We start from the raw sequence: 144,179 nt of genomic DNA, 5'->3' as shown, positions 1-144,179 counted from the left end.
CTGATGATGATTTGGCAAAATAATTAATAATTATAATGAATATTTTACTGCCAGTGCCAAACACTCTGTTATTTGCAATGAATGCATTATTTAGTCTTCACAAGTGATGTATGAGATTCGTATCATTATTGTTTGCATTTTATAGATGAGACAACTGAAGGTTAAGAGAATTTAATTAATCAAGCTGGTGAGTGGTGGGATCAGAATTTAACCCTAGGCAATCAGATTTCTGAGCACATGCCGTTAGCCACTGTGCCGAAGAGCCTGACGTGTACACTAAAGATCGCCAAGGCACCCTGTGTGGAAGTGATGACCAGATGGAATAGAGTGAGGTTAAGGTACCTAACTTTAATAAGATTGTCTGACCGCTTTTGGTATAATCACTGCAGCAGTCAGCACAGAGTCTAGGAAGAGGAAAGACACAGAGCAAGGATTTATCAGTATTTAAGCAACACTTTAAAGAGATGATTGTCTGATGCTACATGACTGGAGGATACTCATGGCCCTTCTACAGTGAACATCTTCCCAATTGCCTTCTTGTCAAGACACCTTTCATATGTAAGTTGGTCTCCAAATTGGATATGCCTTAAAATAGAGTAACCTATGCAGATAAGTACTTTCGGATGAAAATAAGTTGACATGCTGGCTTATGGATGACTCTCTTGTATTTTTGATCACGCTGTTCACCCCAATGGAAAGCGTGAACTCAAGTTTCTGGATCTAAGCAGAGGAGTTTGGGTTCTGATGCCTGGTAACTCAGTCACAGTCCTTCCCAATTGTGAAATCTTTAACACTTGGAGGGCCACATCTCCTGGTTTTTGATGTTTCTGCAGGCTGCAGGTACAATCAAATGTGTTTCTAATCTTGCAAAAACAAACAAACAAAACCAGCACTTGGAAAATACAATTTTGGTTTAGGTACTTGTTCCACTCTTGAGTGGGGCTCCAAGGATCATCCAGTGTATCCCCAAGTCTGCTTTTCTACCCACACATTTCAATTTAAACCTCTTATCGAAATGCCCTTTGCCAGCTCTTTTGAACAAGCTTAATAATTTTCATAAAAGAAGCTGGCTACCAGATGATATTTTGGCCTGGAACATTGGTTCTTAAACTTGACTACAGGGCTTCCCTGGTGGCTCAGTGGTTGAGAATCTGCCTGCCAATGCAGGGGACACGGGTTCGAACCCTGGTCTGGGAAGATCCCACATGCCACAGAGCAGCTGGGCCCGTGAGCCACAATTACTGAGCCTGCACGTCTGGAGCCTGTGCTCCGCAACAAGAGAGGCCGCGATAGTGAGAGGCCCGCGCACCGCGATGAAGAGTGGTCCCCGCTTGCCACAACTAGAGAAAGCCCTCGCACAGAAACGAAGACCCAACACAGCCATAAATAAAAAAAAAAAAAAAAAAGAAAAGTCTCTGCCCATGCTAACCTCCCACCCAACAACTTCCCAAAATAACGCACATCATTCAAAATGTATGCTTTAAAAAAAAAAAAAAACAAACTTGACTACAAATTAAAGTAACTCCAAGGAGTTTTTAACAATACTGATGCCAGGCCACATCTCATAGCAATTCGGTCAGTATCCCTGGGATAGAACCCAGGATTTCTAAAACTCCCAGGTAATCCCAATAAACAGCCAAGTGTGAGAAATACAGATCAGATTGAACAGATGGGAATATATCTTAAGTTAAATAGTTACTAGTAACAGCTTTCCCCTCTTATATAGTAAAAACTTGAAACCAACTAATCTTCATTATTTTTTATTTACTCTTTTAAGGAAGTTAAAATGTGAAATAAATGTAATCAAAATAGAGCTTTGGTTAGATTTTTCCAATTCTAATATTTGTATTTATTTGTTTAGCTCTTTATCCATTATATTCATTTGCAAATTTGGTTTTGGGAAACAAATCTGAATGGATTTATAGTAAACTAAGGGATGTATATTCCTGTTGTAGCTCTGGCATAGCCTTTCTTTATAATTTGGAAAAAGCCATAATAGTAACACTCAAATCCCTAATACTAGTTTGTGACTACATTTTAATAACAATTTAGTGAAATTATAAAAGGGTTCATACATGCATGTTTATATACATGCATTGCTGTTTTTTATTAATTATTCTGATACCTTTTCTATATTTTTAATATTATTTTTATGGAAATAAAAATAAAGGGCAGCCACTTTGCAGAATTCCAGGTAACATTGTTTACATCATTGCCTGTGCAAATGGTGCCTTTTAGAATTATGCAAAGGGGAGTGAGGATAAGTAATTACTTTGATTTTGTTTGTGTTTTGTTAGTGTTCAAGATCTTTCTTGAAAAAACATTTCCATGTGCCCTTTTGTAGATTTCCTTCTTCCTCTCTATTGAAAATCACACACACATACACACACACACCCCTCCAGGACTCAGTTACGAAGTCGAAGTCTAAGAATAATTGATAGTCAGTGACTACTCCCAGTTCACCCGCAAGGTGTCTCACCTTGGCTTCTGAGACCTCAGCTTTATGGAATACCTCGCCTCGAGGTCCACATGAACTCTTCATCAGCTGAGATATTGACTTTTACATTCTCATATTTCGTAACTTCTTTGAAAGACTCGCCAGTGTCGGCCACCTCTTTCCTCAGTGTCCACAGCACTGCCCTTTCCTCATTCTCCTCTGAAAATACTGTCTTCTTAACTCACTCCTCTTTCTCCTTCTTTTCTTGCTCTACACATGTAATGATCCCTAGTTTACCCTTCTTTCATGAAGGTTTTATTCATCTGATTGGATGCAGAAACTTGCCATGTAGAAGACCTAAAATCTCTTTTTCTAACTCCAGTATTCCTCTAAAAATTCATACCTATCTTCCTTAAAAAACTAAAAATAGAACTACCATATGACCCAGCAATCCCACTACTGGGCATATACCCTGAGAAAACCATAATTCAGAAAGAGTCATGTACCAAAATATTCATTGCAGCTCTGTTTACAATAGCCAGGACATGGAAGCAACCTAGGTGTCCATCATCGGATGAATGGATAAAGAAGATGTGGCACATATATACAATGGAATATTACTCAGCCATAAAAAGAAATGAAATGGAGGTGTTTGTAATGAGGTGGATGGAGTTAGAGTCTGTCATACAGAGTGAAGTAAGTCAGAAAGAGAAAAACAAATACAGTATGCTAACACATATATATGGAATCTAAGGGAAAAAAAAAAAAGGCCATGAAGAACCTAGTGGCAAGACAGGAATAAAGACACAGACCTACTAGAGAATGGACTTGAGGACATGCGGAGGGGGAGGGGTGAGATGTGACAGGGTGAGAGAGTGGCATGGACATACATACACCACCAAATGTAAAATAGATAGCTAGTGGGAAGCAGCCGCATAGCACAGGGAGATCAGCTCGGTGCTTTGTGACCACCTAGAGGGGTGGGATAGGGAGGGTGGGAGGGAGGGAGATGCAAGAGGGAAGAGATATGGCAACATATGTATATGTGTAACTGATTCACTTTGTTGTAAAGCAGAAACTAGCACACCATTGTAAAGCAATTATACTTCAATAAAGATGTTTAAAAAAAAAAAAAAAAAAATTCATACCTACGGTTACAACTGCTTTCTGAAAGCCAACATCTACAAAGCTCTTCTGTTCTCTCTGCACCTAAACGTATTTGAGAATCATTTTTTAAGTTGAGCATAAAATACATCATGTGCATGGACTACTTCTGTCTGTTCTGGCGCACGGATGTTACATTTACCAGCATGTGGCTGTATTAAGATCCAGTGGAAAGAAGAGTAAACCAAGAATTGAAGAACCCAGCCCTATCTCAGTCTCCTGTATTGTATAACTTTACACATATCTAACTTCTCGAAGTTTTATTTTTCTGATACGAAAACGGTTGATTGGCAAAAGGAACTCTGAATGGGTAACTCTCATCTTGAACCTACTAGTATTATCTTAGAGAATTAATATTTATTTCCCCCCTTTGAATTTATCTTGTATTATCTTTTCTATCCCATGTAAGCATCTCTCATTTGTTTCAGTAAACTGGTGGGCTCATGACCATCCTCAGGTTAGTTTAGCTTCTCCACAAACTTCCTTTCATGGGGGTGGAATTGACTGGACCTTGTGCAAAAAGACATAGACTCCAAAAGTTCTTGAAAGTATTTTGTTCATGTCCTTACTTGAAAAGTACTCACAGAATTGCCTTCTTTACTGGCTTCCCCAGGAAATGCCCCTCATTATGACTAGGCTGAGTTGGACCCGTGAGGTTTTAGTTAGTCGGCACTTCTGCCAGACTGTCCGCTGCCCTCTCACGCCTCTTTAATTTGCTAAAGTGTTAGCAATTAGCACTGATTTGCTTAATGAGGTGCCAAGCCAGCCACATCAGCTTTTACAAAAAGAGAAGCTCAAACATTGGGAGATTTTTATTTTTCAACTTTTTTGCCTTCTTTTGCCAAAATTTGCCACGGGGATTTCTGGCTTGCCTCTTAAATTGCATGTGAAATTATGTAAGAAATCAGATAACCAGATAACAAATGGGAATTACATGAGCATCTGGAAGAAATAATTAATCTGAAAACTTTAACACTTATACAATATCAGTGTTCCTCAAGTGTTTGAAAGAACAAAAGGGATTTTATTACTCTGAAAGGAATACATTGTAACATGCTTTTTATCCTCAAATAATTAAATGATCTCTGTTAATCCCCTTAGGCAGGTGGTTACTGACTTCCTAATTGTAAATATATTTCTCCCTGGCCAATAGCCAACCTACCACATGATTTCTCCTTTATTTAATATTTATTCAGTGAGCCGCAGTTATGTGCAAAGCATTATATTTCCAGGAAATTCTCTGGGGTTGCCCCTTTTCTTAGCCAGAGTCCTCTTGCTTCCTTTGTAGATCTGCACAGACACATTGTCTTTAAATTAGCTGACATGGGGGCCTTTGGACTCTCTGTATTGAAGAAAGACTATTTTCTGTTTATTAATTCGTGGTTTGGAGAGGAAGAAGAGGCTACCTTATATCAAGTGTGAGGGAGCTCAGCTGGTAACCAGTCATGCCTCAGGTGTTCACCAGACAGCACTCATGACCCCGCAGACTATATTATTTTAATGATTTCATAAACAGTGTTAATGAGGAATTACTAAACAAACAAACAAAAAAGAAAAAAGAAATATTCCCCGCCTTTCAGTGGACTGATGCTGTGGTGTTTACAGCAGAGAGGAGGTCATTGAACAATAGGCTCCTTGTTTCCAAACTCAACACCCAGAAATCTCTCTTCTAGTTTGTTGTTTGTTTTTCTTATGTAAAAAGATTAGCTCAGGAAGTTTAAGTATTGGAGGAATACAGTAATTAACAATATTATGATTATACTAAGAGAATATTGAAGAGAGATAAGATTAGCAAAATTCATAAACAGTGTGCAACAGTAATGTGGAGTTAAAGAAATTTATCAAATAACTTTTCAAGGTACTAGTCTGGATCACTGGATTACACTTTTGTCTCTTTTTTTCTCACCACCTTTTCTACCTACTACATACTCGACTCCCATTGCTTTGCCCAGGCAGATAGATACCCTGTACCAACTACAGAAAAGGCCTTATACTTCAGATGGCAGATGCTGGTATACTTGGGTAGGAAAAGGGAGAAAATAATTTTAATTGCCTTGTTATTCAGTTTATCTATATAATAAGCCTTCATCTACAAATATAATCTCAAAATAATGGATATCAAGATCTTATAAAAAGCCAGAGTGAAAAAAGTAATACTTATTGAAAATCTTGAAGGCTCTACAGCCAAACCACTGAGCTTGATATTTTATTTATTTATTATTTATTTATTTTTTTGATCTTGATACTTTAAATCATAGCCTTAAATCATGATACTTAAATCAAGCTGAGCTTCAGTACCTGAGTTGATCACAGAGTTGCCTTCACTAGATTATGTTTTAATGTTGTCCACCGAGCTTTTATTGAAGAACACTACACCTCAAGAACTGTATCAAAATCAGGAGTATACTTGCCATCAAAGTGTTAAGGTCTCTGTCCTCTGTGTCCTTCCTCATCTTCTTTGTAATGTCAGGAAGTCTCACAGGAAAGTGCTAAGAGCACCCATGCTTCCTACAGGAACTGGCTTTCTGTTTCCTGTCTGATTATGCAAGTAATCATCTTTCTTTTCACTTTGGCCACCAAAAAGATCAGAGTAAAATTTGAAACTGCAATATAACAATTAGGTTTGACCTTTTTATCTGCATCTTAAAGTCTTCTATTCCCTGGTTTTGATTTGTCTTTTTCTACTTTGTCATTATTTTCTTGAAAGCACTTGAATAATCTATGAAGTAGGCAGTGTAGGTATCTCCATTTTCCTGAGGTAAATTTTTGCTATATGTTGATTAAGTGACTTTTCCAAGATTTCATTGTTAAGCTAAGACTGAAACATAGATATTTGCATACCAAGTCATGTTCTCTTCACATGAAGCCACGTGAAGCTGGGGATTCTCAGTGGGAAGGGATGAGGAGGGTGATGTTGCTCTCCTTGAGACATTCGACAACGTTTGGAAATAATTTCAGTTGTCACAGACATGGGAGGATTGATACTGGCATCTAATGGGTAATTCTACAATGTACAGGTCAGAGCTCCTCTTCCCCTAACTATAAGGAATTATCCAACTCAAAATGTCAGTAGTGCTAAGGTTGAGAGACCCTGCATTAAAAGAGAAAAACAAATACCGTATGCTAACACATATATATGGAATCTAAAGAAAAAAAAAATGGTTCTGAAGAACCTAGGGGCAGGTCTGGAATAAAGACGCAGACCTACTAGAGAATGGACTTGAGGACATGCGGAGGGGAAGGGTAAGCTGGGACAAAGTGAGAGAGTGACATGGACATATGTACACTACCAAATGTAAAACGGATAGCTAGTGGGAAGCAGCCGCATAGCACAGGGAGATCAGCTCGGTGCTTTGTGACCACCTAGAGGGGGTGGGATAGGGAGGGTGGGAGGGAGGGAGAAGCAAGAGGGAGGAGATATGGGGATATATGTATATGTATAGCTGATTCACTGTGTTATAAAGCAGAAACTAACACACCATTGTAAAGCAATTATACTCCAATAAAGATGTTAAAAAAACAAGAAAACCGTAAAAATAAATAAATAAAACCAGTAGAATAATAAAAAATAAATAAATAAATAAAAGATTAACTCTCTTCAATAGTACTTTTAAAACAGTTTTTGTGTAAGTTGTCATGTCTTCTTTCTCTTTTGTTATTTTACTTTCAACACCTTTGTTAGTTGTCTACATTTTATTAATATTTTACAATGTACTAACTCTTTTATTACTTAATTTGATAGTGTTTTTCATTTTATTTAATTCAACTTCATGGTTTACTTTATACATTATTTAACAAGAAAATGAATTTATAAAAGAGGAATATAAAGTCTTTTGGCTCCTGAAATTGAGAATAATATCTCTGGTGATGGGAAGTGCACAAGGTCCTTCTTGTTCTGTAATTCACTAGACTAGGATAATATTTCTCCAGCAGGACTCCCAACTACTTGATTGTGATCTTCCAATTAAGCTCATCTCCTTCAGTGTTTAATCTCCAAAAGAATTGCTTTTACCTTGTTACCTTATAAAGAACACTGATTATTACAAATGACTTCCAATCGAATTTTCTTTTTTTCTCACAAGAATTTATCCTCTTGAAAGAGACAGTATAAATCTTTTGGGAAAAATGCCTTCCTCTCTGTGCTCTACACAAAAGGAGAGAAGGATATTGTGTTGAAACTACAATAAGCTAAAGCATAGATAGGTTCTAGGCAGAAAGATGAGATAGATGGGTAAGAAAAATATATTTTTAAAGATGCTGGTTCAGTGAGAACACAGAATAAGGAGATCCACCCTTGGAATGGTTATCTGGAAAGTTCTCTTTACAAAGTGATTTTTAAGCTGGGAGCTGAGAGTAGAGTAGGAGTTGTAGATCTTCTACTGAAGGATGCTGGGAAATCATTTCAGGCACTGGTGCACAAGAATATGAGAGTGAAGACGTTGAGATGAGAAAGCATTTGGTAAAATTAAGGAATGGAAAGATGGTTATTGTGACTGAAACTTGGTGAGGATGCAACAGGATTTGATTTGACAGAACTTGGTAATGGACTATTGTGGTGGCAAAGGAAAGAGAGATGTCAGCAATAACTTCCAATGTCCAAGTGCAGTGACTGGCTGGATAATAGTGCCACTAACTGAGCTGGCAAAGACTAGAGAGAGATGTACCCAAGAAGATGAAGTGGTCAGTTTGGGCTATGTTTTGTTATGTTTGTTTGCCCATTGTTTGGTTGGTTGTTTGCCTATTTTCTTTCTCTTTCTCTTTTCTGTGCTTTTTTTCTTTCTTTTTTCTTCTCCTTTTAGATATCAACATGGATATTTTAAATAGAAAATTAAATATATGAGTCTGAAGTTCTGCAAGGCAGCTAGACTACAGTTTAATTTTGGAGTCCTTGACATATAGGTTCCATTATAGCCATGGGAATGGATAAGATCACCTAGAGAAAAGTTTCCAAAAGAATACTGACAGCTCAGAATGGAGCCTTGGGGAATTCTAACATTTAAAGCTCAAATACAGGATGAGAAGGAGAAGGAGAATTAAGAGGATAACCAGAAAAGTGCATTATCTGGTGATCTTGCTACTGAAGCCAATAGCAAGGAGTGAGTGATTAAATGTAATATATTTGAATAACGTAGAACTTTATAGTGTAAATCTAGTCCTACAAATGAAGAATCAAACTCTCTGTCTTGGTTGACAGATTATTTTCCAGTTTTTAAAATAATAGTATTTAGTCATCTTACTGGTAATAAATTGATAGGGAGTATAAAGATGGAAATATAAAGCTGGACTGAGAGAAAAAGGAAAAGTAGATTACTGCTTAAATAGTAATCTGATAAAATATATTAATGAAAACTTACAAACCAAAAGGAAATTATAGAAACATATTAATCATAGGTTATCACACTATTTATTCACATTTCTTGGTGGATGGAAAGGTTATACATTGAAAAATACATATCCATGTTATTTACGTATATATGTGTTACCTAAAATATCATAGAGTTAAACCCACACTTTCTGTTATCTGGAACTTTTAATCCATAATAGCTCTTTGATATCAAACTAGCCATCCCATATCAATCTTGACTGATGCTTTGATGTGTGTTTTTTTTTTTTAAATATACATGGTTTGACTGGGGCTGTACTTCAAAGAGAAATCAGTCTTTTAATGGAAAAGAGCTTTTTCCTTGTTTAGAGGTAAGGATGTGAAAGTCCTAGACTAGTATAGATTAAAAAACAGTTCTCAAAGTGCCAGAAGATCAGACAGAGGGACAAACTACGTAAAATTCAGACGTCTAAATCCTAGTCAGATTCCAAGAGACTGATCTTTCTTTGCCCACATCATTTGAAAATTTTGAATCTTGGTTTGAGAAGAAAGTAGTAAGGCAGGGTTTCCTGAGTTTGCTATTACATCATGATTTCTGATTATCCTGAAAAGATTTGAGTACAGAAGCTCAAGCATTTGAAAATCCCTTCAGTTTCACACTCAACAAGGTTGATGACCCAGGTGAAATTCCCATTTTCCCAAATTTGTATATTGGTAAGTTCTGAGCTTGGAATGATATTTTCTGATTCTTACTTACAAGGATCATTATTTCAGTCCCTCAACAAAAACCAAAAATGCTTTCATAATTATTTCCTGAACATCAAAGCAAATCAAAGTGTCTTACTATTTACAAAAGAATACTTAGGCATCATAGAGTGTAAAGTATCAGTTTTGCTTTTGAAGCAAGAACTATAGGTAAAATTTTTTAAACTAACATTTTGGGAGTGAATGAAATAGTGTATTTTTTTCTGTCAGGTGGGTAGAATGCTTAGATAAATTATTTATTCAGTCATCTTAATATATTCTCTTATATCAATAATTATTTACATTTTAAAAAATTCTTCTCATGTGAATAGTTGAAATAATTTAAAATATGGCCATAAAATTCCCTCAATTAAGTATCATGGAGGTTCAATAAGTATATTCTGACTTTTACTTAACAGCTATATCATCAGAAGACTATACTCTAGAAACTAAAATTGTTCTTAAAGAACATGGGCTGGACACCTGTTTATTATTGCAGGTCTATTACAGCAGCAATATATGAAATATAAAGTAAAGCTTAGAATAAAACTTCCCATACAGGCTTGAATTGCCCTTGCCCATTTCATTATTTAAGTCCAGAAAACAATTGCAAAAAGGAGATCATAATTATGGTGAAAATTATGTGGAAAACATGGGGTTTTTTTGATATTGAGCTGAATGAGCTGCTTGTATATTTTAGAGATTAATCCTTTGTCAGTTGCTTCATTTGCAAATATTTTCTCCCATTCTGAGGGTTGTCTTTTCGTCAGCCATAAAAAGGAACAAAATTGAGTTATTTGTAATGAGGTGGATGGACCTAGAGTCTGTCATACAGAGTGAAGTAAGTCAGAAAGAGAAATACAAGTACTATATGCTAATGCACATCTATGGAATCTAAAAATATGGTACTGATGAACCTAGTGGCAGGGCAGGAATAAAGACACAGACGTGGAGAATGGACTTGAGGACACAGAGGGGGAAGGGGAAGCTGGGATGAAGTGAGAGAGTAACATTGACATATGTACACTAACAAATGTAAAATGAATAGCTAGTGGGAAGCTGCTGCATAGCACAGGGAGATCAGCTCGATGCTTTGCCTAGAGGGGTGGAATAGGGAGGGTGGGAGGGAGGCTCAAGAGGGAGGGGATATGGGGATATATGTATACATATAGCTGATTCAATTTGTTGTACAGCAGAAACTAACACAACATTGTAAAGCAATTATACTCCAATAAAGATACACACACACAAAAAAGAGAAACAGAAAAAATAAAGTGTACAAAATGATGATTTGAAAAAAAACCCCAACAAATTAGGATGGCTATCTTCCTTTCATACTGCTCGCTACAGAAACTAGCAAAATTCACTTTGTTGGTTATGCTACTAAGGAGAACAAATCATTGAAACATTGTGGTAATATTAGTTAAGGCTCCAAATTCATTATCTAAATCACACATGCCTCAGATTTTCCTTTTAATGCAAATGTGGACCTTGACTGTGGATCCTTGAGATTATGCTTGAGGTCAGGAGCAAAATACTCCTATGTCTATATACATATATATTCACTTTCAAATGCAGACATCAGAGTAAAGCAGCCACACCCAACATCAACAATATCTTTTCTTTTAGTATAGCCATGGCTCTAAAGAAGTTTAAATAATATTTGAAAAAAAAGTCTTTGTTCTCAGGATTTCTTAGGTACTTTGGAAAAATCCTCTGAATATTTTGGGAATAAAATAAAATACTTTCTTTGGATATATACACATTCATTATCATTTTTTTTCCATTGGAATACCCTGAAATTCAATACAGAGTTATATTTTAAATCTTAGCCAGAACTAAAACATTGAGAGACAATAAAAAGTTAAGTGAAGGACTTCCCTGGTGGCGCAGTGGTTGAGAATCTGCCTGCCAATGCAGGGGACACGGTTTCGAGCCCTGGTCTGGGAAGATCCCACATGCCGCGGAGCAACTGGGCCCGTGAGCCACAACTACTGAGCCTGCGCGTCTGGAGCCTGTGCTCCACAACAAAAGAGGCCACAACAGTGAGAGGCCCGCGCACCGCGATGAAGAGTGGCCCCCGCTCGCCACAACTAGAGAAAGCCCTTGCACAGAAACGAAGACCCAACACAGCCAAAGAACAAACAAATAAATAATTAATTAATTAAAAAAATAATTTGTTTAAAAAAAAAAAAAAGTTAAGTGAAAATCAACTTCATTCATTCTATGGTCAAAACTCTATTTTTTCCATAAGAGAACAACTAGGAACTGCTCATATGGAAGGAAAAGCATTGAATGAAAGGGCCTAACAGTCCATTGCTTTTGAAGAATAGAGTGCAAATATATTTGGGGCCCTGCCAACCTCCCACTTGAAGATAAAATTAGTTATGCCAAACAAATGTCTAACTTTCTTCTGTATAATTTTCTTTATGGGGAAATGACCTGACAGCATGGATGCTTAAAATGGGCTCTGCCACTTGACTGTTTTATTTATGACGCAATAGAGTACACATCTTTAAATTTAATGCTTTCTGAATTGAAACAACAAAGGCAGATCTATAAAAAGAATGTCTGCACAAGCCAAAGACACGGAGTTAATGAGCTATTATTTTACCACTCCTTAAGAAATGTGAACTATATTGACACCATGGAGAAGAGTGAAAAGTAAAGAACATTGAAATAAAAATGAACCAAACTGAATGTACCTCTTTCCCAGCCTCAGAGATAGTAACTACAAAATCACATTACTCCTTTCAGACATCTGGCCCTGAAATACTTCCTGGGCACCTGGAGTAGTAAAGATCTGGTGTCGGGTTTTTGTCTTCAGTCAATTCATTAAGCTGCAAGGGGCCTAGAATATTAGATCACATTAGTCTCGTAAAATTGCCACCAGTGTTAAACAATAAGTATGTTTGGAAAGGGAAACACATTTCTTTTTTTCTCCTAGAAAACAAAGCATTTTCCTTTCAGAGTTAGTCTTTGTTTTTTTAGCAGAGCCAAGAAATGGGTTCTATTTATCAAGCTATATTTTAAGTAGGATTTAAAAATATAATAAAATGAAGTGTTTTACTTTCTAGTTAATAAATTTGCTTTTGTAAGTTAGAAGTAAATGAAGAGGACTTATATTTAGTCCAGACAGAGATAATACGTTGGTGAGAGTGTAGATTAAGAATTCTGTTTAGGAAAATGAATTAACAACCTATTCCTGGCTACAGAGACAATGCCTCATTATATGTAGAAAGTGTATATAAAAGTAAAAGAGAGATGCTTTTTCTTTTTTTTTTTTCCATTTTGTAGTACCATATCTTGTTTACGTGGTCAATACCCTTAGAATCCTTCTGATGTAAGTGGAAAGCATGATGTCAATATAATGCTTGGTTTGATGTCGATAATTTGAATATGAGCCTGTATTCTCCAACTCTGTGAGTATGAAGATGTAATTTGCCTGTTAGGAAATAAATGACTAGGCAGCAGGCCTGTAATACATTCTTTCTTATCTGGCCAATTCTGAAAGCAGATGGTTCCTGGAGGTTAACAGTCTATACTCCAGGATTAAATTAAATGGTTTCACTGATTGCCTTAGCTGTACCTGATATGACAGAAAGTACAATAGGCCAAAGAGGTATTTCAGGCTGTTATAGACCTACAAGCAAACTGATTTTCAATCCCAATTTCTAAATCGAACCGGGACAATTTACATTCCCATGTAATGGGATACAATATACATTTACACATTGCCACAAGGGTATTTTTAATTCACTAGCCTAGTCCCATAATCTAGTGAAATGGAACTGGAACTTAACAACCATTATGAGGAACTTAGTGAAAAATATGATGAGCTCATAAGAATTGCCTTCTTAGAGAAAGGAGGGCAAAAGAGTTAAAAACATAGCTACCTATAAGACAAAGGGGGTCTGACTGATAAATTCATTTAAAGTTCAAAGATAAGACCAGTCTCTGAAATTTCCGAGGATGATGTGGGCTGCTGAAATTGGGAGCATTCCTCAGATGGTGGACAGTAAGTGGCTACATGTCACAGACCCAGCCCCAAAACAAGATGCTCAGAGCCTAGGGGCTCACTTTCCTCATCTAGAAGCCCTTTCCTTTCGCCCAGTTGCCTTGCTATATTGTTGGCAAATAAGCCCTAAATAACTAGATAATAAAGAACACACTTCTAGATAATAAAGAACACACTTAAGTGGAACCCTTATTTATGGAAATTCCTGTGTGAATGTGAAGTGGGTCATGTAGATGCCCACAAAATACATGTAGCTGAGGGCTCAGGGGAACAGACTGCTCGGGCAGATGCCTCAGTCAGATCCCAGAGCTGGTTACTTGACTTCTTGAAATGAGCAGGCTTGGGGGTGCTCAGCCACGCACTGGTGAGCAGACTCACAGCACATTGTTGTCCTACCTGATGAAGTGGCTGAAGTGATGAGAAACTGCATCCAATGGCAACAGGAAAGAAATCACTTAGAAATAGTTGGAAGTAAAATTCCCCAAGGACAACAGTCTGCGTGCAACTTGCAAGTGGATTATATTGGACCTCTATCAGGGACACCGGGAAGCTACAAATGGGTGTTAACTAGGTTTGACACCTATTATGCTCTCAGATTCACTTATCCTGTAACAGAAGCAACTTTGAAGAACACAGTGAGAGGTTGGAACATCGATTCTCTATTATTCAACCGATCTGGACATAATATTTCTGATTAAGCTGGGCCTTTTACTCCTACTAACATGCAGAATGGGCAAAGAATACTGCATGGTCATGCCTCGTTCCTTATTCCCCTTTAAGCAAGGTGGGCCATCAAAACAGGCATTAGTCAAAACATCTGGTAAAAAAGTTTTTTAAGGATTGGCTTAGTTATTTAAATAACATGTGTCTCAGATTGATTATGGGAGGACTTGGAAGTTTTCTAGGATTAGGAGATGGCAGGATATAGGGGAGAATGCAAATAAATAGCTGCAGATATTACTGACTTACCAGATTTTACTTTTATTTACCTGATATGATGTTCTCAAAACATGAGGTAAATGATTTTCTTGTGTAAACCACACCATATACAATACCACTATATTTGACACTGAGTTTTGCTCAAAGTATTTTGGGTTGTCATAACTTCACTGCACCTTCAGTAGTCAAATTAGTGCTGACTGTGACTGTGGCCCCTCTTGTGAGTATTGTTATTCTTTATCTGTCAAATCCTAGGATATCTGCCTGGAGTTTGAGCTAAGAAGAGCCATTAGCAAGACTGCTATTATTGTTGGATATTAGGTTAAACACTATATCTGAGTGGGTAACCCTAACTGTGGGGAGAAAGTGTGTGGGTCAAAACAGGTAATAAATAAAAAATGGGTGTGGGAATATACCAGATGGAAAGGCCCCTCATTAGTGGACCACATCATACTATTTCCATGAGGGCACTCTAGGGCAAGAGAATGACCTCCTGGCTTAGATCTGGAGCTGAGGAATTGGCAATGTTGGGAGAAACATCCAGAGCTATTTTCTCTGGAGAATGGAAATTGAATTCCTGCTGCTTTATAGGCTCCAAATAAATAGTTAATCTGGATAATTTGAAAAAAAAGAAGTGGCACAGCACCTACTAATGATCCAGTCTACAAGGAGCTGACCAACTAAATGAATGCAGTACCTAATAGTGAACGACAATTGGATTTCCAGGTGATTTCTAAAGAACACCAGAAGCTGGATATCAGTGAAATAATACCTGAAAAAGCCTGGGAAAAAAAGCCACTTTTAATTTTAAATGCAGAAAACATGTTTTAAAAGAACAAAGGTGATATATAGACATTTTCAGATAAAAACAGAGAGATTTCACTACCAACTGATCTTTACTAAGTGAAATGTAAAAGTATGTGTGTCCTTCAGGAAGAAGGAAAATTGTCCTAGGTCTGAGATGGAATTATGAGCAACGAAATCGGCAAATATGTGGATAAACCTAAGCAAACATTGACTGTATGCTATAAAAAATAATAAGATGTCTACTTTGGAGGGAAAAAACATTGTAAAACTATAAACTTGCGCAATCATAATATTTGTTATTGGTTATGGGAAAACCCGAACGAACTTTTTGGCCAACCCAATAGAAAGGATTGATCACAGTTTATTATTCCAAGACTCTTACATTGTTAAGGGAGAGTATATTTATGAAAATGCTATGTTGGTTATGAAACTTAGAATTTAAAGATAACCTTTAAAACAATCAAAATAGAGATCACGAGTTGCAAAAGAGTAAAGTAAAAATATGTAAAACAAAAATAGTGAAAGTAGATAAAATGATACCAAAATTATTAGAGTGTTTATATCTGGATGGTGTGATTATGAGTAAATATTTTTATATATTTTATCATTTTGATGTGATGTGTGATTCAAATTTCCTACATAGAATGTATTCCTTATATAGTGAAAAATATGTATAAGTTTATCAAAAGTTATTGAGGACTTGGATGTTCTAGGTAGTGAGTGAAACTTACGTCAGGGATTTAAGGTTTTAAACCAATTTGTCAGTCATATTTCCACATCACAAAGAAACTACCTAATTTCAAACATAATTAAAACATATCAAATGTCAATCAACAGTTTTAAGTGAGTCTGTGTTTTAAAATGAGAAGGATTTTTTCCATTTAAAAATTGGACCCTGGGGGCTTCCCTGGTGGCACAGTGGTTAAGAATCCGCCTGCCAATGCAGGGGACACGGGTTCGAGCCCTGGTCGGGGAAGATCCCACATGCCGCGGAGCAACTAAGCCCGTGTGCCACAACGACTGAGCCTGTGCTCTAGAGCCTGTGAGCCACAACTACTGAGCCCACGTGCCACAACTACTGAAGCCCACACGCCTAGAGCCCATGCTCCACAGCAAGAGAAGCCACTGCAGTGAGAAGCCTGTGCACCGCAACAAAGACCCAACACAGCCAAAAATAATATAATTAATTAATTAATTAATTAAAAAAAATTGGACCCTGTAGATAAGAGAGCTTTCTAAATAGTGTTAGAAATAGAATGGATATCCATTCAAAAGTATTATTTCTAATATATTTAGTTCATATAATATCAGTCTTTTGTTTCTCCTTTATGGACTAAAGGACAAGCTTCATTGCAAGTATTTTTGTTTCTGTTTTTGTTTATTTGTTTGGACTCTGTAGTCATCAAGGTATTATTTATAGAATAAATATTATTTATATATGTATGTATATATTATATTACATTATTTATAGAATAGAATTTGGTTTCTGTTTTTTTCTAACTATATTTCTATATCTTTATTTCTGTTTCTAACTATATTTTATTCTCAAATCCTGTGCTTAGAAAAGATGTGTTTATTCATGACTGCTGATGAACAACTGATTTACTTGTTAAAATGTGTTTTTTCCCTAAAAGAAAACAGTTTCAATGACCTTATTTCTGTGTCCTTAGAGCATTTCTTCTTCCTGCATATTGTTTTTTCTTGTTACCTACAGTATTTCCTGTGAACAGGAAAGTCTAGCACCAGAGAGAAACATTGTTTGTACACACTACTCTAAGGGGGTTCTCTGGCTTTATTACTTTATTTCATATTAATGAAAAGGAAATCATGTCAATGAAATAGTACAGATATTGATGTGCTGTTCTGTTATAGTCTATCCACCTTGCATTTCAAAATGAAGATTTTAAAGTTTGACATTAGTTGTCACTGTATTGTTGGAATGAGTATACCATGGGCCTCCATCATATACAGTCAATCAATATTTACTGTGTATTCTATGTGGTCATGCCTATAATAATCACTGGGATTAAAAAAAAATAATTACTTTGAAAGGACATAACTCTGCCTAGTAAGGTGACAAAAATGTAAATGAATAGTTGAATTATGTGTAATGATTTCTTTAAAAAAGTATGTCCTGGGCATATTATAAGTTATTTAGTTCATTTATGATGCATTAATGGCTAAAATAAACTGAAGAGTCAACTGTGCAGAGGTAGCATTTATAGGAAAATGAAGTAGAAGTTTTCAAAAGAGCATTTTTTCATGACCTCAACCAAATTGTTTAGGAATATAACCTAAACATTTCTTCTAGACTGTTTCCACTAAGTTTGGGATCTTGAGCTTTTATACATTTTTTTATATTATATAATGTAGTATATAATTTTTGTCTTCATATGATCGCTTTTATTGGAAAGAAAATTTGCCAGTTTTACTTTACTCTATTTTTGAAAGAGATACAATACATATATCGAAAATTATGTTATAAATTGATAAAATAAATTACAAAATATTTTATGAGAGTTTCCTGTATGACAGGCATTGAGCTAACAGCTCCTAATGATTTATCTTAATTTAATCCTCAATTTTCAGAAAGAAAATTAAGGTTCAGAGATTGAATCAAAAAACAGTAGAGGTACAAGTCCAAACATTTATAATTCAATAGCTTTCTTTATCATGATAGTGTACTGGTATGAATTTTGAGAATTTGCCATCTCCATCTTTCCCAGTGTGAAAGGTGCCATATATTAAAGTTTTCCTCACTTGGCACCTTCTTTATTCCTTTGATCATTAAGTTTGCTTTTTGTTTTATCTTTGGAAGAAGAATAATATTTGCAATATTCCATGAATTTTATAGAGTGACTTTATAATATTAGGATATCATTTTATCCTTTTATTTCAAATATGATAAGTATGTTTATTTCCCATAAAATAATTTATTTTGCTATAGGAATTAAAATTCTACAGGACTTTAAAAATTTTCTTGGTCAGTTTTTGTGCTAGTCACTCTAGTACATTAAAAACATATCTGATGGAAATTGTCTAAGGATGTGTTAATATACTGATGGGTCAAAATATTCTAGATGGTTGTTAAGTATGATCTTCCATATGTACTTTGTTTCTCAGTAATAGTGGTGGTAGTAGTACTAGTAGTAGTAGCACTAGTAGTAGTAGTAAATATTTCATAAAAATGGGATGTGTATGAATGCAGCCCTTATTTCATAAAGTTAAGCATATTATTGCCTAGCTTTGAGTAGGAGACATAATACTTCTAAACAAAGGTTTATAATGCTTTTATCCTGAGGGATAAATTGAAACTACTTAGGTAGTATTAGAATAATATTGATGCTTGCATGAGAAATAAAGACATAGGAACTCATGGCTAATTTTCATTGGCATTATTTACCACATGTGAAAATAAAATAGATTTGGCATGAGAAAATAAATATCTGTCAGTGCCCTAGTGTTTTTAGTATATTTGTATAGCTTACCATGATGAAAATTTAAACTATTTTGATCAGAAGGAAATGCCCTCCAATTTCTGGCACAGTTGGCCAGCCTGAGATGAATTAGATTATATTGGGAATCGAACTGAGAAATAAATAGAGTGAGACATGCTGCAAAATGTAGTAATAAAGATGTAGAAGTAAAGATACATACTTTGAAAAAGGTGACTTTTAATTATGTGGGTATAACTATACATAAAGAAACAAACATTTCTTTTCACCATATTATTAGCAAGCTATGTGATTTTCAGGTAAAATATATAGGTGTGTGTATATATATAAATAAAAATATATGTATGTTTTATATGTGTATACACACACACACAAACAAAAAGAGAGGAGGAGGAGGAGGAAATAGAGCTATATAGGTATAAAATTACTATATCTTACTGGAATTCATATATATTATATGTAGATTTTGTAAATTAAGATGAATCCAGTAAGCCCTAGAGCATCACAAAATAGAATGAAAAAACAGCAAAAAATTAAAATGTCATGTTAGAAAAATTCAGTTCTTACCAAAAAAAGCAGCAAAGGAATAAAAGAGGCACAAAAGTCATGAGACAAATAGAGAACAAAATGTGAAATCAGGCAACCTTACTTGCAGCTATGTCAATAATAACATTAAAAGTGAATGGATTAAACACCCAAACAAAAGACAGAGATTGTCAGACTGCGTGAATACTAAAATCTAACTTTATGATCTTTATAGGAAACACACTTTAGAGTCAAAGATGCAAATAATTTGAAAGTAATAGGATGGAAAATGTATCATGCATCAGAAAGTTATAACATTTATAAACACATGTGCACCTTAAAACAGGGTCCTAAAATACATGAAGAAAAAAAAGAAAAGGCATGATTAAAGGGAAAAATGTAAAGTTCAACAATTATTTTTGGAGAAGATACCCTATTTTCAGTAATGGATAGAGCAACTAGGAAGATCAACAAGTAAACAGAAGACTTGAGCAACATCATACAAAAATAGACTTAACAGACATCTATAGGACACTCCACCCAACAACAGCATTATACACATTTTAAGGCCATTTAAAAAAGCCTCAATAAATTTAAAAAGATTTAAATCATACAAAGTGTGTCCTCTGATTACAGTGGACTGAAATTAGATTAAAAATGGAGAAATTCACAAATATGTGGAAATTAAACGAGACACTACTAATTAACCAATGGGGTTAGAAAATAAATCACAGAAGAAATAAATCATAAAAGAAATTTTAAAAAATACTTAAAAATTAGTAAAAATGAAGGCACATAATACCAAATCTATGAAGTATAGTAGAAGCAGTGCTCACAGGGAAATTTAGAGTTGTAAAGATGTAAAGTTCTACATTTAAAAAAAAAGAGAGATTTCAAATAAATAACCTAAACTTCTACCTTAAGATACTGGAAAAAAAGAGGAACAATTAAACTAAAGCAAGTAGAATGAAAGAAATAACAAGTATTAGAATGGAAGTTATTGAAACGAAGATAAAAACAATAGAGAAAATCAATAGAACAAAAAGATGGTTCTTAGAGAAACTTACTGACACAATTGATAAACCTTTAGCTAGATTGACCAAGAGAAGGGAGAGAGAGCAAGAGAGAAAATTCACATCACTAGAATCAAATGAAAGAGAAGTTATTACTACCAACTTTACAGAAACAAAAATAACTATAAAAGAATATTATGAACGGTTATATGCAAACAAATTAGATAAGTAAGACAAAATGAACAAATTCCTAAAAAGACACAAATTACTGAAACACACACACATAGCTCTAGGCATATTATAGTCAAATATCTGAAAATAAGAGACAATGAGAAAATGCTGAAGGCTGGAGGAGAACAAAGAACATTAGATACAGAGCGCCAAATATAAGTATATATCCAACCTTTAATTAGAAATCATGCAAGTTAGAAGACATTTGAGTAACATCATTAAAGTGCTGAAAGAAAAAATGTCCATCTAGAAGTCTTTATCCAACAAAGATGTTCTTTAAGAGTGCATATACATTCTCAAACAAATCTGAGAAACTTATTGAAAGCAGTCATACATTACAAGAAATGCTCAGAAAAGATGAGAGTAAGGATGGAATGTGACTGACAGAGTGCTAATTTAATAACGTCTTTGAGAAGCTGACATATCAGAAGAGCCTTGCCTGGATAAGGTTAAGGAAGAGCTATGCAATAAAAGTGTCCAAGTAAAGAAAATAAACACCATTGAATGTCCTGAGTATGGAAAGTCTTCATGTTTTTTTAAGAAGAGCAATAGGCCATTATAAAATTTTAAAATAATCATAACAGATTGAACATACCTGTTTAAATTTCTTCTGTCCTAAAATGTCAATAAAGTTTATTTTATTTTTTTTTAAATTATTTTTTGGGTGCATTGGGTCTTTGTTGCTGTACGCAGGCTTTCTCTAGTTGCAGCGAGCAGGGGCTACTCTTCATTGCGGTGTGCGGGCTTCTCTTGTTGCAGAGCATGGGCTCTAGGCGTGCGAACTTCAGTAGTTGCAGCACACGGACTCAGTAGTTGCAGCTTGTGGGCTCAGTAGTTGCGGCACATGGGCTCTAGGGCACCACGGCTTCAGTAGTTGTGGTGCGTGGGCTCAGTAGTTGTGGCACATGGGCTTAGTTCCTCCACGGCATGTTGGACCTTCCCGGACCAGGGCTCGAACCCGTTTCCCCTGCATTGGCAGGCGGATTCTTAACCACTGCACCACCAGGGAAGTCCTAGAATGTTAATAAACTTTAAAAAGACATTAAAACACTTATTAAAGGCATAAACCAAAATAAAAAGAGAATGTAAGAGGACATGTTGCTAACAAAATTTTGGAAGTTGAAAAGCGTGGGAGTCAAGTAGTAAATGAATTAACAGATTGTTGAAACCTGAAACTTCTCAGCCATGAGAAGTCAGAGAGTAGGCCAATATATGCCAGAAAATAAAACTAAAAATCTCTTTTAAAGTGGGATACATATGAGATAGTACTTAAAAGTGTTGGTTAAACATTTATATGTGAAATAGAGATAACCATAATTCTTTTCCTTACTAAGCCTAGTGAGATAACTACTACTCCTGTCTCCAGAATATAAAACTGATGGTAGCTCCCTGAAAGGGTGAATCTGAGTCATCATGAATTGTGTAGATCAGAAAGAGGAAAGGTCAGACATTTAAGGAAGATCTTGGACATGAAAGACAGATAAAGGAAATGAATAACAAAACCTAATTCAGAAGGGTCATAGATAATGAAAAGAGAGGAAATCATAAATAAATATATAAGAATTGTTATATCTTCAAAACGATAAGTGAGTATATTATGTTTATGAAACAATAAAGGAATCTATGTACAAAGGTTCATAAACAAAAGAAGGATTCTGATTAACACTGTGACAGTATCAATTGAGAAAGATTAAAATGTTAGAAGATAAGTTGGAGTAAATCTCTCAGAAAAATAACAAAATGATCAGTAAATTATAAACCCCGTATCTGAATGAAAGTTTCAGAAATAAAGATGGAAAAAGGGATTGAAATTATGATAAATATAATACAGAAAGAATTTCTATAAGTGACTCATTTGTATCCTTTTTATATAAACTCATGCATTGAAATTCCCAGTAATCAGAATGGCGTCAAGCATCTTAACATCAACTCTGTATGTTAAAAATTTATAAGGCAGCGTTTTTTTTGTTCAAACTATAATTCTCTGCCAGCCAAAATAATAATCAAGTATTAAGATAAAGATTTTATTAGACATGCAAGATGTCAAAAATTTCTGTCTCAATTGCCTGTTCACAGAATGTTACTGAAATATAAACTCACTAAAATAATTATGTCAACAAAAGGAAATACAGATGAACCAAGCAAGAAATAGGGGATAAAGAATAGAGAAGAATTAAAAGAATTCACAGGACAATGTTGAAGGGAAATTCCAGGATTACAGCTGTGCAGCAGGTCTAGAGGGCAAAATGGTGTTACACTGGTATTAACAAATACTGAATAGCTAGAAATAAATCTAATGAAATATGTGCAAACCTCCTTGTAGAAAACTATATTATTAAAAGAAATTGGAGAATATATTCTAAAAAGTCTTTTTTTAACCCTCTTGAATTTATGCAATAATTTAATCTGAAGACTATTGTGATTAATTCATAAACATACATAATTTTAGATAAATAAATCTTTTGGCCATTAGATGCAGAATCTATATTTATAGATTGTAAAACTGAATGTGATGGAAATACATAAATTTACTCCTTCCTCCAAAATATATATATATATTCCGTGAGCACTCACTCAAAATCCCAACAGGCTTTTTTGTTTATTTTTTATTTATGGAATTTGAAAATTTGACTGTAAAATTTACATAGTCATATGAAAGGCCCAAAATGGATGAGATTCTCTGAAAAAAGAAAAATTAGAGAAATTGTTCAACTGCATATTAAAAATTATTAAAATGCTGCACACAAAATAATCAATATATCTCCCCAGCATAGCTCTGAGCAAAGGAAGCCAGACCCCAAAATATATATTTTGCATGATTTCACTTATATAATGTTCTAAAATACAGATAAAACTATAGTTTTTAGAGATGCATAATTTGGTGGTAAAATATTTAGAAAATAAGGAATTTATTACTGTAACAGCCAGATAGTACTTACCCTAGAGAAGGAGTAAAGGATTAGTAACAGAAATGGATCACATAGGCCATTGCCTCAGTGTTCTCTTGCATCCTAAGTGTTGGTCACACAAATGATTGTTTGTGATACTCATTGTTTTGTGTAATTTTCTGCATATATATTTTACAATTAAAGAAAAAATTCAGAGAATAGAAAAGCTTTCTACAAAAATAATTGTAGAATAACACACTGTAATATTCAATTGTGAATAATAGTTAACTCTTATAAAAATGTAGACACCCAAATACTGTTTTAGTCTAAACAGTGGCATAGTATTTTGGATTTGATATAACAATTAGATGTTCATTTGGAGATATCAAGCAGACATGGATATACAGGAGAAAGTTCATGGTTGGAGATATATGTTTGTGAGTTATTAGTGTGAAGATGTTATTTAAAGACATGGAACTGGATGAATATGATAGGAGATAATATTGGTAGAGAGTCCCAAAGGTTGTGACCTAATGGTACTCTCACCTCACGTGTAAAGGTGAAAGAACAGATATCAAAAGAAAATGAGAGGGATCAGACAATGAGGTGAGAACAACACCCCCTAGTGAATGGCGTGACAGGTGAGAGAGATGTTTTAAGAACGGGGGTGTGATATAGTAGGTCAAATCAGAGATAGTACCAACTAGATTTGACATGATGGAAATCATTGGAGTATGCAGAAGAGTGACAGGTGATGGAGATTTGGGGGTGGGAAACAGAGATATATCACTGTGGATAGTGTCAGTATTCAGTGAATTGAGAAGCAAGATTATCAGCTTTAGCTGATGTTTTAGCTTGAATAGGTAGAATTGTTTGAAGTTTGAGAAGAAGGATATATAATTAAGTGCTTTATTGGAGTAGAAATTGTGTTACTAAAGATTGTATTAGTAGAAACTGGAGTATACAAATATGCTAGAATTTATGTGAAGTGCTGAGGGACCATATTATATTTGTGATAAAAAGAAACAGAGAAATAGAGAAATAGAGACAGCAAATGAAAGCTATCAGAAAGATTGTATCTGTGTAATTCTCTAGCTATATTTAACTCACTGGGTGCAGGCAAAAAGTAGGTGGAAATTTGGGTTTAGCCATAATTAGGGTTTTTCCAAGGGAATGACAAAAATAGAGAGGGACAAAGGAATTGAGGTTGGATAAAAGTGAAAACTTCTCATGAAAGACAATGAACTCTAAGCTGGGCTAGGATGGAAGCAAGAATTCAAGGAGTAGTGGAGAGTAAAAAGCAGATTTAGTGGATAGAGGTCAAGGCGGGATTGAATACTTCTGTAGTGTGGTTACTAAAGTAAGTAAACTTGAAAGAGAATAGATAGTGCTCATATTGGAATGTTTTAAATAAACATTTTAAAGATGATGCAATGATTGCCAATGACAAGTCTGTGTTATTGTGACCACAGTAGTGGATACCTAATAGAGGGTAGACTAAATAGAAATCAGGGAGTGAAAGAAATGAGAATCCAAATTCTGAGGAAGGTCATCTTCATGGAGTTTGAACTGACCAAAACTAATTTTGATGTTAGTGGAGGGGAAGACAGTGATCCAGGTGGTAAATCTGAAGGAAATTAGGAGTGTATTAGGAGTCCCTGAGAGCTTGGTAGACTGCAGCAATGAAGGGTCACAGGAGTCTAGTGTGGAGCCATGAGCTTCAGAGAAGCTGATGTTTTTGAGAGAGGAGAAAGTGCAAATGATTCTAGAAGCAGCAAGGTGGGTCAGAGAGGACATCACCTTCTTTTCTGGAGGAATATGAGAAAAAACGGCCCTCATTTTAATGTGCTACAGAGGTGGTGCATCCCCAGGACAGTATCTGCATTTCAAGGAAGAACAAGAAAATGAAGAGAATGTTCAAAGCAGAGTTTGAAGATTTAAGGAATCTGCTGATGACAAATGATACATTCCAGAGGACACCCTGGAAGGGTTTGGGGAACTCATAGAGATACAGGAGATGCCACCAATTTTGAGGGTATACAGATTGATACAGGGATAGCAATTTGGGTGATGATGGTTGGCCCAGGATCTTTGAAATTCTGTGAACTGAGGCAAACCAGAATATGAGGAATGATTTCATTGATGCCGAGAGTGTTTTAGGGAAAAGTGAGTAATCAGTTCTGATTATAGTTTTCAAGATATATATTTGATAGGTGTTCAGTATTGTGGCTGATGAAAGGAGGGGAAAATGGCATGCTGGAAGGATATTTCCTATTAGCAGAGGGCACTGTTGTTGCTAGGTGAGGGGCATTGACTGGCTGTCATCCAGAGAAAGTCACAGGCTAGCATTACTTCGTGAAATTTTATTAACACCTAGAAAGAAAACCATAGCACCTAGAATGTGATTGTTTTTATTCAGTTGCCTAGAACAGCAGTCCCCAACATTTTTGGCACCAGGAACCAGTTTCGTGGAAGACAGTTTTTGCATGGACCGGGGGAGGGGAAGTATGATTTCGGGATGATTCAAGAGCATTACATTTATTGTGCACTTTATTTCTATTATTATTATGTTGTAATATATAATGAAATAATTATACAACTCACCATAATGCAGAGTCAGTGGGAGCCCTGAGCTTGTTTTCCTGCAACTAGATGGTCCCATCTGGGGGTAATGGGAGACAGTGACAGCCGAAGTGTGTTGCTTATGTCCAGTCTACTCTGTAAGATGCAGCTTAATTGTCACTTGCCACTCACTGATAGGGTTTTGATATGAGTCTGCAAGCAATTGATTTATTATGGTCTCTGTGCAGTCAAACTTCTCTGCTAATGATAATCTGTATTTGCAGCCGCTCCCCAGCACTAGCATCACTGCCTCAGCTCCACCTCAGATCATCAGGCATTAGATTCTCATAAGGAGCGCGCAACCTAGATCCCTTGAATGCGCAGTTCACAGTAGGCTTTGCGCTCCTGTGAGAATCTAATGCCACCGCTGATCTGACAGAAGGTGGAGCTCAGGTGGTAATGCGAGCGATGGGGAGCAGCTTCAATACAGATGAAGTTTCGTTCACTTGCTCGCCCGCCGCTCACCTCCTGCTGTACCAGTTCCTAACAGGCCATGGACCAGTAGCGGTTCGTGGTCCGGGGGTCAGGGACCCCTGGCCTAGAGTAAAATGACAACTTTGATTTTTAATATAAAATGGTGCCTATAACTATCACGTAGAATAGAATACTCACAGTAGACATTCTGGGGGAGATAACTCAAGAAATGCATGCCTGGTCGTCTGGAGATCAGAGCAAAGGCAGATGAATTAAGTGTTTGTGACACCAGAGTAAGCATATTGCACATGAGGGGTAAATGATCACGCCAAAGACTCTAGAATGTCAAAGTCTGAGGGTAAAAGTCTTTCTCCTCTGCACAGGGTTCCCGTGGTCCAGCCCGAATTGACCTTTTCAATCTCTTTTTTGATAATTTTACAGCTGACTACTCCCATTCTGATTGAAACATTCTTTAAAAGTGTGATATATTCAAACAGGGTTCAGTCAACTCAGCAGGTTTTGAAATCATTCTCTCACTTTACCATGAAATTGCAAATTTTTACTTGCAATTAATTCATTGTGTGTTAATTTACTGTTGATATCTCATAAGACAATTTTTTTCTTGTGATATCATGCACTTGAATGAATCTCCACTGTTGCTCTATATGCTAACAATACGGTACAAGCCTAGATCTCATTTATTTTGATATCCACAGCACACAGCATGGACCTGATGAAGATATTCATACAGTGACTTTGGAGTATTTATTAAAGCGGGTACTAGAGGGTATTTAACACTATTTCTCTCCTTGATCTTCAGCACATGATATGTATCACATTGTTCCTTGGTACTTAGTGCAGGATTTATAGACTCCTCAACTGGCCCGAATTTGAAACTCAAAGGAATATTTTTAGATATTTTGTAGTACATAAGTGTGTCTACTAATACCTTATTCATATATTCAAATCCATGAGCACATCAAGGTCTATATCTGTACACATGTCTGTATTTATATAACTGTAATTTATTTTTCATCCTAAATACCTCACATTCTTCAGAATTCCTAAACAATGACAGAGTATATTCCTAGTAATAAACAATTTCCTTTTTCCTTTTTTCCCAAATCTAGGCTTGGGATATTCAGTGGCAAGCCTTTTTTTCCCAAGGTTTAACCTTATAATCGGCTGTTACTTCAATTCTCTATGCTGCAAAGTTTATACAGTAGCATATTTAATTTAAAACATTTTCCTGGATGGGCCCACCTTCTCTACTTTTAAATAAGATAGTTATCACCTATCTTTTTTTTAATTGAAGTATAGTTGACTTATAATATTGTGTTAGTTTTAGGTGTACAGCAAAGTGATTCAGTTATGTATTGATGTATATATATATTTTCAGATTATTTTCCATTACAGATTATTACAAGATACTGAATATAGTTCCCCCTGCTATACAGTAAGTCTTTGTTGCTTATCTATTTTATATATAGTAGTGTGTGTATGTTAATCCCAACCTCCTAATTTATCCCTCCCCCCCACCTTTCCCCTTTCTCTGTCCAAGTGTTTTTACTCAAATGGCATTACTTCATTCTTTTTTATGGCTGAGTAATGTTCCATCTTCTTTATCCATTCTTCTGTCAATGGACATTTAGGCTGCTTCCATGACTTGGCTATTGTCAATAGTGCTGCTATGAACATTTAAGTGCACGTATCTCTTTGAATTAGAGTTTTCATCTTTTCCAGATATATGCTCAGAAGTGGGATTGCTGGGTCATATGGTAGCTCTATATTTAGTTTTTTTAAGGAACCTCCATACTGTTCTCCATAGTGGCTGCACCATTTACATTCCCACCAACAGTGTAGGAGGGTTCCCTTTTCTCCACACCCTCTTCAGCATTTATTATCTGTACACTTTTTGATGATGGCCATTCTGACCAGTGTGAGGTGGTACCTCATTGTAGTTTGGGTTTGCATTTCTCTAATAATTAGTGATGTTGAGCATCTTTTCATATGCCTATTGGCCATCTGTATGTCTTCTTTGGAGAAATGTCTATTTAGATCTTCTGCCCATTTTTTGATTGAGCTGTTTGTTTTTTTGATATTGAGCTGTATGAGCTGTTTGTATATTTTGGAAATTAATCCCTTGTCAGTTGCATCATTTGCAAATATTTTCTCCCATATAGTAAATATTTCTCCCATATTATAAATACTGCTGCTATGAACATCAGGGTGCATGTATCTTTTCAAATTAGAGTTTTAATCTTTTGCAGATATATGCCCACCTCTGGCAAACCCGACCTAAGATTGAACTCCTTTTAAGATAGGTGATAACTGGTTTAGCAAAAAACAACCCACAAAAAACCAAAAGCAAACAAACAAAAAAAACAGATAACTGGTTATCACCTATCTTAAAGGAGTGCTATCTTATGTCAGGTTTGACAGAGGCGGATATGGGACAAGGATTGATGTGCAAGTGAGTTATTAAGAAGGTATTTGTAGTACAAATGAATTGACAAAGAGTTGGGGAAAAAAGACAGGGGAGGGATAGTGGCCAAGCATGCATGTGACTTTAAGCAGAGTCCCACAGTTGATAGCCCTTGCCTAATTCCTCAAGGAAACTCAGATGTGTAAGGATGCCTAAGAGCTGTTCCTTCCAGATCATGGCTGAGGTCTTTCTTGGTCTTGTACCCGTCTTTCACTTGTTAAGGACCTCCCGGAGTGGTGGTGGGCAAGGGAGAGTCCTAGGCACTCCCGCTCTCCAAGCATGAGCACAGTGGATCCATTAACCCTAAAACAGTCTTCAAAAGTGGTTTCAGACTGAGGAATTTGGAAGCAAAACATATGGAAAATGGGGAAAGTTCACAAAGGAACAGGACATGAGATCTGAGCAAAACTGGGCAGAGTGCCTAGAGTGTCCACTGAAACTTCCCTTGAACTTACTGCATCAGAGATCATTTTCTGATTCTACACATATTTATTGACTATTTGCTATGTGTCTGGCATTAGACTGAATGCCGAGAACACGAGATAGTTAAGGACAAGTTCCTGTCACTGAACAATTTATAATTTGGTGGGGACAGGGAAGGAGAAGAATGTGTGCAGAATGACAATCAATGCTATAACAGGTCATTTTTCAGGAGTTCTAGAAGCACAAATAAGGGGTACTAGTTGACTTTGGGGTAGGGTCTTAGGGAAGATTTCTCTGAAGAAGTACCTCTTGTTCTGGATCTTGAAGTATGAACGGGATTATTCTAGTAGTTACATTCTTTTTCTCATTCTTTTACTGTCAAATTTTTTCCACACTCTAACAATTTAAAGTTCTGCTATGTGGCTTCCTGGAGCACAGCTCTCCTAAAACCTACCACTCATAGGTTAATTGATAAACGACCCAATGATCTTTGCTCAGCTGTTTTTTTGAACATCAGTTTCTCTGTAACATTTTATATATATATTTTTTAACACTCCAGTCATCACAAAACTCTCTAGTTTTGCTGGTTCTGCCCTGCCCTGGCTTTCTTTGTGCCCACCTAATCTGCCTTTTGCCCAGATTGTTTGTTCTCTTTTATTTACTTCTTGTGTGTCATTTACTAAGGTTTAATCTCCTGCCCTCTGCTCTGCTTGCTGGTGTTTGGTTTTCCCCCTTGAGCAGTCTTTCCTTGTGCTTCAGGAGTCTTCATAATGATCAGGTCTAATTTTTTTTTAAGCTTAACTCTGTTCTTTCTCTGAAATCTTAGTTTAGTTCTACACACTACACTTTAAAGAAAGACACAGTCAAAGGACTAAAAGCACTTCAAATGATGTTTAACCTAGAGAAGAGAAAGTTCAATGGGACATAAAAAGTGCCTGCAATTATTGAGGGGCATTTTGTGAAAGAAGGATTAAATTTACTTTTTGTTTCCACAGGGAACAGCTAGCACCATAGCTTAGCATTTTAAGGAGGCACATTCTTGAATCACTATAAGAAGGACATTTATAAAAATTGGATTTGCAAAAGTACATTGAATTGATAGCAAAATAGGGAATTTTCTTGTCATTAAAGGATGTCAAACATGAGTTGAATGGCAATTTGTTAGGAGTGATGTTGAAAGGGATTGAAGCCTCAGGTGAGGATAGAGCCTTATAAGTGTTAAAGTCCGTTGCAACTTGGAGATAATATCGTGCTATGATCCCTTTGGGTTTTCCATTGTTCTTTCAAGCCAAGCATATCTCAAATATAATTCATCACGTTCCTCTTTAAGCTGGCTTTCCGGATGACTTCCCATCTGCCAATAGAACTGTCTTCCCACAGATCATCACACACGCTTGACACTTCAGCACCATCACTGGCTCATTTTTCTCTTTCGTTTCTCATTTCTAGCCAGTCTTCCAATCCAGTCAGTTTTCCCTTGGTAAAATTTCTTCGATTCATCCTTTATTCTTCCCATGGTAACTGTTGTGATTCAGCACCTTACCTAGAACTCTGGCAAGGGTAAAATTAATTTTATCTTACGGCATTTTTGGCTCCAGAGTCTCTGTCCCCACAATCTACTGTGTAGAACATCCCTCATGAACTTTAAAAACTTCATTTTCTGTAATAAATAAGAGGGATGTAAATAACAACTATGCAAATGAAATTAAACTCCTTTAAACTGATTTTAGACCATACTAAGTATCATTTCATCAACTTCCCCTTTAACTAATGTTCCATTATGTTAAGAGCATAAACCTTCCATTAAACAGTGTTTGATTATTCCCTAAGATGAGCTGGCCTTTCTATTAAGAATTGCAAGAACACTTTATCTTGAATACATCTTTCTAATTCTTTCACCTATGCTTTAGTTTCAATCCTTTTTGTACTTTATCTCTTTGTAAAAACAAATTTCGTTTCTACTTTTTCCCAGAAAGTAGCTCTCACTTCTGAATACTCTATATGTGTACTTCATTTGGCACTTAATATATTACTCTATTTTATATAACTTGATTTATATGCTTAATATATGCTAAAAAAACTAACCTCTTGAGAGCAATACTCTTGTACTAAGCACAGTGCCCAGTATTTCAAAACCATTTGTTTGAATATATATGTTGCAGTTACAGATTTAGCATACTGTTCAGATGGTTTTTAATTAATATTAAGTGAATCAGGCACCAGCTTCTCCTTTATCATATCAGGTACAGCTAAGGCAATCAGGGAATATTGTTCACTGAAATATTCTGACTTGCAATTATTAGTGCTTTGTGGCTCCACATTTATATTAAAAATCGACGCATAAATTAAATGAGAAAGTCATAATATCTGACTCTGTCTCCTATTTTCCTATTTGGCATAATATATTTGGTTATCTTTTGACCCTATGAATAATAACATCAAAAATCCTACTGATGCAGGAGGAAAAGACGTTTAGTTTCTGTTTTACTTTGTTTTATTTTGATAGTAGAAGGCTCCCTATCATGACGGATCTTAAGCACATTCTGTAGCTGAAGGTCTTTGGGATGATCCTTACATAACTGGTGTGGGAAGCACACAGGTTGGTGTCATCACAGAGACCCACCAGCTAGGTCTCACTTGGCTCTTGCAAAGCACCACTAGCAATGCTCTGGAAGCACAGATCTCTTTTGAAGTCCTAGGCAATTTCCCCCATCACATGCTGGAAGGGATGCTTCCATCTGATATTAAGGAGGTGTCACAGCACTAGGCTGTAAGAGATGCCTTCACTGCTTAGCAGAGGGTCACCTTTGCAAGCAGCTTTTGTATCTAGGCCCTTCCTGGTTACTTCAGCCTGTTGTCAATGACATACTTCTTCAGTTTTTTGCTTATTCCTTTCTCTTTCAGTTGCACATCAGCTAGTGAGGTACCTCAGACTCTGGGAGGCAAGAACAATACAAAGAGTGAAGTAAATTTGGGACGTGGTGCTGCATGCAGATAAGCACCCTACTCTCATCTGTCCTCCTGGGCTTCAGCTGCCCAGAGTAAACCTGACCAAAAATAATTACTTAACAGCAGCAGAATCAATACTCCCAATACTTATCTAACTGTTCTTCCTACCCAACTTTTAAAGTTTTAATTAAGCGAATATTCTTTAAAAGATGAACACTTGGAAATGAAAAATTTCAAGAAATACTGTTATGTAGACATGCTAAATTGTTCAGAGCTTCAGATTCTCCACCTTTAAATAGGCTTGATAAGGGGCCATGTTTGTTACATTCTGTGGCCAAAAATGTGCATTGAATTGAAGAGAAAATTTAATACATGCTTCAAGCAGATTGGTAATTTTCTTTTTTTTTTTTTTTTTGCTTTTTTTTAATGTTTTTTTTTAATGTTTATAGAAGTTATCAGTTTAATCCTTGATTTTTGAAATAATTTTAAATCCAAGAAAATTATTTTCTTAAAAAGAGGTTATTGCTCACATAGATCTATAGAAAAAGGATCTTGTTTATTGCAGTTGGATTGTAATATTAAAGCTGAATTAATAGTGTGTTCTTCAGCTCTCGAGACTATCCTGTGAATAATTCATAGTATTCAATATACCTCCTTTTAATTTGGTATCACCAGGACATTTACTTTATGGACTGAATATGAAAGCAGCTTCTTCTTATCTGAGGATGAATTAACTATGAATGGGAAATGATCTTTTAAGTTAACTTTATGCTTTATTTTTTTCCTTTATCATTCATAAGGTAAGGAAATGACAAAGGATTATTTTTTCCTTTTGGTCATCATTTTCTTTTTTCAAAAAAATAGAAATATATATTCTATGGATGATTGCTATATTATGGAATGTAAAGACTCTTTATCTGAACTAACCTTTACTTGTCTTTGGTCTTATCTTCTGTTAGTAATTTTACCCTCAAGAAAAACCTATGTCTGCAATCCAGGATAGTTTTATTTCTTCATTTTCACCATGGTTCTTAAATGCCCATGGTGTCCAAAGGGTTCCCCAAGAATGTGTAGTTAAAAAGCTACTTTTCTTTTCTTCACAGATATTCTTTTAGCAAGTGTGAAGATAAGGAGCCTTAGGGGTTTTTCTTCTCCCTCTAAAAAAATACTCAAAGTTCTTCATGTGATTGTATAATTGTGAAGATGATTAACTTCACAGCAACAGCAGAACTTTAATCCCAGCACATGAATAGTACACTTTGATCTTATTTATGACTATAATACTCCACCCATTCATTTAAATATCATAGGAAAATCAGTCGACTCATGGGAACATATGAGTTTCCTTCTTGGCCTGATTATAATAGGTATGGTATGAATTTAATGAGTTTAAAATATTAAACATATTTACTTTAAGTAAAGATTTATTCTTTTGTTCTCATGATACAAGTAGGTTTTATAGTATTTTCTTCTGAAATATTTTTATCCATTAACTTTTTCATTAGGACTTTATCTTAGTATCTTTATAAATTATGAAAATCCTAAGAAAATATGTTTGTCATCAAACATAAATAATATTAAAATCAGTGTTCTCTGACAAACTACTTTTTATCCAACAGTTTAAATTCCAATACTTCCTATGGGCAAACTAAAAGGATCATTATGAGGTCAATATATTATTTTTTAAAGAAAAAAGAGAAAAGAAAAGGTTACACTGGACAGTAGTTCTTGGGGATCTGGGACCAGTAAATGTTAGAAGAGGCCTACTTGAAAAAAATTTTCTTATGAAAATAAAAATTTTGGTATCTTCTGTCAATAATTTTAAAAAAGGATATAGCAAAATATTTTTCCAGAATTCTGTTCTTTTAATAGTTGAAGTAAGAGGCAATGTTGATATCTATTGGTTTAACCTAGGAAGAGTAAACAGAATTAAGTACAATCATCAAATGTAACACACAAGAAAAAATGACATTGAGGCAAATACCCCAAGAATAACTGGTGCAGAGAAAGGGGTAAGCATGTAGGAATCAATTGAAATTTGGAACCTGACTCCTGTTTGTCTGTAAGAATTTAGTGTCCTTGCTGAGACTCAATTTCACCACATGAAAATTGGAGATAATCATTAAGGATATCTGTGTGTGTGTGTGTGTGTGTGTGTGTGTGTGTGTATGTTATATGTGTGTATGTATGTAGCAGTGATCTTTTCCAGTATGCTATAAGGTGTTTCTCCCAAATCATAACCCATGTGCAAGATTTTTTAATAGACTATTTTTTAGAGCAGTTTTGAGGTCACAGCAAAATTGAGTGGAAAGTGCAGAGTTCCCATGTACCCCGTGTCCCATACTTGCAGAATTTCCCCTACTATCAACATCTCATCCATTGAAGCATGTGACTGTGTCCAATATGCATTTAAGAACTTGTGAACTTTTATCTGTGGATCTTGAATTAGTAGGCTCTTTGGTTGAAACAAAGAATAAGATATAATCTTCTACAACAGTGACACTTCTGGCTTATATTATGTATTGGTGACTTCTGTTTTAAAGAGCCTGTTTGGTAATATTTAAATCAAATTAAAAACCAAAATCTTCTCTATTGCATTCGAGAAGATTTTACATATGAGGTATGTTTTCAGGCAATAAAATGTGTTTTGATTTCTTTAGCGTGGTGAAAATACAAAACTCTTGTTTGTGTAGCTGTTTTATTTCTGTTTTACTTCTGACTTATTGAGGGCATATTTGGATGTCTAGTCACCTGGCTGTGGAATAGCTTATCACCTCTCGCCACCAGTAGGGGCCGTCTGCATGCTTCCAGGCATAAATAACACATGCAGGGCAACAAAGATGTTCCACAAAATAAAAATAACAACAGTAAAGAAAGATGGGCATGAAACCAAATGGATATTAAATCAAGTACCTGAAGTTCTTATTTATAAACAGAGCTCAGTATGTATTATTAGATTTGTTTTATAAAAACCATTTAAGCATTATAACACTTGGTTATTTACATTTTCTTTTTCTTTTTGAGGGAGGGTACTTTGAAAAACTCAAACTGGTGTTTTCAAGCAGGAGAAAGAGTGTCTGATAAAATGTTCATCCTTAAGCTAATTGAAAATTGTCATAAGTCACTGTGAATTTACTCACAATGGATTTGTGAATTCTGAAAGTAATTAAGGGCCCTTATGTGTAGCACTGCTCTTGGTACTAAAGGTGAGGTATCTTATTAGTTCATCATTTAACAAGTATGTTTTTAATATTTAATATATATGCCAGACACTGTGCTATGCACATGGTATTCATAGTGGACTTTAAAACAAATTCTGTTCTAATGGAGCTTACATTCCAGGGGCTGAAGGGAAACAACAACTAAACATATAAACACATCAAGATAATTTCAGAGAGAGAGAGATGAATGCAATGAGGAGAATATAACAGAATGCTGTGATTGAGGGGGACAGGGAATGAGTTGGGGCTTGTTTATGTGGAGTGAATTGCATAGAGTGGCCATCAGGGAAGATCTTGGGATGAGAGAGCTCCAGGCAAACAGAACAACTATAGCAAAAACCCTCAGGTGAGAACAAAGCTGCACCGTTTGAGGAGCAACAGAGTGGCCTGCGTGCCTGGAACAGCAGAGCAGAGGACGACTGTGGTAGGACACACCCTCTGAGAGATTGTCAGGGTCCAGATTAAGGACTATAGACTTTATTCCAAATACAATGAGAAGACAGTGTTGACATTTCACTTAGGCGAGAGGAAACATCTGATTTATATTTTTAAATGGCCACCCTGGCTTCTGCAGATTTAATGGATTGTAAGGGAGAATTCTAAAGAACAGAAGCAGATGCTAAGTAGGAGACAACTGCAGCAATCCTTGGAGGGATAATGGTACCTTGAACCCTGGGTGATAGCAGTAGAAATGGAGAGAAGTGGGCATAATACATTTTGAAAATAGACTTGACAGAACTTGATGATGATTTGGATTTGAGAAAGAGTAAGAAAAAAGAAAAATCAAGAACAGCTTCCAGGATTTGGAAACTGAGAGAATACTGTTTCCATTTGGTGAGTTGGCAGTGGCCGTTGGAAGAACAGATTTGGGTTTGGCAATCGAAAGTTCTGATGTGGACACAATAAATCGCATCTCTTTGGAGATTTCTAGTTGGAAGTTGGAGAAATGAATCTGGATTTCAATGAACAGGATATAATATTACAGTTTAGATCAGGATTAAGAAGACATTTTGTGAATTTATTTTTATAAATCTTTCTTTTTTAAAGTTTAACATTGTTTCCCTAGGTTGATATCAAAATATTATAGCCTTTGAAATAAAATGACTTAAGGCAAAGTCTTCTACAACAGGTAAGTCATTAGAGCTTATCCATGTGTCATAAATTCATTGTTAATGTATTATTAGAGCAAGGCAGACAAGAACACATTTACTGATGAAACACAAGACATTTTCTTAAGGAAAATAAATAGTTGAAAGGAAATAAAATATATGTAAGGGCAAGAAATTCTTTTGATCCTATTTGGATGGATCTTTTTTGAGCTGCCAAAGGGATTATTAAATAGCACCTCCAGTCTACAAGTAAGATAAAATGTAGGTCCCACACATTGTCCAAAAAACTTTTACATTTGGGTGTTAGCGATTCATTGCTACTGTCTTGGCCAAACCTGTATTAAGAGAGATGTTTTCTCCCAAATGTAGTTACTTTCTTAGAATCTTGTCAATTTTTAAGCTTTGAATAACTCAGTTTATAATGTATAGATTTAGATTAGAAAGCCTGGGAAGGAAATAAAATTATATTTGTCACAGATTCAATTTCTCTGAAAGAAAGCCCCCCAAAAAAACCAAACAAATAAACAATAAAAAAAATCAAACAAACATAGATCTGCAGCTTCTTTGAATATATTGTCTCCAGTTTAGAAAGCATAATCCTTAAGGGCAGTGACCCAGTTCCATCAAAGACTACCCAAGTGTTACTATCAAACAAGTCAGGATGCTCAAATGTTATTTTGGTTTTCATTTTCAGGTCATAGAAAATTACCAATCCTCTGGAAACAGTAAGTCTTATCTTTATGACTTGCTTAATGTGCATTGGGCTTTCTTCCCACCCTGTGGAAATGTGCTTTGCTAGGCTTCTAAAAGAAGCCAGGTACAGAAAAACCAACCAAGATTTGCCACCCTCAACTTGAGCCTGTAGGGAGGTGTCACAGATTTTCAGGTTATTGGAAATCAATGCTAATTGGAATTCTTTTCAAAGCAGCAAAAGTATTACCTGGAGCAGCCTTGCAGACATATCCAGATTTAAGTTTAACAGTCCCGCCACTGAACTAAGTATTGTCTGGAGAGATAGACTTTTGATCATGCTTATATTTCAAAGGAAGATTCCTACTCCTTGAATTTGTATCATATTTCTAAGAGTCTGTGAACCTAGAGAACTAATCATTCCTGGTTGATGGGACACAGAAAGCAATACGATTTACTTTGCAGTAACGTTCAGTTGATGTTTTCTGAATCAGTGATGCTCAAATAACAATGCCTATTCAAAAGATTACGTGTGCATATTTGAAAGCAAAGTTGACCTGATTTCTACTATCACAAATAGTAGAAATCCTCAAAGTCTTTCCTGAAAATGCATATACTCCTGCACACATGCAGGCATGCACAGGCACTTCAGGAACTGAAGCTTGCCTGGTAAATCATTCAGTTCCAAATTCATTAGCCTCCCAAAAAGCTGAGTTCAATTTGAAGTCCAGGAATGTTAGAAGAAAGCAAAACCAAAAACTGCCTGCCCAACTTTAAAATGGGGTTTTGAAAATTAAGGATACATCAGTCAGTGGCTCATACCTTTAACCTTTCACTTCTGGAATAACTTTCTGGTGCAGGGCATCCCTGTGCCTGTTTCTGAGAGTAAAAGTGTGTACTAATTCTTAGGCTTGTTCAGGTACTGCTGGGGTGATATATTTATGTTCCAGAATTACACTAAAAGCCATAAATGGCCAGGGAAATCACCAGAATGACTTCAAATATAACTTAATTGTGAACATGCTTATAGGAGAAACTTATGTGAGCAAATATATTTTTTATTACCATGCCATTTTTACTTTTCCAGGTGTTTACATCCTAAGGTATGCTACAAAGGATTTTCTTAATGTCTTATTTTATACACAGTGCTTACTTTTAAAAATTTAAGTCAATATTAGCCTGTAAAATTTTAGAATGTTAATATGAAGCATTCTCGATATAGATATTGTGTTTCCTGACGGTGGTTCCTTAAATGTTATGGAGGTAATGAGCACTGCATTGACCTCACTGCTTATGGTTAGAAGTTTTACAGCCTCTAGCTCTGAGATGACAATATGGGTTATAGGTCCCTGTCCATTAAGTGTATCTATCCAAGAATATAAAAGAAACCTGTTTCTCATTTGTGTAATCATTTCCCATGTCTGGAACCATGCACCATGTGGCAAACTGAAACCTGGAACTTCTGGCTCCAACATTTTGGTCTGAGGACAATTAATGTGACTATACCAATAATCTATTAACTACAAAGTTAAAGAAATTGTGAATTGTGAAAAAGATTGTGAAAATCCTTTTAGTGTCTTTCCTGCTTCATCTGGCAAAGGCATGAACTTTCTGTAGCTCATTGTACTCTAACTTCATGGGCTGCTAGATGTCTGAATTAGCGAGATGAAAAACCTATGCTCTTAAGATCACTTCATTCCCCTTTCTGGGTTCTTATATTCATTCACAAATATTTAATAAGCCAGTTTTGTGTCATATTCTGAAGCTTTCATGGTTATCAAAAGCAGACAGTATGACTGATTTCATGGAGCTTACCGTCCAGTGGAGAAATCAAATATTAATCAGTTGATCACTGAAATAAATATAAAGTTGAAAAGATACTAGAGAAGACAGTACTATGAAAGCATATAATAGAACAAGCAGAAATCATCCAAGGCCAGGAAAAGCTTCCCTGGCAAAGTGATGGTTTCAACTGTGATGTGAGAGTAGGTAGGAATTAATATATTCAATGAAAATATAATAACAAAAGGAAAACATCATGTCTTGTGTGATGCTGATTTTTTTTCTTTTAAAAATTATTTGTATAAGAATAGTTTTAGATTCATAGGAAAGTTGTAAAGATAGTGCAGAGAGCTCTCAGATGCTCCACACCCCATTTCCTCTATTGTTAAGATATTACATCAGTGTGGTTCATTCCTCACAATTAATAAGCCTATATTGATACATTACTATAAACTAAACCCCATACTTTATTTGGATTTTATTAACATTCCCATAATGGCAATTCCTTTCCCAGATCCCTTCCAGGATATCAAAATGAATTTGGTCCCCATGTCTTCTTAAGCTGCTCTGGGCTCTGACAGTTAATCAGACTTTCCTTGTTTTTGATGACTTTGACAATTTTGAGGAGTACTGCTCAGGTGTTTTGTAGAAGGTCATTCTACTGGGGTTTATCTAAGATCTGTATCATGTTTAGACGGGGATTATGGGTTTTGGGGAGGAAGACCACAGAGGTGAAATGCCATCGTATCCTCATCACATCATATCAAGGGGCCATGCTATTAACAATCCACACGAATGTTCACTGATGATGTTTACCTTGATCACCTGGCAAAGGTAGGGTTTGCAAAGTGTCTCCACTGTAAATTTACTTTTCCTTTTTCACACTCCACTCTTAAGAAGCAAGTTACCAAGTACAACTTACACTCACAGGATTTAGAGGTAAACTCCATTTCCTTGACCAGGGAGTAGCTACTTAAATTTTTTGGAACTCTTCTGTGAGGTAGATTTGTTTTAACAAATTTTAAAATTTGTTAAATTTTAAATGGCTCACAATTTAACCATAAAAATATTGACTATGCCTCTATCTGTGCAATGTGGTTTAAGGGGATTTTAAATACAGTATATTTGTCTGTACTTTTCTGTATTTCCAAAATTTGTACAATGAATGTGGTTTTATTATAAACAAATGTTATTTGAAATAAAAAAGAAACCAAGATGTGAAATAGTCTAGCATATTTAAATTTGGAATCTACACATATACTACAATTAGATTTTTCTTTAAATTTTTGTATTTTGAAATATATTATACGAAGAGTGTGTATAAATTACATTTACAGCTTAAAGAAATGAAATTTATAATAAACATCAGTGTACCCATCATCCAGCTTAAGATATAACAATATCTTAGAAGCTCCACATGCCCCTTTTGTGATTGTAGTTCTCTTTATTATAAATGGATTGTCATCCTGATGTTTGTGTCCCTCAGCCCTTTGTTTTGTTTTATAGTTTTAACAAATATTTATATATGCTTAGACAGTTTTCATAACAATATAAATGGAAAAGTACTTGTGTCTTTTGCACAATATTATATTTGAAAGATTCAACCATAGTGTTGTATATAACTGTAGTTCATTTTCACTGCTGTATAGTGTTCCAATATATGAATTTATCAATAGTATATTTATTGTCTCTAATATTGATGGCCATTTGAATGATTTTAGGTTTATGAATATCATGAACAATGCTGCTATAAACATTCCTGTGTAATGTGTCTTGGTGCCTGTGTGTAAGAATTTCTATAAGGTATATATCTAACAGTGAAATGGATAGATTACAAAAAAGCTACATTACTAAAATATGCCAGATTATTTTCCAAATTTTTTGCCCAATTTGTATCTCTGCCAACAGTGTATGAGTTATGATTGTGCCATAGTCTTGCCAATTCTCAATATTCTTAGTTTTAAAATATTGCCAATGTTTTGTGTGTGAAATGAAAAGTGGTTTTAATTAAAAGTGGTTTTAATTTTACCTGATTAGTATTCAAAAAGAGCATGTATTTTCTTTTTTAATTGGCCATTTCTTTTCCCACATTTGTGAAACATTTATTTTCACACTGCTTATTTTTAATGCAGATTACCTTATTTTCACACTGCTTATTTCACACTGAAAACACTGCTTATTTTTAATGCAGATTGCCTTTATTCATATTGATTTGTTAGATTTCTGTGTATATTCTGAAATCTTTTCACTGGTAAGTATTACAAATATCTCCCAATTTTGGGTTTGTCTTTACATATTTGTTATTCTATTTATCATGACTTTTAATAAACAGAGGTTCTTCTATTTATCAAATATCCCTTTTATGGTTTACACTCTTTGTTTAATCCTTTATAAAGAGATTATCCCAACCACATGATCCTAAAAATGTTCTCTATACTTTCTTCTAAAAGTTTATTTTTCTTTTACGTTTATCTTTTTGTTTCATGCAGAATTGATTTTTGTTAATGATATGAAATAAGGATTTTTTAAAATAAATTTGTTTATTTATTTATTTATTTATTTTTGGTTGCGTTGGGTCTTTGTTGCTGTGCGCGGACTTTCTCTAGTTGCGGTGAGTGGAGGCTACTCTTCCTTGCGGTGCGTGGGCTTCTCATTGCAGTGGCTTCTCGTTGCGGAGCATGGGCTCTACATGCACGGGCTTCAGTAGTTGTGGCTCACGGTCTCAGTAGTTGTGGCTAACGGACTCTAGAGCGCAGGCTCAGTAGTTGTGGCGCACGGATTCAGTTGCTCCACGGCTTGTGGGATCTTCCCGGACCAAGGCTGGAACCCGTGTCCCCTGCATTGGCAGGCGGATTCTTAACCACTGCACCACCAGGGAAGCCCAGAAATAAGGATTTTTTTTAAACTTGTTTTCTGTATAGTTAATGCATTGTCCCAGCATTATTAAGTGGTCCGTAATTTATTCCCTATTCTTCAATGTAAATTCTTTATATATTATACTTCAAGTTTATTTAGGTCTATTTCTGAGCTTTCCGTGCTGTTCTCTGGTTATTTATCTCTGCCAAGATCAGACAGATTTTCATCAGTTTGGCCTTATAATCAAGAAGAGGTTGTCTTGTATAATTAGAAGTGGTTTCATTATTCTCAAACCTTAGCCTCCTGATATCTACGGTATTGTCAACTTTATATGTTCACAAAAACATCCCTCTTAATTGAAATTGCATTGATTTTTAAATCAATCTGAGTAGAAGTAACCTTTTTAATACATTGTAACTTCCTATTTATAAAATAGATGTGCATGGATATATAATATAATAATATAATATAAATAATATAAACAACAATAGTATATAATCATGTACATATTTGTATAGATCTCCTTTAATATATTTAAAGTAATTTTATAGTACTTACTTAAAGGTCTTTATAACTTTTGGGAAACTTATTCCTGATAATTAATGTATATATATGTATATATGTATAAAATTTATAATTAGTAATAATATTATACAACATACAATTATATTAATTATATAATTTATTAACATATAATAATCAACAATTATAGATAATATATAATACAATGCTGACAATATAAATATTAATTGTTATATATAACAGTATATATATTTATATAGGCTTCTTTTAATATATTTTAAAGTAGTTTTACAGTACTTACATAATAGTTTTGATAACTTTTAGGAGACTTACTTCTGATACTTCATATTATGCACTAATATTGTGACTGGTAGGTATTTTTAATAACACTTTCTAACTGTGGGTGGTATATAAAATGTAATTAAAATTTTATATTGATCTTTTATTTAGCAACAATGCTAGAACTCTTTGTAATCAAATACTCTTATGGATTATTTTTAATGTAAATAAGCTTATCAGCTGGGAAAAGTGGTATTTTCCTTCCTTTCCAAATTTTGTACCTGATCTTTATTTTAATTGTCTCATTTCAATTGCTATGATGTCTAGTACAGTATTGAATAAACATTATTTTAGCTATCATTGTAATCTTGTTCTTGATTTTACATTGTTATTTTATATTATTATTTGTTTATAATTATATATCAAATGTATATCAAAATAATATAATTATACCAAAGTACTGGTGGCTGCAGTTTCTTTCATGTTTGATTTGTATATTAGATCAAGAAATGTCCTTTAGTGTAGCCAGAGTTAATCTGATTCAGATGGTAAGATATGTTCACATTAATTGTATTTGTTTTGTGAATATTTTTAAATGTACTATTAGTGCTAAAAATAAATACTAATATATGTATAAAAACTATATTTCCACATATATTGATTTAGTTCAATATTTAATCTAGATCAAACATACTAAGAATCTGTGTTACATATATTGATTTCAAACTTTTCCTCTATGTAGAAGCTACACATTTAAGTAAAATCTGTGTTACTCAATTACTCAGTATGTATTTGGTCCCTTGCAGATTCATGTGTATAGTGGGTAGTAGGACAGAGAAGAAAATTATTTGGGCAATGGATTCTGAAGAACATTAATATAGAGCCTAAGTATCACTAATCTTACCCACATAGGTGTCTAGGAAACTATTTCCTTCTAACTCACACATGTGGCCATCACCAAGTTCCCAAAGAAATCAACAATATTTCACTAATGTACATGAGGTTGCAGATTCCTTAGGTCCTTTCTGCTGGGGAAAGGTCACCCATTATTGTTTCCCTTTGAAGGAGAGAATGAAAAGAGATACAATGCAAACTAGGCTCTTTCAACCCTCCTCCTTCTGACCTTTATCCCTGCATCCTACTTGTTTTAAAAATGTCTTTTTGATCACTCAGTGGAAATTGAATTTGGAAGAAAATGTTTCCCTATAAGTAACCATTGTTGACAGGAGTTCAAAGTGAAACCAGTGAGTGTTTTAAAAGGCGACATCCTATCCTATTGCCAGATTTTGCTTGGATTGTAAAATATTTTGCAAGTTGAATGCAGAACGATCTTGGAATTGACAATAGTATTTATCCTGCTTTCTTTCTGCTTTATGTAAAGAAAGCTATCTTGTTGTGTGTGCATGTACATGCATACGTTTGAGTGTGTATGCATGTGTGCTTTTGCCTAGCTTTTCCTTTCCTGGGGAGTGAACAGCCCTGGTAACTGCCACTGTTACTTTGTCTCTTTAGCTCCTCGATTTCTGTTGCATCACTTTCCAATCGTGTCTAGAGAGGATTGTGATATTGAAATAATAGTATTATGTAAGAATTCCCTGGCCACATTACCTACTCATTCTTATGTAAATTAAAATGACATTTTAAATGGCTGAATGTACAGAGTGCACAGAATAGCTAAGAGTAGGCAAAGAAACATATTTTTTTCAAATTCAGCTATTGTATTAAGTTGTAAAATAAAGAATTACATGTATTTAAACAGTTTTTTCAATAAATGGCCAGTGTTTATATATGTATGCCCCCTCCATATTCTTTCCCATTCATTCAAGAAAAAACAAGATAGAACAAAACAAAAAGAGGTTTTTCTAATATTCCAAAAATATATTCTTTGAGATGTTTGTACCGCATCTATTCTGAGGAAGGACAATGAACAAAATACTCGGTTGATCCATTCTATTCCAGTAGATCGGGACTAAAAGTAGGACAGAGTTCTGTTGAAATTCAGATTTATTTTGAGGCTAAGTCTATTTCTTTGTAAGGATAAAAATAAAGTAAATCACCATAATTAAATGATTTTAATAATGAATTGTATGTTCTTTTTTGTGTCTGGGACATCCTTCTCTCTCTTTTATGGCTTCAATTCTTTCCCATTCTCATGAACCAACTTCTGCCCCATCACTTCTACAAAAACACCTCAATCCATCACCTAATAATGACCTTCTTTTCTTTAAAAATCCAGTGGCTTTCTTTCAGTGTGTGTCTACTATCTTAAAGCTCTTGGAGCCTAGGATTCCTAACTTTTTAAAAACTTAGTAGACATTTTTAAAACAGTTTTAGTTTTATGCAAAAATTGAGCAGAAAGTACTGAGAATTCTCATATGCCCCCTCCTCCCTCCCATACATTTCCCCCTATTATTATTATCTTACATTAGAGTGATATGTTTGTTCAATCAATATTTTTTAAAGTTGAAAAGTATTTTTATTGCAGATAGTTTCATATACAATGTTAGTGATATTGATTTCCATCCCCTCCCATGATGGAGCCACATTCCTATCTCATAAAAACATTCAAGTTACACCGTAGACGTTTTCATGTTTCTTTTTTAGTAGCTGGGGGTTTGCTTTCGCTAGGTTTTCTATTTTAACCCGCGCTTCTTCTCGTTCTTTCATTTTTAGCTTCTCTTTCAGTTTCTCTGCTTTAAACTGCTGGGTGCAGTCATCAAATAGTTTTTGGTTCATCTCCATGATGAGTTTCAGCGTGTTGTACTGATATATCCAGCTACGTCTTGCCTTGTTCCAGTGGGTCTTTCAGTTGTGGTACAAGGATGGAAACATGATGAGCAGAATCTTTGCTGCACTGTCACTGATTAGACTCGTGATGTACTCGTTATTCCAGTAATATGGCACTTGCTCTGCCACCTGGAAGTGGGGGCTGGAGACACACTTGGCTAAACGCTCCATGATCTTCACAAACTCTTGACAGTTCAATGACATCTAGAATCTCTTCTAATTCATTTAAGAACATTACTTCTTTTAGACTGTGAGTCTTTGGCCAGTGCTTGAGAAGTGCCATCACCACTGGTTCAGTGAGGGTGCTGTCCTTTTCTAAAAACTGAACTACACAGTATGCCAGCTGAGGATGGTAAACGATCAGAGACTTCACTTTTTCCAAAGGTAATAACACCTTCAATAAGAAAATCTTGTGCTCTTCTTTCAGTGGTAAGGCAAATCCTTTTTTTAATATTTTATTGAAGTATAGTTGATTTACAATGTTGTGTTAATTTCTGCTGTACAGCAAAGAGATTGTTATACACGCACACACACACATATATATTCTTTTTCATATTCTTTTCCATGATGGTTTATCACAGGGTAATGAATACAGTTTCCTGTGCTATACAGCAGGACCTTGTTGTTTGTCCATCCTATTTATACTAGTTTGCATCTGCTAATCTCAAATTCCCAATCCTTCCTTCCCCCACCCTCCATGCCCCTTGGCAACCACGAGTCGTCCTCTATGTCTGAGAGTTGTTTCTGTTTAATAGATATGTTCATTTGTTGTTTCTGTTTAATAGATATGTCATTTGTGTTGTATTTTAGATTCCATGTATAAGTGATATTATATGGTATTTGTCTTTCTCTTTCTGACTTACTTTGCATAGTATGATAATCTGTAGGTCCACCCATGTTGATGCAAATGGCATTATTTCATTCTTTTTCATGGCTGAGTAATATTCCATTGTATATATGTACCACATCTTCTTTATCCATTCATCTGTTGATGGACATTTAGGTTGTTCCATGTCTTGGCTATTGTAAATAGTGCTGCTATGAACATAGGGGTGCATGTAACTTTTTGAATTATAGTTTTGTCTGGGTCTATGCCCAGGATTGGGATTGCTGGATTATATGGTAACTATTTTTAGTTTTACAAGGAGCCTCCATACTGTTCTCCATAGTGGCTGCACCAATTTACATTCTCACCAACAGTGTAAGAGGGTTCCCTTTTCTACACACCTTCTCCAACATTTATTACTTGTAGACTTTTTAATGGTGGTCATTCTGACTGGTATGAGATGGTACCTCATTGTAGTTTGAGTTTGCGTTTCTCTAATAATTAGTGATTATGAGCATCTTTTCATGTGCCTATTGGCCATCCGTTTGTCTTCTTTGGAGGAATATGTATTTAGGTATTCTGCACATTTTTCAATTGGGTTGTTTGTTGCCTTTTGTTATTGAGTTGTATGAGCTTTTTGTATATTTTGGAAATTAAGCCTTTGTCAGTTTCATCATTTGCAAATATTTTCTCCCAGTTCATATGTTGTCTTTTCGTTTTGTTTATTTTTTCTTGCTGTGCAAAATCTTATGTTCAATATTGATGAACCAATATTAAAACATTATTATTAACTAAAGTCTGTGGTTTACTCTTTATGTTCTACAGTTCTATGGGTTTTGATATATATATATTGTCATGTTTCTACCATTATAGTATTATACGGAATAGTTTGCCTAAAATATCCCTGCTATTCCACCTATTCCTCCCTGCCCACTGTCTCTGATAACCACCATTTACTCTCTGTTGCTATGAGTTTGACTTTTTTATATTCCACATGTAAGTAAGATCATGCAGTATTTGTCTTTCTGTGTCTGGCTTATTTCACTTAGCATAATGTCCTCAATCTCCATTCATGTTATTGCAAATGGCAGGATTTCCTTCTTTTTAAGACTGAATAATGTTCCATTGTAAGTATATACATATATATGTGTGTGTGTGTGTGTGTGTGTGTGTGTGTGTGTATGTATACACATACCACCCATTTTCTTTATCCATTCATCTGTCAAGGGACACTTAGGTTGTTTCCACATCTTGGGTACTGTGAATAATGCTGCAGTGAATATGTGAATGCACGTATTTCTTTGAGATAGTGATTTTATTTTTCCTTTGAATATACACTGAGAAGTAGTATTGCTGAATCATATGGTAGTTATATTTTTAATTTTTTGAGGAACTTCCATACAGTTTGCCATAATGGCTGTACCAGTTTATAATCCCACCAGCAGTATATAAGGCTTCCCTTTTCTCATCATCCTCAACATTTGCTATCATTGACATTTTGATAATATCCATCCCAAGAGATGTGAGGTGATATGTCATTGTGGTTATAATTTGCATTTCCCTGACGATTAGTGATAATGAGCATCTTTTTATATACCTGTTGGCCATCTGTATGCTCTTTTTAGAAAAATGTCTATTCAGGTCCTTTGCTCATTTTGTAATTGGGTTATTTGTTCTTTTGCCATTGAGTGTTATGAGTTCCTTTTATATTTTGGATATTAACCTCTTATTGTACATACAATTTGTAAACATTTTCTCTCATTCCTTTGGTTGCCTTTTATTTTGTTGATTGTTTCCTGTGCAAAAACTTCTAGGTTTGATATAGTCCTACTTGTTTATTTTTGCTTCTGTTGCATGTGCTTTTATTGTCATTCAAAACAATCACTGCCAAGAACAATGTCAAGGAGATCTTGCCTCTGTTTTTTCTTCTAGTTTTACAGTTTCAGGTCTTAGGCTTATATCGTTAATCCATTTTGAGTTGATTTTTTTATATGTTACCCTTCTTTTCTTTGCTCGAAATATAAGCATTCTACCCTTTATGGATATTTTGGCAACACCTGTATTCTGTAAATTCCCCACTTGTATTTGTGGCCCTGGTTTCTATTCATTTAATACAAATTCAGTCATAATTTTTGTACATTTGCGACATTGACAATAAAATTAGGTTTAAATTAACATTGAGCCAGCTATGTTTTCACAAGGCACCACAGTGGCTGAAAGCTAATGTGTTTTCTTTTATTTCTTTTTCTGTATTAGGTAAAATGTTTTTGTGAGAAAGTGCTTTTGAGTTCATGGGTGTTTATACTACTTTCTTTTGCTCAACACACTTGTTTTAATCCTCTAGTCGTGGTCTAAATGATATAATATGCTAGCCCACTGGGCACTACTAGACTTGAAAAAAAACAGTTTCATGCTAGGTGTGGCTCATATGAGCCTTTACTGCTGGACCTTTACAGAATTATCCCAGAATATCTGCTTAGTCAGTAAAGATAATTTGTCCTAGCGTCTCAAAATTTGAAAAGTTATGAGGAAGAAGAACATAGTGCATGAAATTCATAATAATTTTGCCACCTGAAGGATACAGGTTAGAGGTAAACTTTATGATTTTAATAAGAACATGCAAGTTGTCCCATTTTTTTTTCATAGAGCAGTCTCCAGCTTTCTACATTTAATTACACTTGGCTTTGGAAGACCTCATAGAACTTCTGAAATGCTGTGCATCACACCTCTGTGGAACTTGAGGAAATGATTTTATTTTCCCTTTCTAGTTTTATTCCATTGGGGTAATAAAATAAAGACTTTAAATTTGAGATTTATGACTGCCTCTTTAAGCAGTGCTGGGACTTCTGTTAATGGTCTGACTTACTAGATTGAAAACTTTATAAAGGGCTATATTTTTAAAATGCATGATTGTAAGACTGTGCAGTACAATTATGCACACATGAAAGAAAAATGCAGAGCTAATAAGGACATCTGTGAAATGCATACTCCTAGAAACACCAATCCTCACAATATGGACAGAATTCTTTATTTTCCTCTAAACAGAGTTGAATCACTGTTTTATAATCCTTATGGATAGCTGGCTTGTCCTAATTATCTTCTCAGTCCTGAAACATGTATTTCTCATATAGCAGGTATTCCATTTAATAACTACTGAAATAAATTTTATATAAATAGAATTTTCTCCAAATACCAGAAGACTTAGAAAAAATGGGAGAAATTATGCTGTTCCACAAAATATTTATGTAAAAGGAAACATTTGAAGGAAAGTATACTTAGTGCATTATCATGAAATGTAGAAATACAAAGTTGGAATGTTAAATTATTGCAAGGATTTGGAAGTAAGTCTGACATATTTTGTTTTAATTACATGCCTCAATACTCACCACATAAGACATCCCACTGTGTTGATCACATGATGGTCAACATTATTATCAAATATTTTTTATTGCTAGGCAAAATATGAAATAGAATCTTGAAATTATCTAAATAATTTAGTGCACATAGACTCTAAATTCAAATATGTCAGGCCAAATAATACACTTTTGACATTTCATTCATTAAAGTAGTTCTCAGTCTCAGCTGTACTCAATGATGAAATTAGCATAAACCATCACTTCTGACTTTTGTCTCAAGCCTTTTGAGAAAAGCAATTGAATAAAAAGGGAAATTGTTTTGCTAGATTCAAGTAAGTAACGTAAAATATTATTCTGATTCTCATACATTTTCAGACACTTATGAGGGCATGCAATGAAATAATAGATGTAAGACGCTTAGTCCTACACTGATGCAAGGCAAATATGCAGTATTTGTTTGAAAACATTATTGTTGTCAGTTTTAAGTGGAGCTATCCTTCCTTTAGAATTAGAATTCTAAATCATTCCATTAAAAATTAGAGACAATGCATTGGAGCACACATCGACTCCAACCTGTCTTTATAAAAACATCTCTATACTTGCCTTTTGACCTGCTGGAAAGGGTTTTCTGATATACTGTATATTGATTATCCATAAAACATGTTCAATATATTAACTTTCCTTTCCTTCTTTTAATAAAGAGGTTATTTTCTACAGTTGATTTTAAATTTTAAATTGACCAGTAAATTTAAATTTAGTTAGGATTTCATCTTTGCATAGAGAAGACTAGTCTTACAATCTTCACAACTTAAAGTATTTTACATTTGTATAGGTACCAACCAAGATATGTTGCTTTATTATCAATAATTTCAGCTTGAGATCTCATAAATTCATAATTTCAGTTGGTAGTGTCTAAGAAATATTTGTATTTTTTGTTCGTTTCAACTGATGATAGACTATAACAGAAATTAATAATATCACCAGAGCTATGTACAAGTATCAAAAATATTATTTAGATGTAAGAGAAATTATAGATATAGTCGTGCTGCCAAATCATGTCACACAAATGCAAGGTAACAGTCAGCATATATATGTGAGGACATCCTTACAGCACTAATTCCATGTGTCCATGAGTGAAACCACTGCACACAAATATTCACATCAAAGGTAGTGTTTTACTTTTGTAGCTGAGATATGTTAGTGCTGTTTGGTTTGGTGTGCTTTTCTATCTTACCTACCTGTATTATGACTTTTGGGGATGGAGGAGGAGATATAAAAGTTTACACTTATTGTGTTATATGATGGCATCTTGTTCTAAATGTGCAGCTCTTCCTCTCTCTCTAACCCTTATGTTTGAAATGCATTGTTGGAAACAGCATTTTTCCTTCTCTTGCCTAAGAGGCTTGGGGACTAAAAACATGCAATTCCACATAAAGGATTAGGAGAGAAATGAATTATTTTTGAGCTGAAGGGTATCGTTAACTGAGACACTGCTGAGATTGCAGCAGTTCAACACCACCATGTCAACCAAAAAAAAAAAAAAAGTTTCAGATACTGTAAAGGAATCAGCCTTTAAAGGAAAGATGAGCAATATCAGAAAAAATTCTGAAAAGTGATATAACTATTCTGGTTGATAGTACAAATCGTGAATAAATCATATACTGCAAGGGAAACATGAAAATAGGTTAGTATCTAGAACGTTGGATGTTGAATTCCTAGAGAAAAAAAAGGTGATAAACATATTGTCCCTTGCATTTCCTACAGCAGTAAAAGGAACTAATCTGTTGAAATTGTTGACTTCTATTGGACTCTAATAGGAATATGTTGTTTTCTGAAGGCTAGATTACTTATTTATGTTTTAGAAATGTATTCTCTGTGGGTTTAGTCAATGTCTTCTTTTTTTTTAATCCCCAAATGATTGGACAACAATGTCAAGCATGTCCACAGATTTGCTGGGTGACACTCAAACCAAAACTTGCTCTCAGTTAATGATTAAAGTTATTAATTACTAATTAGTTATGAATTTCCAATATTGATATTTTCAACTTTCTAAATTATCACATAACCAAAGGTATGAATTTCAACTCAGGAAGTTTGGAGAAAGAGTATAGAAAATTGATATTTTCCCTATTCAGGAAGGAGTAGGGGATAAGCAAGAGTCTCACAGGAAAGTGAGATGAAAATGCTGGAATAATTTCTATATCCAACAATTAGTAAACACAGTTAGAATTCCCTAATTTTATTTGTAATTGGATTAATTCCTATTATTTCATAAATGTCAGTACTTGTATATACACCCATGTATGAAAACTCAAATCCAAATGATGAACTTCCCACAGCATCTGCATAAGCATATTTTGTTGATTTCCCTCTCCTCTCCCCACCCTTAGACTCGAAGCTCTTTGATGCTTCCTCTTTACCCCATTCTTAAGCACTTGACACAGCCACCAAATGTCAATAGCCCATGTGTATATTTTGAATAAAATGAAAACAATAGCTGAAAATGTTCCCATGACTGCCACAGCTCATTATGACAGAGTTGTGAAGATGTACCTTTTTGACATAAATAGATGAAAGTTGAGTATGTGTCAGGGCTTGGTTTGAAGCCATACCTTCTTTCATTATTTCTTATTCTGGCATAGGAAACTCCAAAAATTAAGCTTCTATAACATGTCCTAACTATTATCCTTCTCAAACTATTCCAAAATTTTGAAGAGGAAGGAACACTTCAGAACTCCTTCTATGAGGCCAGCATCACCCTGATACCAAAACCAGACAAAAATGTCACAAAAAGAAAGGTTACAGGCCAATATCACTGATGAACATAGATGCAAAAATCCTCAACAAAATATTAGCAAACCAAGTCTAACAATACATCGAAAGAATCATATAACATGATCAAGTGGATTTAACCCAGGGATGCAAGCATGGTTCAATACCTGCAAGTCAATCAGTGTGGTACATCACATTAACAAATTGAAGAATAAAAAATGTATGATCATCTCCATAGATGCAGAAAAAGCTTTTAACAAAATTCAACATCCATTTATGATAGAAACTCTCCAGAAAGTGGGTATAGAGGGAACATACCTCAACATAATAAAGACCACTTATAACAAACCCACAGGTAACGTTGTACTCAATGGTGAAAACCTGAAAGCATCTCCTCTAAGATCAGGAACGAGACAAGGATGTCCACTCTCACCACTATTATTCAACATAGTGTTGGAAGTCCTAGCCACAGCAACCAGAGAAGAAAAAGAAATAAAAAGGAATCCAAATTAGAAAGGAAGAAGTAAAACTGTTTTGCAGATGACATGCTATACATAGAAAATCCTAAGACAGCATCAGGAAAATACTACAGCTCATCAATGAATTCAGTGGTTTCAGGATACACTGAAATTAATATACAGAAATCTGTTGAATTTCAATACACTAAAAACAAAGTATCAGAAAGAGAAATTAAAGAAACAATCTCATTTATAATCACACCAAAAAGAATAAAATGCCTAGGAATAAACCTACCTAAGGAGGTAAAATACCTGTACTCTGAAAACCATAAGATGCTAATGAAAGAAATTGAAGATGACATAAACTGATAGAAAGATATACCTTGTTTATGGTTTGAAAGAATTAATATTGTTAAAATGACCGTACTACCCAAGGCAATCTACAGATTCAATGCAATCCCTTGCAAAATACCAGTGACATTTTTCACAGAACTAGAACAAATAACTTTAAAAGTTATACAATTTTAAAAGTTGTATAAACTAACACAACATTGTAAAGCAACTATACTCCAATAAAAATTAATAAAAAATTTGTATAGAAACACAAAAAAACCTGAATAGCCAAAACAATCTTAAGAAAGAACAGAGCTGGAGGTATCACACTACTTACTTTCAAATGATTTAGCAAGATGATTGATAAATTAATGGCTGGCTGGCTGGCTGGTCGGCTGGCTGGCTGGCTGGCTGGCTGGATGGATGGAACGAGAGAGCAAATATGGAAACATGCATTTAATTGTTGAATCTAGTGGTAGGTACTTAGATTATTGTATAATTCTTTCCAATTTTTGGCATGCTGGAAAACTTTCAAAATTGTAAAGCAAATACTAAAGGAAAACACAAAAAATGCTTTATATTGGCCTTATTAGTAACAAATCCAAGACAGAGATTTTTGAGCAAGTGATATATATAAGGGAGTGCTCTCATGCAAAATCTTTGAGAGAGTGAAGGAAAAATATATAGATTGATGCTAACAAACTTAAAGGTTAATGATTTTAAAGTGGCTATTTGTTTTTCCCATAAGAGAGTATAGGTAATGAATTAATAAAATAAAAACTAAAATTTTCTGATGAAACGATGATTTTTATACTTCCAGTTTTTGCTTGTGAGTAATCATTCTATTCAAGAAATTGTAATTCTTCAAACTGACCCCCCCCCCTTTTAAAGTGTTATTATATCCAAATAAGATTGGCATTACATGTTGGCTAGAACACTCAAAGCTCACATATAGATAAAACAGTATCATTTGCCTGTTTGTAAAGCATTATATAGCACACACAAATCATACAATTCAGAACTGCATGAAGTATGCCACTGTTTGAGTATAACATGGCATTTTTCAAGTTGGGATTATTAGATCATCTAGTAATAGTGGTTCTTGAAAATTGAGGGTCTCAGAGGTTAAATGAATTGCATAAAACCAGTCATTAGTCGTTAAGTCAGAGTTTAAATTCTGACTTTTGGACTGAAGATCTCATCTAAATCTACTCTGCCACCCTTCCTTCCCAAGTAGTTTGGATCTGGCTGGACCCTGAATTAATAAAATTCTCATTAGATCTTTCCCCCTCCCAGCTGCGAGAAATTAATTTGAGCTACTGGAATAGGCAGGGACAAATCTCTTTCCTCCCTATAAAAAGATCAAGTTGATATTACATTTCTGGGCTTGAAATAAATCTAATAGTATAATAATAATCAGATTGAAAACAAATAAATGTTGTATTTAAATGATTGAATTTCACTAAGTTAGAAAGCTAAAACATAATCATTGCCAAATAAATCCTACAGCTTCCCTAAGAATCTTGAATATTTAGATACATATTAACTGTTCAACTGGAGAGAATGTTCTTTTTTCTTCACCCATAATGTATGAACTATTCAAGTTATTATTTGATAAGGTTACTTTTAAAAATCACTATGCTTCTGAGGTGGTACACTTAATATTGAAAACCTGGAAAATTATTATTTGCAAAAAAATATAAAAGCTAAGTACATTTGCTGTGATTTAGGAAGTACTGTTAACTATCCCTGAATAAACTGCTTCTATAAATATGTTTTTATTTTTTGTTTGCTTATTTGTTTACAGGTTGAATAAAATAAAGTTACACATGACACAAATCTGTTTATTTTGATAGCTGAATCACGACTTAACTACTTCCAAAATTATATTAACCAATGCTTGGCTATTAAGGATGCTGTTTATTTCACAAAGTGTAGGTTTAATTCACTATCAACAAGGTTGGTTCATTCATGTATGGCATTACATAAGATTCTAGGTTCTTTGTTAAAAAACATAAACGGGACTTATTGCCTTCTCCATTTTAGAAAATGCAACTATTTTCAACCTCCCTTTTTGAAGACTTGTTATCTTTATATTGTATTTATGTTATTAGTAGGGAAGACGTAGATAAACATTTGGCTTTGGGGTAGAATGGAAGGGGTAACAGGTGGTTCTAAAGGTTTTCTCTAGACTCAGGGATACCATAAGCTTTCAGTCTTGGTCCATTCACCTTGTAATGTGAATCCAAGAGATTATTAGGAGCACACCTATATACCAGATTCAAGATCAGTGAAACTCCAGTTAAGGAATACACACCTGACGTTGCATCTGGTGGTCATGATTGTGTATTAAGTCCTGAGAACCAGCAATGATGAGACCCAGATACCTAAAAGGTGGAGAGTTGTCTGTATTTCACAGACTGTGTTAAGGGCCCATCGTGGACACCTGTGGGGCTACATGACTAACCAGGTTTAAACACTAAAGGGATTCCAGGGCCCTGTGTTGGAATTGTAAACACACACTCAACCCCATTTCTCATGACCAAGCACACCCCAAATTCCGATGGACTTGAGCATCACAAAATGGGCTCAGGTTTCAGAAGACTCCTGTTGTGACATTTCAGGATGTGCCATGATGTTTTCTGTCTTCCATCCTGTCTTTTCAATAACTATCTTTGGTGCTGAGTACAGCCTATTGTGCCTTATCAATGCAATTATAAATCTGAATCCAGACCATACTACTAAATCAAGCAGAGTTGGTGTTCAGGAGGGCTAAGATTTTTTTCCCTCTACACTAGAATAATCACCTGATATTTTCTTACCTTAATGAACATTCTGTTCATACTATGACTCCATGTTGGATAAGCACCACTTACTCCCTTCCTTAAAACATACACATAAAGTCACATACATGTATGCCCATGCTCTGGAGATCTGCTGTAACTTGGAGTGACTAAAAAAATAATGTACCTTGAACCACATTCAAATGTGTTTAGTCATCAGTGCTATTGGAAAGAACAGTGGCTTTAAAAATTTAACAGTCCTTCCAATCAGCGGAAGTGTTTTTTCAGCTACATGGCCACATCCTACCAATTCTTTTTCTTATGGGTGAGGACAGTGAGGTGCTTTTCTAACAAGCACCTTCTGTGATTCTTATGAAGAACCTCAACATGCATGAAGTTTCTTTCTTGTGTTTAGTTTTCTGGTTTACTCTTTTTATGTGGAACACCTTAGGGATTTAGGGGGAAAAACAGAACAAGAGATGATTTCCATGTACATTCTTAATGTGACATAAGATGGCTTTTATAGATGTGAATTCAGTACTCCTCTTTTAATCTTGGGATGAAATGTGGCTGTAAACTGTGGCATATAAAGATAATTGCATGTACTAGAAATCTGTATAACTTTGGCAAGAAGATCTAAGCTTCCTTTCTCATGGGAAATATTAAGGACTGTAGTATCCTGTAAAATGGATAGGAAAGGGATCCCAATAATATGTTATGCTTGCTCTCAAAAGATGCAGCAAGATCCTGAGCATAACATAACTGCACAGAGACCCACAAACTGAGTACAGAGCAGGCCGCTGCAGTGGGCGTATAGATACCATCCCTAGGAATAAATAACAGTGGCCATTCTACTCTAGAATCTACTATCATGACTAAAATTATAAACTAGCAATGTTTAATCCAAATATTATTTAAAACTTAGAGGGAATCTTTTTCCTAATTTGTATATTTACAATGGGAAAAGTAATTCAGAATGGCTGAATATGAAGGACAAATATATTCAAATAGCATAACAAATTAATAACAAATTAATATTCAGTGTTTTTGAAATGGATTGTGGTTAACTCTTGCCTTTCTTCTTTTGTAAGAGTGTTGATTTGATCATTTGCATTTAGAATCTTTTCGCATCATGTCTGTGTATCTCCATCTGAGGGTAAAGACGTTTAAGAGTGAGGAGGGTTATTGGGAGGCAAAAGAACAATTGGTTGCCTGAAGAAAGGAAAAAGAGACTATCTAAATTCTTGGTCAAACATAAAGAGTACTCTGTCCCCGACTATAGAAAATATTTGTGTTAAAATAAGTCATTTTTGGAGTTAAAGTATCCCACCTTTTCTGCATACAGTAATATATTATTTTCTATAAAATCTGTTGACTTACAGGAAATTCCCAAATACTCACAATTGGGAATCACTAGGGAGAAAGATGTGTGGTCAGTGGCTATAATTTATTGAAAAATATATGTCAATACACACACACACACACACACACACACACACACACACTCCATATACATCTAACCCTCCAAACCACCCTGAGGAGTAGGCATTATTAATCTTCATTTTTTTTTTTTTTTAACAGGGTCACATTTTAATTCCTGAATTTTACAGGTCAGCATTAATATCACCACATGTATACAAATGGTGTAAAACAAGTACAGTGGTATTTTTAATACAAAATAAACATCTGTTTTATGGAAAAACTATACTTCATATCTACACAGACAGCCCATCTTCCAAACAATAGCCAAAATTAAAATTAACTACAAAATCTCCAAAACAGGGGAAACTGCTTCAGTTTAAGCTATTCCAGGAAAAATGGACCCGTAACACATTACAAGGGTGATCTGAAGACTGTAGCTGGAATTACTATTTTTAGTTTTTTGGTTTTTTTCTTCCCATAATCTTCATTTTATAGATGAGAAATCCAGGGCTCAGCATACTTAAGTAACTTGCTTGTGGTTACACAGCTAACAAATGCTAGTACTGAGTTAACAACAAAATAGGTCTGCATGGTCCCACACTTATTCTTTTTTTCCCCATATTTGTCATTCTATTTTACTTTATTTTTAATTTTCATTGAAATATAGTTGTGTTAGTTTAGGTGTACAGCAAAGTGATTCAGTTATACATATATAAATATATATGTATTCTTTTTCTATATTCTCTCTCATTATAGGCTATTACAAGATATTGAGTAGAGTTCCCATGCTCTACAGTAGGTCCTTGGTGGTTATCTATTTTATATATAGTAGTGTGTATATTTTAATCTCAAACTCCTAATTTATCTCCCCCCTCCCCACTATCCACTTTGGTAACCATAAGTTTGTTTTCTATGTCTGTGAGTCTATTTCTATTTTGTGAATAAGTTCATTTGTATCATAAGTGATATCATATGATATTTGCCTTTCTCTGTCTGGTTTACTTCATACTTATTCTTCACCATTATACGCTGTTCCCAGAGACAGAAACAGATGCCAAGAGGTAGAAACAGAGGATCTGAGTCTCATTGTTGACCAAGAAATCCAAAAAACAATCCCAGACAGACATAGAACCATATTACTGTTGAGGACCCAAATGATACCTTAAAATAAGACCCCTTTAAGTGGGATAACTTTAGTGAGTTTCTCTTCTTTGGAAAAAAAATAAGTAAATAAAATAATTAAAATGAGGCATGCAAATAGGAAAAAACCTTTTTCCATCAATGCCTTTCCATCAAAGACACATGTAAACAAATAGTTTCAATGCCATACTTTACATAGCAGAAATCAGTATTTTGGGATACAGAGAAGAGGAAAAATCGAAAGGCTGTATGTGACTGTCAAGGAATATTTTGAAAGGAGGTACCATTTCAGGTGGGTATACAAGTAAAGGTAGGAATTTGTTATTTGTAGGAAGGGGGAAATCATTTTCTTGCTAATGCAAGAAAAATGATGTGCTCTATTGATATAATGAAGTACAAACGTTGTGCATAACTTGAGGACTCCTTCACCTTTACAAATCATTTAAGTGACCCTACATTTCTAGGGGCTTCCATAACTTCTGAACCATGAAACCTGAGTGATTAACAGTTTGAAAGAATTAATTTACATTTCCAAAGCAAGACAGAGGTTTTTATTTTCATTTGTCAACTTCCTCTATTAAAATGGACCCCAGCCTTGCAGAGATCACTTCATGGTTTTGCCCTTTTTCCTGCTGATTCATGTTGCCTTATACTGAATTTAAGGAGACTCAAGGTAGGTTAATTAAATTTGCTGAAGCTCTTTGCAAAGCCACATTGGGGGCAATTTAATTTTTTTTTTCTGTTTAGCTGGTTGAGAAAAGAAATTCAGGCACAACTGTATAAAATACTGTTTTAATTAGATCCAAAGAGAAATGTAGCCTTGGATTCTTATTAAAGTTCCTTAATTATGAAAATTAATTTTAAAAGACATAGTAACTTTGTTTTACAAAAGTGAGCATGTTTGTGAAGTTACTTTGTCCTTAAGAAAAAAGGTAATGAGTCAAATTTTGTTCCTTTCATTATTTTTGTCAGTAAACAAAGTCTCAAATCAAGACAGGGTAATTTTCAGGAACTCCTGAAAAAAAAAAAAATCAGACATAAATTCACATCTCAAAGTGTTAAAATTTTCCAAAGCAAGAAAGGGGAGCCACCCACTATGTATCCAAATGAATTTCTGAAGAAATACTTGAGCATATATTTAGGCAATTAATATATATAGTTTGGTCTCTCTTTTCTAAAATATATTTCTTTTTAATAAAGTAAAAATCTCAGTAACAAAAATCAACAATAAATAAATTCAGTGCTAAATATTATAAACATCTCTCACATCTCTTCAGATGTCTAAGTAAATTATCATTGAAATTGTCTTTTCTCAATGAGATTGGTGAATGATTTCTGTGCTTTGGCAACTTGTACTTTCTCATCCCAACACACAACAAAGAAATATAGATCCATATGCCTGATACGTTGCAAAACTCTAACTAGTTTTATGGTTTCCATATATAAAATTGACTTAACATTAAAATAATGAATTTAGAACATCTTCACCATATCAATGCACTGTGATGGAACCAAAATATTGCCTGTGATACTCCTGTATGCACCATAGCCAGCTTAATTGTTTGAACAAAGTCAGTAACTTTGTCATTGGTTTAAACATCCAATGTAATACAGTATCCAATCAGTATATAATACAGTATTATATACAGATTGTATACAGTAATATACAGTATACAATCAGTATATTACAGAACTAGAAATAACACATTCAAATAGAGATAGAGAGAGGGATAGATTTCAGAAAAATGTTTACACACTTACACTAAGATATTCTCTCTCTGCTCTCTCTTTCACAGACATACATACATTATAAATACATACATACCCTACTCTGTTTTCACTTTGCATACTCCAATTTGCATTGTGTGAATAGTGCTACAGTTTGAAGATTAGTTATACTTATTAAATTCACTGGATAGATAGATATATAGATAGAGCTATAGATATAGATAGAGATGTAGACATAGATGTAGATGTATACATAAATATTGATTTTTTTGATTAGCTACTTGAATTTATCCATATAGATACAGTTTGAGATAATGGATTTCTATATTATTTCTCAGATATGAATTTTTCATACTTCCCAATAATTTTGCCCACTGTTTACTATTTATGGTTATAATAAAATCTTGTCAAAATAAAGCATAAATAAAATATTTCATTTCAAATTTCTATTAATTTTTGAAAATCAAGATTTGGCATATAATTTAACAGACTACTTGGTGGAAAGAACATAGGCTTTGGAGCCATATCTAGGCTGAATATATGCTTCATCACTTAGAGCCCATGTAATGTAGAGAAAGTTGCTTAACAACTCTGGGATACAACATCCATATCCATAAAAAAGAGTATAACTCATACTTATCTCACACTCTATAAATATTAGTTATTGTTTGACTCAGAACCACTTATTCTCATGTTCTTATGTTTAATTCTTATGTTGAATATAAACATTTATAATTGTAGACATATATTTATATTTTTCTGTCTATCTCTCAAATTCTTTTTGAATTCATTCAATGCTAAATTTCATTAGTGAATGATGAAACCGTCATATTAAAACAGAGAGAGCTATAAAAACACTGAGCTGAACTGTATGAGTTTTTTTTTTTTTTTATAATTAATTGTCTATATTTATCCCCAAATGTGTTTTAATCATCTTTTTTTTTTAATTTTTATTTATTATTTGTTTATTATTTATTTTTGGCTGTGCTGGGCCTTCGTTTCTGTGCGAGGGCTTTCTCTGGTTGCGGCAAGCGGGGGCCACCCTTCCTCGCGGTGCGCGGGCCTCTCACTATCGCGGCCTCTCTTGTTGCGGGGCACAGGCTCCAGACGCGCAGGCTCAGTAATTGTGGCTCACGGGCCTAGTTGCTCCGCGGCATGTGGGATCTTCCCAGACCAGGGCTCGAACTCGTGTCTCCTGCATTGGCAGGCAGATTCTCAACCACTGCGCCACCAGCGAAGCCCGAACTGTATGAGTTTTAAGTATTATTTTGATGTTTATATTTGTTTTACTGTTGGGGAGTGGGAAATTATCTAATGAGTATAGTCTGAGGAGAGATTGATAGCACATCATGGTAACACACATTTAAGTTTCTACCTCATCTTGTTTTCAGTATTAAAAAGGGGCAATGACCAAAAACAATTCCTAAAAGTGGTTTTCTTAATTGTTCACTGTTCATCATATCTATAAAATCTCCTCTAGGATTGAATTTATTACCTTGCCTTTGTGGATTAAATTTGCTTTGCTATATCTCCAATTTTTCATCTTGTCTTTTAAACAGTTTGCTATCAAATTGTGGCCTAAGCTCACAGGGCATTATCTTCATGAGGGGAGTTCACCTCTGTAACACTGGAAAGTTGTGGAACTGAATTCAGGCAAGATGAGAAAGAGGCTTCAGGATTATGTATTAAATTCTAATGTATTTTCACAAAATAACTTGCCAAGTGTTCATAATTAGGATATCCTTCTCATTGTTATTGGCTACGTTATAAGAGGCTATCTGGTATCAAGCTCAATGAAAACAATCATAACAATTTATTTTCTGAAGTATATATATAGGTTAAAAATAATTTATTTTTTCTTATACATTGAAGTTGCATAAGTCGCTTAATCCAAGAGTTCCTTTCACACATTTTATGTAATTTTCTTATACTCAGACTTTTCCACTCATGTCAAGTTAAAGTTTCAAGTTGAACATATACGCTGTTGACCTGAAACAAATAGACTGCCAGTTATTTCTCCAGCAAAGATGGGTTTATTTGGGATTAGCAGAGAGTCGCAATTCAGGGTCTGCAACCATGGTGAGCCACTTGTGTGTCCCTGCAGGGGAAGGGAAGGAGGTCATTTTACAGAGGGGAAAAGGAAGTTGGAAGGCTATGGTAAACAGAGTCCATGGCTTTTCATTGGCTGAATCCTTGTCAGGAAAGAAAGGTAGTCTTTCTTCATGTTGGGCTTGGCTGTTGTCACAGGATATGAGAGTTCCCCTTTCTGGTGTCCCAACACCGTTTAATTGAGGTTTCTGTTTATTAATTTTTACAATACTTTCCATAAGCCAAAAGACAATGTTTGTCTAAGTAATAGTTTTCTAAGAAATAAGAACAAACATCTTAAGCTAAGCTGGAAAAGTAATTAAAATTGAGACCAACACAAACTTTTTTTTCTCGTTCTAAGAAATTTCCACTCAAAACTAAGCATGTCATTTTAAGGCAAAGCTATGTTGATATATACACAGAATATTTTGAACAATAGTTTGTAGTCATTTTGCCAGAATGGCAGTAATGCCATTGATCTAGTGAAAGAATTTTGTCTCATTTTTATAAATTCTTATCATTTATTTGCTTAATGTAGTGATAATCTGATGATATGAATATAGCCAATTAAAAGTCATCCATTTTTTTTAGATTTACCTTCATAAAAAATGAAGAATATGTTTTGACATTTGCAAAAACTTCATTAGTATTTTGTGACTGAAGTTAGCAAGAGGCAGAATTCTTTTTTGCTGAGTTATAATTGCATATAATATAAATATAAATATGAAAAAAGTAAGAGAATTCCAGAAATGCTGGAACTCTTGGAATAGTCTTGGGTGTAAGCTTGTACAGACAATGCTGCTGTGTTTGAGGGGATAAGGATTGCTTTAAAACCATTCCTTATTCAATTCCAGAAAGATAAATCTAGGGGAGTATATGTTTTCACTTACTCTCCTTATGCTAAGTGTGTAAGAGAAGAAATAGTCAATGATGTGGGCTGTTATGTGCTCATCACTCACAATGAATTAGTTTAAGATGCATTTTGAACTTTAAGAAATAAAAATGATAGCTACAACTCTATATTAATATACTTTTTAACCATTTAAGTGGCATGCATTTTCAGTGCTAAACAGAAGGCCATAAAAATCAACACTAGTATATTATTTATGCTTAGGTATTAATTGCTTGGGGATATAAAATGTCATTATTTATTTTTATACCAGCTAACTGAAGTGGAAAAATGAGATAATTCTCACAAGCAGAATTCACATTTGCTTCAATTATGTGGCTACTTTGGAGGAAAAAAACTTTTATGTTATAATTACTACATCTTTCAACTTTACTTCATGTCTTGACACAACTTTAATATGTCAGTTCCAGTTCTACCAATGCTAGGGATGTTTTTTTTTCTTAGCACAATATGTTGTACTTTGCCGAGTATGTTCTAAAATTAAGTATGGAAATCTTAGGTATCAAAAGGCATTGGAAGAAATAGGATAACAGTTTCAAAGTTATCACAAGAAGGTGTAAATCTGTGGTGACATATACAAATAAGCATCTTAAAGATAGTCTTTTTCAAATGGACTCTTTTAAAGGTCCTTGTTTAAAGTATGTAATGCAACCAGATCGAATTTTGGAAGTAAGCATCAGCAGTTACTTGGTAGAACATGTGGTTTAAAGATTTCTTACACAAGGCACAATATTGCACAGCTTTACAAGGGCATAAATATAATTTAACACACAGTGATCTAAACCTTAACTTGATTTATGACTGCTGACAGCATCTAAGCACAAGAAATAAAGGCAACAAACTTTCCTCAGTCGTTGGAATGCTTAGTGTTAATTTTGTGTGCACGTAATTGGTTTTTTTTACCTTGTACCATAAAGAAGGTTTTCCTCCATTATTTTCGGTTTTCTCTGTATCACATTTCAAGGGCATTAGTATTTGAGGCACATTTTTGCTAATCCCCTTTTCCATGCTTGGCCCTATGTAGGACAAAGGACACATTTTCTCCCAAATCTTGGGAGACTAGTTTACATTGATGTCCAAGTGTTCTTATATAAAATAAGATAAACGAGTTAGCATTAACTGTTCTATTTTTACTTAGAACTTTAAAAATTGAGAGACTGGTTAAAAACAAAATTGTTATAAATGACTGTGATTTGGAGGAGAAAAATATATATATATTAGAATATTCAGTATTCATTCAATAAGTATGCCTCAATTAATGACTGCAGTACACAATAAATGTTAGTATATCAATCAGGTCACCAAAGAGAATTACATTATTAACATTCATTAACTTTGTAACAGATAACTTAATTGTACAAATAACCCAAAGCTATGTAATTAGGATGTGATTATATTCACATTTCTTTATGACAAAATGAACTTATAGTTCAAGTAACTGGTGCAAGTAAAAAGGAAAATGTGAAATGAGGTTATAAATCAACTATTAAATACTTATTCTCCTTTGCTGCTGACTAGGTACAAAAGGATGTTTTAATTCTCTGTGTTTTAATAACAATTTTCTATTAAGTAATTATGTAGAATTGAGCCCAATAATAGTCCCTCTTTTCACATTATAGTCAAAATGTTCCCTCTTTTCTCATTATTTGGGAAAGGTGGGACTGTTTTCTTGTTGCTTTAATTATGTTTATATTACGTGTATATTCATGGGCTAAAATAAGGAAAATTTAAACATTAGGATGTACTGCCTTTTTTTCAATCTTTATTATAAATCTTCATTTCTTTCAGGGAGGGAGAAGTAGTCATTTATGGGTTAATTAGTCCTAACGCCATCCTTGGACAAAGAGATGTTGAGAATGCCAGCATCTGATAAAGACTGATGAAAGCTTAACTCTGGGTTTCAGATGAAGTACTCGTGCTCATCTAGTGTTTATATCTGTACTTCAACATTCTGGAACAGGACATCCATTTCAAAAAAAAAAAAAGTTTACTGGAAATACAATAATTAGTACACTCCTTTTTATATTTAGTGTGGCAGATAATTTTCTTTCCACTCAAAATTATGCACAATTTAGAATTTTCTATGCTTTAGATTGAATAAAGAACTAGTTTGACAAATAAATTGAAATCATATGAATATCTTAACCCCGATTTATTAACTATGGTACAATTGGAACTAATGAGTAAAACTCTCTGACTCCTAAATCATTGAATGAGAGAAGCAAAATTTAGTAGTACAATCTATTCTAACATCATTTATTTTTGTGTTGTCCCCCATTACCCGTCTTTTTTTAATCCACAGCGTTGCTTGACATAGGTGAACTCACTCTTTTTCTGATACTTATTTGAGTATATTTTAAATTCCAAATCCACCTGGAGAGTCAGCCCAACTTTTATGACTCTCTCCCTTCCAGCAAGATCTCCCAGGTTCACCTTATTAAGAAGAGATAACGTGTACCACAGGTCTCCAATATGTCTGGCCCTAGGCTACCATTCATCAGTTCTGCTTCTCTTTAAACACAGTTTTCCATGTTTTTGGTTTTTCCATGTCATGCTTATTAATTTTCAACAAAGAGGTGAATGTTTGGAATGGCTACCAAGATATGTTTGTTTTAACACTCCCTGGTAGTTATAGAGACAAAAATTCCAAAGGTTTGAAATCTAATTTTAACCCTAATATTAGATAAGCAGTCTTTGGGTACTTTACTATTGTAACAGCCCTAAAAACATTTTATTTTAGAATTTTAAATTTTTTTAATGAGAAATGATATATGTATACAGAAAAATGCACATACTATAAGTATACAAATTAAATTTTTGCAAAATGAACACACCAGTGCAACCAGATAGAAATAAGAATTAAATCATTACCAACATCCAGAAGTCCCCTTCCATTCACTACTGACTCAAGGAGAGCTGTTTTCCTGACTTCCAGCAGCATAGATATTTTTTACCTACTTTTTTTATATAAATTGTATCATAGGTACTTTTCTCAGTGGCTTCTTTTACTCCATGCTGTGTGATGCTCATCTAAATTTTTTCATGAAGTTGTAATCTTTCATTCTCTTTGTTAAATAGTATGTCATTTTGTGAGTAAACCACAATTTCTGTAGCTCCATATTTATCCAGTTTTCAGATATTATGAATTATACATTTATAAGCATATACATTTCTCTTGGGTACATACCTAGGAATGGAATTGTGTCATATGGTATTCATATATTTAGTTGTTTTTTTAAAAACAGATTTACAGTATTCCAAAGAGTGTGAGCATTGTATGGAAGTTCTTGTTACTCCAGATGTGTGTCAACACTTAGTATTTTCTGTCCTTATGACAAATGAAGTTGAACACCTTTTCATTTTAGTGTCCCCTGAAATTTGAATAAATTGCTCTGCCAGATCAATTTAGAGGGCTTGTCCTGGCTGCTTGTTTTTGGAAAACTTATTTCCTAAGATATTTGAAGCATTCTAACTCACTTCAAAAACTATTAAAATCCTAACCTGTTAATGTTGATTGTATCCATATCCAAAGATTTTGACAAAGTTTAGTCTTTGTAGACATTTAGATAAGAGATTTTCTACTGAAACAATTCTTTGTTGTATTTTAGCACTTTTGGTGACATTAGGAGATCAATTATAATGTAAAACAGAGTCCACAGATCCTACAGGTCATCCTTGCTGGGCCTGGGTCATGTTCTGTGACTGGGCAAACAGATACTCTGGAGCTGGAGAGTTAGATGAGGGCTCTCATGGTATCTGAAAACTCATGGAAAGTTATATGAAGGTGGTAATGGGGAACTTAAGAAACGAATAATGCAATTGCAGATTGAAAACGCCACTTCAAAAGTTTTTTTCAATAAATAAAGAATAACTGAGAATTTCAATGTCAAGCATTACTTGAATCATCTTTCATTATGTCTGCTGATACTCGATAGAGTAACAGCAATGACTCAAGATCGACCAAATGCATATTCAATGGATGTACATACAGAATCAAAATTATAAAAAGCTATTGCTTTGATAATAGCAAATATCAAATGAAGATCTCTATTCATTCATAATAAAAGTATAATCCGTGTTTTAAGTGTATTTTTTTCTTTTTTGCACTTGAATGGTGATTAAGGACTACCGTTTGGCAGGTAAAAAGCAGCAGGCCTACTTGTTTCATGAATTGCATAATCATTCTTTCTCTTCTGAATCCACATTTTAGTACATGCAAGGAGAATGAAACAAACAAACACAGAAACTTTTCTTTCAGAATTGATTTAATAAAATCTTGAAAGGTGGAGTAAAGATGGCGGTGTGGGAAGACGCGGAGTTAGCATCTCCCCACAACCAGGGCTCCTGCTGGCTGCTGGTGGGGAACTCTGACACCCAAGGAGATGAGAGGAACCCCAAAGTGAACCAGTAGGACGTAGGGGGACTGAGGGGGGAGGAGAAGTGGAGACCAGACAAGATTGGCGCCCCTGAGGCCAGGGAGATCAGGAGAGGCAGGCAGGAGGGACTCTCCAGGAAAAGCGGGAGAGGAGCAGAGGGTGATTGCCTGGCCCACTCAGGCCGGGGAGCCTGCTGAGCTCCCAAGCCAGTACCCCCCTCCAAAGCCCCATCCAGGCCACGTGGGTCCTGGGGGCATAGGAGGGAGGCTGGGAGATCAGGAGAGGCAGGTTGGAGGGGCCCTCTGGGAGGAGCAGGAGAGGAGTGGAGGGTGATTGCCCCACCCACTCAGGCCCGGGGAACCTGCTGAGCTCCCAGACTGATCCCTTGTCCTCCAAAGCCCCCTCCAGGCCCCGTAGGTCCTTGGGGGCATAGGAGGGAGGCTGGGGAGATCAGGAGAGGCAGGTGGGAGGGGCCCTCCCAGACTGGAGGAGCAGGAGAGGAGAGGAGGGCGTTTGCCCCACCCATTCAAGCCCAGGAAGCCTGCTGGGCTCCCAGGTGAGGTCCCCTGCCCTCTGAGACCAGGGGTGGGGGGCACACCTGGGTACCTTCTGTTCCTTGAGCCTAAGCCCCACCCCCCACAGCTCCCAGGGCCTTTTCCAGCCCTGTGGGTCCTAAAAATTGGCCCCACCCACTGCTCAAACCTCACCCTTGCTTAGGCCCCACCCTCCACAACCAAGGCCTTTTCCCCACTTTTTTTTTTTTTTTCCTTTTCCCTCCTCCTCTTTCTTACTATTGTGGTACTGATGTACGTTCCAGTTGTTGATTCATCTATATTTTAATTTTTATATTCTTCTTAACATATCTGTTAGTTTCCTAGTCTAATTTTATTTTTACTTTGTTCTTTTTTTAATTTTTTGCCACCCCAGGCAGCTTGTGGGATCTTGGTTCATGAGCCCGGGGTCAGGCCGAAGCTCCAGAGGTGGGAGCTCTGAGTCCAAACAATCGGACAAACAGAGAACCTCAGACCCCAGAGAACATTCATAAGCATGAAGTCTCATAGAGTTCCTCATCTCAGCACCAAGACCCAGCTCTACCCAATAGCCTACAAACTCCAGTGTTGGAAGCCTCAGGCCAAACAACTACCAGTAAGACAGGAACACGATGCCACTCATAAAAACAATTAAAAAAAAAATGAGACGGCAGAAAAATATGTCACAGATGAAGGAGCAAGGTAAAAACCTACAAGACCAAATAAATGAAGAGGAAATAGGCAATCTTCAGGAAAAAGAATTCAGAGTAATGATAGTAAAGATGATCCAGAATTTCGGAAATAAAATGGAGGCACAGATTGAGAAAATACATGAAATGTTTAACAAAGATCTAGAAGAACTAAAGAACAAACAAACAGAGATGAACAACACAATAACTGAAATGAAAAATACAGTAGAAGGAATGAATAACAGAATAACTGAGGCAGAAGAACGAATAAGTGAGCTGGAAGACAAAGTGGTGGAAATAACTGCCGAGGAGCAGAATAAAGAAAAAACAATGAAAAGAATTGAAGACAATCTCAGAGACCTCTGGGACAACACTAAACGCACCAACATTCAAATTATAGGGGTCCCAGAAGAAGAAGAGAAAACGAAAGGGTCTGAGAAAATACTTGAAGAGATTATAGTTGAAAACTTCCCTAACATGGGAAATGAAATAGTCACTCAGTCCAGGAAGCACAGAGAGTCCCGTACAGAATAAACCCTAGGAAAAACACACGAAGACACATATTAATCAAACTAACAAAAATTAAATTCAAAGAAAAAATATTAAAAGCAGCAAGGGAAAAACAAAAAATAACATACAAAGGAATCCTCATAAGGTTATCAGCTGATTTTTCAGCAGAAACTCTGCAAGCCAGAAGAGAGTGGCAGGATATACTTAAAGTGATGAAAGAGAAAAACCTACAACCAAGATTACTCTACCCAGCAAGGATCTTGTTCAGATTCGATGGAGAAGTCAAAAGCTTTTCAGACAAGCAAAAGCTAAGAGAATTCAGCACACCAAACCAGCTTTACAACAAATGCTAAGGAAACTTCTCTAAGCGGGAAACAAAAGAGAAGAAAAAGACCCACTAAAACAAACCCCAAATAATTAGGAAAATGGTAATAGGAACATACATATTGATAATAACCTTGAATGTAAATGGATTAAATGCCCCAAACAAAAGACACAGACTGGCTGAATGGATACAAAAACAAGACCCATATATATGCTGTCTACAAGAGACCCACTTCAGACCTAGGGACACATACAGACTGAAAGTGAGGGGATGGAAAAAGATATTCCATGCAAATGGAAAACAAAAGAAAGCTGGAGTAGCAATACTCGTATGAGATAAAATAGACTTTAAAGACTGTTACAAGAGATAAGGGGGGACACTACATAATGATAAAAGGATGAATCCAAGAAGAAGATATAACAATTATAAATGTTTATGCACCCAACATAGGAGCACCTCAATACATAAGGCAAATGCTAACAACCATGAAAGGGGAAATTGACAATAACAGAATAATAGTAACACCCCACTTACACCAATGGCCAGATCATCCAAACAGAAAATAAATAAGGAAACACAAGCTTTAAATGACACAATAGACCAGATCTAATTGATATTTATAGAACATTCCACCCAGAAGTGTCAGAATACACTTTCTTCTCAAGTGCACATGGAACATTCTCCAGGATAGATCACATTTTTGGTCACAAATCAAGCCTTGGAAAATTTAAGAAAATTGAAATTGTATCAAGTATCTTTTCTGACCACAACGCTATGAGATTGGAAATCAATTACAGGAAAAAAAATGTAAAAAGCACAAATGTATGGAGGCTAAACAGTGCGCTACTAAATAACCAAGAGATCACTGAAGAAATCAAAGAAGAAATAAAAAAAAACATAGAAACAAATGACAACGAAAACATGACAACCCAAAACCTATGGGATGCAGCAAAAGCAGTTCTAAGAAGGAAGTTTATAGCAATACAATCTCACCTCAAGAAACAAGAAATCAAATAAGCAATCTGACCCTACACTTAAAACAACTAGAAAAAGAAGAACAAAGAAAACTCAAAATCAGTAGAAGGAAAGAAATCATAATGAGCAGAGCAGAAATAAATGAAATAGAAATGAAGAGAACAGTAGTAAAGATCAATAAAACTAAAAGCTGGTTCTTTGAGAAGATAAACAAAATTGATAAACCCTCAGCCAGACTCATCAAGAAAAAAAGGAAGAGGATGCAAATCAATAAAATTAGAAATGAAAAAGGAGAAATCACAACTGACACTGCAGAAATACAAAGGATTATAAGAGACTACTACCAACAACTATATGCCAATAAAATGGACAACCACGAAGAAATGGACAAATTCTTGGAAAGGTACAATTTTCCAAGACTGAACCAGGAAGAATTAGAAAATATAAACAGACCTATCATAAATAATGAAATTGAAACTGTAATTAAAAATCTTCCAACAAACAAAAGTCCAGGACCAGATGGCTTCACAGACGAATTCTATCAAACATTTAGAGAAGAGCTAACACCGATCCTTCTCAAACTCTTCCAAAAAATCGCAAATTCATTCTACAAAGCGACCATTACCCTGATTCCAAAACCAGAAAAAGATATCACAAAAAAAGAAAATTATAGACGAATATCACTGATGAATTTGGATGCAAAAATCCTGAACAAAATACTAGCAAACAGAATTCAATAGCACATTAAAAGGATCATACACCATGATCAAGTGGGATTTTTTCCAGGGATGCAAGGATTCTTCAAAATATACAAATCAATCAATATGATACACCACATTAACAAATTAAGGAGTAAAAACCATATGATCATCTCAATAGATGCAGAAAAGCCTTTTGACAAAATTCGACACCCATTTATGATAAAAAGTCTCCAGGATATGGGCATAGAGGTAACCTACCTCAACATAATGAAGCCCATATATGACTAACCCACAGCAAGCATCATACTCAATGGTGAAAAACTGAAAGCATTTCCACTAAGGTCAGGAACAAGACAAGGATGTCCACTCTCACCACTCTTATTCAACATAGTTTTAAAGTCCTAGCCACAGCAGTCAGAGAAGAAAAAGAAATAAAAGGAATACAAATTGGAAAAGAAGAAGTAAAACTGTCACTGTTTGCAGATGACATGATACTATACATAGAAAATCCTAAAGATGCCACCAGAAAACTTGTAGAACTAATCAATGAATTTGGTAAGGTTGCAGGATACAAAATTAATGTACAGAAATCTCTGGCATTCCTATACACCAACAACGAAAAATCAGAAAGAGAAATTAAGGAAACAATCCCATTTACCATTGCAACAAAAAGAATAAAATACCTAGGAATAAACCTGCCTAAGGAGGTGAAAGACTTATACTCAGAAAACAATAAAACACTGATGAAAGAAATCAAAGATGACATAAACAGATGGAGAAATACACCATGTTCTTAGATTGGAAGAATCAATATTGTGAAAATGACTATACCACCCAAAGCAATCTACAGATTCAGTGCAATCCCTATCTAACTACCAATGGCATTCTTCACAGAATTAAAACAAAAAATTTCACAATTCATATGGAAACACAAAAGACCCCGAATAGCCAAAGTAATCTTGAGAAAGAAAAACGGAGTTGGAGGAATCAGGCTCCCTGACTTCAAACTATACCACAAAGCTACAGTAATCAAGACCGTATGGTACTGGCACAAAAACAGAAATATAGATCAATGGTACAGGATAGAATGCCCAGAGATAAACCCACACACATATGGACACCTAATTTATGACAAAGGAGGCGAGAACATACAATGGAGAAAAGACAGCCTCTTCAATAAGTGGTGCTGGGAAAACTGGACAGCTACATGTAAAAGAATGAAATTAGGACACTACCTAACACCATACACAAAAAAAACCTCCAAATGGATTAAAGACTTAAATGTAAGGCCAGACACTATAAAACTCTTAGAGGAAAACATAGGAAAAACACTCTTTGACATAAACCACAGCAAGATCTTTTTTGACCCACCTCCTAGAGTAACGGAAATAAAAATAAACAAATGGGACTTAATTAAACGTAAAAGCTTTTGCACAGCAAAGGAAACCATAAACAAGACAAAAAGACAACCCACAGAATGGGAGAAAATATTTGCAAATGAAATAGCAAAGGATTAATCTCCAGAATATACAGACAGCTCATGGAACTCAGTATCAAAAAAACAAAAAACCCAGTTAAAAAATGGGCAGAAGACCTAAATAGACATTTCACCAAGGAAGACATACAAATGGCCAAGAGGCACATGAAAAGATGCTCAACATCACTAATTATTAGAGAAATGCAAATCAAAACTACAATGAGGTATCACCTCACACAGGTCAGAATGGCCATTATCAAAACATCTAGAGTCAATAAATGCTGGAAAGGGTGTGGTGAAAAGGGAACCCTCCTGCACTGTTGGTGGGAATGTAAATTGATACAACCACTATAGAAAACAGTATGGAGGTTCCTTAAAAAAGTAAACATAGAACTACCATATGACCCAGTAATCCCACTACTGGGCATATACCCTGAGAAAACCATAATTCAAAAAGAGTCATGTACCACAATGTTCATTGCAGCTCTATTTACAATAGCCAGGACATGGAACCAACCTAAATGTCCATCGACAGATGAATGGATAAAGAAGATGTGGCACATATATACAATGGAATATTACTCAGCCATAAAAAGAAACGAAATTGAGTTATTTGTAGTGAGGTGGATGGACCTAGAGTCTGTCATACAGAGTGAAGTAAGTCAGAATGAGAAAAACAAATACCGTATGCTAACGCATATATATGGAATCTAAAAAAAAAGATGATACTGATGAACCTAGTTGCAGGGCAGGAATAAAGAGGTAGACATAGAAAATGGACTTGAAGACATGGGGTGGGAGGGCGAAGCTGGGGCGAAGTGAGAGTAGCATCGACATATATACACTACCGAATGTAAAATAGTTGGGTGGTGGGAAGTAGCAGCATAGCACAGGGAGATCGGCTCGGTGCTTTGCAATGACCTAGAGGTGTCGGATAGGAAGGAAGGAAGGGAGGCTCAAGTGGGAGGGGATATGGGGACACGTACATGCATATGGCTGGTTCGCTTTGTTGTGCAACAGAAAGTAACACAGTATTGTGAAGCGATTATACTCCAATAAAGATCTATTTAAAAAAATCTTAAGTTATTTGGATGCTTCAGAATGGAGAAATGGTATGAGGAGTCCATTAATTTCATAGTGATTATATTTGTTTCATTTTGGGGTTTTCTGCTTCTAGTTTGTGTTTGTTGAGGACAACAAATAACCCACCAGTTTTTCATTATGTTAAGCCCCTGGGAAAGGAAAACCATTATTGCTTCTTTTTCTTCTATTTCTTAATTTCCAAATTACTTTTTTTGCATTCATGGGAAATAGAGCCCAACTATATTCTGGATGAGTTTTATCATAACATACAATTTCACCTCGACCCATAACAAAAGAAACATGCACTGAGAGCTAAGTTACTGAATATAGCAGGGCTACTTATAGTGGCTTTTAAAAATACCTCTTCCATCATTCATATTTCTACAACCATTATCTTATCTCAGTTCCTCATTAATTTTCATATTGTTTTAATGGAACACTTTACTACCTCAAACCTTCTTTCCAGTTTCTCCAGCTACTAATCTGTTTGCTGCTTTGCTTCCAAATGGTTGTAGTGTTTTGTTGATTTAGATTGCACCATTTGAGTCTGAGAGATGTGTCTTAAGTATGTGCATGAACAAGTTTATGTGCGTGAACAAGTCAGTCCTACTTTCCATGCACACTTTGTGGTTGCTTTATTAGAAGTAGTTTGGGGATGCTGGCATTTGTGGGGCTTGCTTTTTTATAGAAAGTATAAAAATCACCAGAATCAACCCTATTGGTTTTGACTAATTTCCCTTCACAGAAGCTCCTGCTGCCCAATCTGACTATGAGTTTTGCCACTTCTGCCAGAAGTGGCAAAACTAACAGCTGGAGGGTTAACTAAACTAAAAACTGGTGGGTTATTTGACTTCTCTGTTTAGGAGCAATTCTTTCATACAAGGAGTAGTATTTTTTCAGGAGTAGTAGAAAGGGATTCGTTCTAACTTGCTTTTGTTACTGAGAGACCACCTGTGACGATTGAGGACAGGGATGGAGGAAAACAGCACCCTCTCTTTGTCCCCCCATTCCCCACTTGCTTACAAATAGTTGAGACTATCTATATGCACCATCCTGACCCTGTCAAACTATCATATTGGCTCATATGAGTCAGCAGCACAGGTTTGGCTTCCTGAAATACAGTTCTGAACATGTTAGTGACCTCAGAAAACTTGAAGATTTATCTCGATTTCTCAGACTGCTTTCAAGAATACTCCCTCTTTAAAGTCCATTTCAATCTCATCTGCAGTTATTCCTTCTCTCATGCTAAGCTCCAGCCAGATAAACCCTCTCGCCATCTCTTGAGGATCCTTTCTGTTTCTGCATCTCCAAATCTTTGCTCTAATCTGATTTTGGCTTAAAGTATTTATCCCTCACCATCTTCACTTATCCAAATTCTATGTCTCTTTCAACTTCAGAGGAGCTGACATCTTCCTGTTCAAGTGTGTGTTGGTCTCCCCAGCTTCAAAGATTATCTTCTTTCAATTTGTTGAGCATATTTTTTCCCACCCCACCATACTTTCTGTGTTCTCATAGAAGATTTGGTTACACAAGTCTTGACCACAAGCACATTCCTTCCATAATTTCTAGCAGCATAGTTTCTTGCATGTTGTGGAATTCAACAAATATCACAGTATATTGTTTAAGATCTTCTTTTTTCACATTATGCTGTCTCTGAAATATGGATCATTATTTTTCAATCAGTGACATCTTGCAGTCACAGTGGCTAAGGAATAAGTGTGAGCCAGTTGTCGTTGCTTATGCATGCGAGAACTCCATCAAAGCTGGTCATGTTTTCAGCACTTCAATCAAGTTGTGTGCATTGTTGTCACTTTAAGTGTTGATTTTAATTGCCATTTAAATCTTCCAAAGATTACAAATTGCTTTAGCACTGAAACAAGAAGTTATTGTGTTCAAAGAAAGGGGAAGAAAGAGAGCAGTGGGGCATCTCATTGATAATAGCAAAACAAATAGTCTTCACGGGGAAAATGACCGCTATTCCATATTATCCTGCAAAGCTACCTCCAGCTGCTTTATAGCAACCGAGAAAGGAAAATACCCACGAGCAAATAATGTTTAACTATCGATACACATGGGAAATGATCGCCAGTCCTATGTCAGGGAATGCAAACTGAATACAGTTAAAAATTACAGAATTCCTTTGAATAGATGAAAGAAACCTTAATGTAATGAAAGGATTGTGTAACCAATTAATTTATTACATGGGCTTATTGTTAACGTATGCCAGATTTGAATTCACAAGGTTTTTTTTCTTAATTAGTGATTCATGAAGTAATGTCATATCTTATAATTGATGGCTTATTAAAATCAAAGGTGAAGGAATGTGTGCTAAAAGATTGAATGAAAGCATGCAAGGATAAATGGTTAAATCTCATCTTGATACTATAGTTCTGAAATTATGTTCCTAATACTGCAAGTCTTCAGTCCAGGACATAATTTGGGCTATACTTTCTCTGATTAGAAAAAATATAGGAAAATCAACATTTATTCGGACTAAATAACTCTTTTTCCCCACAAAGAAATCAAACTATTCTTTTTGAAATGTAGTTTGTTCAGTAACACACACACACCCGCTGTGTGTGTACATATACATGAAATATGATTGTGGGTATATTTTGTCAATAATTGATTGTGCTGTTACTTTACAACATGAAATAGAGATGAGCCATTTTTTTCCCTTAATGTGAACATTTAGAAATCAGGAGATGTTCCTCTATAGATGATATACCTATTTTCATAGTGGCCCAATACATGTAAAACATACTGCCCAAACTCCCCAATGCAATGCACTCTACCTGATAACTACAAAACATGCTGGTAACTCTATCACAACTAAATACTCTTCATGAAGAGATGAATGATAGAAAATGAAATTTACAAGTACATGCCTAGTTGACATGTTTATAATAAAAATATATTTGTCGAGGGGTATCTTTATTTAAAAAGTTGAGCTAGACTTAGTTTTCCCGTAAAGCTGCAGCCCTACTGAGAGTTGCTTGAATGTTTTTCCACTCCCACTTGAATTTTAGAGATGTAACATTCTCCTTTCCCACTATTTAGTGCTAACATTTATCTGTTTTCCCTCTGAACTTAGTACTAACTCCAAACTTGTGGGGGAGGGATGAATCATGTATCACTTTATACATACAACCAAAACCAAATCGTTTTAAAAGATCACTCTTGAGGTAACCTCTTTACAATTCATTAAAATTATTTTAGTGACTGAGGTAAGAAAGAAAATGCTAAAATGTGAAGAGTTTCAAAAAAGAAAAACACAGTTAAATTCTCTGCATTTGAAATTTAAGAGAAATTTCAGGTAGGAGGCAGAGAGAGGAAAGAGAAAAGAGAGATTGACAGGATACTTGGTTTGTGCCTTAAAGACATTTAACAACAGAGGTGTCTAATAAAAAGTTGGTTATGCTTCTGCAGAGCATCCCTCTCCCCATCAGTGTTCACTCTTCCTTCCCCAGGCTCCATTCTTCCTCCCCTCCCTTAAGCCACTCTCCATCTCAGCTACCTCAGTGATCCCCAGGAAATGCCATTTTCTACAGAGAAAGCTGAAGGGTTGTGTGTGTGTCTGGAAATGGAGGAATGTGGCTAGGATTCATATCTGGGTCTAAGGTGAAGAACTTTACATACGAGGGAACAGACAATCCATAAGCTAACCTGATTCCGTAGCAGTAGAAGAAAAGCTCCAGAATTCATCATGAGAATGTAAGCCTGTCTGCAGAAATCTTAGGGTAGGCACTGAACTTCTATTTGGTGTAGGATTCGAATGGTTCATGATGGTTGAGGTTAATAGATTGGAACTGAACTTACTTGAGTGTTAAAGGCAAAGAAAGAAAGCTCAAAAGACATCTTGGTTATATTTGCATGACAGGTGCAAGAAATCAGGCTGAACTGCCATAGCTATACCAACGATTTGTCTTTGCCTATATCAATCACCTTAGAAGATTATCCGTGTAGAGATCAATTAAGCCAATCACATAAACTGACCAAAATTCTCATTACTTCTTTTGATAACTTGCAGTACAAGATGGGTATTTACATTATAGTCAATAACTGAAAATAGCTAAAATTATAACTCTTTGTTTCTGAAAATCTCAACCCCAACTATCTCTGCCTTGCTTTTAGCTGGCTTGGGTGGTACCTGATTTAGGATAATAAGTATGCAATTTTCACATTAAAATTAGATACCAATTAAATCCAAACCTTCCCCATTTCTAATCATGAATTCTCTTCTCTGTTTTCAATCCTGTCACTTCCTGCTTTGCTCAAAACTTCACATATTTAAGGAATAAAATTTATTTTATAATTTTTCTGTAGTCTTGATTTTTAAGTATAGGGAAGAGAAAAAAACTTTACTTGGCCCTAATAAAACATGTGTCAGTGTAAATGCATTTTTAGGGCACAGTGAAAAACATCCAATGAGATTGACATATTAAAATGAATGAATTCTCTCCAAGGTGGTAGTTTATTCACAATATCTTAATTGTCTTAAGATTGACTGACAGGATGGAGGAGCATCTGCTTGCTGGTGACTGAGGTTAGTTTTAGAGTTCCATTATTCATGTAATCTCTCAGCATCATCATATAACTTTGTCATAATTCTTGTGTTTGACTTCATATATGAAATTAGTGTCCTTGTTGGTAGTGAAGCACAGATGATAAATTTTCTATTGTCCCCATAGTCCTTTGACTAATTTAGACTTAATATGCAGTAACTTATTTCCTAGTTTTTGAAAAATTGGATTAATTGCACGATTGGCCTTTTTCAGAATTCAGTGCTATTTTAAGTAACTTCTTTCTGATTTTAATACCAAATTCTTATTCAAAATTTAAAAAGATCACTATTTAAAGGGAACTATTAATGTTATTTGGAATGAAATTTAATGCCATAGGTTTCCTTAAGGAGCCAATTTACATATTCTGGTTTCTGTTAATACTACGCAGTCAGACGTAAATATGCTTGCATATTTCTTTCCAAAAATAATATCTAACTCCTGCCAAGCGGCCATAAGTTAACCTATTATCATTTACTCTTGTGTGTTTATTATATGTATATATGTATATATAGTGTGTGTTTATTATATGTATGTATGTATGTGTACTCTGCAGTCATCCCTGTAAGCATGCTGAGGTTCTATGTTCTTTCATTTTTTCTTCCATGTGTAAGTTAGGATAATCATAGCTTTATCAAAGGGAGAATCATATGAGAACTAGCAATACAGTGACCACAATACGTAAATACGGTATGTGTTGGCATTTTATATTAGACCAGACTTTGAACTGAGCTATTCCTCCCAGGGAAACAAAAAGGCATAAAATAGTTTTTCCTTCTTTGGAGGACATAACAGGTAATTACTTAAATTAGCAGCAAATGCAATATTTTAATAGCTCTGATGTATCTTCTTCATGATACCTTATCAGCATGTTGTTGCAATTTAGCCTTGAAAAATAAGTAGTAATGAAACTCATGATTGGAAAGAGATAAGGTATTATTAAGAAGATATTGAAATCGGGTATGTAATTATAACCAGGTAATGTTATTGTGATGTGAATATAAGAGTAAAAAAAAATAACAGTCTGGAAACTAAATACATACTAAGAAAACCCCTCTGTGTTAGCATGTTGATTTAAAAGGTGATAATGTACATGTTTGCATATATAGTGCTAGAAAAAATAAGATAAAAACATAATACTTAGAGATAGTGCATTTAGTTTCCCTTTTTAAAATTAATTAATTAATTAATTAATTAATTAATTTTTGTTGTGTTGGGTCTTCGTTGCTGCACGCGGGCTTTCTTTCGTTGCATCGAGGTGGGGCTACTCTTCGTTGCGGTGTGCCGGCTTCTCACTGCAGTGGCTTCTCTTGTTGTGGAGCACGGGCTCTAGGCGCGCGGGCTTCAGTAGTTGTGGCTCGTGGGCTCTAGAGCGCAGGCTCTGTAGTTGTGAGCGCACGGTCTTAGTTGCTCTGCGGCATGTGGGATCCCCCCGGACCAGGGCTCGAACCCATGTCCCCTGCATTGGCAGGCGGACTCCCAACCACTGCACCACCAGGAAAGCCCCTAGTTTCCCTTTTAAATTTGAAAAATTGTCATCATTTTGATATAATTTGACAGAGTTTTGTTTTAACTGCTCTTTAGTTTGTCTTCTTTAAATAATTACTGTAATGGAGAAATATTATAAGGTGTATACACAAAAAATAAGATAATAAAGCCAGTAAGGTAAAAATCATAATATTCTCATTTCTAATGTGTTTTATGTATGCAGATTGGGTATACAGAATCTAAGATATATAAAGGAATATTGGCTTTTAGCATAACGTAAAATATTTTACAGTAGTTTCATTTACACATGTAGACATCTTTAAAAAATAATTATTTAACTCTTTTGATTGATTTTAACCAAGAAACCAGGATTACCTCCTTTAAATATGTGAATATCCCCCAAAAATATATGAATAACTTAATTAATTACCTTTAATAAAGATATTTCAGTATGTTTATTACAATTTGGAAACTTTTAAATGTATGGCACTCTAGCTTATTAATAAATTAATCTTTCTGATCATTTTAATATTTCTTGAATAGCAATAATATATATTTTAATGTAATAAATTATAGCTAGGATTTAGATAATATACAAAACAGAAATCAGAAAATTGACATTTTCAGTAATATACATTGATAGAGAATGTTTTCATTGTTATTAAAGAAAAAGGAAAACCGTTTTCATTAATTCAAGCATATTAATGAGAGATTAAATTTTATTTCTATAATGCTGTCAGTAGTTACTAGGTTTTTAACATGTTTTTATTGATGTGAAATACATATAACAAAATTTAACATTCTAATGTGTACAATTCAATGGCATTTGTTATTTTCACGATACTGTGCAGCTACCTCCTCTATCTGATTTCAAAACATTTTATTATCCCCAAAGGAAATCCTACACCCATTAAGCAGTTTTACCCCATTCCTCCCTCCCCATAGCAGACTGACAACTACCAATCTGTCTTCTGTCTCTATGGATTTACCAATTATGAATATTTCATATAGCACTTTGGTGGTTCCTCAAAAAGTTAAATATAGAATCACCATATGACTCAGTAATTCCACTCCTAGTATATATTGAAAACAGATAGTCAAGCAAATACTTGCATAGACATGTTCATAGCAGCACTTTTTACAGCAACTAAAAGGTGGAAACAACCTAAGTGTTCATCAGTGATTGAATGTATAAACCAATTGTGGGATGTACATACAATGGAATATTATTCTGCCTTAAAGAGTAATGAAATACTGATATATGCCACAACATAGATGAAACATTGAAAATATTATGAAAACACCATGCCACTTGAAAGAATCTACTACAAAAGCTCACATATCACAAAGCTTTTAAAAAAAAACTATGGTAAGAACAGTTAACATGAGATCCAACAACACATTTTTAAGTGTACAATACAGTATTATTAATTATAGGTATAATGTTGTACAGCACATTTCTAGAACTTAATCATATTGTGTAACTGAAGGTGCCAAAATATATCAAACTGTACATGTTAAATAAGTGTTATTTATTGTATGTCAATTGTACAAATATGTGTGTAAGCATATATATATTTGTATGTCATTATTGGCATATAATAATCAACAAATATGTATTACACAAGGGGAAAAATAAAAACAAGATTCTCATGAAAATATAAACTGAATATGTGTCAAAGATTTTATTCAACTCATTAATTAATGAGGAAATTATTAAGATGTTAAAACGGATTCAAAATGCATTTGAGGAGCTGAATATTTATAAACAATTAATAAATGTTAAGTTTGCTGAGTCAGATTCAAAACTGGTTGATGCTCTGCACAGTCATAACAGTAAAATGTGGATATTTAGAGACAAAAATTATTTGCATTTCCACTAGACAAAAATCTGTAAATTCACATTAGCCTTTACAGAGCTATGAAGTAGCCTAGTCAACAGTAAGTGAATCAGAGGCACAGCCCAGAACAGCACCTAAAGAACCTCTAGTAATCTTTTGTCTATTTCCAAGTTTCTTGTAATTTTTCTACAAATAGATTTCTCTCTGTCTAATGTTTATATTGTAAAATGCTTCAATTCATAATTCGAAGCATTTGCTATAAACAAAAAAATAGAATTTTGAATAGGGTCAACAGAATTCTCAACAGTTGTTATTGTGTTTTTCTAAAATGTTGTCTAGTTCATTTCTCAGGGAATAATACATTTGCCCTTAAGGCATAAAACAAGAAAAATATGTTAATAGTCTTGATCAAAAACCCTAAGGTATAATGTAAATACATTGATAGGACCTATTAAATAATACCTTGTTTATTTATATTTAGATGAAAAAATTCTTTGCTTTTATTTTCTTATATTATAAATCTTTAATTATGTTCATTTGCTTTCTGCTAATCACCTAATGTTTAAAAATTAGCTCATTTCCCATCCGATATATATGTCAGCTACATTTTTCCGTATCAATGTGATACAGTCTATATCCTGCTGAAACTCATTTAGTATAACTGTGTATGCTTCAGTTGTCTAGAATTCATCTGTGTATAACATTTCAAAGAAAATAGTTATGTGGTAAATTACTTTTTATCCTCAGATGAAATCAGTTTTTGTAATAAGTGAAAATTTCATTTCCTCCAATTGTCATATGCTTTATTACTTCAAAAAATACAATTATGCATGAATGAAGAGGGAATTTAAATTAATTTGTGTATTAAAGTTAAGTCAAAGTCTTGACCTCACACTATCTTTGAATACTTCCTGAAGTTCCACAATATGTTCATTCACTTAACAAATATTTACTTATGTAATGTGAGCTATGTGTCAGGCATTGTTCTAGGCTGAGAACATAAAAGACCAAAGCTCCTTAGAAACTACATTCCAGTGCATGGAGACATATCATATGCCAATAAACTAGTAATTAAACAGTATATCAGATGGTCCTAAGTATAAAAAGAGGAAACAAAAGTGGGGAAATATTAGGGATGCAGATTAGATAGTTGTAATTTTATTTATATATTTATTTATTCATTTTAATCTGAAATGAACTTTATTAATTTTTAAATTTGTCTTTTAATTGAAGTAGAGTTGATTTACAATACTATATTAGTTTCAGGTATACAACATAATGATTAATATTTTTATAGATTATACCCCATTTAAATTTATTATAAACTAATGGCTATATTTCCCTGTCCTGTACAATATATCCTAGTAGCTTATTTATTTTATGCATAGTCATTTGTACCTATTAATCCCCTACTTCTCTCTTACCCTTCCACCTTTCCACCTCCCCACTGGTGACCACTAGTTTGTTCTCTACATCTGCTTTGGCTACTTGCAGTCTTTTGTGTTTCCATGCAAATTGTAAAATTTTTTTGTTCCAATTCTGTGAAAAATGCCATTGGTAATTTGATAGGGATTGCATTGAATCTGTAGATTGTTTTGGGTAGTATAGTCATTTTGATAGTATTGATTCTTCCAATTCAAGATCATGGTATATCTCTCCATCTGTTTGTGTCATCTTTGATTTCTTTCATCAGTATCTTATAGTTTTCCGAGTACAGGTCTTTTGCCTCCTTATGTAGGTTTATTCCTAGGTATTTTATTCTTTTTGATGTGATGGTAAATGGGATTGTTTTCTTAATTTCTCTTTCTGATCTTTTGTTGTTAGGGTATAGGAATGCAACAGATTTCTGTGTATTCATTTTGTATCCTGCACCTTTACCAAATTCATTGATGAGCTCTAGTAGTAGTTTTCTACCATACCAGTTTTCTGGTACTCAGTGTTTATTATGCATTTTCCCATTCTTTTACTTTCAACCCATCTGTGTCATTATATTTAAAATGAGTCTCTTATGAACAAAATGTAGTTGGTTCTTGCTTCTTTATGTTGTCTGAAAAGCTTTATCTTTAATTAGATATTTTGTCGATTCACATTTGATGTATTAGTTAATATTGTAGGTTTATAGCTATCATTTGGCTATTTGTTTTCTTTTTCTCCACTGTCCCATAGTCCTTCCATTTTCTCTTTCTTTTGGGTTAATTATATATATACATTTTTTTCTTTAGTACTCTATTCTACATGTTCCGTTGGTTTATAAGCTACACCTATTTGTATGTTTTAAAGGTTGTACTAAAGATTAAAATATTAATCATCAACTCATCTCTATCTTGATTAATTTTAAGGTACTTCATGTAAAATATAATAATAACCTTACTACAGTGTAATTTTATTTATCTCCCTCCTGTCTTTTGTGTTATTTTCATATATTTTACTTCTACATTTATAGCAATCCCAAGCCACTTATTTTTGTGCTTCTATTGTCTTTTAAAAATATGGTAACCAATTGAAAATAATCTTCTAAATTTATCAACATATTTAACTTTACAATATCTTCATTTCGTTCTGAGACCTTTTATATAGTTTTTTTTTTAACATCTTTATTGGAGTATAATTGCTTTACAATGGTGTGTTAGTTTCTGCTGTATAACAAAGTGAATCAGCTATACATAAACATATATCCCCATATCTCCTCCCTTTGCATCTCCTTCCCACCCTCCCTATCCCACCCCTCTAGGTGGACACAAAGCACTGAGCTGATCTCCCTGTGCTATGTAGCTACTTCCCACTAGCTATCTATTTTACATTTGGTAGTGTATATATGTCCATGCCCCTCTGTCACTTCGTCCCAGCTTACCCTTCCCCCTCCCCATGTCCTCAAGTCCATTCTCTATGTCTGCGTCTTTATTCCTGTCCTGCCCCTAGGTTTTCAGAACCATTTTTTTTTTTTTTTTTTAGATTCCATATATACGTGTTAGCATACAGTATTTGTTTTTCTCTTTCTGACTTACTTCACTCTGTATGACAGCCTCTAGGTCCATCCACCTTACTACAAATAACTCAATTTTGTTTCTTTTTGTGGCTGAGTTTATATAGTTTTACTTTAGCCTGAATGGCCAATAACTACATTTCTTGACCTTTTGGCAATAAACCTGTTTGGCTATTGCTTTTCTGAATGTGTGCTTATTTCATCTTATTTTCAGTACGTTAAAGCTGTTCCATTTTTTTTCTGGTTTCCATTATTTCTGATAATATGTTAGCTGACACTTTTATTATTAGTCCTTTTCATATAATAGCTCCCACTGCTGAGATGCTTTCCAGTTATTTATATTTACTTTAATTAGAATTTTTGAATGTGCTGTCCTTAAGCTTATTTTTCTATTTATTTATCTTATATGGTTTTGTTAAACTTCTTGGAACTATATGTTGCTTTTAAACAACTTTGAAATAATTTTAGCCAGTATTTCTTCAAATATTTGTCTGTCCCTTCCCCACTTTCAGCTCATTTTCTCTAGTGCATATGTAAGTTAGACTATCTTATATGCTTACAGATTATTGAAGTTTTATTTTTTCTCGTTTGTTTTTTTCCTTGGGGAGGGTTGTTTGCTTGAAGAATTGCTCTCCAGTTTTCTGAACTTTTATTCTGCATTGACTAATCAGTTGACTGTTCCATGCAATGTAATTTTTGATTACAGATATTTTATTTTTATATCTAATATTTGCAACTACTTCTATTTTCCATAGTTCTCTTGATATTCCCCATTTCTTCTTTTATTATGTCCATCATTTTCTATAGTTTTTAGGATATATTTTTGATCGTTCTTTAAAATCTTTGTCTTCTGATATAAGAATCATCTCTGGTTCTCTATTTGCATTGTTTGTTTCACATCTGATTATCTTTTTATCACATAATGGAGATTGTAGATGTTACCTTGCAAAGAACCTGGATATTTTGTCTTCCTCTGAAGATTGTTGATTTCTCTTCTAGCAGGAATTCCCTTACTGACAGATCACCTTGATAATGTAGAAGCTTAGTTTTATGCTTGGTTCAGCTGGCATATTTCGGTTTTTCCAAATTATCAGTGCTGTGAAATGATCGTTAATCCTAAGGCATGGCTCTGTGATGATTTTGATAGAAATCCCAAGGTATTTATCGAGCCCCTCAATTATTTAGACTTGAACTTCAAATTGTAACTTTTTTAGAATGGAGAAGCTGTTGAAATCTCTGCTCAGTCTTTTTAGCCTCTATCTATTACTTTTCTCAGAACTTCTTGGATTCATGTCCTTCATATGTGCAATTTAGGTGTCAGCCAAGACTTTGAGTCAATTTTGTACATAGGATCTTTGGGCCTCCCCACTGTGGCATCTTCTATTTTGGGATTTCTTGCCTAAATTTGTAGCCACTCTGCTTCACCTAAATCTTTATTTCTATTTTTAAATCTAATAATATTCTCACTTTCTGCATAAACTATATTACTTGAGAACCATGCTGACCAGTGAGTATTTCCAGGGGGAAATTAGATTAAAATTGACTCTTTAAACACTGCGAATTCTATCCTTCAAGGGCCTTCAGTTTCTACCTGTATGCTCTCTAGTACTTTCAGACAGTTGATTTTTTTTAGACTTTTTAATTGTATTTGTTAGAATAAAAGTCTGCTACAAACTACTCAATCATTACCAGAAGCAAGAATATAATGTACATGTTTGAAATAAGGAGATACGTTATATGTGTTTAAGCTTGTATCATTCTCATTGAATTACTAGCAGTTTGTTATCCTGTTGGGTAAAGTTTTCACATTTGATCGATCAATGAATTGTTTTAGAAGTGTGAGAACTGGGCAAGGAATTTTATTTTAATCATGTCTTTTCTAAATTTTGGAATGTTGTGTGTAGACAAGACAAGATAATGATTTTCTATCATCCAATCACAATATCATTTTCACATAATGGCTCATGCAAGTCTTATAAAAAGTCACAAGGGATTTATACAAACATTTAGGGCTATTGCAAATAAACTGTTGGGTGAATTCATTTTGCAAGTGTAATTATTATGATGAAAAAATATAATTGAAGATTTTAGTCACATCCTTGAAAGGAGAGAATTTTATTAAAAATAGATACTTATCTACATTTTAAAAATCAGGTTCATTTTAAGTTTTTGTTAGCAGAAATTGGAAAAAATGTCATTTTATCTTTTACAACTACCCTTTCACACTCTAATATCAACAGCAAGTAGTTTGGTAGTTCTCAAAATATAGTCTAATTGTGAGAGCTGGTTAAAAATACAAATATGTAGAGTCTAGGATTTTGAATTTATAAGTTCTTCAGGTGATCCTCCTATACAAAATTTGAAAACAACTGGTTTAATAATAGATGATTATCCAGATTAGTGACAAAATTCTGATTAATTTTCAAATTACTTCCTTTCTCAAGGAGCTTCTAAAATTTCTCATATCTTATTTATAAAATATGGAAATAATAGCACATGAGCCAACCTTATAAATAGGAATTAAAAACAGTTGGCTCCTGTGGAGCTAATAAAAATGGCTTAAAAAGCAGGGCAAAAATAAGAGTGTCTTGCTTTATGTTAAATGTTGTTCTTCATGAATACAACCCAAAAGGACCACATTGGCTGAGAGGTCAAGTTAGCAACATAGCCAACAATATTTTAATTACTTGCCCAAATAAGAAATGATGAGAAATGAAAACCATATAATATAGTATAAACAATATAATAAAAGTATTCAAAGTAAACTTAGGACAGCAAGGAGAACCTGGCATGTGACACAGATTAAAAGAAGGCTAGGGCTTTGCTGGTGGTGCAGCGGTTAAGAATCCACCTGCCAGTGCAGGGGACATAGGTTCGAGGCCTGGTCCGGGAAGATCCCACATCTTCAGATGAAGATCCCGCATCATCAGAGCAACAAAGCCTACATGCCACAACTACTGAGCCTGTGCTGTAGAGCCCACGAGCCACAACTACTGAACCCACGTGCTGTAACTACTAAAGCCTGTGTGCCTAGAGCCCGTGGTCTGCAACAAGAGAAGCCACAGAAATGAGAAGCCCGCACACCACAATGAAGAGTAGCCCCCGCTCGCCACAACTAGAGAAAGCCTGTGTGCAACAACGAAGACCCAACACAGCGGAAAATAAAAATAAATAAATTAATTAATTAAATTAAAAAAGAAAGACAAAGCTCTGAAGACTGACTTAGGTGGCCACATTAGGGTGAAAAGAGCTCTACAAGCTCCATATTCTTCAGCCCACTAGGAGAAGAGTAGATGGGAATCTGATTTGGGTATAAGTGATAGCTAGGACTACAGAGCATATTCTTACCTAATATACCCTGAGGCTTTATCATGTTGGTCACTTTGTGCAGTACTCACTAGCTAGACATGGGTTCAATATGCCTAGATGTAGAGGCTTGAATTCAGGAAAACAGGTTTAAGTATTATCTTTTGTATGGGGCATTTTTGACCCTTTGTGACATCCTGACTAAAATTCAATGGAAGACATGAGTTTTTTAAGGAAATTAAGAAAGTGTAATTTTTATATAGAATTTTATGTAGAATTTTTGTGTCTCTTCTCTCTTTATTTAAATATAACAATGCTTTTTTAAAAATAAATTTTGATTACTTTACAATATATGGAAGTAAATATATGGACTATATGGAAGTAGCATAAGTCCAGAGTGTGGTAAAAATGGTAATTTCTTAGGGTTTACATTCATTTTTATGACACCTGCTGTCATCCTTAATGGTTATGGATTTCTTATGGGTTCTTATAGGTTCTGTGCCATGGAATGTACCTCACCCACTTGTTATATAGAAGCAGTAAACCTTAATGTAAAAATTGGTGAAATCCATATAAAATTTCTAGCTCAGTTAATAGCATTAAATAAAAGTTTCAAAATTTTCAAAATTAAGAAATTTTCAAAATTTCTTAATTTTGACAAATGTGCACAGTTATATAAGATGTTAACCTTAGGAGAATTGGTAAAGGCATATGGGAACTTGCTATACTATCTTTGAAACTCCTTCTGAAAATCTAAAATTACGTCAAAATAGAAAGGCTTAAAAACGTATCACGTAACACTAATGAAAATTTAGTTGGGAAATTTCTGATGATTTTCTTCAAAAGAATAGGAGCAAATTTTCACAGCTGTCCTTCACTCCATTTTTTTTTTTTTTTTTTCCTTGAGGACCCTTTAAATCAATGATTGCCCCCTGGTCCTCTTGATGCTCACGGAATAGGCACCGGATAAATGCTTTCTGAATGAATCAGTCCTTTTGATGTATTTAAAGAACCTTTTATTATTGGGATTTGTATTGCCTTGAAAGGTGCTCCTAAAATTTTCTTTTGACTCACTTAAGTTTGAATTGCCCCTGACCTGCCACATTGTGTGCTTTTAGGTCCTCTTCATGAAAGATACCCATGATGGTTTAAAAAATACGTACTGCACTCACCCGTCTCCCCCTTCAGCTGTCATAATGGATTCTTTGAACTTTACTAGTTATCTGCCCCTACATGGATTTTATTTTACTGTCTCATCTTTGACAAGAAATGATAAAGTAATCATTCTTTTAAGTTAGTACATATCAATACAGATCAAAATAGGACAAATTAGGTCATTGGCTAGAGAAAGTAGAAGAGCCTCTTGGATGCAATAAGACTTTAAGTCCTTTTGAAATGCTCCCTGCATTTTCCCAGAGTTTTCCAATATTTTTTATCATCTAAGTGAATGCTATTTTGCATGCTTGATGTGCAAGTTTATCTGCATACATATGCTCCTTAGATTACTGAAGTTTCAGTCCTCTTGCTTTCTAACTCCAAATGTTTCTGTGAGTTCTTGATCCATTCACTCACTTTCCTGATTCCCTTGCTATCTTAAACCTTCAATTATTTTCTCTGGTCTCATCTTTTTTAAAAAAATTCTTTTTTCAGTCTTCTCTTTCAGCCATTTAAAAGTGCTCAGATCTCACAGATTGTGAGAAAGACACATTGTCCTATCTGTGTTTTCTACCTCAAATGGGAAAAAAAAATCTCTACAGAAGTTTATATGCACTCTCTTGTACTCTTTAGCAACTACTGAGTCTTTAATTCTCTAGCATTTCTATCACCATTATTCTACTGAAGCTACTCTTTAAAAAGTTCCGTTTACTTATTAGCAACCCAATTCCTTAGTGCTCCTGTTCATTGATGTCTCTGGACAATTGGACACTATGGAACCCCAGCTTCCTAGAAACCCTTCTCCACTTACTTCCATAACATTCTAACCTGGGACTCTTCTGACTTCCTCAACTGCCCTGTTTATCTCCTCTGGTTCCACCCTTTCAACCAACTTTTTAATGGGTTCTGACTTTGACATTCTTATTACTCCTTGCCTATACTCTTTTCCTTGTCTTTACAACTGTGCACTTTGGCTTTACTAATCACCCATACGTAATGACTCTAAAATCTACCTCCTTCCTTGATTTTGCCCCTGAGCCACAGTCTTACCTTACTGAGCTTACTGCGATATAGTTTTACCAGGATCTTCCAAAAATATTTCAAACTCATTTCCAAAATTAAACCCATTCTCTTCTTTCCTCAGACTGATCCTCTCCCATGTATTTATCAGTGTCAGGGATACCAACATACTTCTTTTTATAGTTTCAGTCCTTCTCTTCAGCTTGCTTTAAACAGTTCTATATTTAAGATCTGTCAAGTTTACCAATTTTTTGCTGCCCTTTATGTTTCCACTTCCACTAACCCTTTCCAACACTCACCTCTTATAGACTCTGGTAGTCACCCATTATTGGTAGATTCACCTGTTTGTAAGCACGTGGTAAACTTAGGAGAATTTAGCTCTAACCCTAGTTAAGAGCACTTGCTGCCCTTATTCTGATGGTGGCTTGTATTTGCCATCAGAGTTTCAAGGTCTTTATTGAGATGCACAGCATAGGAATTTATGTTATTGCTTTTCGTTGAAAATAAAAGAAACATACAAAAAGCATAGAATGTCTAAGTGTGATGACTCTAAACATGTTGTTCGACTTCAGTCCTATCTCTAACTTGCTTCAGCTTCTGTGCTCATCTTTGCACCCTTTACACACGCTTCTTAATTTACCACCAATTCTCCTTCAGTGCAACCAGAGAAAACTTGACATGGACTCCACCCACACCCCCAAGTTACTGTGTTGGCTCCGGCCAGGCTGTGTGTGGAATAGCTTGCACAAACAAGGTCTGAGGGATGAGGACATGGCATTGTGGGGAGAGAGGCCAAAGTCAGAGACAGAAGAACAGTTTGGGGTCTCAGATTCAAGGAGAAAGTGCAAATCCACGGACACTGGAAGAAGTCAGAAATTGAAGGGATTTGAACGAGCTTGAAAAATAAGTGGGTGTCTGCATAAAGGGAAAATATTGAGGAGTCAGGACAAGCAAAAATGCAAAAATGCTCATCTAGATATGTGGGACTAGGAGATAAGTTGGCTGAGAGGTGATCAGGGGAAGAAAGATAAAAGTTGGCCCTGGGCTTTTCTACCCTTTGTGTTTTTAATTGATGTACTAGGTTAATATTATGTTTCCTGGGACCTAAATTGGATTTATTATCAGTGAACTAGTGAACCCAGTTTAAGCTATCCAGTCCTTAAACCTATGTCCTTAGATACTAAAGTTGAATTAATATCCTTAGACTCATTATTATTCCAATATAATTATTTGGTTTTGAGAGCCCCCTTCATTAAATTGTTTCTGTAAGGTCTATTTTCTATGTCCAGGAGTCTGACCAATAGCTTTAAAACTTCAAATACCACTTCCCTATAGTGTAAGAAGCTTTAGCATGAAACTCCATGGCTCTGTGAACTCTAAAATTACATGCATTTCTGAATGACTGTGCAAATGTGCATGTTCCTGGGTGTCTGCTTAAATATTTTAACAGACCCTTAAAGACACAGGAGATCTGAAAAAGCTGTTGTCCCGGAGGTTTATCAATGTGAGCAGGATGCTGGAAATCTCTTAAAATATAAATCTGATCATGCCCTGCTCCTCTGTTTTATAACAGTTTGGGTTTCCCTTGGCTCTTGAATGAAGACCAAATCTAAGGAATGTGACCTATAATACTTGAGGGGTATGTCAATTTTGAAATCTCTAGACTAGGTTTGCATTGCTTTTTTTTCTGGACATGTGGCTTGAGAATATATTACTTCATTTCAATTCCTTTAGCAAACTATGCTTCCTCTCATCTCAGGGTCTTGCATATTTCTGGGGGGAAGGAACTGTCCCCATCGTAATTTCCCAACCTGCTTCCACCAGCCCTTTCTCCCAATTACTATCTCACTTCTCATCTCAGCTTAAACAATGTTTTCTTGTTGTCTTTCCTGACCGTTCTGACAAAATTGGGTTTTACTTATTCATATGTTCATAATTGCCCTCTACTTTTATGTCATGATGTTTATCACAGCTTATAATTATAAATTTGAGTCAAAATTTTATTAATATTTATTTTGTGTGTGTGTAAGCTCAGAGTGCAGGGAAGTGATGGTTAATTTTCATTGTATCATTTGTAGCACCCAGGATGGAGTTTGGTACTCAGTACATGTGCAGTACAGATTTGTTGAATGAATACATGCTTTGATTTACTATCTTGGAGCTCGTCATTTGAGTGTGTAGTTACATTCATACACCCCACAGCATCCTTCACAGAATTTTAGTATATAGTAAATCCTAATTAAATAATTGTTGACTGAATGACAAGATGCTTTTCTAACAGAGAAATGCTGCTTTCCTGCAGTAACCTTAACCATGTGTTCTTCTCTTTATTTCCCATATGTAAAAATGCTAAATGGTGTAACTTCTAGGTCAGTTGCTTAAAAAGGTTATTTCCAAAGTGATGAACTCTAATGATCATGTTTAAGTCTTCATGAATTTCACACATTTTCCATACCTCCCTACAGTATTTATGTACATGAATACATGGAGAACTTATCATTTGATTTTTCATATTCCGTAGCTGATGTGAGTTGATATGCAAATTAGACCATATAACTTTCTGCACATTTTAAAGAATTATATGCATGTGCCTCATTGTATGTTAACTGATATATGGAAGCAGTAAGTACTGACAGAGCACTTAATTGCTTAAACCATCATCCCGGCACAGTGAACCTTTCATAATTCTTGATAACATGTTTCTGATTATTTGTTGCCTGAGTGCCATATCGTAAGAACTTATGTGAACGTAAGGGTCTATGTGTAGTTAGGTCATATGCCATTTTATATAAGTGAGCTATAAACCAATTCGATTACACTGGAGTTAAATTTTAAAAAGGTGATTCATAAATAGAGAGAAATGAATGTTTTCACAGTTATGCTTCTCTAACATTGTGAAAGCATAACATTGTTATGCTTCTCTATTACTATTTTCAGGAATAGATGCCTTTACTGATAAGGCTAAACTTGTCCAGAATATTCACAACATTGTAATATTTGAACAGTTTTTTTGTCTCATAGAAATGACCTTGAGAGGTGTTGTTAGCTAGACAGTGCAATGCATACTGATAAATTAGAGAAAGTATAAGAAATGAAAGCCCACAGGAGATGTTTTATCTGTTTTAAAAATCATTTTGTAGTTTGACAATGCATAGTAGCTAAACTCAGTGTCCCAGGATCTATTGAACTGATAGAAAGTGGAGCTTAGCAGTTGCACTATCATAATAAGACAGTTGTCAGCATGCTAGAATCTCATTTTGACTGTGGTTTGACGAAAGTTGCCCGCAAAGGTGTGTAGTAGCTCTATTGAAGACACCCACATATGCAATACCGCTTAATTGAGCTAATGCTTCAAGTTTTTAGGTTTTTCCACCAGGGCTTGGGGTATATAAAACACTAAGAAGTATGTGAAATAATGAATTATATCTTACATCAAGTGTATTTGTGCCACCATCCTATACTCGTAAAGGATATCGCAGTCTTTCGTCTTGATCTTGGACTTAGCCTAGTGAAATTACATTCTGGACAGACACTACATACTTACTGACAGTAGTGGGGGATATGAAACCAACAAATGGCAATTTACTCCAAAATGTACTATACATTTGCACATGAAAATGTCCCCAAGTCTCCATTAAGTAAAAATATTGGAGAAAGTAATATAGTTCATGGGGTTCATTCAAAAGCGGGTGGGTAATTGAATGAAAGACAGTCAAACAACTGATTTGAAGAGGCCAATATAAACCACTTAATGCAGAATTGAAGAGAGACAAATAGTAAGGAAATCTTCCATTTAAAATGAATAATCTTAAAAGTATATAATTATATGTTAATTTCAAATATATATATATTGTATTTATAATTCACAAAAATCTTAGACGTTTCTGTGTGTGTATCTTATAGTGAACTTCTGGGAATCTTAAAAATTCAAATCTGGATGATGAAATTAGATCAAATCAATATTTAGCAATATTCAACCAATTTGTAATAAGCTTAGTAATTTATAAGTATAGTAAACATATGTATCCCAAGTAAAGACAGGTGAAAAACACTACTCTTAATATAAATTACATTATATTTGGTATTGTAACTCCATTTCTAGTTCATTCTTACCTAATATCATGCTAATAAGCTTCTGTGGTGTAGATACTGATTTCAAGTTTCCTCCTAGGATTTGAACTGTCAGTAAAACTTTAACAGAAACAACTCTAAACTACTTAAACTACTCAATGCTAATTATTAAAATGTGTAATGTGCAGCATGTGACTATAGTTAATAATACTCTTCTGTATATTTGAAAGTTGTTTAAAAGTTCTCATCATAAGAAAAAACATCTGTATGTATAGTGACAGATGTTACCTACACTTATTGTGATCATTTCACAATGTATACAAATATTATGTTGAATAACTGAAATTAATATAATTTATATTCAATTATATCTTAATAAAAAACGTTTTTATTAATAAATAAAGGAGAGCAATAATTAATATTAAATGTTTTTATTAATAATAAAGGAGAGCAATCAATACTTGGAAGTTTGTTTTCAACATCTTAGATATTCCACCTCTTTAACACAAATAGGACATTATGTAAAAAAGCTTTACCTTAATAATATAGTTCCTAGTTTGCCAATATGAATGTTAGCTAGATTTGTCTGAGTCATATTAATTCTCAAAAGAATGTAATTCTCAGAAAACTAATTCCACTGAGGAAAGTAAGTTTAATTTTTTCAAACATGGAGAGAAAACTAAGACCAGAAAAGAAATATCCAGTTTATTATTTTTAAAATGATTGTAGATTAGCCTCATTGATTCCATAAATTTCTGTTGAATGCCCAATAAATACAAATACAAATACACACACACATTGATTTATTTAAAGTAATATGCAATGTCTATTTCAGCTGTTTTAAAAAAGGATTGAGCAGTGAGCAATCGTAGTCAGATATGAGGAAAGATAATGCTGGTTCATTAAGTATTTCATGGTTACTGAAAGAAAAAAAAGAGTTTTTCTTGTTCTGAAGGGTAAAAATAAGTATCCGGAATAAGATATACTACAAACAAATCCTCTAATTCCTATTTAATTGATATATTGGGGCAAAGGTTTCCAAATGACAAACTTGTAAGAATACTTCTGTTTTACCACACTGATGAAAAAATATCAGTAACATTAACAATTATTTAAATAGAATAACCATCTGAATAGTTTAAGAACACTGAGTGAAATCTTAGATTTCAGAACAGATTCCTTTAACAAGCAAAAATTTGCACGCTCACATTCACATGCACATTTAGAAACTATCTCCTAAATTATTTCTCATTCTCTCTGAGTTCTTCTTTAAAAGTAGAATCAAATTTAGCAATATGTGTTAAATTCTGTAAATAGGATTAGCCAAATTCACCCTAGTTTGTCTGAATTGTTTTGAAACACAAAACACGATTTTGAATAGCCACAACCTCTTTTCATCATGTTCTACGTTCAGCTTCCTATTTTGGCTGTTTGCTATGGCCTTGAGCACAGTGTCCTTTTTTGCTTCACTTTTGTTCACTTATATGATGAACACAGTAATGTAGTATTTGAGAATGCAGATCTACCCCTGAGGCTATGTTGTCTCTATAACTGTTCTATATCTTCTTATTACTGTGTCAGTTTTCTTAGACAGATTGTAAAGTTTTGAATTATTGGAAGATTTTTGTTTTATTATGAAAAAATTTTCTCTGATACCATTTACCCTAACCTGAGTTACCTATCTGTGTATTATATAATCTGTTTATCGGGTCTATATCCCTCTATTAAAAAAGTGTCAGGGGGGCAGAAAATGTAGACACCAATTTTAATTGATAGCTAAAAACACTTTTTCAAACATCGTCTTTGCCAAATATATGACTTGAATACCTCTTTTATTCCTCTGTGCTTCTGTTCATTTTGGTAGCAGCTGAATGGGAGGTAAATGATCTGCATAATTCACAAACTACATAATAGGATCATGCATATCTTATTTTTTATTTTAGCCAAGTTCTAAGTAATTGCCACCCACAGCTGGTATTGAATAAAAGTTACTAACAGATGGAACCACTGAGGGTCAGGCAAAATTTAAGTCCACCTGATAAGTATGTCTTCAAGATTAATAACATCTCAAAGCTAAAGGGATCCCCAATCTTTGCAATCATTTTCAAATTAAAATTTTACATAATTAGATTTCAAAAGAATTATCAGGCATTGCCTATAAAACAGAACTTGCTAATCGTTCCTGTACATTTTGTACTGACTTTCCCACTATTAGCCCGAGCTATATTTACATTTTAAAGAACTAAGGAAAAAGTGGACATTGTGTTTGTAGTTTCTTTTTTCATGTAATTATGTTCAAACTAAGAATACATTTTTCTCAATTTTTTGATACTCTCCCCTGCCCCATCGCATGACCTAGACATGAAAAGCTCTATAATCTCCTTCACTAATTTAGAGAAAACCATAATTCAGTTGTTACAAGTATAATTCATGCCAGAGCACTGAGAATCACTAAGCAACTAATTCAAGAATTTAATGATTTAGGGACTTCCCTGGCAGTCCAGTGGTTGAGACTTCGCCTTCCAATGCAGGAGTGCGGGTTCGATCCCTGGTTGGAGAGATAAGATCCCACATGCCTCGTGGCCAAAAAAACAAAACATAAAGCAGAAGCAATATTGTAACAAATTCAATAAAGATTTTTTTTAAATGGTCTACATAAAAAAAAAATCTTAAAAAAGAAGAATTAATGATTTATCTTTTTCCTAAAATTTTAAACTTTAGAGGAACAAGATGAATTTTCTGGTCTACTATGGCTTTCTGTGTTTTTCATTTGCATCCATATTATGATGTAATTTGGGCTCTAGATATTGAGGAACCATGCTTTGGAAACTGTGTTGGGGTGAAAGTATCAACAATAGTTTAAAATATATGTAAGTGAAATTACTCCACTTTTTTAGTCACTAGAGAGTAAAACAATGTTTTATAAAACTATTTCTTTGCATTTGAGAGAAAGAAAATTTAAGGAGGTAGGATTATGAGTTAACACCTGATATTAGTATATGCTAACAATGTTGAATCCATAATTCGATATTGATAGTTCTACGTCTTTCTTCCTGACCGACACCATTAGCATGGTGTGTGTAAATGCTTACTCTAAGTATAATGACTATAGTTTACCATTAAAAAGTAGTGTTCTTTATGGAGAACATATGCGCTTAGTCTGTTTCCAGAAGCTATAAATTCTATAGGAAATATGTTTAATCTAATCCTTGATCATAATGATTTTATTCTCTAGGTGAGGAAATGAGACATATATGAAACAGTCGATAAACAGTTGGATATGCTAAATGCTGCAAAGCAGTTAAGTAAGAACACAGTGATATGAGATCAGGTTGTTATTGCACAGGTTTGTATATGTGTCAAAGGAACAAGGCATGTGCCTTTTAAGTCTGACAGCTGGCTATCTCTCTTGGACTCACAGGGTGTAATTACCTTAAAAACCAGAGGCTGCAAGAGAAATAAAGCATCTTCAGTAAGAATAAGTTTGGGAAACAATGGCTTAAATAATGTTACGTGTCTTTAGCAAGACTTTTCTTTTCAAAATAGGCTAATGTACATTGGGATATTTGAAAAGTAGACATTGTCTATAGTAGTAGGCATAGTACTTTTTAAACCTTTGTTTTCACCTGATATTCCACAGAATTCATTTTAAAAATGCTCTTAGTGAATTTCCCATGGTTCATGTTGGCACTCAATCTTGATGCTTAGGAATTGAATTTCATTATTAAGCAGAAATTGGAACCATCTTTTAGTAATAGATTTGCATTAACCAATCTCCTAAGACTGATCTATGAAATCAGAATGCCAACAATTTAATTAAGAATGAGAAGTATAACTGCCAGAGAAACCGAATACAATCTTCTGAGTAGTGTTTTCTCCCCCATAGGAACACAGCATGGGAAAATAAGTTATAATTAGGAGACTGGTTGGTGAACATGAAAACAAAACACAACAAGGTAAGAAGATGTAGGTTTCAAATGTGTAACGTCCTTGCACTAAAGTAACCTAATGTTGTCATCACCCCTAAAAGGATATGCCCGTCATTAACACCATACAAGTTACGTCCTTGGTCCATGGGGTACTTCCCTGCGGACACTGTTCTAATTGCATTGCCAAACTTTTATCAGTCACTAACCTTTCTCCTTTATGGATAGCAACTTTCCTCCCTTTCAATGGAGCATTCTGTGATTAGCTACTTTAGTTAATCTATTTGATTAGATAACTTTCTAGTCTTGTGGACTTGTGAACTTATTCATTTACTTTGTCCCTTTAAGGTGATTCTGTCTATATATGCTCTAATAAGTGAAGATATAGTAAGTTAGTTTTAGAATACATTGAGTTAGTGGTACTGGAAAGTCTGATTATGATTTTCCAGGAAGAAAATGGAGAGATGAGACTCAAGAGCCAGACAGAATTTAGAAACGTATATTTCGGAGTCTTTTGTGTAGATATGGATGGGATTGTCTGTTTGTTTAGGATAAACAAAAAAATGCACAAAGAATAGAATATTGGGAAATACTTACATTTAGTAAGTGGGGTATCCAGAAATAGAAGATGGAATATGGAGAGCCATAATCATGTAGCACAGTACTTGTTAAGGATGTATATCTATATCTGTATTTATACATTTATATCTGTGTATCTATGTCCCTAGCTATCTATCTATCTATCATCTATAATATCTATCTATTCCCCCCTCCCCACCCCCCGCTCCTTTCTCACTAACTTCTTTTAGGTCTGGGATAATACAGAATGTCACCTTAGAGCATCAGATTGGACTAAGGAGAACATAACTAGTTGAGTGGGATGAGGAGACCCTTTTTTCTGCTTAGTGATTGGAAGTAGGACTAAATCCAGAAAACCCAAGTGAGCTCTCAGAGTTTGACTCCTTTTATTTTTGCAAATCCAAATTCAGCAATCAGTCATGACACTGGATCTTTGCTGGTCTAACAAAGCTTTCCCTTCCTCACACCAACATCCCTTGGGGCAAATTGGTGAAGGAAGGAGAGGCTGAAATCTGCACAGAAGCCAAGGAGCCTCCAGAAGGATATAGGATTGAGGTTGCCCCTTTCCTTTTGTGATTCAATAATTTAGAGCTTGGTATGTTTCTGACAGAGGACAGCTGGAAAAAAAAAAGGGATCTTGTGTTTTCCAAGGAAGCCCACCATAAGGGGATCCAGATTTAAATTTGATCTAAGGACTTAGAGGTTGATGGGGTTCCCCCAGACTCAGCTTTGTGTTTGCACTTTGGGAACGATGGATGAGCAGTGTGGGTGTTCTAAGGAGGCTCAAACTGGCAGTAAAAGGATTAGAATAGAATGAGCACCGAGCCTGCAGCATGCTGGCTGACGTTTGAAAGCAAGACTATACCCAAACCCCTAGGGTGCAGGAGAAATCTTTGGGGAGGACAGCAGGACTTCGGAGAGAGACTCTCAATTACACACAAATGAGAATTAAGCAATGACTTGGAGAAATGAGAGAATTTTGTCTATATCTGTTCTGTAAGTTGTGGAAGAGATTCATATATGTTATAGCAGTGCTATGCTGTGAAAGCAAGAGAAGAGAGCACTTAAGGAAAGCATGCTCACAAGACAGTTTTTGTAGAACAGTCAAGAAAATGAGACCTGAAGAAAATATCAGTCATTTGAGCATTTAGAAGTCAGTAGTATATTAAGAGACTTATTAGAACAACAGAGTACATACCTAGATGGTTAGAGATTAAACAATTAGGATCCTGGGAAAAGAAGGAATTTTATCAAGCAGAGACCACTCGTGGGGAGGTTTTTTGGGCTTAATGGGATAATATTTTAAAATCGTTATTGCCTTTAAAAAGACAGAGTAGGCAATGAGAAATAATATGAATTTTTCTAATAAATTCTATTAATTATTGAGCTTCTAGTATGCACTTAGCACTGTGCTATTTGCTAAATAGAAATGTTAAAAGAACAAACATGCATGAAAATGGCTGATGAAACCAGCTACTAAAAAGACAAGATGGAATGAAATCAAGTTGACATTCTAAGAATTTCTAGATAGCAATGAAAGTCCAGTTGAATTTGGAAAGAAGCATTTTTAATTGGAAGCTTTGCAGTACATGGAAATAACATGGGCTTCAAAATCAGGTTTATGTGAATACTGTTCTGGTAGGTTTTTATAATATACTGGGAATTTCACAGGGAACAGTTGGACTCCTAGGACCAAGATAAGAGGAGAGTGATGTAAATTTCATCTAACTGATGTCAGAATATCCTGATTTTTACTTTTCTAGTAGCTATGAGAATGATGGAGCAAAATGTCTCTATGTTTTAAAAGGTAAATACATACATAAGAAATAAATTAAATGAAAACATAAGAAAATATTAAATTTATATTCAAGAACTTCTAAGTAAAATTTTGAATTTTGTATGCTAGGATTGCTCAAAGTGTAGAAAAACTTTCCGTCATCTCATTACTGAATTACTAGACTTTATAACTTAGTAATTTTAATCATTGCAAGATTGAAAAGGACTCTAAGTAAGCATTTCACACAAACCCCTTTTATAGAACAAAAAATGAAGTCTTAAAACATTGAGTGGCTTCCTCTAGTTTATTCATTTTGAAAGAATTTTTGGCAAATTCAGAATTGGAATCCAAAACCCTGACTTCCAGTGCAGTGTGTTTTACTGAAGCGAGCTTCAGGTGTTTTAATGGGTGTAATTGTTTTTCTTTCGTGTATAATATTAAATTATTATTTTCTATAATTTTTTGGAAGAGACATATATTACACATGAAGAAAAATCATTACGTTCTATTTTTGTGAATTTACTTGTTTATTTGTGCTAATTTTGATATTCCCATATCTGAAACAAAATTTTTTCAGAATGCATAATAACACGCAAAGCATGGTGATTTTTTCTTGACTGGTTTTCGTACATGATTAGAGTATCTTTTCAAAATTCTGGAACTACATTTGAATCCTGTCAGAAATAAATGAACAACCTCAATGAATACTTTAGTCTCCTTTGAGCTCTTTGAATTAGATTATCCCTCTCTGCAACTTTCAGTTCAAATGGAAAAAGCCAAGGAGATGCAACTAGATTGTTAATAGTAGAAGTGGTCTGATTCAGGTACAACTGTACAAACATGCCTCTCATTATAGTTTTCAAATTGACTTTGCAAGATATATGGTAATTTTTTAAGCTACATATGTAGGCAAGTTTGCAATTAATAACAATAAAGGGAATAGTCCATTTAAAGTCAGTCTTTCAGAATGCACAATTCTATATTTATGACCTTGATTGCATAATGTAACATAAAGTGGAGTTATTCTGCAGTAGTTTTATTTATATGTTTCTTTTTTGTATAAATATAGGAATAAAGAAATTTTTCACTTGAAATGTTGACTGTGGTATATACAGAATATCAAATCATTTAGGTGAATATCTCACTAGAGAATTAAAACAATACTACCCATTTGTTTATTAATCTGAAACATGATTATTGAACCACTTTACAAATTCTGACTATATCAGGAACTTCTGACTGTTTCAACATACAAACTGGTATTGATCACTAGAAAGTTGTCCAAAGCTGTATTTAAACTACTAAAATTGGGGAATTGTGAAACCCAGTGTTTGAGTTCACATAGTTATCTTTATCAATTTTCATTTTGTAAATATATATTTTCTCCATTGATTGTTTCTTTGTAGAGTTTACATCAAATAAGGCCATAAATTAAATATCACGTTATGATAGCCTCTGAATAAGTGCACATCCATTTTTCTTTATATGTGTATCTCATTTGATTTTAAGGAGTGTGTGTGCATGTGTGTGTGTGTTTGTGTGTGCATGAGAGAGAGAGAGAGAGAGAGAGAGAATTTTCATAGGTACCTACCCCAGTTTGTATAAAATAGACTATCCAAGATATAAAAATGATTCTGACACAACAACATTTACTGTAATTTACAGCTAATTTTACCTATTTAAAATGTTTTTATGATAGTACACTAAAAGTGGGGGGCTGTGGAATAGATTGACTTGGTGTTAAAGAACCAATCAGAACAAAATTTCCTTTGTTCAAACACTTACAGGAGGAATTAAAATTGAAGGAATCACTGAGCACCTACTATGTTCCAATCTCCTTACCAGATATTGTGCATATATTATATCATTTAATCTTTACAACTATATTTAGTTGGCTTTATTTCCACACTTTAAGGAGGGGGAACTGAGAATTAGGCAAATAGACCAACTAACTTGCTTTGTGATGCCAAAATGAGTGATGAAACCTAGGATCGAAGGCCATGTCTGTTTGACTAATAGATCAACTGTCGTTCCACTTTATTTAACTGATTGTGTATTCTGACACTTAATGGTTCAGTGGGGAGAAGCTATTTCCTTTACTCTTCTTAAAAAATGTTTCTATGTTGTAATGATTGCTTCCTTTCTGTAAACACCATAAAACTTCATAAAACCTGAAGCATTAACAAGATTAGGTATACTGTTTTGGCTTGGTGAGCAAAACGATTAGATATATAATATAAGTGAATTCCAAAATGAATGAATATGAATAGAAATAGAGAAAAACAAGAAGAGCAAGGTAATTGAGAATAGGGAAAAAGCAAGTATCAAGGCAAACAGAAAAGTAAAAGCAACAATGTTTATTTACAGGTGGCTCTTGTAGAAGGGTCTGGAAGCATGGGGCTGCACGCTACTCTCCTTCATCCATACAGTTGCTTTTTCTGAGAGGGCTCTGCAAATCTGAGCACTTTGTGTCAGGTTACATCAACAGTGCAAACCTCCTTGTTTGAACTGGATAAATGTAAAGAGATCTGACTTTTGAACACAGACAATGAAAGAAGAAAAATCCTATTAAATCCTGCACAACAGTGCAAAACTCGAGGCTTTATTAAAGCTTCCTTACTCAAGGAACTATGCAATACTTCCACAGGGAAACAAAATATCAGACAAAATCACAAGGAAGAAAAGCTGTCATTGTCAACAGAGACTTTAATTTCAAATATATTAATAAATGCACCATGAACTCCCAAGAAAGAAAAGGTGCCAGGCAGTCACCTGAAGGCTGTTCTTCTTCTCATACTTCAGGCTCCTGTGCCACTTTTCAAGTGGTTGGGAAATTTTCCTTGTAGATGACAGTTATTGCTCACCTTCCTAAAATTGGTCTTTAAAATGACTTTGTGCTTTAATGCAGACAGAAAAGTCCTTCACTCTGGTGATCAGTTCCAAAACCTCAGAAACAGTGCAATCAATCACATGTAGTGCCTGATGGATGTGTCAGGCGATACGCGTAGCTATAGCTGTTTCAAGGCCACTGACTCGGAATCTGCAATCTGACTCAATTTCTTTAAAGCCTATGGCTTTGGGGTAAACCAAGGGTCAGCAAAAGTGTCCTCTTGTGCACTGATCATTTGAAACACCAGAATATCAAGTTAAGAAGATCAAATATTGACTTAGAAAGCACTTTCAGGTTATTAATGATTTCAATAATTCTGATAATGAAAAAATGAAATTTCATTTGTTGACAGCATTTTAGCTGTGTTCATTACTTTTCTCAAATACTTTTCTAATGATAAATTGGCAACTTCCATAAAATCAACAAATTCCTTGAAAAACATAGCCCAAATTGTCAAGTACTCTAGTAATCTTTTTAAATATATACCTTAAATTAAAAAAAATATATGTTTAAGGCATAAAACATGATGATATGATATACATATAGATAGTGAAGTGATCACTATCAAGCTAACTAACAGATCAAGCTAACAGATCATCTTCTCACATGGTTACCATTTCTTTTTGTGATGAATGCATCTGAAATCTACTCTCTTAGCATATTTCCAGTATTCAACACAGTACTATGAACTACAGTTATCATGCCTGTCTATGAGATCTCTAGACTTATTCACCCTACATAACTTCAAGTTTGACCAGCATCTTCCCATCCCACCCTCCCTGCCCCCACCCCCTGAAACCCCAGCTCCTGATAACCACCATTTTACTCTCTGCGTCTATGAGGTTTTTTGTTTTTTTTTTTAAGATTACACATATAAATGAGATCATACAGTATTTATCTTTCTCTGTCTGGCTTATTTCACTTAGCAAAATGTCCTCTGTGTTCATCCATATTGTTGCAAATGGCGGGATTTTCTCATTTCTCAAGGCTGAATAATATTTTAGGATTGCGCTCTCTCTCTCTCTCTCTCTCTCTATATATATATATATATAAAATCATATCTTCATTCATCTGCGGGAGGACACTTGGGTTGTTTCTATATCTTTATATCTAGGCTATTGTGAATAATGCTGCAGTGAACATGGGAGTACATATATTGCTTTGAGATAATTTCATGATTGTGGAAAGAGTTTATTACACAACATTTCTAAGAAGAACATTGTATTTGATCTTGACAGGTAGTTTACTCCACTGAATTCTGTATCATTTCTATGAACAATGCCAGAAAAAAGCTATTTACATTGTCCTAGGCTTGTGTTTAGAGCCAAATTAAGCCAAGACTAAAGAACAACAAAATTCAAAATGAAATGAACAAGAGAAAAAGAAACAACAAAAAATATATATGAAAGCAACGTTTAAGTTTGAAAAATCTAAATAACAGAAATATCAAAACTATTTATTACTTGAATCATCTGTTAAATTTTTCATTGTTTTTATAGATACCTCTGATATTTTAAATCACATAATATACACAATTACTTATTTTTATTGCTTGATTTTTTCTGTCTTTAACTTAGCTTTTATCATTTCATTGAAAAATGTTTATTTTATGCCTGGTGTGCATCAGACACTCTGAAATATTACATTTTAGCTTCTGAGGCCAAATGACCAAATATTAGATTCTGTGCATATAAAATATTCCTGTAGAGAGATCAGTTAGAACTTAAAATTACAGACATATTTTGACAACAAAAGAATCTAGTCATTAAGCACTGACAACCCCTATTGTTATTCTAAATCCAGGTGAATCAGTAAGAAGTTTTACATCCTGCTTAGAGAAAGAGCAATAACCTTTAAATCAGTGCTCCACATGAAGAAGTAATTAGGTGCTCACTTTTGGAGAGGTCGAACCATCACCGATTGTCGAAATGCCTGCCTCTGAAGCTGTATTCATTAACGTAGTAATGAGCTGTTGAAATAGCAATGCAGAGCAAATCTACAATGCAGGGAGACTAATTGTCTTATGGATATTTTCAGCTACCCTGCTGTTAGAGACACAGACACTTCTTTATATACAGTGGACATTTTGAATTCCATTATTGGTGAAACATGATACTGTGTTCACAGGTCTCAGACTCATGAATTTCTGAAATCTTGAATTGTGGCTCTCCGGATGTTTTTCAGAAATTTAACCAAAATGCCCCATGAAACTTCCTTAGTGTTAGCCAGGGACGTCTTTTTGCTGAACAAAGCGGGATCTTGGGTCTCACATTTACAGAAGACTCTGCTCACAGAATGATCTCGTCTGTTTTGTCCTCAGCTGTGAAGTTGGTTAACAGAGCCTACCTCAGCTCTGTTACACTGCACAGCCCCAGGTCATTACAACAACGCTGACAAGCCATCTTGTAAATATAAGTCATCTACTAAGAGTTCAAAAAAAAAATCGGTAACATTTCTGCATTGTTCACGGATAAAAGAAGACACCTTAAAGAACACACGACTCTGATGGTGGCTGAATGCCAAACCCTTTACATTATTATTATTATGACATGAATTGATAACCAGTGACAGCAGCTTTGTTCCTGCATTCTGTCTTGAAGTACCTCATCTGGTCACATAGATATAAATTCCATTGGATGCTTAAATTTTAATAATAATTTATTTCCCTGCAGTTGGACATTTAGAAACAAGCTTGCTAGGAGCTAGATCCTTATATGAAAGGCCTGAAGTCTACTTCGCCTTCCTACGTCCTTCCCTTTCGAATCTAGAGCTCCTAGGTGCCAGTTACCTCTCCATCTAAGAATCAGGTAATTGCTCCCTATCATTTATCTCCTATTCTTTCCCCCACTCCAATTTCCTATTTTTGAATCACTTTCTTTCCCTTATTAGTATGTAGATTGAGTTCACATTTGCTACTCCATAGCTTATGATACACACTGTGCTGTAGGCTGTAAATCAGTTACATAGATCTTGGTCATAGTGCTTGAGAAGCTCATAGCCTTGTTTCCTATGTGCAAGGATGACATAATCCAGTGGTTATTCTGCAAGAGTCTCTAAATTTGCACAGAGGAGGTCACTTATGTACATTCTGGTGTAATGGATTAATGCTCTTCTGTGCTCCCAAGAAGGATGACTTCCTATACAAGTGTTCTCATCTCCAGCTTAACCCTGATAACATGGTCTTCCTGGATTTTTCAGATATGATACATTTGGCCACCATCCGACACCTAGATAGGTCATTATGGCCTGTGTGTAATGGGAATATTGAATGCAACTAAAAATGATTAAATAACAACATTATGTTGCAGGCCACCATTAAACCTTGATGTAGCCTCATTATTAACATGTTTCCTGTCACTTTTGCTTTGCATTTTATAGCAATAGACTGCCAGGGCTTATTTGGCTTATTAATTATGCTATTTGCTGATTTGATGAATGATGAAATAGACTGAAGATTAGAATAGAAAGAAAACTAAATAATTGGAGAACCAACCACAAAATAGTTCCTTTTGAATTTTGCTAATTAGCAAAACTCTATATGCTTTGCAGTCATTTGTGTCCTACAGTTCAAAGTCAGGTTTGTCATAGTACTTTTAAGAAGTAGATCTTAGTTACAGATCTATAAGAGAAGAAAAATTAGGAATAATTTCTATGTAGAATTCATATTCTTGACTTTTTTCATCTCTAATCAGTTAAATTCTAGTTTGTTGTTACTTGTTTTAGTGAAAACATTGGCATTTTGGTTAGATATTTCTCATTTCTTTTTTCAGTTCTTTTATGTCTATATTTTATAATGTTTTTGTCTATTAAGTCTCTGATACTGAGACCCTGTGTTGTTTAAAAATAACTTTCATAAATTGGGGGGAGGGTGGTGGTGGTGGGATGAATTGGGAGATTGGGATTGACATATATACACGAATATGTATAAAGTAGATAACTAATAAGAACCTGCTGTATAAAAAAATTAATTAATTAAATTTAAAAAATTTTCATAAATCAATGGGACTCTTCCTTTATGAAGTAACAATGTATATGCAAGGCACAAGTCAGAGGAAAAGAATCATATTTGCTGAGAAAGAGAAAGGGGAATTATACTCAGTATTTATTGTGCTTCTTCAGCCCAAAGTATAAGTGCAAAGAGACCTAGATGATGGTATTCTCTTGCCTAAAGCATCTAATTTAAATAATGCTGACCTTACCTACTACTTTCCTATCTACCCACCTAGCTATCTACCCATCCCCATAAAAGAAGAGCCTGGCAAACACTGGCATCAGATTTGTTGCATACTATGTTTTCTCTGATTAAGAACCATTTTTCTTTGGAGTATAACTTTAGATAGGTCAGTAATAAAACAACAACAACAGCAACAAGGGTGTTTTTGATTTACTGTTGTGGCCTAGAGCCCACTAATTACAAAACACATTATTTCCTTCCCTAAATTATCAATAATAAGCTTAGATTCATTTCTAATTTGAGCTACAAAAAGAGTTATATACCGGCCCAAGAAAGTATTTTAAAGATAGGTTTACATAACAGTGGGGTAAAATTAACTTCCCTGAAAAAGAATAACAAGGTTCAATTGACATGGAATGCATTAAAAACTCTGCTTCCTGGCTTTCTCATGGTAGCAGTTTGCCAGAAATCCATGTTGAAAAATATTGTCATCTGCCTAGCTTCTGTTCCTAGAAAGGGTGTATGGCTATAATGTAAATATTTTTATACTATAAGCTTTTAGCAAGAAAAACGTGTAAGATGATTAACATCTTCTCTTTACTTCTGGGCTAGAATCTCAAAGCTTAGCTGCACTCCCCTGCATTTCTCTTGAGTTACCCCAAGTCTGTAACTCTATAACTCTATAAATAAGTCTGTAAATCCATCATCACTGATGAACTGGATTACCAGCACATGGAGATGATCAATGCATTTATGATTTTAAGGTAGTAGAGATATAGGTTGTAGAGGCTCCATTTTGATTTTTGAAAGCACATTTTCAACAATTTCTGTAGCTCCTTTCAAAGACATATTGTGGCCTAATTGAAGTTGCATCTTTTACAGGAGAGTGCAGCAATTAGTTGGTTCCCAATAAATATCTGTTGAATGGCTAGATAAACTCTTCCTCATAAACAGCTAAGTTGACAGAACCATTGATACCACTTACACAGGACACAAAATCCAGCTTTCTCCTTGTTGTTTCATGAAGTATGTTCTTTTACATTAAGTGAGAACCGCCATTCCATAACAGTGTTAATTGAATATGACATCATCTTGAAAATTATAATTAATAATATCTATTTGAGAAGATTCCAAACATCCAATAGAAAACAAAAGACATGTGACAGGCACTATTATATATAACTGTATTAACTATGATTATCAATTTGAATAAGTCAAGTGGAAAACAAATATTTGGATCATGAGACTAGAAAGAACCCAGTCTTTTATTTAGGTACCTGTTTGAGCTCTTTCTTAGAAAGGCAGCTCTACTTTCTGATCTCTGACTACTTGATTGAGCTTACTCATGGAAATACAGCAGACTCTCCCTTAAGGGAAGTCAGAGGGGAAAGCTGTTCTCTCATGTATAAATGAATATTGCACCTACATTTATCATGTATTAGTAAAAGCATCTCTCTCAGTAAAATATCAATTCATTTTCTTCCACTGCTTATACTGTGACTCCTGTATTTCATTTCTACTAAAATACAGTTCTGTCAGTGATGCGATTAAGTTCATCTGTTTATAATTTTTATCTGTTTATATTATTTCAGTTAAAATAATCACTGTGTTGACAATTGTGATGTTGAATCAGAGTTTGTGTCTGGGTTTTCTTGATATCAATATCAGCACCCTTAGTACAATTCGGGTTGCTTCCCTTAAAAGGAAAATATTAGTTATGCTTTATTTTTTTATTATTATTATTATTTTTAAATTGGTGAGTGACTATCTATTTATTTATTTATTTTATTATTTTTTTTGGCTGTGTTGGGTCTTCGTTTCTGTGTGAGGGCTTTCTCTAGTTGTGGCAAGCGGGGGCCACTCTTCATCGTGGTGCGCAGGCCTCTCACTGTCGCGGCCTCTCTTGTTGCGGAGCACAGGCTCCAGAGGCGCAGGCTCAGTAGTTGTGGCTCACGGGCTCAGTTGCTCCGCGGCATGTGGGATCTTCCCAGACCAGGGCCTGAACCCGTGTCCCCTGCATTGGTAGGCAGATTCTCAACCACTGCGCCACCAGGGAAGCCCCCTAGTTATGCTTTATAGCTTTCATATTGGACTGTGATGCCTAATCCAGCATACCAAGTGGCATGCTCAGTTAAGCCTCCTTAATCCTGCTTTTATCATGTCACCCAAAGCAAGATTATTGAGTGGACTTAGTAGGTTAGTGCAACATAAGGTCTCTCTTTACTTTCTAGTTTCTGAATAGAGATGATTTGTACAGAATAATTATACAACAGAAGAGAGTCTGTCATATTAATGGAATACCTGTGTAACACACAAAACAGGAAGTAGTTTTAAACCTTTCCAAGGAGATTGGAAGCTGGGTAGAATTAGTGGTTCTACAAACCAAGAAGATAAATTCTTCTTTGTCTTGATTGGGTTGTATAGGAATTCTCTTCTATAGCTTGGGACCTCTGTATTCTTTGCGAATGACTTCTGGAGCTCAAGAAGGTGGGCTGTGATAAGAGGAATGGGGGATAAAGAATAAGAGTCCCAGCAGTACATCCTCCCATGAATATTTTCTTCCAGTTTCCACTCTAGGAGTATCAGGATGTTTTTAAAAAATCATTATTCATGGCAGGATTTATTTTAATATAATAGCAAGAGTAGTATACATATATAAATAAATCCCACAGTTACTCTTATGACATTTACGAAAACTTATTACAGAAATTGTCAGTAGTTAAAATATGTAGATCAATACTTAATATGTGCTGGGCAGTGCTCTAAGCCATTTACAGACATCAAACAGGGAGTACATGTGATAATTCATTAAGGATGGTCTATATTAGATAGCATTTATAATATTAAAACAATATAATAATGTTAATAATGGTGAAAATAATGATGGTGATGAAAATGGTGGTAATTATAAGAATACTTATCTTTTTTTAAATAAAAAAATGTTAAGTCCGCTTGCCTTGTTTAAACCTGATTATTTAGATATCTTTTTTTTTTAATTAATTAATTTATTTATTTATTTATTTTACTTTTGGCTGTGTTGGATCTTCGTTTCTGTGCGAGGGCTTTCTCCAGTTGCAGCAAGCGGGGGCCACTCTTCATCGCGGTGCGCGGGCCTCTCACTATCGCGGCCTCTCTTGTTGCGGAGCATAGGCTCCAGACGCGCAGGCTCAGTAGTTGTGGTTCACGGGCCCAGTTGCTCTGCGGCATGTGGGATCTTCCCAGACCAGGGCTCGAACCCGTGTCCCCTGCATTGGCAGGCGGATTCTCAACCACTGCACCACCAGGGAAGCCCAGATATAATCTTAATGCAGTGAATCTCAACCTTGTCTGCCTCTTAGAATCACACAGCAGTTTTCTTTTGCTTTGTGTTTTACTTTTTTTTAATTTTTTGTAAATAATTTTATATTTTACAGAAAAGTAGCAAAGATAGTGCAGGAAATTACCAGATTCCCTTCACTGAGATTTTTGTAATGTTAACATATAATCATGGCAAACATCAAAATTAATAATTAAATTTAGCACAATACCATTAACTAAACTACAGACTTTATTTAGATTTTACCAATTGTCCCACTATTGTCTTTTTCTGTTTCAGGATCCAATCTAGGTATTTGATTGGTATTTCTCCTTAGTCTCCTCTAATCAGTGGCAATTTATCAGTATCCCTTCTTTCATAACCTTTATACTTTGAGGAGTATGGTCAGGTATTTTATAGAATGTTCCAAATCATTCTGGAATGGGTTTTCTGTTATGTCATGATTAACTTAAAAGTATGAATTTTTGAGAAAAGCACCACAGGGGTGAAGTGCCCTTCTCTTGGTATTTTAACAGCAGGTCATGGTACCAACTAGACTTCTTACGAGGGAGGTTAATCCTGATCACGATGTTAGGGCGGTGTCCCACTGTAAAGTCACCGCTTTTCCCTTTCCATTCCCTGCTTGTGAGAAGGGAGTTCAGCCTACCCTCAAAGCAGGGGGTGAGGGAAATTAAATTATTTTGTAAAACTGTGGATATATGTTAAAACTACCACTGTAATTAATATCTCTCATTTTCAGCATTTATTATGTTCCTAGAGTTGTACTAAAAACTTTACCTGTATTTTAGAATTTAAGTTAATTTTCACAACAGACATTATCTCTTTAAAATTTCTCTAGTTTGCTTAGAATGTTTTGATATTCCTAAAATTTATGAACCTTATTTTTTCCAGCAATTATTTCTGCACATCATATATTTTACCCATACCTGACTGCATGTCCTTACCTGTCCCCAGCTCCACGTCTAGCCAAAACTTAAAAAACCCAGTCTACTTAGATCCATTATAAATCTTGAGGTAAATCATGGAAAGATTTCAAAGCCCTACCATAAACAAAACAAAAACAAACAAACAAATAAAAACCATCTTCACTTCCCTGGACTTTACAATTCCCTCTGCCTCTGTCTCCTGTCTCACTTTATGGCAAAACTTTTCCTAATAACTGTTCATACTCACCCTCTCTACTCCCTTACCATTCTTATACATACTTCACTTCAACTTCTGTCTCCACCATGTCACAAATTGCCTCTTTTCCTTTATTTTCTGTTTGCAAAGCCACAGACTAAGCTTCATCAATTTGCCCAACTTCTAGGAGCATTTTATAGCTTATTAATTATTCTCTCCTTAACAATTTCTTTTTTCCTTTTCACTTGGTTTACACAGTCTTCACTTTCTTACTTCATCTTTTTCCACCCATCACACTGCCCACTCTTTAAAACCCTTTGTAACTGGTCATTTTTCTTCTTCCAAGTTCTAAAAATTAGAGTTGCTTAGTAAACAATCTTTTTTTAAAAAAATTAATTTATTTATTTGGTTGGGTCTTCGTTGCTGCTCACGGGCTTTCTCTAGTTGTGGTGAGCAGTGGCTACTCTTCGTTGCAGTGTGCGGGCTTCTCATTGTGGTGACGTCTCTTGTTGCGGACCACGGGCTCTAGGCACGCAGGCTTCAGTAGTTGTGGCTCTCAGGCTCTAGAGCACAGGCTCAGTAGTTACAGCGCCTGGGCTTAGTTGCTCCCTAGCATATGGGATCTTTCCGGACCAGGGATCGAACCGGTGTGCCCTGCATTGGCAGGCGGATTCTTAACCACTGCACCACCAGGGAAATCCCAGTAAACAATCTTGACTCCTCTAACAGATTGTTATTTTCATTCAGGTCAACATCACAAACGTAACATATCTTGGACAAAAACGTTGAATTTCTTCTAATCTGCTCTTCATCTAGGGTCCTGATCTCAATGAATGGCATCATCGTTCACTTGCGTGCTCAGATTATAAGATTAACTGTCATACCTGACTCCTCTCTTCTCTAGTAACCAACATCGAATGCATCACAAATCCTATTGGCTCAACCTTGAAAATATTTTCTGCATATGACTACCTGTCACTTCTACCGCCACTGCATGGGTTGAATCCACAAATATACCCTTACTAGGCAAATAATTTTTTCCTTGCAGTCTCCTAACTAAGCAGTCCCCAACTTTTTGGCACCAGGGACCGGTTTCGTGGAAGACATGGTTCAGGCAGTAATGCGAGCAATGGCGAGTAGCAGGTGAAGCTTTGCTCACTCGCCCGCCACTCCCCTCCTGCTGTGTGGTCCGGTTCCTAACAGGCCGCGGACCAGAACTGGCCCGTGGCCTGGGGGTTGGGGACCCCTATCCTAACTGATTTCCCTGCTTCCAAACTTATTCCACAGTAGTCTCCTCCCCATAAGGTAGCCAGTGTGATCATGTAAAAATATAAGTAATATTTTTTCACTGCTGTTATCAAAGTTTTCCAAATTTCTCTTAAACAAAAAATAAAATTCAGATTCTTATCAGGGTCTGAAAACCTTATGAGATCTGACCTCTGGCTGCTTTGCCAAGTACATTTCTACATTTCATTTCTCCCTTACTCTAGTCAGTGCCCTCACTGCTTTTATTTGAATATGACTTCCTGTTCCAGCCCAGGACTTGGCACCTCCTTGATCTACCTGTAGATAACACTCTTTCATAGATATTATCATGGCTTCCTCTTATACTCCTTTTATTCTATTTTGTTCAAGAATTATAACTTCAGAAGGGGCTTTCTTCACCACTCTATCTAAAAGGGCACATGTCTAACTCTATATTCCCTTAGTCTACTGAATTTTTCTTCATTGCCCTACTATTATCTCACATTAAGTTATTCAATTTCTTTTGTTGTTTTTTATCCTCATAAGAATGTAAACTCCATCACAGGAGTGATTGTGTCTGTTTTATTCTCTGCTGCATGTTCAGAGTCTGGGAGAGGGTCTGGCACACAGTGAGTAATCAATGGCTATTTGCTGCATGATTTTTTTTAATAAAAATTTTAAATGATGTAAATAATAAAATAAAAATTATCATAAAATAATAAATAAAAGAAGCAAACAAAATTAGCTTTCTTGTTAGACCTATAATTACCTTCTACCCCTACTTTACTTCCTAGCTTTTCCCTTTTTCACTGTGATCATATCTGATTTAGTTCCCATCTTCAGTCTTCTTGCTATACTGCCAGCATCTGTGGTGCTCCAGCTAGAAAGATTGGCCTTACTCACAAGGTTCTTTTGGAGACAAAAATCTCGCTTCTGAAATCTGGCCTCCACTGGACTCATGAGGCATTGGTTTCTATTCAATAAATAAGCTGTAATATTACCTCTCAAGGCTATTATAATAATTAAATGAAACAAGGCACTTGAAAGTACTCTCTAAACTAAAAAAGCCCTAGGAGATATTATTTATATTTATTGTTTATTAGTTGTATGCTTTATTGTTTTCTACCAGCAGCCACAAACATATGTCTTTAGTGAGATAAATCTGCACAGCAAAAATCTAAATCTCTCATTAATTATGTCCATTAAGATACATGTAAATGAAGCATCTTGCATAGTGTTTTGGATAGCTGGTAGTTCCTTTTCATACCCTTTCAACTTCATACTTGTTGACTTTCTCATCTTCTTCTTGAGAATTATTGTGCAATAGGAGCTAGAAATAACTCTGAAATTTTTCCCTTTGGAATTTTGTATAGAACTGATGCTCATCAATTCATTTATTTTTAAACTTCCACCATAAGTTTACCTGATTCATCCATCTACATAAACGTAACTATAATTTATTTGATCTTATTTAGAAATGCATTTTCCCCTCAAAAAACATTTTCTGTTCACAATTTTTAATTTCTCTTAATAAAATAGTAATAATTATCTAGAATTTGTAATCTCTAATACTATTTGACCATGTCTATAATGGTTTCTATTATAGAAACTGGCTTAGCATAATAAATGCTACATAATTTCTCATATCAAGTTTTACACGTTTATTTTACTACTTTAATAAGTCATGCCTACCACCAATGGCAGTAGTACTAAATCAAATACAAAGATTTTTTGGTGTGCTGTGATATTTTACTTTAACATTTTATAATGGAACATATTCTGTAATTTAAGTTCATTTTCCATTACTGCCAAAGGCAGATTTTTTTATTCTTTTACCACTATCTCAAGTATTCTGTTTACAAATGTCATTTCAGATAAAGTTAGCAAACAATTATTGTTCCATGAGAACAAACACACCAAATAAAAAGGGCATATTCATAACTCAACTGCCACAAAAGCACAATCAAATAAATTAGATCGGAACATGGTATATGAAAAAAGTATTTTGATTTTAAAGTCTAGAGACAAGTGTCCTTATTCTAACTTTATTTTTAATTGGAACCATGATATTGGGAAGCTCATTTAATGTTCAGATAATTACATAGTTTGGATATTTAGTTGTTTAGCCAGATAATTCAGTTTTGAATCTCAACTCTGGAGCTTGTTATCTTATTTAAGTTACTTTCTTCAGTCTCTGTATTCTCAACTGTAAAATGGGAAGAATAATGCCTACCTTCTCAAGATATGTGTGAGTACAAATGTTATATTTTATGCTACATAGTTTTATGATTCATTTATATATGCAATTTTATTTCCCTAAAATTATTCCTAAATGTGAAATGAGGGTTTAATCAGAATGTATACTTTTCAGTATTATACTTTGGGAACTACCATTAAATTGATAAGTGACTTAGTGGTTAATCATGACATTGTAAAAAACCTGCAGTGGCTACGATAATGGTGTTCATATAAATGATTGTCATTCTAAAAAGTCAAAAGAGGAGAGATCTTCAAGATGGTGGAGAGTAAGACGTGGAGATCACCTTCCTCCCCACAAATACGTCAGAAATACATCTACATGTGGAACAACTCCTACAGAACACCTACTGAACGCTGGCAGAAGACCTCAGACTTCCCCAAAGGCAAGAAACTCCCCACGAACCTGGGTAGGGCAAAAGAAAAAAGAAAAAACAGAGACAAAGAATAGGGACAGGACCTACACCAGTGGGAAGGAGCTGTGAAGGAGGAAAAGTTTCCACACACTAGGAAGCCCCTTCACTGGTGGAGACCAGGGGTGGCAGGGGGGGAAGCTTCGGAGCCACGGAGGAGAGCACAGCAACAGGGGTGCAGAGGGCAAAGCGGAGAGATTCCTGCACAGAGCCTCGGTGCCGACCAGCACTCACCAGCCCAAGAGGCTTATCTGCTCACCTGCCAGCTGGGACAGGTGGGGGCTGGGACCTGAGGCTCTGGCTTCTTTGGAGGTCAGACCCCAGGGAGAGGACTGTGGTTGGCTGCGTGAACACAGCCTGAAGGGGGCTAGTGCACCACACCTAGCCAGGAGGGAGTCCAGGAAAAAGTCTGGACCTGCCTAAGAGGCAAGAGACCATTGTTTTGGGGTGCGCGAGGAGAGGGGATTAAGAACGCCGCCTATACAAGCTCCAGAGACTGGCGCAAGCCGCAGCTACCAGCGTGGACACCAGAGATGGGCATGAGACGCTAAGGCTGCTGCTGCCGCCACCAAGAAGCCTGTGTGCAAGCACAGGTCACTATCCACACCTCGCCTCCCAGGAGCCTGTGCAGCCTGCCACTGCCAGGGTCCCGTAATCCAGGGACAACTTCCCTGGGAGAACACACAGCGTGCCTCAGGCTGCTGCAACGTCACGCTGGCCTCTGCTGGCACGGGCTCGCCCCGCATCCGTACCCTTCCCTCCCCCCGGCCTGAGTGAGCCAGAGCCACCGAATCAGCTGCTCCTGTAACCCCGTCCTGTCTGGGCAGGGAACAGATGCCCCGAGGCGACCTACACGAAGAGGCGGGGCCAAATCCAAAGCTGAACCCCAGGAGCTGTGCGAACAAAGAAGAGAAAGGGAAATCTCTCCCAGCAGCCTCAGAAGCCGCGGATTAAATCTCCACAGTCAACTTGATGTACCTGCATCTGTGGAATACCTGAATAAACAACAAATCATCCCAAAATTGAGGTGGTGGACTTTGGGAGCAAAGATATATATTTTTTTTTCCTTCTTCTCTTTTTGTGAGTGTGCATGTGTATGCTTCTTTGTGTGATTTTGTCTGTATAGATTTGCTTTTACCATTTGTCCTAGGGTTCTGTCTGTCCATTTTTTTTTTTTTTTTTTTTTTTTTAGTATAGTTTTTAGCGCTTGTTATCAGTGGTGAATTTGTTTTTTGGTTTGGTTGCTCTCTTCTTTCTTTTTTTCTTTTTTAAAATTACTTTTAAATTTTTTAATTTTTAATAATGATTTTTTATTTTAATAACGTTATTTTATTTTATTACTTTTTTCTTTCTTTCTTTCTTTCTCTTCTCACTTTTCTTCTGAGCAGTGTGGCTGACAGGTCTTGGTGCTCCGGCCAGGTGTCAGGCCTGTGCCTCTGAGGTGGGAGACCTGAGTTCCAGACATTGGTCCACCAGTGACCTCCCAGCTCCACATAATATCAAATGGCAAAAGATCTCCCAGAGCTCTCCATTGCAACGCTAAGACCCAGCTGCACTCAATGACCAGCAAGCTCCAGTGCTGGACACTCTATGCCAAACAACTAGCAAGACAGGAACACAACCCCACCCATTAGCAGAAAGGCTGCCTAAAATCATAATAAGGTCACAGACACCCCAAACACACCACTGGATGTGGTCCTGCCCACCAGAAAGACAAGATCCAGCCTCATCCACCAGAACACAGGCACTAGTCCCCTCCACCAGGAAGCCTACACAACCCACTGAACCAACCTTAGCCACTGGGGGCAGACACCAAAAACAACGGGAACTACGAACTTACAGTCTGCGAAAAAGAGACCCCAAACACAGTAGGTTAAGAAAAATAAGAAGACAGAGAACCACAGAGAAGATGAAGAAGCAAGGTAAAAAAACCCACCAGGCCAAACAAACGAAGAGGAAATCGGCAGTCTACCTGAAAAAGAATTCAGAGAAATGATAGTAAAGATGATCCAAAATCTTGGAAATAGAATGGAGAAAATAAAAGAAACGTTTAACAAGGACCTAGAAGAACTAAAGAGCAAACAAACAATGATGAACAACACAATAAATGAAATTAAAAATTCTCTAGAAGGATCAATAGCAGAATAACTGAGGCAGAAGAACGGATAAGTGACCAGGAAGATAAAATAGTGGAAATAACTACCACAGAGCAGAATTTTTCTTTTAGTTATGTTTACTTTTGAAATATTTTGCTTTCATTACTGTGAAACAGCCGAAACAATGGGTATTCTATGCCAGCTTTTATATATGAATATTTTAAATAACATCATAATTTAAAATTTTTTCAAGTCTACAATGAAGTTTTCCATCAAACTGTCTTATTTTAAGAGAGTTCTAGAATATTATAATACAGTTGCCAATCCTCTATCTGTAGATATGTCTTTAGTTTATTGTTATGTATCAAGGCAAGGATATGGTCTTCTAGCTTATGAGTAGTGTTCTGTGGTCTCTACCTAAAGAAATTGCTTGAAAATTATCCACAAATTTCTTTATTCATTCTCAAAAGCAGTATCTATTTTGCATAAAACTCGATATTGGAGACACAAAGAAAAGCGTAGAATTTCTTGTCTCAAGAAGTTACTTTTTCTCTCAGGAAACAAAAGTCCAGGACTGGATGGCTTCACAGGGGAATTCTACCAAACATAAGAAGACCTAATACCCATCCTTCTCAAACTATTCCAAAAAACTGAAGAGGCCAGAACACTCCCAAATTCATTCTATGAGGCCATCATTACCTTGATACCAAAACCAGATAGACACTATGAAAAAAGAATATTACAGGCCAGTATCTTTGAGAAATATGGGTGCAAAAACCTCAACAATATATTAGCAAACCAAATCCAACAATATATAAAAAGGATCATACATTATGATCAAGTGGGATTTATTCCAGGGATGCAAGGATGATTCAATATTTTCAAATCAATTAATGTGGCATACCACATTAACAAAAAGAAGATAAAAAGCATATGATTTTCTCAATAGATACAGAAGAAGCATTTGACAAAATTCAACATCCATTCATGATAAAAACTCTCATAAAAGTTGGTATAGAGGGAATATGTCTCAATATAATAAAGGGCATTTATAACAAACCCACAGCTAAAATCATGCTCAATGGTGAAAAGCTGAAAGCATTTCCTATAAAATCAGGAACAAGACAGCTGCCTACTCTCACCACTTTTATTCAACATAGTATTGGAAGTCCTAGACACAGCAATTAGACAAGAAAAAAAATAAAAGGAATCCAAATTGAAAAAGAAGAAGTAAAACTGTCAGTGTTTGCAGATGACATGATACTATACATAAAAAATCCTAAAGACACCACCAAAAATTACTAGAACTCATCAATGAATTTGGTAAAGTTTCAGGATATAAAATTAATATACAGAAATCTGTTGCATTTCTATACACTAACAATGAACTATCAGAAAGAGAAATTAAGGAAACAATCACATTTACCATTGCATCAAAAAGGATAAAATACTGATGAATAAACCTACCTAAGGAGGTAAAGCATCTGTACTCAGAAAACTATAAGATATGATGAAATAAATTTAAGATGACACTAACAGGTGAAAAGATGTACTATGTTCATGGATTGGGAGAATTAATATTGTTAAATTGATCATATTAATCAAGGCAATCTACAGATTCAAAGCAATCCCTGTCAAAATACCGATAGAATTTCTCATAGTAATAGAACAAATAATTTTAACATTTGTATGGAAAGACAAAAGATCCCTAAATAGCCAAAGTAATCTTGAGAAAGAAGAGCTGGAGGTCTCACATACCCTGTCTTCAGACTATAAAGCTACAGTAATCAAAACAGTATAGTACTGGCACAAAAGCAGATGCATAGATCAATGGAAAAGAATAGAGAGCCCAAGAATAAACTCACACATTTATGGTCAATTACTTTACAACAAAAAAGGCAAGAATATACAATGGAGAAAAGACAGTCGGCTCAATAAGTAGTGCTGGGAAAACTGGATATCTACATGTAAAAGGATGAAATTAGAACATTTCCTCACACCATATACAAAAATAAACTCAAAATGGATTAAAGACCTAAATGTAAGTCCTGAAACCATAAAACTCCTAGAAGAGAACATAGGCAGAGCACTCTTTGACATAAATCGTAGCTATATTTTTTGGATCTCTCTCCTAAGTCAAAAAATAAAAGTAAAAATAAACAAATCGTATCTAATTCAACTTAAAAGCTTTTGCACAGCAAAGGAAACCATTGACAAAATGGAAAGACAACCTACTGAAAGGGAGAAAATATTTGCAAATGATATGACCAATAAGGGGTTAATGTCCAAAATATAAAAACAGCTCAAACAACTCATTATCTATAAAACAAACAATCTGGTTAAAATCCAGGCAGAAGACCTGAATAGAAAATTTTCCAAAGAAGCATACAGATGGCTAACAGCTACATGAAAAGATTCTCAACATTGCTAATCATTAGAGAAATGCAAATCAAAACCACAGTGAGATATCACTTCACACTTGACAGAAAAGCTGTCATCAAGAAGTCTAAAAATTACAAATGTTGGTGAGGTGAGGTTGTGAAAAAAAGGGAACCCCTGTACACTGTTTGTGGGAATGTAAATTGGTGCAGTCACTATGGAAAACATTATGGAGCTTCCTTAAGAAACTAAAAATAGAATTACCATGTGATACAGTAATTCCACTCCTGGTTATATATCCAAAACATGAAAATACTAATTCGAAAAGATACCTGAACCCGAATGTTCATAGCAGCATTATTTACAATAGCCATGATATGGAAACAATTTGTGTCCATCGATGTATATATTTACAATGGAATATTAATTGCTCAGCCTTAAAAAGAATGAAATTCTGCTATTTGCAACAATGTGGATGAACCTAAAGAGTATCATTCTTAGTGAAGTAAGTCAGACAGAGGAAAACAAATAGTGTATGTTATTACATATGTGGAATCAAAAAAATAAAAGAATCGAATGTACATAACAAAACAGAAAAAGACTCACAGATATAAAAAACAAACTGGTTACCAGTGGGGAGAGGGAATTGAGGAGGGACAAATAGGGGTATGTGATTAAGGGATCCAAACTACTATGTATAAAATAGATAAACAACAAGGATATATTGTACAGCACAGGGAAATATAGACATTATTTTGTAATAACTTTAAATGGAATATAAACTATAAAAATATTGAATCACTATGTTATACACCTGAAATTAATATAATATTGCAAATCAACTATACTTAAATTTTTAAAAAGTAAAACAAAAGTTGCTTTTAAGTTGATCATCAATTTTACTACAAGATGAAAGGAATCATTATCCTTTAATGGCATGGTTATGCACAGAATCTTGTTGGAGCTCTTATTCTATAAGGGAAGTTCTCTGGATTTTGCTTCTGTTCTTCAACTGGATGTACTATCTAATACCTAATAAGGTTCCATCTCTAGATCATCAATATGCAGCTATGTTGTCAGTTATTTCAATCCTTCTGGTCTCAGGCAAATTAGAATATCTCCAAGATTCAAATATTTTAAAGTTTTGTTTTGTTTTGGTATTTTAAAAATTACCAGACAGTGTTGCCTGGTAATGTTTTTCCTATAACATTAACTCACTGCATCTCTGAATCTTTTTCTAAATTATTATTGACAAAAGGATAAAAGGCAAAGGAAGCCAGATAGCAGAGGTATTTCTTTATGAGAAGTGCGTATTTCAGATCATGTTGACCTCTTTGTGTTGCCTATTTGGAGCTGTGCTGGCATTGCCATAGTATTTGTGCTGCTAAGTATGAAGATAGAATCAACCAAACCCTCAGATGATTTGTCCTTTGGGTGATAATGACCTTGAATCTCACAGTGATTCTAAATTTTCCATGGTCACTTCACACCCCCAGGCTTTTCAGCCACAGTGGTTGAACTAAAACCTTTAGAGCCTTAGTTATCCTTTTAGGACTTTGAGATATATTTTATGGAAAATATTCACATTTTCTGACCCCAAAATATAGAAAATATATGTTCAGATTTTAATAAAAATGAGAGTCATGTACAGTTGGAACTTGCCTTAATCGACCTCAATGAAATGGATTAACTGGATCAACAAGTGAACCCCATTTCTTCTGTAAAGCATGTGGAATGATGCTCTTGGCGGGCTGTGTTCTCACTCCTCGTGCTCCACTCTCTAATGTGTTGGTGGCCTCTGCTGTCATCAGTTGAGCTGTATGTTTGAGAGTTACTCATATTTGTTCCCAAACTGATTAATGCCTGCTGTTCTTGTTATTGCAGTTATATAACTTAATTAAATCTTACATGAACCAAATAAAAAGAAAGAGAATAAATGTTTCCATAAAAAATACCAAATCTTTTGGAATTCTTGAAAAGTCACGGCACTGAATTTAAAATCATTAAACCAGTTGTGCCATACAACTATTAAAGGATAAAAATGCACACACTTACACAATACTTTAAAGAATGCTGAATTGGAAACTGTAGATGTTGAATTATAGGTGATTTATGCTAGAAAGATGAGTCAGAACTGTAATCAGCAGTAGTATTACACAGAAAAAGTCTCCCGTATTGCATAAAACACTGTTATTTTGTTGAATAAATGCACAGACAAATGTTTTAAGTTAAAATATTTGAGGTCTCTGTATATTTTTCATGATTCTCAGCTTTAACTGAATTTTGATAAACTATCTGTTATTACCAGTCCAAGATATTTTAGATAATAGGTCATTATTGTAAACAAGAGGGTGGAACCATGACAGTAAGAAGAGACTGAGACTACACAGTGCAAGTATTGGGTTGGTCAAAGAGTTCGTTCGGGTTTTTCCGTAACATCTTATGGAAAAAGCCAAATGAACTTTAGGGCCAACCCAATACAACTATATTAAATAAAACTATTTCTTTTAAGATAATAAAACTATAGAATTGGGGAAAAAAGTTTTCATCAATATTAACTGAGTGCCTACTTAAAGTGGAAATTGCTCTTTTGAGACTGCGCCATCCTTCCAAATTCTTGCAAAGATAAGGTCTGGAGCATTCTGGAAATGGAACCACAAATCCTATCTTTGATAATACCATCCTGATGCTTTTATTTCTTACCCAGTTTATATATTTATATATATGCAAAATATACATATACATGTATGTGTTTTATATGTATTTTCTTCATTCTACTAGAGCAGAGGCATTAGCCTGGCATTTCTTAATGAACTCAATATTTAAATAGAAATTAAATGTAATCAAAACTCTGTAAGATACCCAGAGAAGCATTATTTCAATAGGATTCAAGAATACTTACAAAAATCTTAAGTACACTCAATAAAATGATCAGTTTTTTAATTATAGTTTATAAAAATAACACTCATGAAAATAATAAAACATACATCACGTCAAGAAAAAGGAGGTCAGCAAGGTTATGAGTAATTACATCAGAATAACATACAAATTCACAAAATATTAAAATCAATGCACCATGAAAATATTTGTTTACTAATTAAAATGAGGTCAGTATACTCTCCTGGAATTCAATTGAGTGGAACATGAGAAAAACATATCTCTGCAGTTCAACACACATTTATACAAGAGCAAATAATTTTTGTTTTCTTATTCAGAATCAATGAAACAAAAGATTAAAACAAGTCCTTAATTTCTACCCATTTGATTCAATATATTGTATCCTATATTAAGTGATAATTTCTTCTGGTCTAAATAATAGTGTTGAGTTAGCATTACTTTTCTTAGTTTTATTCTTTATTTTTTAACAAACCAAGAGTTTCTAAAAGGCAAAAAGACATAGGAGCTTAATTATTAGATAAATGTAAATTATTTTTCTTAACTTGTAATAAGTTATTTTCTGTATCTTGTGAATATTATTGAAACTTCGGATGCTTTCACTCAGTGTTAGTTATATGCTTTGGAATACATTTTTGAAATATAGCATATATGCATAAAAGTTCAAAGATCAGAAATGTTCAGTTGTATAAATTCTTGAAATGTTGAGCACAGCTGTGTAACTAGTATTCTAGACAAGGAAAACAATATTCCACTGACCCATAATGCCTCCTACTCCATTGGAGTCACTACCCATTGAAAGGTAAACACTGTGCTTACTTCCAACACTAAAGATTAGGTTCTCCTGTTTTAAAATTATATATAAATGGAACCATGCAGTTTTTAACCATTGTGCCTGGATTCTCTTGCTTATGGTTTGAGATGGATCTATGTTGCTGTGTTTAATGCTAGATCATTAATTCCCACTACTGTGTACTGCTGGGAGGCATTTTCTTATTTCCAACTTTTCACTATATAAATATTTTAATATTATGGTGCATATTTTAGTGACAATTTGCATACAGAGATAAACTTAACGTTATAACTGGCATGTCAATTTGCTCAATAAAATAACATAAAGTATTTGTCAGTAAATTGACTCACTCATGTGTCTCTATTATTCATGATAATATTGTAAATAATACACTTTGTCTATGTTAATCTTAAAAATATATTTGTATTGGATTAGGTACCACCAGTTCTTCGATATTATTATTCTGATTAGTATCATAATGTTAGTAGCATGGGAAGCAATATCTGAAAGAAATCAGAGCACATGCCATAACTTATTTACACTACTTAGGGAAGTCTCAGATTAACCTGACGCTCTTGACGATGACAACCCATTTAGGGTGATACATCTATGCCAAATGCTCTTCATCTTACATGAAATACTGATTAGAAAAGATGCTTTACTTCTTATGTAAGTTAATAATATGATATTTCTGTGGACTTCCATTATTCTATGGTGTTTTTGAATGATTATATTAAGCAAAAATACATCTGTAACTGACTAACACGGGAAGTTATGCCTTCATTTCTACATTATGAAGGTCAGAAATAAAGGAAGAAAACTAACATTACTGAATTATTTCACCTTAGTTTTCATTCTTGATGGAATAAGAGAAATTAAATTTCATTATAAGCAACGTGTACAGGGGGTGGGTAGAGAGTTGTGCACAGACACAACTAGGCATATAAACAAATTGAGCTGATTATAGAAATAGTGTCTATAAGCAAAATACAGGGCATTTTAAAAATATGTAACTGGTGATATTTTTGGAGCTTCTCAATTCATAGAAGGGATTGAGCTAATTAAAGGAGCTATGCTAAGAAGTGTGTTTCTTATTTATAAAATCATTAGGTTTTTCCATTACTGAAGAAAGGTTTCCATTTCCATTTCCCCCTCTTAAGCTTATTAACATTGACAGATTTGTCAAGGTTATAAAAAGATTATTATTTGGATTATCTGAAATAGGTAAAAAAGTGAGGCTTAATTAGTCTTTTTTTTAATATGTGAACTTGTTCAGGAAATTATTATTAGGTATAATGGAAAATAGTTTTCCAGTGTGCACCTCTAGGGAATGTGAGGGGTAATTTCTTCATGGTTGTAATGAGACTAAATACAAACTAGTGAAAAAAAAATACTTGCTATGATAACTAACATTTCATAATCAACTTGAAAAAATAGCATTTTGTTACAGAAAGATATATGTTAAGAAATTCAAATCATACACACACGCACGTAAACTCATCACTTATCCTGAAGGCTAATTTCTGATAACTTCATCCAGCCAGCCACTCATGGATTAAGTTAAAAGATAGATTGATTGCTTACTACATGAAAGTCATTCTGTTATGTGCTAAGAGTGCAAAAAAGGAAAATGCATGTTTTTCTTACTCTTAATGTTCCAAAATATCATTCAAACAGAGAGTTACATAATCAGATAATTATAGTTCAGTTTGTAATGCTGCAGTCCAATAATAGGGCTATGGGCAACGGTTTCAGAAGTCAAGCAGACACATTAGAAAGTGTTTTCTAGAAGCAATACCCCAAAACTGAGTGATAGCTGGAGGAATAGTAGAGAAGTTAAAGGAAACTGGTCTTGATATTAGACAGATCTGGGCTCATAACCCAGATCTAACCATTTAACCCCTATAATACTAGTGAAAACTACTGAAGCTTTGTTTCCTTATCTGCAAATGTTGACAAATCACATTTCTGTAGTGAGAATCAAATGGAATGAAGTGTATGAAGGGCTGAGCAAAAAAGTAGTACTCAACAGCTGCTTCAGATGGGTCAAACACCCTTCTCAGCTCATTTCATGGTTAATTTATATAATTCATTCAACACATCTAAAAATAGGAAGTATGGCTAGTCCCATGTTACAAATCATGAAATAGAGGTACAAAAAAAGATATACAGATGGCAAATAAGCATATGAAAAGATGCTTCACATCATGTGTCACCAGAGAAATGCGAATTAAAACAACAGATACCACGATCCACCTATTAGAATGGCCAAAATCCAGAACACTGACAGCACCAAATCTGATGAGGATGTGGAGCAACAAGAACTCTCATTTATGGCTGGTAGGAATGCAAAATGGCACAACCACTTTGGAGGACAGTTTGGTGGTTTCTTATAAAACTAAACTAATACTCTTACCATACCATCTAGCAATTGTACTCCTTGGTATTTACCCAAAGAGATTAGAAACTTATGTCCACACAAAAACTTGCACATGGATGTCGATGGCAACTTTTTCATAATCATCAAAAATTGTAAGCAGCCAAGATGTCCTTCAGTAGGTGAATGGATAAATAAACCATGGTCCATATGAACAAGGGAATATTATTCAACTCCAAAAAAAATGAGGTATCAAGCAATGAAAATACATGGATGGAACTTAAATGCCTATTACTTAGTGAAAGAAGCCAATTTTAAAAGGCTACATACTGTATAATTTCAACCATATGACATTCTGGAAAAGGCAAAGCTATGGAGATAGTCAAAAATCAGTGCTTATCAGTGGTTTGGGGAGTGGGAGGGGAGATGAATGGGCAGAGCACAGAGGATTTTGAGGGCAGTGAAAATATCCTGTATGATACTATAACAATGGATACATGTCATCATATGTTTGTCTAAGACCAGAAAATGTACAACACAAAGAGTAAACCCTAAGATAAACTATGAACTTTGTGTGATTATCTTGTGTCAATGTAAGCTCATCAGTTATAACAAAATATGGCACTGGTTGGGGATGATGATAATGGGGAAGGCTATGCATATGTGAGGGCAGGGAGTATATGTGAAATCTCAGTACCTTACTCCCAATTTTGCTGTGAACCTAAAGCTGCTCTTAAAAAATGTCTTTAATTTTTTTTTAAAAAGCACAACGACGTTATTTGTCTTGTTTCCCCATAAAAGAATTTCTGGCACTAGATTTAAGAATAAATCCTATGGGAAAAACAGAGATAAAGAGGGTTTATGTAAGGTAGAATTGTGATTTGAATAAAAGAGAGTCTGAATGTAGAGCCTGCTTTTTAATTGATTTACTGCATTGCTTCTGCAGAACTTGTCACGTAACTAAGATACATATTATTGATGATGATGATGATGGTAATGATGATGATACAATAGACGAGTAGGGATTAACTAGACCAAGGAAATGAGGTAGGGATAATGTTAGTGAAGTGCTTTCCTAGCAGATGGGAGACTAGGAGCAGAGGTGCTTACATAAGAGTGAGATGTTTCTGGAGTTCCTTCCTGGAGTGTGGAATGGTGGTGAGGGAGATATCCCACAAGTGCATGCAGGCTGTTAAGTAAAATGTCAAGGAGTTGGGATTTACTGTGAATGACCAGGTATTTTATAGGAAGGAAATAATGTAGTCATAGTTAGCATTTTTAAATAGTTAAGTTTGGAAACTGGTAGATGATACATTTGAGAAAAAAATATTGGAAATAAGGCTTCCTTTTAGGGAACTGTTGCAGTACTTTAGAAAAGAAGAGAGAAGTGAATGAACCAGAACTTAACTGGTGAACAAATATCTGTTAAAATTTTTGGAGAGAAAATCTACATGGCTTGGTGGAGTAATGACAATTGATGACTCTATAGAACTGGACTTTATACATACACTCTTTTATTGAAATCCACGTCTATCTGAAATCCACTATAATTAAACACGTCTACATTCTGAGGATGCAGATGATTTTGATGATGATTTACCCATACCATATTTTTTCTAGTTTCACAGATATTAACTTGTAATAATTGTCAAAAACATTAGGAATGTAATTGTTATAGATATTTGAAAACGTTAGCAAAAATAATCAGCTATTTGTCTTGCAAAATGTCTTAGGTTCTTTAATATCCTAAAGCACATATGTATCGCCGTACCTTCCAAGCTACTTTGATAGTGTAGTTATTGTAATGGTGGTGGTGGTGGTGGTGTGTGTGTGTATATAGTCTTTAGAGAATTTCATAGAACGTTCTTGGGGAAATGGTGATAAATACTCATTGGAATATAATTCACTTTTATAATTTATCATCTGTTCTTTACTCTATCTGCCTAGGATACTTTTTTCTCAAGTTCCTTTTATTACTAGTTACTTCTTATTCTTAATTTCCTAAATCAAATGTTACCTTCTTACAGAGAAGTTTACCTTGATCTTCCTGGGGTAGCCCAAACTACCTTTCCTTCCAGATATTTTCTATAATTTCATCCTATGTGTTTCCTTCCTAATATTTTGTCAGTTTTTCTGTTCGTTGCTTGCTTGTTGTCTCTTCCATTACACAGACTATAAACTGCCTAAGGGACTGTGTCTTTCAGTTTTATCATGATATTTCTAACATTCCAGACAGTGACAAGGATACAGGAGGAATCCAAAGAGTATTTGTGGAATGTACTAAATAGTTTAAAATACTTTTAATTATAAAGTACAAAATAACTTTCGAGCTGCAGAAATATATGTCAAACTCCCATCTGCTATGAGATTTTTGAGGTATCAACTAATCATCCACAAATTCTTGATTTAGTTCCTCTTACCAAATAATCAAGACGCTAGGGAAATGTGGGTTTGTTCAATGTAGTATTTCCCCAAATATTCACTTTAGTAAATGATGTTCCGTTCTATTGTTAATTCATGTATCAAAAAAAAATGTCAAACTTTTATGATAGATTATTTTAACAGAATCACTTTTTAAAATAATGGCTAATAAAAAGAAATTTTTGGACAGAAACTTTTTCTAAGAGTACTCTTTGTGCTGAAAAAAACTGATTTTAAAATATCTTGTGAAGACTGAGCTAATCGATGCGTAGAATTTATTCTTCACTGGGCAGTGGGAACACATTGTTATGCTATGGTTTTCAGTACCCAAGGGCCTTAAAAATTCTTCGCAGTATGGAGAATACAAATTGACTTGATTTTTATGACATGTGAGGTACCTATGTTTCTTCTCCAAAGTTTTGAAAGGTGTTTGTGATTTGAAAAAGTTGACAACCAACATCTTACAACGTGAAACAGCTCTGAGTCTCCTGTTTCTCATGCTCTCAGACCCATAGAGCATTGTAGTGTTGATGAAACTCTACATCAACTTTTAGAAACATATGTGCTAACAGATGAAGCCACACCTGAGATGTTTTGGGATGGCATTTCCTGGAGCTATCACACTAGAGTCTCTCTTGTCTCCAGGGTCTGTATAGATGTTAACTTTAAGAAAAAAAAGCATTAGAAAAAAAGTTACAAGTAAATTTAAGTCATTCAAAAGTCTTAGCTCATCTTCTGACCACAGTAGCTTTCTTTCTGAAAATACATTGTCTACTTTTAGTGAAAAAGCAGGATGGTATTGTTGAAAAACTAATTAACGCCCAAAGACATGAATTATGGTCCTAGCACTACCCCTATTTAGGTGAGTTTGGGAAAGTCATAGAGACACTGACCGTTGTCTCCATGTGTTCATCCATAATTTAGAAGAATAGATGATTCCTTGTTCACTATAGTCATCCATGAATCTAAGGGGTGGAAGATGATGACTGATGTTCATCCACTCAAAACATTTTCTTACAAATTACTGTAGTCAAGACATTTTGCTTCTCAATGTAAGAGATAACCAAAAGCACTCAAATATTCATCCATGTCCCTATTGAGCCTTCTTATTTATTAGGCTTTGTGCTGAGTAGTCAAGATGCAAAATATGGTCTCAGGACATAAAGATTTCAAAACCTAATAGTAAAGAATACACTTTCTCTTCTCTTTCTTCTTTTCCTCTCCCCCTTCTCCTCCTCCTTCTTCTTCCCTTCTTCTCTTTCTCTCTCTTCCTTTTCTCCTTCTTCCTATATCTCATTTATTCTCTATATGACTTCAGACCACTATATATAAACTTACGGCATTCAGAGGAAAAGGAGTTATTTTATATCTGGGGTAACATAGGAGTGGGGAGAAGGCAGGTTTTAGAAGGTCCCATGGAGAATGTAACGTTTTATCTGAATTTTAAGAGGTAAATACACATTTACTCTACGAGTCTCAGTCCCCTCAAAATGTAAATGTACCGTAAATATTCAGAAAAAAATCAACAAAAGAGGCAATAATGGTTCAGTAGTTTGTGGAATTATTCTTTCCCCCATTTTTGCGTTAATAAAGCATGGCAGACAGTAGAAAATTTTAAAGCATTCAGAGTTGGGGGTTACTGCTTGCCAGAAAAACAGAATTGTGAAATCATAAATTTATGTTGTTTTAAGCTGCTAAATGTATAGTAATTTGTTACAGTAGTTATGAGAGACTAAAAATAGTGCATCTCTTTCCTCCTTCTTTTTTCTAATTCTCATTATGGTGCAGTATAGTCTAGGAGCAGCTCTGCTGAATATAGAAAACTGTCCTTCCTAGCTAAATCTTGAACTGGAGCCCTAGATTCATCAGTGTAATGACTAGTGGAATATACCTTTCTCATTTGTGAATATTTTGGTTTGCATTCTTTTCTGATTCAGACTTTAATAAAGCCAGTGGTGGTTGGCCAAAAACCACTCCTTTTTTTGTATGAAGAATATCGTCTACTTTGTCTCATAATTGAGGTGTTGGGGTATCCATAAAATTTTCTAAGTGTAGAAAAAAATCCCATAAGACTATTTGAAACCTCCCATGGTATGGCAGACCCCGTGTCTATAGAAGCAGGGATAATATTTCCTTGATAGTGAGTGTAAGCCTCTACTTCTATCTGATCACACATACATCCCTAGCAGGTGGTACCCCTTGTTAGGCTTTAGCAATAAAACAGAGGGGTGTTCATGTTCTTATAAACTCTTCTATCTTGCTTATACATGAACAGGCATATGAAATCATACCTGAGATCTAGTCTTGGAGGATACAAGGAGCAGGTGGTCTTGGCCTGTCAGCTCTGCCCATTGGACCAGAGGAAGGAAATCCTGATCCCATAGTAAGTAACCAGGCAGGTAGTAAGGGCCATGTTAGGGAACAAAGGAAGGTCAGGATTCAGAAAAGTCAAGTCAAGGTTTTCCATCCTGGAGGTACAGGAAAGAAGGTAGAGAGATGAAGCAAAGGAGTGTGGAGCCATCAGAAAGAGTACGTTATGGGCTGAGTAGACTCAGATGTAGATTGGGACAATTGTTGGTGAATATTAATTTCTGCTTTTTGACACATTCCTGATGTGTGGTTTGGCTAGAAATTATTGGCCTGGAGGCGAGCTCTTAAACCAATGAAACAATGTCCAAAGTAGAAGCAAGCTTGATGTGTTGAGAGAGTAATGAGGTAAATTTAATTGCAGGTACAGATTGCATGTCGGCGTGGAGATTAGACCATACTGACCAGAAAGGCCTGAGACCCATTCTATTGAGTGTAGACTGTCCTTTGTTGGTGGTTTCTGTTAAGTGCGGGGCAGGATGGGGTGGTTGGACATTATCAAATCTTAATCAGTGATGAGTTCTATGTTTTAGAGAGGTCACCTTAGTGGTATTGGGGAGAAATGTTCTTCAGACTTTGGTGTGCTTTATAACCAACTTGGAATCTTGTTAAAATGAAGATTTTCATTCAGTAGGTCTGGGGTGGATTCTAAGAATCTACATTTCTAGCAGGCAAACAGGAGATAACTGTGCTGCTGGTCCAGCGAGCACACTTTGAGTAACAAGAATATAAGCACTATATTGTGAATGAATGATGCTGGGGAAAGGACACAATTTAGACAGTGCTTAGAGTTGTTCAGGATAGAATGCCTAGTGCAAACTAAAGCTACGGACAGTGGATACAAAGAAAAGAACAGAATCAAGGTCATATGGACTCTTCAGCATGTGGTGACTGATCAGTAACCTTCAGCCCTTTAAATAAAAGTAAAATACCTGACCATTTATTGGAAGTTCCATATACCCCCTCAGGTAGAGACATTTGTTATACCTCAGATTGCTGCTCACTTTTTCTACAGTGGGTTCTCTGTGGTGTTTCCTGACAGAGGATAAAAATCGCACTTCGATACTAATATGCCTTTCATTTATCCCTTTTATCACTTGCTAATGTTTTAACGAGGCTTGCTTCAGTTTTGGACTGTCTGATGGCCGTAGAAGCTATAGTTAGAAACACTGGTCATGTGTGAATATTTGATACTGAGAATTCTGTAAACAAAATCTATAATGCTCCCCACACATTGATTAAATGGGTTTGTGCTCATCTGCTGCTGTGTTTATAGTCTAGTGTTTGTGAATGTGACCAGTGCAGGCTTGAGAGGGTGGAGGGTTGTGGAGGAGGTCCCCGGCAGGGTTCTGAAGATCTAGTCTCAGATATGTGTAGTCTGTCTTCCCTCCTGAGGCTTTGTTCTGGTGAGGTGTTCTGCTCTCTCCCTTGGTGCCCCTCTGGATTTCTTGTGGCTATCTAGGTCTAAAACAATCTTTCTAAGGTTCATGTAGATGTAAGAAGAGAAATCCTCAAGGTTTGATATCACTAAACTAAAATTTCTGAACAGCCTTGTCAACCATTTTTCAACTAAACAAATTAAATGTGATTACCCAACCTGTAGAGGTGGAAACAAAACATTCCAGGTATAAGAAAGGCACATTCACTTATATTAATTTAAGAAATATCTGTTTTCAGTCATTAAACAATTGTGATTTACAAGGTTGCCTAACTTTCAGGCTAGCTCAGTCAGCCACACTAATCATAATTTTTACTTTAAAATCATGAGATAAAACATGGAGATACTTAATACTCACTGAGTTTTTCTTCCATTTAAAAAACTATCCAAAGTAGCATAATGTCTATCTTCATTTCACACCATTTGCATTTGGATTACATGGAATTTGGGTAAGGCATTAAGGTTTGATTCATTACCGTTTCTTGCAGGTGCTGTGCATCCTTTTAAAACACTTTTAAATCTTTTGGTGCATCACATTTCCAAGCCGTCTTAACATTAGAAGGCAAGTGAGTCAGAAAAGAGAGGCTTGGGCGTGATTTTAAATGCACTAAGCTCAGAGTCAATTAGAAATTCTTTCTAATGTCCACCTTTCTTTCTTTCTTCCTTCCTTCCTTCCTTCCTTCCTTCCTTCCTTCCTTCCTTCCTTCCTTCCTTCCTTCCTTTCTTTCTTTCTTTCTTTCTTTCTTTTCTTCCCTCCCTCCCTCCCTCCTTCCTTCCTTCTTTCTTTCTTTCTTCCTTCTTTTCTCTCTCTCCCTCCCTCCCTCCCTTCCTTCTTTCCTTCCCTCCTTCCTTCCCTCCCTCCCTCCCTCCTTCCTCCCTCCCTCCCTTCCTTCCTTCCCTCCCTCCCTCCTTCCTCCCTCCCTCCCTTCCTTCCTTCCTCCCTCCCTCACTCTTCCTCTTCCTCCCTTCCTTCCTTCCTCCCTCGCTCTTCCCCTTCCTTCCTTCCTCCTTCCCTCCCTCCCTCTCTCTTCCTTTCCCTCTCCCTCTCTCTCTTTCTTTCTTTCTTCCTCCCCCCACCCCCCCCACACAAAATCTCTACCTATCGCCCCTCTTTTTCCCCTTGTCTGCTTCCCAAAGAAGGGGAGATGATTTCCAGGCTAGGTACCAAAGTGCTAGGGTGTAAGGGTCTAATTGGTAAAAAAAAACCTCTGTGATTTCTTCATATCTGCTTCTCCAATAGCAAAATGGAACTGGAAAATCAGTGATTAATATAATTAAAAATACATGTTCACATCCATACATACAAATTAGGAAATATTGCTTTTGTTTGCAAAATTGACAGGCTTTATTTAGCTGTAATACTTCGGTGTTCAGAATAAGTTAAACCTAGCATTTAAATTTCAAGCTCAAATTTTTTCTTATCCCTTTCATTCACTTTGCATATTAAGTCCTGGGATATATCAAATACAGCATGCCACCTCTAAGTAGAATATAAGATGGCTATTAGAAACTCAGGTCTTAGTCCGTTTAAGGATTTAATGATGTGTCAGAAGATGAAATTGACTTAAATTTGTGAGAGGACTGTATCAGGAGAAATCTGTGAATAGATCAAATTCAGAAGCAGCCAGAGCTTTAGTTTCTTCCTTCCTCATCCCTTCCATGGACATTTGCCTTCACTACGCCCCCATGTGATCACCCTGCTCTTTCCTCTCATCTGTGCCCTGCTCTGCCACAGGGGTGCTCATCAAAGCACCTCCTTGGCTGGCTGGTTTTCCCATTTAAAGGTACTCAATCTCTTCTCATCTCCTGAAGAATACCATGTAGTTCCCATGATTGACACGTAATGAACTGATTGCTAGTGTCTCCATTAACTATTAAAGGTGCAATCTTAGGGAAAGGGCTTGAATTCTTGATACCTCAGTTTGTTTTTTGGTTTTTCACCTATAAAAAAGGCATTGGCAAACTTGCCCCAACCCACATTTCTCTACCTGCCTAACCAGTAGTTCTCTATATGAAACTGCTGGTGAAGTTCAATTTTTATTTGCTATACATTCTTCAACACATATTTTATCTTTTATATATATTTTCCCTTGTCCTTGCCCCTTGCCTACAATACTTAATTTTCTCTCACTAAATTTTATATACTCTTTTAAGATCTGGAGTATTTCTCCTTCCCTCTTACATAAGGCTTATTCTCAGAATCCCTGTGGAAGGAATGTATTGCTTTCTGAACAACTCAGCATAAATTTGACAGTCAACATATGATGCATTATTCTGGAAAATGGATATTCTTTAAAATAATAAAATGAATGTTTTATGTAAATTATACCTACTTATTAAAATAAATTGGAATACATAAAATAATTAGTAGAGCCCTTAAAATATCTAAAACCCAATCATTAGACATAATCATCAAGTTAACATTAAGATAACATTATTGTAGATATATCTGTCTATATTTAGAAAGGAAAAATAAGAGATAGATGGATGATAAATAGATCTCCTATCTATGCATGTATATACCTATATACCTATACCTATATACCTATATACATAGATAAGAGTTTACTAAAATTTAACGGTATTTATTCAAATTTATATTAATTGAGGAGAAAGAATAAAATGGAGCAAAATAAATTGCTAAAATTATGAAAATATTTCTTCACAAAATAAAGACATTAATTCCTCTAAATTTTCCTGATTTTTTGTTTTTAAAAGTTTACTAAGCTAACTTGTTGTCATTTTTAAAAATAAAGTTTTGATTTTAGACCTGTGGACTGACTGTCAGGTATGAAAAAGAAAGTATTGCTCTGACACTTTCTCCTATTTGCCCATTCTCACTTTCAAATTTTGCTTTTCAGTTACTATTTTTACATACTCAAGGTTTATAATATTTATATGCATTTCTATAACAAACATACTTAAACATATTTCTAATTTTTTTAGTAGCAGTTCTGTGTTTAAACAGATAATTCATTATTTATTTCTACTCACTGACTTTTTAAAATTTGATTTAGTCTTATTTGGCTAGACTTCATCGTTAAAAGTGATTTCTTTTTCAGGAACACTCATAGGTGTTGAATTCCTTAAAGTTTCCTATACATAAGGATATTTATCTATTGCTAAAAGGGAAATGAAAATCACCAACATCCCTACCACTTATTCACATTAAAACTGTATATATGTACACATGTTAAAAACCAGACAGTAAAGAAATTATGATCAAAAAAGTTAAAGCCTCCTTTCCTACCCTAGTCATTCTCAAAGTTGACATCTGTTAAACAGTTTTTCAGTTTTTTGTTTCTTTACATATACAGTGGTGTGTACTAACTCTGTGTGTATCTATTCCTTTTTATTTTCATACAAAAATCATTTTTCTGTCTAAAAGGATCATACTTCACAGGGTTCTTTACCTTGATGTTATAATTTAATAATAGTTCTTTGAAGACTTTTCATATTACTGTAAAAATCCATCTTCACTTTATTTAAGTCTGCATCGTTATTTATTACTTGTTCATAGTAATATTTATTTAAAAAATAATTTCTTATTGGTGAACAGATACTCCCATAAAACTCTGTTGACTTTTCCGTTGCTTTAAGATGATTCAGAATGATGCTCAGTACTTCCGTTTGTCTCCTAACCTCCTGACAGATACTCCTATCCACAAGGTTGATTGTTTTCACAAGTCATGCTACACATATACCTGCACAATACACGTATTTGAGAAGGAATCACTTGATTAATATTTGTCAACAGCCTTACCTCAGGATTACTAGTTTGATTCTGGCCAGAACAATAATTCATTATCTGATAATCTTTTATAAGGGTTACATTTTTCATGATATATTGATAGTTTACAATGAACAACTTTCTCAAAAGTCTTAATATATGATGGCTTATGAGGTTTGTTGGAAAGACTCTACAATAAAACTATTTGGGTCTTTTTTTTTTTTTCACTGAACCTTATTTGGTGAGAGAAAAAGAAGAAAAATGATAAATATTGTGTGTGTGCCTTATAGTAATTACTGGGCTAATTATCTAATTTGTATTTTTATATAAACTATTATTTAAATATGAGAAATATTGTTTGTTTACTTGAATATTTGGCCTGAAAAAGTCAAATGTTACCATTTTTTAAAAGTTAAGGAAATAAGCATCCCCCAAGTGAGGCAAGTTTTATATTTTCTCTTAATATAAAGAGAAACAGCAAATTAGTTAATTTTTTGGTTCTTTCAAAAATGCTGAGTTTCTCCAGAAACTAAAGCTGTCCTCTAGCATTTGTAGACAGGCACCTCCCCACACGCAGAGGGCTTGCTGATAGGTGCCTGTGCAGATCAGGATACCTCCAGTACCACTAGGCTCCTGCTCAATCTCTGGTCCAAGAGACTGGTTTAATTGTGATTAGAGGATTGCCAAATTCACAGAGATAAGGTTTATTTTCCCACAAATCAAGACGGTAGGAAAGAAGACTTCATGAAGAAGACTCTTAAATTGGTGGTATTTCTAAGGAGAGAGGCTTTCCTACCCTGACTGGTACTTGCCCTGCTAGAGAAAATACAGATAGCTCTACTCTGATGTAGCTTTTGCAAAAGGTGAAATGGACGTTTTCTTAGGCAAGTGTTCTGGGTCCAGGGACTATCAGTATCGCCCTTGGTACCCTCTAGTACTGTAAAGGATGTGACTGTTTCCCTTCACATTTGGAGGCACACCTGTATCTGTGTGCATTTCTCGTCTGGGGATTTTAAAAAGCAGACAACATATTGCAGTATTGTGCACCAATAAGACATCAAGGAGCCCTAGCATGGTGTATTGTACAGAAGTTAGGGGAAACTCCTGCATCACCCCTCCCCTTTGCAGCTCTCTCTGCTAAGGCACTAGTGCCCATGGCTCCTAAGGAGGGAGTCCAGGAAACAGAGACTAACACATTTAATCACAGGAGTATTTGCATTATTTTCCCATTCTCATTTATATTCTCTGTGTACATTTATTAAATATTCAAATAGTTTTTAATAAAGAAGTATTGGGTAGAATGAAATAAAAGGGAAATAAAGAAAATAAGAGTAAGGATTAAATACTGAAATGAGATTATAATAGGAAGTGTAGGTAACTGAAAAATTATGAAACCTGGCCAATTGTCAGTAGGTGAAACTCACCAGGAAGGGAAAAGGGAATTACTGTATAAAGAGTACATTAAAGGAGTGACAGATTTTTCCCCATATATTGCAAAGATGTGCCATGCCTCTCTAAACCAATTACACTCCTATTCCCTGAATCTCTTGCGTAAGAGTTACCTTGAACCACCCCCCCAGCCCCGCCCTTCATGTAAGGCTAGGTTAGTGGTGATGAACTCTTTTTTGCTTTCGCTTGTGTGTAAAACTCTATCACTCCTTCAAATCTGAATGATGGCCTTGACAAATATATTCTTAACAAATAGAATATATCACACTGCTCCCTTCTGGCCTGCGAAGTTTCTGCTGAAAAGTCAGCTGATTGTTTTATGGAAGTTCTGTTCCATGTAACTAGTTGCTTTTCTCCTGCTGCTTTTAAGATTCTTTAACTTTAATTCTTGCCATTTTAGGTATAATGTGTCTTGGTACAGAACTCTTTGGGTTTGTCTTGTTTGGGACTCTCTGTGCTTCCTGGACCTGGATGTTTGTTTCCCTCCCCAGGTTAGGGAAGTTTTCAGTTACTGTTTCTTGGAATAATTTTCTGCCACCTATAGGAGATAGATATTTACAATGTAGGCCTGAAGTAGCACATATAGGGGTTCAGAATGGGCCTCCCCAAAATATGACACTTTTGCATGAGGATTATTTTGAGCTAAAGGCAATCATGATTCTGCAGGTTCAAGTGAAACTACTGCTCTTTGCTTAACTACCTAGAGTATTTTAAATATATATAGAAATATATGATATAATGAAGCAATATAGCTTCTTTTCAGATGATTAAGTAAAATGTGTTTAGTGAAGTATTCAATGATATACTTGAAAAATGTTTAATCCAAGGCATCTCTCTCTGTCTCTCTCTTCTTCTTACACAAAAAATTGATTAGACCTCAAAGATATGTTGTGGTGTTTTAGAGATGGCTAATTAATATAACAAAGGTGTACACTTTATCTCAATAGTGCCTGTAATAATTTATGAAAACATTTATATCAGTCTAAATAATCCACTTCAGGAGTTTCAAAATATCCATCTCTTGCTTAAGGCACAATCTTACATCCAGATCTGCACTCACTTTGGACCAACTGCATTCCTCTAAATATTTAGTTTACAAAGCTGTCACTAGGCTTTACAACTGCATGAAAAGACTAAAGGTTTCATTCATTTTTATGTAAAGCAAGATTATGACAAGAAAAATGAAGTGGAGGTTCCAATACATTTTTGGCAGACTGGAAGCAACCATCTTCATCTGCAGCTAATGAAGAAGTAGATGTAAAACCATGCAAAGAAAGGATGCAAGCAACTGATACAGAGAAAGCAGAGATGGAGCAAACAGGCGGTGCGGACACAGCAGGAGCTGATGATGAACGGATTACTGATAGTGGAAAAATATGACCAGGTGCAATAAAGTCAGATGTATTTCAGCACAGGCTACTGAATTTTAGAGGACAGAATCAGAAACCCAACTGTGGCACTTACGGTTGATACAGGAACGTTGCCAGCACTTGAAAACAATGCAGTGTTTCTGTCTTATTGAACAAAGTATTCAGTATTAGCCTCCAGGATTGATAAATTATTTCTACACTTTTATTGTGAAACTTGTATGGAAAATCTAGTTATTGGATAGGAATTTAAGAGGGTATTTATATGCAGCTAAAGAAATGAATATGTATTTTCTATGGAGCACAATAGCATAAAGTGTAGGATAAAGGGCAAAAGTACAAGGAAGAATGGCCATCTTTAACTAATAACCCTTGATATGTCACCAAAATTTTGATTCGGTCTTTTATACAATGAAATACATCAATCTAAAAAATTTCATAGTCGCAGTGTGGTAAAAATACTAAGACCTTTCGTATACTATGACATTTTATTCCTCGAGAGAGAAGTACAAAGAGAAAATTGAATGTAATTGTCCCCTTTCTCTTCTCTTATTTCCTTCTACAAAAGAATTTAGATAAAATTATTTTAAGTATTTTAACCACCAAAGTATTATTTAAGTCCTAAATTAAAAATCAGTTTTAAAAATTTATCTTATTTCAAGTAATTTAAAGTTAGCTTCTAGACTATATAATATTTATGCATGGTATATATCACTTTTGAAAACTAAGAACTTTGTTGAAGATTTCAAATATAGTAACTGTTACAGCACTGCCTCAGACAACTCTTACCTGTTTGCCCCTCCTGTTATAAAAGAGTTACTCAGGGAAAAAAATCTTACATTTCTACATAGATTCTAAGTGCCTGTAGATCACTAAATAATGTGAATCTGGCCCATGATTAGCACAGTAGAGTAAAAAAACCTGTACATGTGCTCTCTGTTCCCTTATTCTATATCCATAAAATGCCAGTCAGAATATTGATTGATTAACCTGACATAAAATGAAAAGTTCACACAGATGAATGCCCAGATTGCATGCTGGCATTATATGTCAGTAGTTAAAAAAACATTAATATTAATACAGTATGTGGATATAGAAAAAATCATTTATTGGGGAAATGGGTAAGCAGTTCAGGAATATCAGGGATAGGGCAGAACAGAAAAAGAGTGTGGCATGAATTCTAATTCCAGTTTTCTCACTAGAATCTAAACACTACGAGGGCATGATTTTTTCCTGTTTTGTTTACTTTTGCAGCCCCAGCACCTAGGAAAGTTCCAGATATACAGATGGTCCTCAACAATATTTTCTTTTAAAAAAATGTGTGGATCAGAGGCTTATAATAAAGGCCGCAAGAGTGCGTGCACGCGCGTGCACATATATACACACACACACGCGCACATACACAAATGCCACGGGGTGAAGCAGCGTTAAGGATCCTGTGAAGAGCACTGGGCATCTGAGAAATGAACTCAGCCGCCAGTATGTGTGGGGACTCGATGGTGGGCTCCACACCTCTGCCCCCAGGGAACCGGCTGAGACACTGCGAGGACGCTTTCTGTCCATAGATCACCTATGGTTTTAATCAAAGAGAGTGAAACAGGAGGAGTGTTCTCAGATCCCTGAGAGGACATGGAGCGGCCATAATCCCAGTGTGGACCCGATAGAATCAAGAGAGTCATTCCCTACTCTCCTCCGCTGGCAGAGTGGAGAAAAAGTAAGTTTGTGCACCCTTGCCTGATTCAAAGCCTCTCCTGGTTACCGTCTGGGAAACAAAATGATCTGAATTCTGGCATCTTACTCCAGCTGCCTATGTGTTCCTATTACCACTACCATTACCTTGCCCTAAAAACTGCAAGCCATTTTCTTCCTCATTTCTTATATTTGCAATTCCCACAGCTATATTAGTCTCTACTTAAGTCGATTCTACTACAGGATCCAGAGCCCAGTGACAACAACAGACATGAGTTCTCTGTCTCCTCATGTGAAAATATTTCTCCAAAAATTTCACATTTCCCTCCTAAGCACCAGTGAAAAGTGAAGAGGGAGAACACTTGAAATAGATCAATAGTCATAAAGAATCCTGAGAGGAATCCTGTGAGGAAGAAAGGAAATGGAAGGGATGAAGCTGGGGCATCCCATACCATCTGGTTAACTACGGTAACCATCAAACACCCCAAGATCGCAGTTACTTCAAGTATTACAGCTTTATTGCTCTCATGTGGCACAGGAGCGTTCTGTAGTGTGCTCTTATTCAGGCTCTGTCAAATATGTGGATCCTCCAAAGCCTCGGACTCAGAATCCCACCCAGTTTCCTTTGAATCTAGCCAGGAGGTAAAGGAAAGGGAAAAGCTGTGGGGGGCTTTTCAGGTTTTATGTTCTAGGCATGCAGACATCATTCATATTCCACCCATATTCCATTGGTCAGAGCACAGTCACATGGTCTTAACTGCAAGGCAGCATGGAAAAGACAGTATATGCACCCAGAAAAAAGAAAATGTGGTGTTGATAAAACACAACATTTATCCTGCAAGCATCTGCTCATCTAACTGTCAATAATTGATTTCATTCTTCTTCTTCTTTTTTTTTTTTAAAGAGCTCCTGACTTATTTATTTATTTACTTAATTTTTTTGGCTGTGTTGGGTCTTCGTTTCTATGCGAGGGTTTTCTCTAGTTGTGGAAAGCGGGGGCCACTCTTCATCGCGGTGCGCGGGCCTTTCATTGTCGCGGCCTCTCTTGTTGCGGGGCACAGGCTCCAGACGCGCAGGCTCAGTAGTTGTGGCTCACGGGCCTAGTTGCTCCGCGGTACGTGGGATCTTCCCAGACCAGGGCTTGAACCCGTGTCCCCTGCATTGGCAGGCAGATTCTCAACCACTGCGCCACCAGGGAAGCCCTGATTTCATTCTTTATCGCACAGAATATGCTCATTCCTTGCAAAGGGACTCATCACAAAGTCTAATATCTAGCTTTAGGCAGTCACTTTAGCTTTAAATCCAGGGTTTCCAGGTGACACACATTCCTTCCCGTCATGTCTAGACATAGCTGATGCTTTTGTGTTTGAACCATAACACAGATATTAAATATGCAGTACAAAGGATAGTATAACAGCAGCTCAAACTCCCATTTAGAATAAAAGAAGAATGAAAGATGAGGAGAAAACCCACCAACACAGTAGTCATCAGTCCACAGCTATCTGAAATCCTCTGGACAGACACTGCAATGATATCCTGCGTCGGGAGTGGGGGCGTTCCTTGGTTGTGCCCCACTTCTGCGTTATTCTCCAGGTTCCTGTCTTCCTTGTCCATTTCCCTCTATAGCTGAGGAGAATATTGCTTTTGTTAGTCAGGGTCCTTTGAATTCCATATGAATTTTGGATCTGTATGAATTTTGTAATTTCTGCAAAAGAGCAAGCTTGATTTTTTATAGAGATATAGGGATTAAATTGAATCTGTATATCAGTTTATGAAGTATTACCATTTTAGGAATATTAAAATTTCCAACCCATGAATATGAAATGTCTTTGTATTCACTGAGGTCTTTTTTTTTTTTTTTTTTTTTTTTATTTTTGGCTGTGTTGGGTCTTTGTTTCTGTGCGAGGGCTTTCTCCAGTTGCGGCGAGCGGGGGCCACTCTTCATCGCGGTGCGCAGGCCTCTCACTGTCGCGGCCTCTCTTGTTGCGGAGCACAAGCTCCAGACGCGCAGGCTCAGCAGTTGTGGCTCACGGGCCCAGCTGCCCCGCGGCACGCGGGATCTTCCCGGACCAGGGCTCGAACCCGTGTCCCCTGCATTGGCAGGCAGACTCTCAACCACTGCGCCACCAGGGAAGCCCCACTGAGGTCTTTTAAAATTAACTTTAATGATGTTCTTACATTTCTTTTGTGAGATTTATTCTTAAGTATTTTTTGAAGTTATTGTAAATATAATCGCTTTTCTAATTTCATTTACGGAGTATTTGGTACTAGTCTGTAGACATGTAATTGGTGTAGTTTTACTTCTTTCTTTCCAATCTGGATGTTTCTTTTTTATTTTTCTCTCATAACTGCCCTGACTAGAACCTCCAATACAATATAGCATAGAAGTGGTAAGAGTAGATGTCCTTGTCTTGTCCTTGATCTTACGGGAAGTTTTCAGTTTTTTACCACGAAGTTTGATGAGTTTGATGGGTTATGAATTTTTCATAAGTTGAGAAAGTGCCCTTCCATTCCTACTTGTTGACTGGTTTTATCATGAAAGGCTTAGATTTTGTCTAATGTTTATTATGTATATAGTGAAATATTCATGTGTTTTTTTATTTATTATATGAATAGAATGTACTATCCTGATTGATTTTTGTACACTGAACTAGCCTTGCATTTCTGGGATACATACTACTTGGTCATGGTGTATAATATTTTTTTAATGTGTTGCAAGATCTATCTGTTAGTATTTTTTTGAGAATTTTTGTGTATATATTTGTAAGGGATTTTGGTCTGTGGCTTTCTTTCATTGTGATGTATTTGTCTCATTTTGGTATCAGGATAATACTAGCCTCATAGAATGAGTTAGAAAATATTTCCTCTTCTGCTGTTTGGAAAACTTCG

The 144,179-nt window shown here is 35.1% G+C and overlaps 1 pseudogene; it reads right to left on the bottom strand.

Moving 5' to 3' along the window:
- Nucleotides 1–45,461: 45,461 nt before the first annotated feature.
- Nucleotides 45,462–142,904, bottom strand: LOC133075092 (serine/threonine-protein phosphatase 2A 56 kDa regulatory subunit gamma isoform-like; annotated as a pseudogene).
- Nucleotides 142,905–144,179: the final 1,275 nt, after the last annotated feature.

Source organism: Eubalaena glacialis, chromosome 15 (assembly GCF_028564815.1).
Source record: "Eubalaena glacialis isolate mEubGla1 chromosome 15, mEubGla1.1.hap2.+ XY, whole genome shotgun sequence".
Classification (NCBI taxonomy): domain Eukaryota; kingdom Metazoa; phylum Chordata; class Mammalia; order Artiodactyla; family Balaenidae; genus Eubalaena; species Eubalaena glacialis.
This window is presented reverse-complemented; position numbering and strand designations above follow the sequence as displayed.